Source organism: Geotrypetes seraphini, chromosome 10, assembly GCF_902459505.1.
Source record: "Geotrypetes seraphini chromosome 10, aGeoSer1.1, whole genome shotgun sequence".
NCBI lineage: Eukaryota > Metazoa > Chordata > Amphibia > Gymnophiona > Dermophiidae > Geotrypetes > Geotrypetes seraphini.
Window position 1 is genome coordinate 144,051,540 of NC_047093.1, and position 130,311 is coordinate 144,181,850.

The 130,311-nt window shown below is 46.5% G+C and overlaps 2 protein-coding genes across 4 annotated transcripts; both read left to right on the forward strand.

Annotated features, from left to right (window-relative positions):
* Window positions 1-5,909: 5,909 nt before the first annotated feature.
* Window positions 5,910-22,030, forward strand: LOC117367485. 2 transcript variants are annotated; one of them, XM_033960057.1, is made up of 5 exons: window positions 5,910-6,017; window positions 12,095-12,295; window positions 12,712-12,873; window positions 18,911-19,038; window positions 19,352-22,030. In XM_033960057.1, the coding sequence occupies exons 1-5, from the start codon at window positions 5,970-5,972 to the stop codon at window positions 19,758-19,760; spliced, it is 948 nt and encodes a 315-aa protein (XP_033815948.1). In that variant the 5' UTR covers window positions 5,910-5,969; the 3' UTR covers window positions 19,761-22,030. The 2 variants fall into 2 exon arrangements, with proteins under 2 accessions (XP_033815948.1, XP_033815947.1); XM_033960056.1 differs by lacking the exon at window positions 5,910-6,017 and adding an exon at window positions 11,542-11,728.
* A 3,445-nt stretch (window positions 22,031-25,475) lies between these two features.
* Window positions 25,476-90,009, forward strand: RUVBL2 (RuvB like AAA ATPase 2). Of its 2 annotated transcripts, none has more exons than XM_033962006.1 (15): window positions 25,476-25,581; window positions 27,458-27,506; window positions 29,379-29,434; window positions 32,302-32,443; window positions 32,562-32,691; window positions 56,651-56,717; window positions 56,830-56,936; window positions 75,207-75,300; window positions 75,567-75,690; window positions 75,771-75,865; window positions 76,092-76,210; window positions 76,497-76,616; window positions 88,706-88,835; window positions 89,554-89,668; window positions 89,875-90,009. In XM_033962006.1, the coding sequence occupies exons 1-15, from the start codon at window positions 25,570-25,572 to the stop codon at window positions 89,898-89,900; spliced, it is 1,386 nt and encodes a 461-aa protein (XP_033817897.1). In that variant the 5' UTR covers window positions 25,476-25,569; the 3' UTR covers window positions 89,901-90,009. The 2 variants fall into 2 exon arrangements, with proteins under 2 accessions (XP_033817897.1, XP_033817896.1); XM_033962005.1 differs by having other exon boundaries at window positions 25,539-25,587.
* Window positions 90,010-130,311: the final 40,302 nt, after the last annotated feature.

Here is a 130,311-nt window from a genome sequence, read left to right on the forward strand (position 1 = left end):
CAAACATATTCTATGTACAGATGATCTCTGAGGGAAAGGAAGGGATTGTAGAGATTATAGCTGGTGTGAATGGATAGGTCATATGGTTTTTATTTGTTATTGTTTTCTATTTTTGTTTATTTATTTGGATTTAGATAAGAATTTTTCATTAGTTCAAAGTGAGTTACAGTCAGGTGGAGCAGATATTTCTCTGTCCCTGGAGGGTTCACAATCTAAGAATGTACCAAGATCACAGGGAACAGCAGTGTTAATTTATTGCATTTTTTATCTACATGTTTTAATTCCACACATCACAACAATGATATTGAGAAAAATTATCACCCAGAGTGCTGCACTCTATTTTGTGGGCACCTCATCCATCGGTGGTTCCCCAAAATTTGCACTCAGTGACATTTCAGCTCCTGCATTTTCCTGTGCCTTGTCCATCCGATGTCACTGCTACAACGGTCTGTAGCTGCTGTATTCCCTTGATCCTAACTTATTTTCAGTTCAACGCCTCTTGTACATTTAAACATTGAAAGATGATCAGCTACTATTTGGGTTTTTGCCAGGTACTTTTGATCTGGATTGGCCACTGTGGAAACAGGATACTGGGCTAGATCGACCATTGGTCTGACCCAGTATGACTATTCTGTTCTTATAGCATTTTGCAGCCCATCTCTTCTGGAGCCCTGCTGCCTCCTTGTGGCTTTACACCTCTAAACCTCTGAAAAGAAGAAATTTCTACGACTCTTCTGGTTTCTTATACTCAGGTCTGTTTCTCAGCACTAGTGGACAAGAACAGGAAATAGGTGATCTTCTCAGAATTACTCCCACTTCTATAATTAGCATCTGGGGAAGGGGACTACTAGGGAAACATAAACTTGGCTTTCCAGGAAAGAGTGTTGCCTCATAGTTATTGACTCTCTGCAGCGTCTTTCTCTCCCTTACTCTGCAATCAATTATGAGAGGGTGCTGAAACGTTCTCAGCCCAACCAACTTCCTAAATTCTGAGCATTATTTTGCTGAAAGGAGTGGGTTTTTTTATTTTGCAAAGTGCCAATTTGCAGAATCATAATGCTATGTTTTGACATTGTTTCAGATCATTGATTGAACCATGTCAATGAAAAATGTGGAATTTTCAAGTGTGGAACTCTGAGTCATCATGAAGTTCCTATTCCTGCAGAAGAAAACTCCAAAAGATGTAAACATTGAGTGACAAATGACCATCATGCTCCACAGTAAATAAGTGGTGTGCAAACTTTCAGCGTGGAGATTTTGAGACCGAAGATGCTGCAAGGTCTGGGAGGCCCCAAACGGTGTAAACTCCTAAAATTGTTGACCATGTCTATGAACTGATTTTGGCAGATCAGCGAATATCGTCTAAATCAATTGCTGAGACAGTATAGCTATCCAGGGAATGTGTTGGGTGTATAATCCACAAGCAGCTGGGTATGCAGAAGCTGTCAACCAAATGGGTGCTCAAATATTTGAATGCTGATGAGAAATGACGTCAAGTGGACACTTCCAAGTTGATTTTACAGCATTTTCAGTGAGCTGGTGCCAATTTTTTGGAATGATTGATTACTGTTGATGAAACGTGGTTACATCACTATGATCCTGAGATGACAAAACAATCTATGCAATGGTGGCATTCAGGTTCTCCAAGGCCAAGGAAATTAAAGATCCAAAAGTCAGCAGGAAAGGTCAAGGCTTCGGTGTTTTGGGATCAGGAAGATGTTATAATGACTATCTTCTTAGGGGCCAAACAGTTAATGCAGAATACTACTGTAACTTGTGCCGATTAAAGGAGCCATTAAAAGAAAAAAGGAGAAGGAAGCTGTGAAAGCAAGGTTGCTTACCCGTAACAGGTGTTCTCCGTAGACAGCAGGGGAATGCAGTCCCACTTGATGGTGAAGTCTCTGACTGAGCCTAATGAGGTCGGTACTCTCCCCTAGCTATAGTAAGCTTTTGAGCTTACTGAGCATGTGCAGGATTACCCTACTCCATGAGCCCCCTCCCCTCCTCCTGTCAGTTTCGTTCCTTTGCTATAAAAGAGGAGATGAGGGGATGGTAGGCGGGCAAGTGTGACTGCATTCCTCTGCTGTCTTCGGAGAACATCTGTTACAGGTAAGCAACCTTGCTTTCTCCAGAGACAGCAGAGGAGATGGTGAGTCCCAAGCTGATGAAGCGTATGGGAGGTGGAAAACAGTCTATTATGCAAATAGGTTACATAAAACTGACTGTCCAAAGTGAATGTCTTCAGCTAAACTTTGGTCTAAGCAGTAGTATTTGGTAAAAGTATGTACAGACGGAGAAGTGATCCAAGATGGCGGATTAACTGTTTGGCTGAGCGTTCCGCTTCAGTGTGCTCATCTAAACTTGTTCCTCTTTTCTCAATTACCTGCAATATGCCAAAGCGGAGAGGGTGCAGTACCGCTGGAGCCTCGCAGCGTTCAGGCCCGGCCGGTCTCGGCAACATAGACGAGCTCCTGCACCGAATGCAGGACATCATGGGAGCGTCGGCATGCCCGCTGTAGACGCACCGGGGCAAGACGGAGGCGTTCTCCTTGGGCTTAGAAACCACCTTGAGCCCCGATGCTGGAGTGCCTCCCCCTCCTTACCAGCTCCCTGTGGGTGGAGGAGCCATCAGAAGTCGATGAGGGACTCTTCCCGGAGGCTAATGGGAGCTTAGAAAAGAGTTTAAAGTTTCAAATTTATTAAGATTTGTTATCTACGCAAGATCATATACTTCAATGCGTATAACAATTTTTTTTTTTTTAATAAAAATTAAAAAAATGGGGAGGACTAAACAAAACATTGTAAACTGCTTGGAGTTGGAATCTCTGTATCCACAGGGCATTCCTTCAGAATCTGGGGATTTGCCAGCACCATGGCTTGTCTGTGAGCAGGAGAACAGCAGCCAAGAGGGAACTCCAGTTGGTGAGAACATTGATTTTTCTTCTAAAAAACTCTCTTTTACATAAAAAAAAAAAAACCCCAAGAGGTAACTCTTGAAGCTATTTGGGACCTTGTAGCGGATTTACCAAAACAATTAATCCTCAGTTAGAGCATAAAATTAATACTCAAGAAAATGAAATTAAGAATATTAAAGTTGATCTTCAAGACTTGAAAAGTTCAACATTAAATTCTTCCCAAGAAATGAAAGTTTCCAAACAAATTACAGAAACATTGGTGAGAGATAATACCAACTTAAGGAGAAAATTGGAATCTTTAGAAAACTTCTCCCGCAACAATAACCTTAGACTAATTAATTTTCCCAGAGTTGCTTCAGCAACTTCGAGAAATATTCTGAAACGATATATGATGGAGGTGTTGGAAATTACTGAAGATCTGTTACCGCCATTCACCCAAATGTATTATTTATCTATTAAAAGGGAAGAAAAGCAAAAGGAAGATGATCAACAATTGCTTAATATTTCTACAATGCTGGAACTTTCAGACAGGGAAGTTGCAAAGCTGGCAACCCTTCTTCTTACAGTTGCCTTAACACCGGATAAGAACTGGCTATTAAGACTTTTCTTTAAAAATAGACAGAAATAATTTCTAGGGTATAAAATATAAATGTATCTGGATCTGTCACGAGATACACAAAAACGTCATCGTGAATTTTTGTTGTTAAAACCAGGTGTTATTGCTCTTGGGGCGACTTATTTTCTTCGTCACCCATGTAAATGTGTGATAGTGTATCAAATGCAAAAATATGTTTTCTTTGATCCTAGCCAACTGACAACCTTCTTGTCAGCTGCTCGACTGGAAATAGGAGGAGGAATATGAAGTACTCTTAGATTGTTTGATCTCCTGTCTCAGCCAACATAATTGTTCATTTTTTATTTCTATTTCTTTGTTAAATTCTCGCTGATTCTACATCTTGGACCCATATTGAGGACTTGAGTTAAAGTTAAGATATATTGGGTTAATAAATTATAATTTGTATTGTATTTTATTTCCTGTCTAACTTTACCTTTCTGTACAAATGGATACTTGATATGTTATTGAAAAATGATAAATAAATAAAAAGGTATGTACAGACGACCAGGTAGCTGCTTTGCAAATGTCCTGGATTGGGATGGACCTCAAGTTTGCAATTGAGGTTGCTGAAGCTCGCAGCCTGTGGGCCCCAATTGAAGCAGGGGGCTGTAGCTGAGCTCTCGTGTAGCAAAAATGTATGCAATGTGCAATCCAAGATGAAATGGCTTTTAGTTGCTGGTTGACCACAGGTAGGTGGATTGTAGGAAATGAATAATTGGGAAGATTTCCGAAGATGTGAAGTTGCTTTGAGGTAAAAAAAGCAGTGCTCTTCAGCAATCCAAGGAATGAAGTCTTTCCTCTGCCTCAGAGTCATGTGGTGGTGGAAAAAAGGAAGGCAAAGTGATGGTTTGGTTAAGATGGAAATCTGAAACCATCTTAGGCAGGAACTTAGGATGAGTCCGTAGCTGTACCTTGTTTGGAAAAAATTTTAAATAAGGATAATACGTGACCAAGGCTTGGAGTTTGCTTACTCTTCTAGCTGATGTGAGTGCCACAAGAAAAAGTTTTCCAGGAAAGGAAAGTAAGAAAGGCAGAACCCAGTGGTTCAAAGGGTTCTTTCATCAATTGATTGAGGACTACATTGAGGTCCCAAGCTGGTGTAGGGGTTTTTAAAGGAGGTCTAAGATTGTTGAGACCCTTCAGGGAATGTGCCATAAGAGGATGCTGCGAGATTGATTTACTGTTGACCAACGAGTGGTATGCTGAAATTGCTGAGAGATGATATCTAACAGAGTTCATCTTAAGCCCTGTGTCAGACAAATGCAGGAGAGATGTGACTATATGGTCCAGCGGACACTGGATGGGTTGCAAACCATGACCCTGAGCCCATACTGAAAAACATTTCCATTTTGCTTGATAGGACTTCTGTGTAGCAGGACGCCTTGCTGCTAGGAGAACATTTTTGACAGATTTCATGCCGTGAGACTCAGACTGCGTAGATTGGGATGCAGTAACTGGTCGTTGTGTTGAGACAGAAGGGACAGATGGTCACCCAAGGGTATCGGGGGTGCATCTAGAAGATTCAGAAGTAATGGAAACCAGATCCATCTGGGCCATCTGGGTGCAATGAGAATGAGATGTGCTTTGTCTATCAAAACTTTCTGAAGCACCCTGGAGATGAGAGGGAATGGTGGAAATGCATAGAGCAGGTGTTGTGGTGTTGCATTGTATGCAGAGTCTGGTTTCTTGGCGGTTCTGTTTAACTTTTGTCTACATATTTCTATTTTTAGTTTGTGATTATTCCATATTGGGCGAGGGTATATCTCTGTTCTGTGTTTATGAAAAGGACATAGTTTTCAGTTGCCATTGACTGTGCAGGATCGATTGACTGTGCGGGATCTGGCTTGTTTAGTTTTACAGTGTATGTGTTGGTGTTCTAGTGCTCACTGCAGTGTTTAAGATGCTGCCTTTTCCTAGGTACACTCTAGTGCGATATGTGGATTGTTAATAAAATCATATTTTTCATACAGATGAGGGGGGGTGTCAAAAAATGATGGGCCCCGGGTGTCACATATGCTAGGTACGCCACTGGACAGGGCTAATCTCTTTTCAGGCACCTGCTGAGTGTCCACAGCCAGTGGAGGAGCAGCTCTCTTAAGTTTTGAAACTGCCTTTACCTGTTGAGGGTGAAACACAGCAGGCAAATCAGTGAAAGTCAACGAGGCTGCTGTCTGGCCCTTGGGCATCCTCTTTGATTAAGCCGCTACTGAGACTTTGGTCCCTGAAGCTTTTTCAGCGGAATGTGGCAATGCAGTCGCCGACGGTGGAGAGAGGGTGTTCAGCCTCTGCACCATCGGGTTTTTCTTCTGCGGTGCCGCCTGTACTGAGTCTTTCTGAATTGTCAGCGTAGGGGTTGAACGCTAACCTCCCCCGCCAGAGCCGAAGCAGAGCCCTGAAGGGAGGTAGCTAAAATCAGCAGTTTCACTGGCTTTTTTGTAATGCCAGCACAGAGTGGCGTCGAAGGGCAACTGGCTGACATCATGCCGGTAGGAGTCTTCACAGTCTGTTTGTTGCTAAAAATTTGAAAAAATGAGCAGAGCACAGTCGAAGTTAAAAAAAAGACTCGCTCGCTGTCCAGTATGTGAGTTACTAGCAAAAATCTTGTCAGGAAAAAATGCTGAATAAAAAATACTGGTGTTTGTCAAGAAAAAATACTGTTAAATGAACTGTCAATTTTGTGCCATTTTGTGAGGCAAGTTCGGTTGGGGTTAGTTTTTTTTTTAAGGGCTGAAGTGTTGATGGTTTGTAGAATCAGTTACCCTGTCACTGAAGAGTTGCTATGACGGAAGAGGAATTTACAGGTTGTTTTGGGTTGGTTTTTTTTAAACTGCCCTAAGGGCTAGAAAGCCAAGGCTTTCCTGATTAATCTTTTGTTTTTATCTGAGAAGGGGAGAGCCGCGACTGACAGGAGGAGGGGAGGGGGGCTCGTGGAGTAGGGCAATCCTGCACATGCTCAGTAAGCTCAAAAGCTTACTATAGCTAGGGGAGAGTACCGACCTCATTAGGCTCAGTCAGAGACTTCACCATCAAGTGGTACTGCTTATCCCCTGCCTGTCTCCGGAAAAAAGGAGTTCTCTTTTTGCAAGATGATGCACCAGCTCATAAGGCTGGAAAAACGATGGGTGTTTTGACGCAATTGGGGTTTCAGTGCATAGACCCATCCATCCTACTCACCATATCTTGGTCCATCTGACTATTTTCTGTTTCCATACCATAAAAAGAGTTTGAAAGGTGACAATTTTTGAGTGATTCAGAGGTGACTGTAACAGCGGAGTAGTATTTCAGTGACCAGATATCAGAGTACCGTATTTTCACGCAAATAACGCGCACCCGTGTAAAACGCGCACACGGGTATAGCGCGCAGAAATCACGATGATATGTACAAAAACTTTTGTATACCGCGCTCACGGGTATACCGCGCATGATGCCCGACGCTCCTTTCGCCCGCCCTGACTCTCCGTTCACCCCCCCCTGACTTCCGTGCACTGCCCTGACTTTCCGTGCGCTGTCCCGACTCTCCGTTCACCCCCCTGACTTCCGTGCACTGCCCTGACTTTCCGTGCGCTGTCCCGACTCTCCGTTCACCCCCCCTGACTTCCGTGCACTGCCCTGACTTTCCGTGCGCTGTCCCGACTCTCCGTTCACCCCCCCTGACTTCCGTGCACTGCCCTGACTTTCCGTGCGCTGTCCCGACTCTCCGTTCACCCCCCCCTGACTTCCGTGCACTGCCCTGACTTTCCGTGCGCTGTCCCGACTCTCCGTTCACCCCCCCTGACTTTCCGTGCACTGTCCCCCCTTGAAGTCCTGTCCCCCCTTGAAGGTCTGTCCCCATCCTGAAAGCCTGATGCCCCCCCCCCGACGTCCGATACATCCCCCCCCCGGCAGGACCACTCGCACCCCCGCCCCGACGGACCGCCGACTCCCCAACAATATCGGACCAGGAGGGAGCCCAAACCCTCCTGGCCACGGCGACCCCCTAACCCCACCCCGCACTACATTATGGGCAGGAGGGATCCCAGGCCCTCCTGCCCTCGATGCAAACCCCCTCCCCCCAACGACCGCCCCCCCCCAAGAACCTCCGCCCGTCCCCCAGCCGACCCGCGACCCCCCCTGGCCGACCCCCACGACACCCCCACCCGCCTTCCCCGTACCTTTGTGTAGTTGGGCCAGAAGGGAGCCCAAACCCTCCTGGCCACGGCGACCCCCTAACCCCACCCCGCACTACATTACGGGCAGGAGGGATCCCAGGCCCTCCTGCCCTCGACGCAAACCCCCCTCCCCCCCAACGACCGACCCCCCCAAGAACCTCCGCCCCCCCCCCCAGCCGACCCGCGCCCCCCCTGGCCGACCCCCACGACCCCCCCACCCCCCTTCCCCATACCTTTGGTAGTTGGCCGGACAGACGGGAGCCAAACCCGCCTGTCCGGCAGGCAGCCAACGAAGGAATGAGGCCGGATTGGCCCATCCGTCCTAAAGCTCCGCCTACTTGTGGGGCCTAAGGCGCGTGGGCCAATCAGAATAGGCCCTGGAGCCTTAGGTCCCACCTGGGGGCGCGGCCTGAGGCACATGGTCGGGTTGGGCCCATGTGCCTCAGGCCGCGCCCCCAGGTGGGACCTAAGGCTCCAGGGCCTATTCTGATTGGCCCACGCGCCTTAGGCCCCACCAGTAGGCGGAGCTTTAGGACGGATGGGCCAATCCGGCCTCATTCCTTCGTTGGCTGCCTGCCGGACAGGCGGGTTTGGCTCCCGTCTGTCCGGCCAACTACCAAAGGTACGGGGGAGGGGGGTGGGGGGGTCGGGGGGGTCAGGCAGGGGGGTCGCGGGTCGGCTGGGGGGGCGGTCGGAGGTTCTTGGGGGGGGCGGTCGTTGGGGGGGGGGGGGGGTTTGCGTCGAGGGCAGGAGGGCCTGGGATCCCTCCTGCCCGTAATGTAGTGCGGGGTGGGGTTAGGGGGTCGCCGTGGCCAGGAGGGTTTGGGCTCCCTTCTGGCCCGATATTGTCGGGAAGTCGGCGGTCCTTCGGGGTGGGGGTGCGAGTGGTCCTGCCGGGGGGGGATGTATCGGGCGTCGGGGAGTCGGCCGGGCAAGAGGGCTTGGGCTCCCTCTTGCTCCGATCGTGGATGCGGGTGCGGGTGGGAGCGCGTGCGAGCGGTCGTTCGGGGTGGGGGTGCGAGTGGTCCTGCCGGGGGGGGATGTATCGGACGTCGGGGGAGTCGGCCGGGCAAGAGGGCTTGGGCTCCCTCTTGCTCCGATCGTGGATGCGGGTGCGGGTGGGAGCGCGTGCGAGCGGTCGTTCGGGGTGGGGGTGCGAGCGGTCCTGCTGGGGGGGTGAATCGGGCGTCGGGCGGGGTGGAAACTATGTTTAAAAACTTTTGTATACCGCGCTCACGCATATAACGCGCGAGGGGTATGCGCGGTAGGTAAAAACGCGTATAACGCGCGCGTTATATGCGTGAAAATACGGTATTTGTTGGAAAGGTTACAGAAACTTCAGACACGATGTGCCAAGTGTGTTGAACTTAGGGGTGAATATGTGGAATAACTTGTAAGTTTCATGGCTTCTTGTCATTCCCTGAGAACTTTTCAGCTCCCCCCTGCCACCTTGTTTCAACAGAAGACAATAATGCCCAAGATTTCATTGTATTCTCTCTTCAATGGTTTCTGATCAGGTTATTGCCAGTGCTTTTCCTGTCTCCTAAGCAGCTACTGTACATCTGTGACTGTGGCTTGTGCCCCCCCCCCACCCACCCACACACACACACACACATTTCCTTCATCATTCTCCACCTTCTCCACACTTTCAATATAAAAAGTTATTTGAGCCTACCTTTGAATGTCAGGTGTGGAATAGCCTACCTTTATACTCTTATTTGTGTCAGTTCCCCACACTAGAGTTTCAGAAAATATTTAAAAACATATCTCTTCTCTTTATAAGACAAATGCTGTCTACTAGAGAATGACATAAGAACATAAGAACATAAGCAGTGCCTCTGCCGGGTCAGACCAGAGGTCCATCCCGCCCAGCAGTCCACCCCCGCGGCGGCCCAACAGGTCATGACCTGCCTTAATCACCAGAAGGGGCCCCCTTGCCCCCTAGGTTTCTCATCGAAGTCCTATCTTCCCATCAATGTCCTAACCCTCCGGCCTTGCACCTGCACGACCTGGTGAGCTGTCTATACTTATGCAACACCCCAGCACCTCCCTCAGTACCCCACGATCCCCTTTTCCCTCAGGAATCTGTCCAATCCCTGTACTGTACTCTGCCGGATCACTTCCTCCGGGAGCGCAATCCATTTGTCCACGACCCTTTGGGTGAAGAAAAACTTCCTTGCATTTGATTTGAACCTATCTCCCTTCAGTTTCTCTGAGTGCCCCCTCGTACCTGTTGTCCCTTTTAGTCTGAAGAACCTGTCCCTGTCCACCCTCTCTATGCCCCTAAGTATTTTGAAGGTCTCTATCATATCCCCCCTGAGCCTCCTCTTTTCCAGAGAGAAGAGCCCCAGGACATGGGGACAAATTTTTTCCCCACCCCCACCGAAACTCAATTTCTCCATCCCCACGAGTTTTGTTGCTGTCTCTGCCCCATTCCTGTAAGCTCTGCCTTAACCGCACAAGCCTCAAACACTTATGAAGCATACAGGAATGGGGCAGGAACAGGAAAATAACTCACCGGGCCAGGATGGGAAAATAAGTTCCCACGGGGATGGGGAAAAATTTGTCCCCGTGTCATTCTCTACTGTCTACCTACGAATGATTCTAGAAATCCTATGGTAACTTTAATGGATTATTTTTTTGTACTCTTATTGTAAACCACAATGAATCCTTGAAATTTTGCAGGATATAAGAAATTAAATTGCATGGTATGGTATTCTCTGAGGTGATGGTTACAAACTAGCTCTAATTTTTCTCAGGTCAGATTGACTCACTCTTAATTTTACCTCATTCCCTACAAGGACTTGCAGTTTGGAATTTCCCTAAAATGCAGAATGAGCGAGTCCTGGACATCTTATTTGCAGGCCAATATTTTTATATCTTCATAATGACTGGGCTTCCTCCCCCTCCTCAGCATCCCTGACCAGTCCAGGAATTGAACTCAAATCCTCCGCCAGGCTGTAGATTACTGTAATTCTTTGTTATTCAATGTACCCCAAAAAGAAAAGAAAAGACTCCAAATAATCCAAAATACTGCCATAAAACTTATTCGTAAAGCAAAAAAATACGATCACGTAACACCACTATTGATCAAGTCACATCTAGAATGATTATTCCATATCATTCAACTCGATCTCTCCGATCCTCTCATCAAGATTTATTATCGGTTCCATCCTTAAAAATAGTGGGAACAAGGAGAAATGATATGTTCTCTGTCTTAGCTCCCCAAACCTGGAACGCTCTGCCACTTTTTATTAGAAAAGATAAAGATCTTATCTCCTTTAAAAAACTTTTAAAAACTTTTTTATTTAATGACGCTTTTACTGACTAACTATTCATGCCAATATCCCTTTATCTCTTTTTTTTTTTAATTTTTTATTTATTTATTTATTTTTTTTCTCTTCTTTTCCTTGTTTCTTTTTTCCATTTTTCTTTATTCTTCCTTCCCCCCTTCCTTTGTGTTTTTCCCTATTATGAGAAATTTGTAACTTTATTTCCCTCTTCCCTCCTCTTCCTGTTTGTTACTAAACTACATGTACCGAGAAATCTTTACATTTCTAGTTTGTTCTTTTTTCTTGCTTTATACATGCTGTTAATAATTTATGTGTTTTGTTTTTAATCTGTCCCAAGATTGTTTGTTTCCCCATATTTTGAACTTAAATTGTACATCGCTTAGAATGTTTTATATAGGCGATTTATCAAATAAACGTGAACTTGAAAGAATTCAACAATAGACCAAGCTTCTCTCAGGTCAACTAATACTTCCAACCCAACACCTAGATGTAGACCCCACCTCTTTAGGGGTGGAGCATTCTGTAGCCATGGCAACATGTAAACCAAACATTCCCTGCATGTGTTATGAGGATCCTGTTGCAAGCATCGGCTGAGTAGCACACACAGTACACCAAAATCTCTTTCCTTCTCCCAGTTGCTTGCCTCCTGGCCTTAAGATGGTGAGGACAGGGAGGAGGCAGGACTGGTATTTTACTAGTTCTGGCATTGGTCTCAACTACAGACCACCAGTTACCTTCCCTCCTCCGCATATCAAGGTGAGTGATAAATACCAGGATAGCAGGTGGGGGGGAAAGATGGGTGCCTGTTTCACTCCGAGTGTGGGATTTGGCAAGACCCTGCGCTGAGAATCTTGTTTGATCAAATTGTCCAAATCTGGTAAGCTGCATTGGCATTGTTAAATTGATGTCTACATCTTTCCTCTGTTTCCAATACCCAGTGAACTGCCTTTTTGGGCACTGTGACTGTGTCCTAATTTTTAGGAGAGATGTAGAGAAAACACCATCCTAATATAGCTGATAGGAGCCGCAGAGCACAAGCCTACACCTAGTGCTGACCTGGAGTTACACTCAAAATGCTGCTTACTCCTCTTCATCTCTCTCTACCCTTCCCACCAACCCTAGTCCACCATCGACGAACCACTGGCACCAGGGCTACAGAGATCAAAAGAGGTACTAGCTTTTGATGAGGTAATAAATCACTATGAGACCACCACGGGCACGGTCCACAACAGGAAATATTCAGGAGGGGTTCTCTCGCAGCCCAGCTACCCCATTGCACCAGCACACTGGAAGGTCCACTATAACAAGGACTTGTGGGAAAAGGTAAGCCTGACACATAGTCCATGTAGATATTCTGCTCTTCCTAGACTTAGAAGTGCCTGATTCAGAGCTACCTGTGCTTCTGGCATGTGACATGTCTTGCACATTGTTCTGCATGCTGACTGTGCCAGCTTTTGCTTAATATTCAATGGCACTATATCTTCTTTTGAATTATTATTCATGACTGGATACTATTAAAAAAAAAAAAAAGACAAGAAACAGAAATCCACCTGAGTCAGCACCATTCTTTGGTTATTCTAGGAAGCCGTTTTTTACTTTGGCAGTGCCTAGAACTGAAAATACCCCAGGTTTTCTGGGCATACTCTGCCTTTAATATCCTATAACTTTATGGATACAAATCAGTTTTGTGTTGCTGCAGATATGAATTTTTTCACCTATTAATGCTTATTCTTCCACAGTTAAGTGTTAGAGCCTGGAGGCCACCACTATGCCCTGGGAACCAGTGCAGTGAAATGAAGGCCCAGTTCATTGGCCAGCCTGCTCTTCCCGCCCTGCCCGCCTTCCATGCTGGACCGCAGCCTTTCATTTTAGAAAACCATCACAACAAAGGGCCATCGCAAGTGAGTCTCTCTCTAAACCCATTATAAGGGAAGGGCATGCTTTGTTCAGGTGGGGAGAAAAGCCACCTCAATCCACACATTATAAGGAAAGGGCATGCTTCAGGCAGGAACAGAAAGAGGCCCTTCAATCCATGCACACTAGTGAATGACATGCGGACAGGTACTTGTGATTAACTGGGCAGGGATGGAAACAAAGCCGATGGGGACAAACTTTGTCCCCATGTCATTCTTTAAAACTTGAGACTAGTATCAATATATTAAAACTTAACACATCTTAGACAATTGGCAACTGAATTCAATAATTTAAAAAAACAAACAAACCTGCAGAAGCTGCTTTTGGATTTAAATGAGCTACTGATAAATTACATTATTTGTGTCTTGTCTGTTTTTGATGTGGCAATAAGAGTCTTGTCTGGTGATCAGACTCCTACCATCTGCAACGTCCTTCCATCATGTGCCCAGTTGCTCAAACATCTTACTGTAACTGCAACAGATTCATCCATCGTTGCTGGCATTGAGGAACATTTCCAACATTCAAGAGCCACTTATTTTCCTGTTTAGGTTCTTTTCTACACCCATGTATGAAAGACAATCAAATTACATTCCCAGATGATATTAAAACGTAGGCTACTGAATCTTTGGGAAAGTTGTACCAAAACCGGTGACAGGTCAAAAGTGCGCGCCGAGACAACTGAGCGCAAAGCGGAAGTCCGCGCCGAAGAAAAACTGTTTTAAGGGGCTCCAACGGGGTGTGGGAGTGAAGGAAAGTACCCCTCTGGTATTTACACTTAAGACATGTGTCAGTAGAACACAACCCCATAGTGTGCCTGTGAGAGCGGGTAAGTTATGCTCTATGCAGAATTTTGTATTGTGTCTCTTGAGGGGTCACCGCTTTCACATGGATGTACAGTGTTTGAAAAAGGAGATGGATATCATGTATGGCTACCTCCAACCCCAACTCGTTAGACCACTCCCGCACTAAAGAGGACAAACATCCCTCCCCATACCATGTAGAAATCTTGTTAGCTAGGGTGGGAGTGGAAAGGAAAAGCAGATCCAATTTTCCATAGGCCCATTGCTCCCCATGCTCCTGTTTCAGTGAGCGGTAATAGTGGTGAATTTGTAGATAGGTGTAAGTGTGAGTAGAAGGTAAGTGCCACGCAGCCCGCATCTGTGCAAGAGAAGGGATTTGTCCCCCACTCAATTGCAGTGCAGCACCTATGGTCGTGCCGCGCGCCCCCTCAGACCTGCAAGCCCCCGCACACCTGGATCAAAATCCAGGTTGCGAAGGAGGGGCAGAAAAGGAGATACAAAGGGTAGCTTGCCCTGTTGCAGCTGCCATCAGCGCCAGGCTTTACAAAATGGTAAAAGGAATGAGAAAGCATGAGTACGGAGCCCCTTGCTCCCCCCCCCAGACTTATGGATGACATACAAAAAAGACCAGGGTAAACAGCAGTCGTCAAGCAGTGCCAAAGGGGAATAATGACAGGAAGATACCAGCTGTTCATGGATTCATCATAGAAGTGCCGCAATATTGTAAACACGTAGGGCGGTTAAGCCTAAACCACCCCTGTCCTTACTATGGGTCAATTTAAGAACACTAATACGGGCCACTTTATCCCCCCCCCCCCCCCAAATGAAAGAGCGAATAATAGATTGGTAAGCGCGCTCATCACTACACGATATCCAAACAGGTATGGTCTGGAGCGGATATAATAGTTTCAGGAACTGCACCATTTTTACCAGAGCTACCCGGCCCAACAAAGAGAGGGGGAGTGAGTGCCATTTATGACATAGGGTCTTTATTTTTCCAATAGTGGCAGTAATGTTGGCTGCATATAATTGTCTCAGATCCCGATAAAGCATAATGCCCAAATATTTCAACTTCTCAGGTGCACACCAAGACTCCGATGCAGTGGTGCCCAGCAAAAGAGCCTCCATCTTGTCGGTTAATTTTGAGGTCAGAGAACTTGCCATATAAATTGATAAGGGACATTAAGGTTGGAACGGTCCGATCAGCATGCTTGACATATAACAGCATGTCATTGGCGAACATGCTTATGCAAAACTCATGGCTACCCATGCGTAGTCCCTCCAGTGCAGGATCCTAATGGATCTGTATGGCTAGGGGCTCGAGAGAGCGAGAAGAAAGAGCAGCGCGGAAAGAGGACAACCCTGTCTCGTGCCTCTCCCCAAGGGGAAGGGGTCAGACATACCTCCATTCACCAAGAGCTGGGAGCAAGGATTGTGATACAGCACGAACAGCCAATCAATTAAATCACCCTGGATGCCGAAATGCTCCAAAGTCCAGAAAAGATGAGTCCAGGAGACCATATTGAAAGCTTTCTCGACATCCAGGTTAGTGATAAGTGCTCGGTCAGCTGGGGCATAAGGGGACTGCAACACAGCAAGGACCTTCAAAAGATTAATTGAGGCATGTCTGCCCGGCACAAAGCCCACCTGATCCTCATGTATGAGGGATGGGAGAAAGACGTTGAGACACACTGCTAGGAGTATTGGCCAGGATCTTAATGTCTTGGTTTAGAAGGGATTTAGGCCTATAAGACCCAAGGGCAGCGAGCGGCTGGCCCGTTTTTGGAATTATGATGATGTGAGCCCTATTATGGTATCTCCTGGGGGGGTGGCAGTGCGCAGTCCCATAAAATACGCTTGCAAGGGTAATAAAGCCAAAGGGTCCAGAAGTTTATAAAACTCAGGGCCTAGCCCATCGGGACCCGGTGTCTTAGCCAATTTAATTTTATTGATGACCATCTGTATCTCCTCTCCCATGATAGTACCATTAAGAAGGGGCTTTTGTTCTGCGGACAACTGAGGTAATGCAATGTGTTGAAAAAACTCCTCTCGAGCATCACCATCGTAGGGCTGGGCGGAATATAAGTTCGTATAAAAGTTCACAAACTGCAGCGTGATAGCCTGATGGTTTGAGTACGTCGCACCCTGGTTGTCCTTAATGGAAGTGATAATATGCTGAGCCTTGTGGGGGCGCACCAAGCTGGCTAGCAGGCGACCCGTTTTATCGCCCCACCAGTGAAGTCTATATTTGTAGCAGTATATGCTATGGTTCGCCCTCTGATCCAAAAGGTCATTAATTTTGGTCTTCAAAAGACCCATGGCCTATTTGGTATTATCATCTAGGCGGGAAATATGGATTCTCTGTAAAGCAGCGAGATCCCGAGATAGGGATAGTAGTTCCCCATCACGTCGTTTTTTCAAGGAGGCTGAGTAAGCAAGAATATGCCCCCCACATAACAGTCTTTGCAGCTTCCCAATATATGACCGAACCCACATCCTCAACAGAATTAGTCTGTACAAAGTCCTCCCATTTCTTTTGAAAATAAGTGTGGAAAGCGGCGTCTGCATATAGCTGGGGGGGGGGGGACGGGGACATTCGCCAAATCCGATCCCCTGTTTGGGAGCCGAACCGTAAGGTAAGGCCCAAGAAAGCATGGTCAGAAACTAGGGGTGCAGTAAGGTGAGCGCCAGCCATTTGAGGGAAAAGCGAGTCAGAGACCAGAATATAATCAATACGGGAGTATGTTGTATGAGGATGTGAATAGAATGAAAAGTCAAGCTCTTCCGGGTGCATGGTTCGCCATGAATCTAAAAGGCCCAGTTCCTTGAGAAGAAAATTTACCCCCCTAGTGAAATGGCCCCTTGGCACGGGTTTAGCTGGCTTGTCCCAGTGGGCTGGGCTATCATATTGAAATCCCTGCCTAAAATTTTTGGATGAGGGGAGAGTGGAGCCAAAAGGCCCACCAGGGAGGAAAAAAAATGAATGAGAGTAAATATTGGGGGCATAGATATTGCACAAGACTAGGGGTTTACCCCAAAACTATCCCAATCAAAACTACCCAATCAAAGCTATAAACCACCCATTAGGATCCACTATTTGTCTGTGAATGTGAAAGGGTATACACTTCTCCCTCCGAATCCGTGGTTTCAGCATCCGCGGATTTGGTTATTCACAAGTTTTATTAGGTTTTTATATACTGCCTATCAAGGTTATCTAAGCGGTTTTACAATCAGATACTCAAGCATTTTCCCTATCTGTCCCGGTGGGCTCACAATTTATCTAACGTTCTTGGGGCTATGGAGGACTGAGTGACTTGCCCAGGGTCACAAGGAGCAGCGCAGGGTTTGAACCCACAACCCCAGGATGCTGAGGCTGTAGCTCCAACCACTGTGCCACACACACCACAAAAAAAAAAAATAAAATTTGGGGGGCTATTTTAAGCCCTGTAAGCCCCCCCTTAAGCCTTACCTGGTGGTCTAGTGAGTTTTCGGGGCAGGAGCGATCTTCCCATGCTCCTGCCCCATGCAGATCGCTCATAGGAAATGGCTGCCTTGAGCTCCCATAATCTCAGGGATAACAACATTCCATTTTCTGATCTTAAACTTCTTCCTGACTGGTAAATCTCATAGAAACATGCTGGCAGATAAAGGCCAGATGGCCCATCCGCAGCATCTACTATCTCCTCCTCTCCCTAAGAGATCCGACTTGCCTATCCCATGCTTTCTTGAATTCAGACACAGTTTTGGTCTCCACCACCTCTATTCGGAGACTATTCCATGTATCTACCACCCTTTATGTAAAAAAGCATTTTCTTAGATTACACCTGAGCCTATCACCTCTTAACTTCATCCTATGCTCTCTCGTTCTGGAGCTTCCTATCAAATGAAAGAGACTCGCTGCATGTGCATTTATACCACTTAGGTATTTATACATCTCTGTCTCCAGTGATGAATGTTTAAAATATATTGGGCTAGGATGATATACAGCCTGATAAGATATTTTCTAACACTATAAATTGCACCCTCTGTAAACCCAGCAACCAATGTAAATATTTCAAAACAGGTGTTATATGAACTGACTTTGCAATTCCAGTAATCACCCTTGTTGTAGCATTCAATACTATCTGCAATGCTTTACACCTCGTAATAGAAATACCTAGGTATAATAAATTGCAATAATCTAACTGGGTTAATATCATCCTATGAACAACAGTTCAAAAATCAAAAAGTGGTAACATTGGTTTAAAGCCATGTAAAACCTACTGAAATAGTTCTTGATACTTATTTAATAATAATAACTTTATTTTTATATACTGCCATACCACAAACAGTTCTAAGCGGTTTACAAGGGAAAAGACTGTATACAGACAGAGACTTTATAGAGAACTTTCGAAATTACATTGGCATGCTAAGTTTAGTTAGGTTTATCTGGAAGTGTTTTGGAAGTACATCAGGTTGAAGTGGGGTCAGAGAAATTTGTCAAAGAGATAAGTTTTTATTGACTTTCTAAACGTTTGGTACGAAAGTGCATTTGAGATGAATTGGTTAAACATTTGCTCCATTTGCCTGCTTGGAATGATAGTGTTCTCTCGAGGTATCTCTTGTAGGTGCAGCCCTTTAGGGATGGAAAAGCGAACAAGTGTATTAGTTGTGCCTGGGAATTCGAATTGGTGAGACAGATAGGATGGGGATGAACCTGTCATGGTTTTGAAGCAAAGGCAAGCAAACTTAAAAATGACCCTTGCTTCCACAAGCAGCCAGTGTAGTTTTTTTATTTTAATATGGGCTTACATGGTCAGATTTCTTGAGGCCATAAATGAGACGGACTGCAGCATTTTGGATGACTCTCGGTCATTTGATTTATTTCATTTTTTAGCCCATCCTCCCAAAGGAGCTCAGAACGGGTTACAAATCAGGTACTGAAGCATTTTCCCTTTCTGTCCCGGCGGGCAGTGAAGGATTAAGTAACTTACCCAGGGTCACAAGGAGCAGCATGGGGTTTGAACCCTCAACTTCAGGGAGCTGAGGCTGTAGTTCTAACCACTACGTCACACTCATTTCATATATAAACTAGAATCTAAACTGACCCTTAACAGAGTCATTTCTTGTTTAACTTTCAAATAATTCAGCCACATCTCTTCCTGTGAAAATATCTGTGTCATAACTGAACGCTCCTTTTCCTTATGGAGGGATAACTTTTCTATTTCCTTATTTCTGACACCAGGACATGGTCCCAAGCACAGAGAACAAGGCTTTGAATGGATCTCTCTATTACATATGTGATCAGGGAGTGCTCAATCGGAATGACATCTATGCCTCGACTACTGCCCGGGACTTCCGCGCTTTTACAAAGTAAGTTGTGGTAATAGTAGTTAGCGTACATGTTTCTGGAGGAAAATGTCCATAATCTGCTATTAAGACAGACAGAGGAGAGACTCTACTTATTACTGGGAAGCAGGGAATCTTGCTACTTTTTGGGACTCTGGCAGGTACTTGTGATCTGGACTGGCTACTGTTGAAAGCAGGTTACTGGGAGAGATGGACCATCAGTCTGACCCAATATAGCTATTCTTATGTTCTAAGTTAGGGTACACAGCACTCCAGTGGACCTGTATTTAACATTCTTATCCTCTAACACAGTGTTTTTAATTTTGGAAATATTCAGGGAGGAGCTGGAGGGCTATCCCAAGAAGGACATCCTGACTTACTGGCAGGGCGAAGAATACCCCAAAGCCTGGGGCCACGGCCTAAAGGAGAACCCGCTCCCCAAAGAATCCCTGCCAACCCTTCGCCGTCCCCTGCCTATGCGTGACACTATGCAATTTCCCACTGCCACCAAATTGCTGCGTGCTCCCCCTCTGGCAGCCTTTCTTCCCAATCATGGGCTGAAGACTCTGGTGCAGGAGACTTTCAAGCAGCCCTTGGATGCCAAAAGATCACATGACATCAACTGCCCATTGGACTGCCCCTGGACCCTGCCGCTCAGTGGACCCCTCCCTGAAATCATGTCCGTACCAAAAATGTATGAGACGGAGTATCAGACGTATGGGAGTAATCAGCCGGTGACAGTTTGATACTGACAAATGGATGCGTACCAATAGAACAGTTTCTTTCCATTAGCTTGGACAAGGCAGAGTGCTATAAAAGTTACTTAATAAAAAAGGAACTATGCAAGTACTTTCGACATGTAGCTAATCACTGCATAAAAGGGCACAGAATCTGCTCTCCAAACAGGGTATTAAATAAGCATTTAAGAATGAACTATCCAAAGCGTACAGCTCAGTGGACAGATTAACCATTTTACTCAGATTATCTCTCCATTTGCTAGTGTTGCAGTCTCCCAATTAAAATCAGATTGTAACATTCTTGGTTTTTCTCAAGCATCAGGACAAGTTTCTGAATACAACGGGAGCTGGCTTTGCCCGCAAAGACTGAGCTGTGGTAGTTAAAAGTCCAGAGCCTCCAGCCCTGTTTCAGAGCATCCAGAGAAATTCCCTGTATCCCTATCAAATAATAATGACAGGGTTTCTTTATGCAACATACAGTATGTCTCCTCCACCCACCACTCTGGGCTCACATCAGAAAATAGTTCATATCTGAAAGTTTCATATGGAACATCAGTGGATAAGAAAGTAACTGCAATCACTTTACACTCAGATTATGGCGGGAACCTCTTTTTCCCCAGCAAACAAAGGGAATTTCTTGTTATTCATGTTCAAAGTGAAATACAGTTCAGTTTTGTCACTGTACTCCTTACCCCACATCTATTTACAAACTGAATAAAACCCATTAAAACCATGACTGGCTTGACCTGGTGCAGCTGTCTGTAACTAGCTCGTCAATAAATTTAATGAAATGTAAGGAAATAAGATCTGCACTCAGAAACAGCAAAATATTTTTTTGTTGGACATAATGAGTCAGCAATGATTCATAACAATTTGGGGGCATTTTTTTTTCTTCTCACAAATTAAAAAAACCCCACTTTTAATCAAGTGCATTTAAAGAAACATTGTAAAATTTAACTTCTCTTTCTATAATCATCATCTTCTATTATGGCAGAAGTATCCAACATGTGGCCTCTGTCTGACTACAGGATATGGCCTACTTGAGATTTTTTGGCAAAAAAGGTTTAGCATACATGATATATGATTTTGAAACACAACACATAGAAAATGACACGGGGACAAATTTTTTCCCCGTCCCCGCAGAAACTCATTTTCCCATCCTGGTGAGTTCTTTTCCTGTCCCTGCAAGCTCGGTCCTCATCTGCACAAGCCTCAAACACTTTAAAATCATAAGTGTTTGAGGCTTGTGTGGTTAAGGCAGAGCTTACAGGATGGAGCAGGGACAGGGGTAGAGAGCAATAAAACTTCTGGGGATGGGGAAAAATTTGTCCCAATGTCATTCAGAGCTGTTTGGTGGATATGAAGTAAACTTCCTAAGGGATTCATAGATGATGAGTATTAATCATGCTATAGCAAGCTGTATATGGGTATATATCCTGCATATATATATATGGATTTCTGATCATGTAACCCCATGTTGGAAAACCCTTGGATGCCTTTCCTTTCACCCGCATGTTCCACATTGTCTTTCCGAGTAAATGCGTAATCAAACCATAATACAAACAGAAGCCCCTTCTGCATTTGTTTATGGAGCAACACAGATCGAATGGATAGAGCCTCAGATTAAAATCTAGTAGTCCTGAAATTCCAATTCAAACCTCCCCTCTGTCCCTGGATCGTTCCAGGTCATCCTTTATCCCTGAACCTTCCAAATCATTTTGGGAAAAAACATGTTTTGGTATATGGATTTTCCCATCAGCAAATCAAAACATACCAATTTTCCAAGACACTGACCCACCTGTGCTTCCCAAGTTCAAGCAAAGTATACAAGCGACACCATAAGAAAATATTTTAAAAAGACAATGCCTACATTCAGAGCTAACATGCCTTTTCAGTGGTAGCCAAAGGTGAGTTACATTCATGCATGGTATTAACAATTGACTAGTCCAATGTTCAAAGGAGTTTCAGGGGGATTTGAACTCTGGCTTCCGTGGTTCTCAACCCATTGTGCTAAATAGTAGATCATATTTCTTGGGAATGAGTTGAGCTCAACAAAATAAATCAGAGTGTATGAACCAGTTTCAAAAGTATGTGCTCCATTCTATCTGTACAGAATTAACTTTTGAGGGTAGTGGAGAGAATATGCGGATTTAGTTCAAGTAGAAGAATTAGCAGTGAGACTTGAACCTCTATCAAGCCTCTAAATTAGAGAGTTGCGCGGGGACAGAAATCCCACCCGTCCCCACCCGTCCCCGCCAAAGTCCCACCCGTCCCCACCCGTCCCCGTGAGGAATCCCTCCGTCCCCACCCGTCCCCGTGAGGAATCCCTCCGTCCCCACCCGTCCCCGCGAAGAATCCCCTCCGTCCCCGCGAGGAATCCCCTCCGTCCCCGCCCGTCCATATAAACTTCAGAAATAGTTATTTCATTTAATTATGCTACTGAATTAAAGGCTCTGGTAGAAACCCATTTACAAATAAGCAAAAAGACTTTATTAATTTGAAAATATTAATTGGGAAGAATACATACTTTGCAAATGGGTTTCTACCAGAGCCTCTAATGTTTATAAATTTTTATCAACACAACTAATATACTACTTTATCCTGAAGCAAAATAAAAAAAAAGAAATATAATTCTTTTCCTACCTTTGTTGCCTGGTTTCTGCTTTCCTCATGTTCTCATTCAATTCCTTCCATCCACTGTCTCTCTTCCTTCTGCATCTTCCATTTGCTCTGTTACTGTGCCTCTCCCTTTCTTCCCCCTTCCAAATTGGTCTGGCACCCATCTTCTTCTCTCCGCTCCCCCATAGTCTGGCATCTGTCTTCTTCCCTGCCAGTGTCTTCTCCCTACTCTCTCTTCCCCATTTCCTTTCAGCGTCCTTCTCCCCCCCATCTTCCCCATGTCCTGTCAGCGTCCTTCTCCCCCCTCTGTCTTCCACATGTGCTTTCAGTGTCCTTCTCCCCCCTCTGCTTCCCCATGTCCTTTCAGCGTCCTTCTCCCTCTCTGTCTTCCCCATGGCCTTTCAGCGTCCTTCTCCACCCCCCCCCGTCTTCCCCATGTCCTTTCAGCGTCCTTCTCCACCCCTTTGTCTTCCCCATGTGCTTTCAGCATCCTTCTCCCCCCTCTGTCTTCCACAAGTGCTTTCAGAGTCCTTCCCCCCCCCCCGCCCTTCCCATGGCCTTTCAGCGTCCTTCTCCACCCCTTTGTATTCCCCATGTGCTTTCAGCGTCCTTCTCCCTCCTCTGTCTTCAAGTGCTTTCAGAGTCCTTCCCCCCCTCCTCCCGTCTTCCCCATGGCCTTTCAGCGTCCTTCTCCCCACTCCTTCTCTACCGCCCCGGGTGCAGTACAGCCGGCCAGGTCCCCTTACTTTTGTGGCACTTCCCCGACCGACTGACAACTGCCCCGGTCCGACAAACCTCCCTGCCCTTAACTGCGAATCTAAATTACCTTATTACAGCTGCTGTAAGAAGATAATTTAGATTCGCGGCTACAGGGCAGGGAGGATTGTCGGACCGGGGCTGTTGTTGGTCGGTCGGGGAAGTGCCACAAAAGTAAAGGGACCTGGCCGGCTGTGCTGCAACCGGGGCGGGGTGTGACGGGGCGGACCGCCCCCTCCCTTGGTAGCCACTGGAACCGCGAGGCTACTCTCCTCCTTACCTGCACTGCCTGCAGCACAGAGCCAAACGGAAGTCTTCCCGACGTCAGCGCTGACGTCGGGAAGACTTCCGTTCGGCTCTGTACTGCAAGCAGAGAAGGTAGGGAGAAGAGCCGCGCGACTGAGTACATCCAGCTTTGTTTAAGCCCTCCCTCCCCTCCGACGTCAGCGCTGACGTCGGGAAGACTTCCGTTCGGCTCTGTGCTGCAAGCAGAGAAGGTAGGGAGAAGAGCCGCGCGACTGAGTACATCCAGCCCCGCAGGAACCCCGCGACCCTCGGAGGCGTCCCCACGGGATCCCCGCGACCCTAGGGGGCGTCCCCACGGGATCCCCGCGACCCTAGGGGGCGTCCCCACGGGATCCCCGTGACCCAAAGGGGGAACCCGCGGGATGCCCGCGGGTCCCGCGGGATTCCCGTCGTCCCCGTTCCCGTGCAGCTCTCTACTCTAAATTCATATCAATGTTTTATTTTGCTATGATGTGTAGTGTTGTATATATTTTGTTACTGTTATAACTTATTTTGTTACTGTTATAACTGTATACTGCTGATGTCCAGGTTGAACTTGCTATACACCGCCTTGTGTGAATTTGTTCAAAAAGGTGGTAAATAAACCTTAATAAACTATTCAATAAACTTGGCATCCCTGGTTTTCAGCCTACAGCTCTATCCATTAAGCTACTCTTCCACTCCAACCTTCTCATCCTATATAGTGCACCAAAAGGCACCAATACAAAATGTAACTTCCATGCTACAATGGCAACTGACTACCCAACAAAACAGAGGTGAAATGGTCAGTACACACACGATTCTATAACTTAGCACCCAAGTTAGGGATACCAGATGTCCAGGAAAACCCGGACTTGTACTCTTTTTAGAGGAGTGCCCGGGTGCCCAGATGATTTTCCAAAACCCAGCAGTCTGTCCGGGTTTTGAAAATACTCGAGCTTTGGGCCATGTCTGGAGGGCCTTCAAGCATGCGGCGTGATGATGTCACATGCATGTGCAGATACGTGTGACATCATTGTGTTGCATCTGTGCATGATCAGAGGCCCTCCAGATGTCGCTCCAAGCTCATGGAAAAAGAGAAGAGGTTTCTGTGGGGACTGGGCTAGAGGTGGAACAGGGTGTGAGTGGGACCAGAATGAGGCAGGGCCACATGTCCTCTTTTTAAGGAGGAAATCTGGTAACCCTAACCTAAGTTCAAGAGGGCATTAGTGGGAGGGCATGGATGGGCAATGAGTTAATGGCCATCTACCTTTAAAAGCAATTTACTTCTCCAGATCACTGGCAATTTCAACAGATAGAACCAGGGGATAGAAATACTGCACTACAAGTTTAAAACCAGGCCAAAGCTTCTATCTCCTGGAATGGGTAATTTGGCAGCTCTGTAAACCTCACTTCACCATGCACAAATCACACCGCCTCCAAATAAACAGGAACCAGCATATCAGTGCTCCAAATGCTGACTCCTAGCACAAAAAAATCTGTCAAAGTCTGAGCCAATTTATCTAAATCCTCTCCAAACAAAAAAGACCCCTAAAAAGGAAACTTTGTGAGTTTAGTCTCAATCCGTCCTCCTTTTTCTGGAACTGTATGGTAACTCTACCCTCTATTGTATGTTAAATGTACAGTCCCATGTATGCCTTTCAACGCTATAGAAATGATACAGGTGGTAGTAGTAGTAGATCACACCATCATAGTGCATGCTGGGACTTGTAGTCTCTCTGAGCTGTTGCACTAAGCCTAACCCCCCAACTTCCTTCAAATGGATGCTGGGTCTTGACGTAAACACAAAGCATGCCGGGAATCGCAGTCCCTTTCCCCTCAGCAAAAGGCGATAAGCGCAAAGTATGCCGGGAATTGCAGTCCTTTTCCCTCAGCATCAGGGTGATAAGCGCCAAGCATGCTGGGAATTGCAGTTCCTTTCCTGCAGCAAAAAGTAATAAGCGCAAAGCATACCTGGCCTTCCCCCCCAAACTCGGTCGCTGTGAGGCATGTACAGGTTTGGTCAGGGGGTTTCTTTCCTATTCGGCAGTTACCTGGTGGGTGGGCTGTCTCCATAGCTACAGCGGTCCCAGTCTCTTCTCCCGCCTCCTTTTGGGAGGCGGGGCGGCTTCTACAGTTTCCGGCGCGACGGTTGGAGAGACGCAGACCGGGCAGCAACATGGCAACGGCGGTAAATGTGAGGGAGAGAGTGAAGGAGGCGGCGCGTGACGGAGGACGAGAGAAGTGCAAAGAACGGAGGCGGCGCGCGAGCATTAAAGACAGAGGAGGCGGCGCGCGACGGCATGAGGGAGAGAAACAGATAGAAAATGAGCGCGTGACGGGGAGAAAGATGGGGTGGGGGCATATAGAGAGGAGCGAGAGAAATGCATAGGTGGGAATTCCCTCCCACTGTAACCAATATTGTACCTGCATAGTCCTCAGTTTCAGAGGATGAGAGAAACGGAGAGATGGAGTGCGTGAGAGAAAGAGAGGAGGGAGCGCGGGTCATGGAGCGAGAGAAACGGGAGAGAGGAGGGAGGCATGTGAGGGGGAATGAGAAACGGGGGAGAGGAGGGAGCGAGAGAAACGGGGAGAGGAGGGAGCGCGTGATGGGGAGCGAGAGAAACGGGAGAGGAGTGGGCGTGTGATGGGAAGCGAGAGAAATGGGGAGAGGAGGGTGCGCGTGACGGGGAATGAGAGAAACGGGGAGAGGAGGGAGCGCGTGATGGGGAGCGAGAGAAACGGGGGAGAGGAGTGGGCGTGTGATGGGAAGCGAGAGAAATGGGGAGAGAAGGGTGCGCGTGATGGGGAGCGAGAGAAACGGGAGAGGAGTGGGCGTGTGATGGGAAGCGAGAGAAATGGGGAGAGGAGGGTGCGCGTGACGGGGAATGAGAGAAACGGGGAGAGGAGGGAGCGCGTGATGGGGAGCGAGAGAAACGGGGGAGAGGAGTGGGCGTGTGATGGGAAGCGAGAGAAATGGGGAGAGAAGGGTGCGCGTGACGGGGAATGAGAGAAACGGGGAGAGGAGGGAGCGCGTGATGGGGAGCGAGAGAAACGGGGGAGAGGAGTGGGCGTGTGATGGGAAGCGAGAGAAATGGGGAGAGGAGGGAGCGCGTGACGGGGAATGAGAGAAACGGGGAGAGAAGGGAGCGCGTGATGGGGAGCGAGAGAAACGGGGAGAGGAGGGGACGAGAGAAATGGAGAAAGGATGGAGTGTGAGGGGGAACGAGAAAAATGGGGAGAGGAGGGAGCGAGAGAAAAGGGAAGAGGAGAGAGTGTGTGACAGGTGCGAGAAAACCAGGGCGAGGAGGGAGTGCGTGATGGGGAGAGAAGGGAGCTTATAATGGGGAACGAGAAATAGAGAGAGGAGGGTGAACGAGAGAAATGGGGAGAAGGGAGCGTGTGACATGGAGTGAGAAAAATGGCAAGAGCGCGGGTCTTGGAGCTAGAGAAACGGAAAGAGGAGGGAGCGCGTGAGGGGGAATGAGAAAAACATGAAGAGGGGGGAGCGAGTGGAACGCATACGTGGGAATTTCTGCCCACTAATCAATATTGTATCTGCATAGTCCTCAGTTTCAGGAGAAGAAGGGGGGGGGGGATTGACAGGATAGACAGAAGAAGAGGGAGGTGTATTGGGGGCAGAGTACTAAACATAAGAATAGCCTTACTGGGTCAGACCAATGGTCCATCTAGTCCAGTATCCCTTTTCACGGAGGCCAACCCATGTCACAAATACCTGGCAAAAATCCAAAAAGTAGCAGCATTCCATGCTGAGGGACACCTGACAGGGAGAAGAGAGAAGTGCCTAACAAGATTGTGGAGGGAGGGGTGCATGGTAGCAAGAAGGAGATAAGGATAGAGAGGGACTGCTAGAAAAGAGTAGCATCTTTAAGTGAAAGGAAAGACTGCACTTATGACAAAAATGGTAAAAGCAAGAAAGGGTGGGTGTGTGTAACTGAGGAACAGTAATGGGTAGGGTGGGAGAGGAAAACAGGGGTGCTTAACAGAGGGAGACAGAGAAGAGACTAAGGAATATGGCTAGTAATGTGTGTATTCTTATCCTATAGACAACGAAGGTGCCGGAGGTGCGAGATGTAACAAGGATAGAGCGCATTGGTCAGTAAAGAACTTTTGAGCCCTTTGTTCCCTCTTCCCCTCAGTTACCCCTTCTGAGGCACTCTGTCTCTTGGTCTCCTCCTCCCAGTTGGGCACAAGTGTGTGGATGCCTGCTAGTTCCGGGACTTACCCCTCCAGCTTTTTGCATGAGTTTCTGGATGAGTAGATTGCACACCTGGGTGATAACTGACAATGCTGGTACAGCATCCTTTCAGAGCATGCACAAGACTTCCTCTGAACTTGCTACCCTTCCAGACCCCTCAGCATTTCTTTGTCCAATATAGTGCACAATTATGTTGTTCTTTTTTGCCCTATCTGCCTCCATACCTTCATTTTGTTTTTGTGTACATTACTGTATTTTACATTTATGCCCTTTCATGTCCTCTTAAAAACTGAGTTTGATGTAGCATATACCCTTTTGGGTATGCAGGGGGTGGGATAAAAATGCCCAGGTGATTGAAAAGTGGTCTTTACAAACATTCACTGAATTTGCTATGAATGTATGGATAGATTATGCTACCAAGTTGGTCACCGATCCCCGGCAAGATACTGAGGAATCCACCATGTGATGTTTCACGACGAATACAGGAGTGGTCTGCCATTGCCTTCTCCCATGCAGTGTGTGGCTCCACTATGTTGCTTCTGCCCAACATAGGGCCCCTCAGCCTACAGCACCTGGTATTCCCAGGTGGTCTCCCAACCAGGTACAAGTCAGGCCTGACTCGGCTTAGCTTCAAATAGTAAGAGTGGGCCTACCCAGGCATTTCTATGAATATCTGGAAGCAATTTATGACAATCTAATAAACTTCCATATTGGAGAAAATGTCCACAAAAATATAGAGGCTTAGCTTGTGATTTTAGATGGAGTTCTTACTTCTGAAATGATACTTTGAAGTCATCTACCTGTCCACTGTATTAGGAATACACAGAATTTCATGTTTGGATTCAAGAAGAATTTGTTTGGTTTTGTCCATTCCTGAATCGCTGTTAGGCAGTTAATTTACTCAAAGCTCTAGGTAGGTCTGGTTCAGTGTGTATGAGTTGTTGCAGATCATTGGCATAGATACTCCTAAATCACAAGTGACACTTCTTTAGCACTCTCCAGACCAGTAGAGGTTAATCTTTACGAGTGGGTATATATCCAATTATGACCAGCAAGTGGAGACTGAAAACAAAACTCTGGAATAGTACATAAGAGATACCTTTCCCTATTCCTATCAGTGGACAAATGCAAAGTGATGCACATTGGGGGAAAAATGATCCAAATTATAGTTACCTTATGCTAGGGTCCACCTTGGGAGTTGGCACCCAAGAAAAAGATCTGGGTGTCCTAGTCAGTACACAGAAATCTCCTCCATCCCCAACCTGTACTTGTGGGATTCAAAGCTCGCAGCCCTCCGTTTCCTCAACAACTTCCTGTGTTGTTTTTTTGGATGGTATTTACTATTCAACCAATGAGTGTTCCAGCTGTCTCTATGGGCATACTGAGTCTCGATTCTGGTGCTCCGATTGCTTTTCTCAGTGCGTTGAAACCTTATTCTGGAGTCACCAGAGATTTTGACTACACTCCCATGGGAGTCCCATAGTAACTTCTTCCATACTCGCAGGATTCCCGTGTAGCTCTCTACTGTGTGTATTAGAAGAGGCTCCAGCAGTGTAACAGTTCTCATATTTTCAAAGCCTGATAAATGTAGGTTTACCATGTTTGAGATTTAATTGTAACTGTTATGAGAGAGAAGTTTTTATTTTATTGGTAATTTCTTAAAAAAAAAAAAAAAAAAGCAAGCTTCTCACCAGGCTTCAGACTGTGCCACTATCTGTGATATACATATCATATGATCTAATTCAGGGCACCATATTCTTCTCCCCTAGGTGCTCATTCACACATTCGGGGGCTGGGATTGGATGATGCTTTGGAACCTCGACAGGTATGGTAGAACACCCTTTTTTTAATCTATTCATTTTTAAAACTCACAATAAGTGTAACATAAGATACAATCATTTTATACTTCAACATCACTTAATATATCATCAAATTCTAACTGGCATCAAATATCCCCCCTCCCTTTTATCCAGCAATTATTCATAAGCATAAGAAATCATAAAATATTCCCATCCCCCACCCCACCCTGGACGTGTATGAACAAAAGGGAAAAAATAATAATATTTATTCTATACAGTGTTTGATAATGGCTCCCAAACATCCCTAAATTTCTTAAAATGCCTCTGCTTTATGGCTATTACTCGCTCCATTTTAAAAATTTGGCATAATGAATTCCACCAAAAATTATAATTTAGACGATCCCAGTTTTTCATAATTTGTTGTATGGCAACCCCTGTCATAATGAGCCAAAGTTTATTATTATTAGAAGAGATTTGACTCTGCTCTCATGGAAGTACCAAATAACACAGTGTCATATGATAATGCCACCGGATTTTCCAGTAGATTATTAATTTGGCCCCAAATGGATTTCCAAAAACTAAGGGCTCCTTTTACAAAGCTGTGTTAGCGGGCATGACTTTTAATCACGCGCTACCCCTGCGCTAGCCGAAAAACTACCGCTAACGCAGCTTCGTAAAAGGAGCCCTAAGTATCAATGGACAATAAAATAGTAAATGATCTAATGTCCCAACTTCGAGATGACAGTGCCAACATCTATTAGAGCTATCTAATTTCTGTAAATGAACTGGGGTCCAAACTGCTCTATGTAACAAAAAAAAACCAAGTCTGTCTCATAGATGCCGACGCCGTACATCTCATCCTCCAAGCCCAAATACGTGGCCATTGAGACACAGTAACTTGATGCTTTATCTCAATGCTCCAAATGTCACGCAGACCAGTCTTTGGTTTCTTATTCAAAAATCCATATATTAATTTATACCACTGAAGTCCACCTGAAAACATAAGACCGACAGACTATATGCTGATTAGTTAGATTTTTCCTTTCAGGAAACCCCTCCTGAATGGCCTGCTTTAACTGCAACCATCTGCTTCTTACTGCTGGAATAATAAAAATCATTTAAACATAACTGCAACCATCTATAATTTTGTAATTTGTTAAGACCAAATTTGTGTTGCAATCGTGAAAATTTAAGCAGCTTACCATCTGATATAACATCATCCAAAGTCCGTATACCTGCCTTCATCCAGTGTTTCCAGATGACCTTAAACCCACCAATTTGAATCTTGGAGTTCAGTCAAATGGTCTGACACGTGGATTTATGGATTGGAATAAGTGTTAACTTATCGATAAATTTTAAAGTTTGCCATGTGTCTAATAAAATTATATCATCCTTATACAGCCTAGGCATCTTGATACGTGACCTAATCGCAGTGGAGACATGAGTTGCCATTTCAACCATAACCAATCTGGGAAATTTTCAATGAGCTCAGGGAAGACCCAGTACATACCCTGATGCATAATATAGGCTTGATGGTACCTATAAAAGTTGGGAAAATTTACCCTGCCCTCCGCAATTGGCTTTTGTAGAGATACCAAGGCAATTCTTGCTGCTTTCCCCAGCCAAATAAATTTGTCTTGGATGATGACTACTGTAGTTCAAAAGATTGTTCCTATCTGTCACTTTGCGACATATGGTTGTTTGGAAATGACCCTGATAAAGAGTTATCCACAGGGCTGTGGAATCGGTAGATAAATGTTCCGACTCCGACTCCTCAGTTTTTTGTTCTTCAGACTCCGACTCCAGGTACCCGAAATTTCCTCCGACTCCTCGACTCCGACTCCACAGCACTGGTTAATTTTCAGATCGTTAAAATGGAATGTCAAGTTGAGAGAAATGAGCATTTTCGACACCACCTTCTTTTTGCTTTTAATCAAGGTTCTAAAGCCGCAGAAGCTGCTCGCAACATTTGTGCTGTGTATATAGTGGGTGCTATAGCTGAAAGAATTGCTCGTGATTGGTATGCCAAGTTCAAAAATGGAGTTGGTAGATAAATGTTCCGACTCCAACTCCTCAGTTTTTTTATACTTCCGACTCCGACTCCAGGTACCTGAAATTTCCTCCGACTCCACAGCCCTGGTTATCCATATGTCTAAAAACGCTATTTCTGATGTTGCCACTGTAGCTGTGAATTTCAAGTTGACATCGCACGCATTTAGATAACTCTTACTTGCTTTGAGTTTTTCAAAAAAAGTTAAGTCAAAGTTTATACATATATATATAAGAAAGCTGTTGTGAATTATTATCTCTAGCAAGTTTAGAAACATTTTTGCACTTTTATTCAAAAAATTTTTCTCACTATATGAAACAACTTTATAAAAATCTCCAAAAGGGAGCAATGATAGACATTTGAAACAACGATCAGGGTTTTTATCCTGGTTGTGTTTTCCACACCATCTTATGGTTCTGAGCTCCTTCAGGAAATTTATAAAGTGATCGTGACGTTTATAATGCTCCTATCTATTGTTTTTGATGACCACTAGATTAGAGGCAGCCAGTGGCAGAATTCTGCTTGATTCGAATTAGGGGCATATACACAAAACAGAGTCAGAACATGTTTCCCCAAGGTCATCTTTACTTGAACCCACCTTCCTGAAGGATCTGCAGAAATAAAATTAAATACAGCTGAGCATTTCTTATGGACTAAAATAGCAGTAGGGACACCATGTCACGAATGCAGAGCTCTTTGCTGACACTTGTCATGTTATGAAGAGAAGCTTCCTTGTACGTTTATGTTTGTGAGTGCTGGCAGCCATGTGTTGCTTGACTAAGGTACATGAAGGCTTTAGTGTCAAAATCTGGGTATGTGATTTCTCTACATTTCTCCCTGCAGGTATCTCAGGGAATGGTGGGGCAGCTGGCTGCTCGCCGGGCTGCGGGTCTTATTCTGGAAATGATTAAGGAAGGGAAGATAGCTGGCAGAGCAGTGCTGATTGCAGGGCAGCCAGGCACAGGAAAGACGGCCATTGCTATGGGTATGCTGTTTTCAGATTTTTTTGTCTTCCTGCAAAAGAATCTGGTACAGAGAGGAAGAAGAGACGAAGCTCCTGCTGTATAATTAAGCATGGTTCTCTTTTTCTGTACCCATTGCAGGGATGGCACAGGCTTTGGGACTGGACACACCATTCACTGCCATTGCTGGCAGTGAGATCTTTTCCTTGGAAATGAGCAAGACCGAGGCCCTGACCCAGGCTTTCAGACGTTCCATTGGAGTCCGGATCAAGTGAGTCAGGTGCCTGACTTGAGAGAGAGCTCGAAGCCCAATGCTGACCTGGCTTCAGAGTGATGGGAGATGGGTGGGACTTTTCTTTTCTTCTGCCTCAAAGTGAAATGTAATGTGAAGGAACAATGATTTTGAGGTGTGTTGTTTTTTTGTTGTTTTTTTTATTTTATTTTTTTTATTTTCTGTCCCAAAAATATTTCCTTTTTCCTTAGCAACAGCAGCAGATGAATCCAGAGACCAGCAGGCGGAGATAGAGAAACTGATTAACAGGTGGTCCTGTTGGCTGGCACTCCTCCTGTATCTACAGTATGCTCTTATCTCCCAGCAGGTGATGGTCGCTATTCAACTAGCTCCTGGATTCTGGCTGTGACTGGAACCTTATTTCTCCTGTTGAGGTTTCCTCTTCAGTGAGACAGGGGTGTCCGGCTGAATGGTGCCGGCTTTAGGGGTTACACCTGGGCCCCTGCCTCACCCTCCCTCCAGTGATAGAGGGTCTGATTTTCCTACCTCGACGATTGGTTGATCAAAGCGTCCTCTCGCCAGCAGGTTCTGCGAGCGACGAATCAAACCATTTTCCTCCTTCAGAGTCTCGGATTTAAGGTGAACTTTTCCAAATCTCACCTCTGTCCATCCCAGTCTCTCGAGTTCATCGGAGTGGTCCTCGACACGGTACGCCTCCGTTCTTTTTGCTTCGGTATCGTCAGGAGACCATTGTCCGCTTGTGTCAGCGGGTGGCCCTCCTGGCCTCAGTCCCAGCTCGGCTCATGATGGTCCTGCTCGGCCACATGGCCTCCACTGTTCATGTGATTCCTTTTGCCAGACTTCACCTCCGCATTCCTCAGTGGACGCTAGCCTCTCAATGGAACCAGGATCGGGATCCTGTCTCTTGTCTCATTGTTGTGACTCCTTTGTTGAAGCAATCTTTCCAGAGGTTTTCTGTTTCATGCTCCTCCCCCACAGAAGGTCATCATGACGGACTCGTCGGTCTTTGCTTGGGGGCTCATCTGGACGATCTTCACACTCAGGGTCTTTGGTCCAGTGCCGACCGCCTTTGTCACACAATCTGCTGGAGCTTCGGGTGGTTTTTCTCGCTCTGAAAGCTTTTTGTCACCTGCTTCGCGAGAATGTGATGCTGGTTCGCACGGACAACCAGGTTGCCATGTATTATATCAACAAACAAGGGGGCACGGGGTCTTGGTCCTTTAGAGTCTCGGATTTAAGGTGAACTTTCCCAAATCTCACCTCTGTCTGTCCCAGTCTCTCGAGTTCATCGGAGTGGCTCTGGGATTGGGCCGTCCGCCGCAATATTTTCCTTCGGGCAATCTACATTCAGGGCCAGCAGAATTGCCTAGCAGTCAGGTTGAGTCGTCTGCTGCAACCTCACGAATGGTCTCTCCATTCCTCGACCCTGCGTCAGGTGTTTGCTCGTTGGGGGACTCCGGATGTCGATCAGTTCGCGTCCCCCCCCTCAATCACAAGTTGCCCTGCTTCTGCTCCAGGGTCTATGCCCCCCACAGGATCAAGGCCTTCCTTCTAGATTGGACAAACCTGTTTCTGTATGTGTTTCCTCTATTCCCTCTGATTCTGAAGACTTTCGTCATGCTCAAATCCACACACGCCACCATGATTCTGATAGCTCCTCGGTGGCCCTGACAGCCCTGGTTCTCCCTTCTCCTGCAGCTCAGTTCCAGAGAGCCTCTTCTACTGCCTGTTTTTCCTTCTTTGCTTACACAGAGTCGGGGATCTCAGCTTCATCCCAACCTGAAGTCTCTACACTTAACAGCTTGGTTCTTCGAGACTTGATGCCTTCGTTCCAGTTCTCCCAGTCTGTGCTGGATGTCCTGGAGGCCTCTCGAAAGAAGTCCACTCGCTAGTGTTACCATCAGAAGTGGACCCGTTTTTCTTCTTGGTGTGCTCAGCTGCGCTTAGACCCGCAGTCTGCCTCCTTGTCGTCTGTCCTGGATTATCTGTTGCACTTGTCTGGCGCTGGACTCAAGTCCTCTTCGATTCGAGTCCACCTTAGTGCTATTGCTGCTTTTCATCAGCCTGTTGATGGGAAACCTCTCTGTTCATCCTGTGGTTTCCCGCTTAATGAAGAGCCTTTTTAACGTTCATCTGCCCCTTAAACCTCCTCCTGTGGTTTGGGATCTCAACGTGGTTCTTACTTAACTGATGAAGCCTCCTTTTGAGCTGCTGGCGCGGGCTCACTTGAAGTTTCTCACTTGGAAAGTTGTGTTTCTTATTTCCCTCACTTCTGCGCGTCGAGTCAGTGAGCTTCAGGCCTTGGTGGCGGGCCCGCCTTTCACTGTCTTCCATCATGATAAGGTGGTTCTCCGTACCCATCCTAAATTCTTGCCTAAGGTTATTTCGGATTTTCACATCAACCAATCCATTGTTCTTCCTGTGTTTTTTCCAAAGCCACATTCTCATCCTGGAGAGGTGGCTCTGCGTTCCCTTGACAGTAAGCATGCGCTGGCTTTCTACTCGAAGCGCACTGCTCCTCATCGTACTGCTCCCCAGCTGTTCATCTCTTTCGATCCTAATCACTTGGGGCGTTCTGTTTCCAAGCGGACCATTTCTACCTGGTTGGCCACTTGTATCTCTTTCTGTTACGCTCTGGCTGGTCTCTCCCTGCCGGGTCGAGCCACAGGGTCAGAGCGATGGCGGCGTCTGTTGCTTTTGTCCGCTTGACTCCAATTGAGGAAATCTGCAAGGCTGCCACTTGGTCCTCGGTTCATACTTTCACCTCTCATTACTGTCTGGATGCTTTCTCCAGGCGTGACAGCCATATTGGTGTTATCCAGGGAGAGCAGGCAGATATTCTCGCAACCCACCCACCTCCCCGGGTTGGCTTCTTTGCTAGCTATCTGAACTGAGGCCACACTGAGGAGACGCATGCCCTAGGTCGGGCGGGAGGGGCACTCGCGCATGAGCGGTACACTCGCAAGCTTGAAGATCTTCAAGAAAGTCTGCTTGCGAGAACGTCCGCTAGGGGGCTCCGTAGATGACGTCACCCACATGTAGAGAATATCTGCCTGTTGTCCCTGGATAACACCTGTTACGGTAAGTAACTGCTTTTTGCTGTAAAGAAAGCATTCCCTCATGATTTCAGGGGACTCTGGCAGCCAAATTTGGCTGTGAGGGAATCTGTGGGACTGTTGGATGATCAAGGAGCGAACGGGTTGCTCAGGGAGGATAAGGCCATAGCGGAAAGACTGAATGAATTCTTTGCTTCGGTCTTTACGGAAGAAGATGTAAGAGATCTACCTGAACTGGAAATGTTTTTCAAGGGTAATGATGCGGAGGAAATTAAAGCAATCTCGGTGAATCTGGAAGATGTACTGAGCCAAATCGACAAGTTAAAAAGTGATAAATCGCCAGGACCAGATGGTATTAAAAGAACTCAAAAATGGAATTGCTGACCTGCTGTTAGTGATCTGTAATCTGTCGCTAAAATCGTTTGTAGTACCTGAAGATTGGAGGGTGTCAATGTTATGCCGATTTTTAAAAAGGGCTCACTTCAGTGCTGGGCAAAATGGTAGAAATGATTATAAAAAAATAAAATTGTGGAACACGTAGACAAACATAATTTAATGAGACGGAGTCAGCCGAGAAAGATCATACCTCACAAATTTGCTTGACTTCTTTGAAGGTGTGAATAAGCATGTGGATAAAGGTGAGCTGGTTGATATAGTGTATCTAGATTTCAGAAAGCTTTTGATAAAGTTCCTCATGAGAGGCTCCTGAGAAAATTAAAGTGTCATGGGATAGGTGGCAAAGTTCATTTGTGGATTAGGAATTGGTTATCGGATAGAAAACGAAGGGTAGGGTTAAATATTCATTTTTTTCAATGGAGGAGAGTAAACAGTGGAGTGCCGCAGGGCTCTGTACTGGGACCGGTGCTATTTAACTTATTTATAAATTATCTGAAAATTGGAACTACGATTGAGGTGATTAAATTTGCTGATGACATTAAACTGTTCAAAGTTGTTAAAACACATGCAGATTGTGAAAAATTACAGGCGGACCTTAGGAAATTGGAAGATTGGGCATCCAAATGGCAGATGAAATTTAATCTGGACAAATGCAAAATGATGCACATTGAGAAGAATAATCTGAATCACAGTTACCGGATACTAGGGTCCATCTTGGGGATTAGCGCCCAAGAATAGGATCTTGGTGTCATCGTAGACAATATGATGAAATCTTCAGCCCAGTATGTGGCGGCAGCCAAAAAAGCAAATAGAATGCTAGGAATTATTAAAAAAGGAATAGTTAACAAGACTAAGAATGTTATAATGCCTCTGCACTCCATGGTGTGACCTCATCTGGAGTATTGCGTTCAATTCTGATCTCCTTATCTCAAGAAAGATATAGTGGTGCTAGAAAAGGTTCAAAGAAGAGCGACCAAGATGGTAAAGGGGATGGAATTCCTCTCATTTGAGGAAAGACTAAAACGGTTAGGGCTCTTCAGCCTGGAAAACAGACAGCTGAGGGGAGATATGATTGTAGTCTACAAAATCCTGAGTAGAGTAGAACGGGTACAAGTGGATCGATTTTTCACTCCGTCAAAAATTACAAAGACTAGGGGACACTCAATGAAGTTACAGGGAAATACTTTTAAAACCAATAGGAGGAAATATTTTTTTCACTCAGAATAGTTAAACTCTGGAACGCATTGCCGGAAGTTGTGGTAAGAGTAAATAGCATTGCTGGTTTTAAGAAAGGTTTGGACAATTTCCTGGAGGAATAGTCCATAGTCTGTTATTGAGAAAGACATGGGGGTAGCCACTGCTTGCCCTGTATTGGTAGCATGGAATATTGCTACACCTTGGGTTTTGGCCAGGTACTAGTGACCTGGATTGGCCACCGTGAGAACAGGCTACTGGGCTTGATGAACCATTGGTCTGACCCAGTAAGGCTATTCTTATATTAACAATGAGCCAATGCTAACCGGGCTTTTGGTTTCCACTGACCTCATATCTTTTAATACATGGATTTTTTTCCTGCAAATTTCACTTGATTCATCCTTATTTCACCATTATGCTCACATTATTATCATTATTTTTTATGAAGGTTCACTATTGCATTCCAAATTTTGCACATGATTGGATTACACACAGCATTAATTTGACATTCTTTCGCTGTCACCATTTTCACTCATACACATATATCCGTTCATACATATTTAATTGTTCATATTAGAACCCCTGAGGAAGGAGTGTTTCTTCGAAACATGAACCATGTCAGGTCCGGGTTCATTAACCCTTTTGGATACAAACTGTTTTTATGACCATATTTATCTTTATGACTGTTTATTAAAGACTTGGTGTCCTGTAGACCAGTATTTTTCAACCTTTTTACACCCGTGGACCGGCAGAAATAAAAAAAATTATTTTGTGGACTAGGACTAAAATTTAAAAAACCCGTTTCTGCCCCATCTCTGCGAGCTCGGTCCCCACAAATCATCTGATCCCATCCACACAAGCCTCAGTTATGATTTTATATTGAATGTATTTTATTAAAGTATAAAAAGAAACAATATTCTGTACAATTGTCATTTTATAACTACAAATAATACAGAGCAAGGATTAACAAAACCCCTGTCTCCCCTCCCCTTCACATATATCCCCTCTACTATCAAGAAAACTGAACAAGCCAAATTATTACAGAATGCTACACAGAAATATCATGCTAACAGAATACTAGGAATAGTGTTAGGGGAGTGCAACTGCCCCCTGGTCAGAGAGAGCCCTAAGCCACTGCCTGGGCTTTGCAGTCCCCAGTTATGTCTAACACCAGCTCTAGCAGGATATATATTTCAAATCCGATATATTCTAATCACAAAATAGAAATAAAATTAATTTTTCTACCTTTTGTCGTCTCTGGTTTCTGCTTTCATCTTCTTTTCACTCTCTTCCTTCCAGCGTCTGCCCTCTCTGCCTCTTCAATCCAGCATCTTCCCCTTCCATCCACTGTCTGACCTCTCCCCCTTCCATATGGTATCTGTCTTTTCTCTATGCCCATCTCCCCTTTCCATCCAGCCTGCGTTCCCTCTCTCATTTTTACATGATTCATTCCAGCTTCACTGCTCTCTTCATTTTTATCTCTCCTACACCAGATCTATCATCATTGTCCCTCTCTGCTTATTTTTCTGCTGACCCCTTCCTATCATCAATCTCTCTACTTTCTCATGCCTGTGTCTCCCCTTCCCCTCCTCTAATCTCCCTGCCAGCTGTTTCCTTCCTTTTTTCATTCTCCCTTCCCTCCTCCTCCTGTCCAGCAGTAACTCTCTTCCCTTCCTCCCCTCTCAGCAGTATCTCTCCTTCTCCCTCTCCAGTAGCAGCTGCCCCTTTTTTTTCCCTTGCCCACAAGCTTCCCTCCAGGTCAAGTAGCAGTTGTCCCTTTTTTTTCCTTTGCCCAGCAGCTTCCCAGACTCCTTTCCCTCCTCCCCTCCCAGCAGCATCTCTCCTTCTCCCTCTCCAGTAGCAGCTGTCCCTTTTTTCCCCTTGCCCAGCAGCTTCCCAGACTCCTTTCCCTCCTCCCCTCCCAGCAGCATCTCTCCTTCTCCTTCCCTCCAGGTCCAGTAGCAGCTGTCCCTTTTTTCCCTTACCCAGCAGCTTCCCAGATTCCTTTCCCTCCTCCCCTCCTAGCAGCATCTTTCCTTCTCCCTCTTCAGTAGTAGCTGTCCCTGTTTCCCCTTGCCCAACAGCTTCCCAGACTCCAATAGTGGCTTTCTCCCCTCCCAGCAGCTCTCCTTACTTCTCAGTGCAGTGATTCAGGAAGGTAGCCTCGGGTCCTTTGTTGGGTCGCGCCGCCTCTGAGGAAAGAGGAAGTTGCATCATCAAAGGCAGCTGCGACTCAGCAAAAGCCCCGTGGCTGCCTTCGTGAATTGCTGCGCTGGGAAGTAAAGGAGAGCTGCAGAGAGGGGAGAAAGCCACTGTCGGAGACTCCCCAAGATCTCTCCGGCCCAGCGCAGACTTCAGATGTTGATCTTGCCGGCCCTGCGCAGACCGGCAGGAAGTTGAAGTGAGTCAATCTTGCCGGCCCTGTGCGGACCGGCAAAAATTTCCTGCAGACTGGCACCGGTCCGGCGGTTGAAGAACAGTGCTGTAGACCATCACTTCAGTTTTTGTTCATGGACCATTGGTCTGACCCGAGACCAATTTGAATGTTCCTTCAGTTTTGTACTTCAGTCTTTTCAGTGTGGAATTCCTTAATCCAGACTTATTCCGAGTGTTACATCAGAGGATAAAATCTGAAGCTTTTTTTTTTTTTTTTTTGAAAATATGTTTATTGAGGAGTCAACAAGAGAGTCCGAGAGTACAAAAAGAAAATAAAACAATGGTCAACAAGAATACAATAAGCTAAGCAGAAGTGCAAAGCACAAACTTTTTATGAGATTAAAATACCTTTTAAGTTTAACAGACTGCAAAGTGGAACCATTATAGACTCATCTTTTATTGATAGATCAAAAGTATAGAATGTTAAAATGGAGTCCCAAAAACAAGTTAAAGAGAAAAGAATGTGTCATAGGAGAAGAAAATACATTGTGTCAAGGGCTGCCTAAGAAAGCAAACTAAAAATAGTGCAGCAGAAAGCTCTATTAGCTTCAGTGGTTAGAGCAAGAATAAAATGGAAGGATGATGCAAGGCCAAGCTAATAAATTAATGTATAAATAGAGAAACTAACTATAGTGGTGAATCAATACAAAAATTCCTGCTCCTAATTCATAATTAAAAGGCTTTCTGCTAAGCAAAATGTGAGAATTCTCCTTGATATTAAAAGAGAATTTCTCTACCATAAGTACTTTCCAATCAGTCTCCAGCTAGGAAGGTTAACAAATAAAAAATGGAAAATAAGTTACTACAATAAAAAAATTAGCATCTTAATACAGCTTTTGACTAGCTGTTGGAGGCCTGAATTATCTTTCTTAGGTCAAAACAGCATGAACAAAAATGACAATTTCTCCGGAGACAAGCAGCGGAGATGCAGCCACACTTGAAGGTGAGGTTCTAGAGCAGTGTATTGCAAACTGTGTGCCATAGCACACCAGTATGCCTCCTGAGATTTCTGGGGTGCCGCAATACACTAGGGAAGAGGAGAGGTGCTGGCGCTGGATGACTGTCTACAGGACGTGCTTCTCGCGACGCCGGCACCTCTTCTCTCTGTTGGCCCTTCTCTCCAGCACGGGCCTTTCTCTTGGTGCAAGGCCCATATGAAGGGCTTTTGTGCATCATGCATGCATATGACGTCATCACGCTGACACCAGCGCACTTCAAGGTGTCCCGAGCTGGGGACACTAGGATTAGTGTATCCCTGCTCAAAAAAGTTTGCGGGACACTGTTCTAGAGACTGATCCTATGTGTCGGTGCTCTCCCCTAGTTAAAGTAAGCTTTTGCTTACTGTGCATGTGCAGGGTCTCCCGCCTCTCACCTGTGAAATCAGGTTTTTTCCTTAGCTGTTCCTAATAAGTCACAGCTCACCCCTCACCTGGTCTTCCTTTGCAAAGCATTATTGCCTAGACCAGTGGTTCCTAAACCTGTCCTGGGGGACCCCCAGCCAGTCAGGTTTTCAAGATATCCCTAATGAATATGCATGAGAGAGATTTGCATACCTGTCACTTCCATTATATGCAAATCTCTCTCATGCATATTCATTAGGGATATCTTGAAAACCTGACTGGCTGGGGGTCCCCCAGGACATGTTTGGGAACCACTGGCCTAGACCAAAGCACAGCTCAAGACACTCATTTTCGTCAATCTGTTCTCAGAAACCTTTTTGCTCCATAATTACCGTCCTCCACCCTTTTTTTTTTTTTAATTAAATAGCTAGGAACTATTAACTTTAGAATACTTTCCCTCCCTCCTTCCCCTCTTTCTCTAGTTGTTCTGCTAGAGACAAAACTGATTTCACAGGGGAAGAGCCATGAGAGGCGGGAAACCCTGCACATGCTCAGTAAGCAAAAACTTACTTTAACTATGGGAGAGCACCAGCATATAGAATCAGTCTAGTTCTTCATCATCAAGTGTGGCTGCAATCCCTTGCTGCTACGGAGAACCCATGTTACAAGTAAGCAACTTTGCTATCAGAATCTATAAGTGAACCATAAAAGCAGTCCAGTGACAGCCTCACAGAGAAAGGTAAGGAGGGGACAACATAGAGTGGGAGATGAATGATTGGCAAAGCAGTAGAATTTTATGGTTTCTGACTTGAAAGGAAAATCAGATCTTTATGTTCTATCACATTTCCTTTTAATTGTAGATCAAATGTAGTATGTAAGCATTTTACAACACTCAAGAAGGAAAAAAATGGACTGAATTAAGAGAATGCACAAGGGAAGGCCTATATTATTGCAAAATTCCAGTGCAAAATGAACAGGAGTCCTGAACAGTGGGTTATTCTCCTTTACCCACGAGATTTTTTTTTAGAAGTAATCATCCACAGCTTTTTAGCTCCATCTCCTTGTGTCAGTGCCCCATCTCCTCAGTTTTTTTTCTTTGAAGCGAGTTGGGATGTCTTTGTGGAGTCTCCAAGTGAAAGACCAGAGAAAGCAGACAAAGTCCGAGTGACAAAATGGATTCTGGATATTCAAGCCATAGAGTCTGGACTAGGTGTAGAATCGGGCTCGGGCTGATACTCCTTATACTTATTGTGCCCAAGAATGACTCAGCCAACTGAAGAACAATCCTGGATTTGAAGTTTGTCAGTGCAGTACTAAATGTGCCCAGGTTTCAGATGGAGATGTGCTGTGTTGGTCATTGCTTCTGTGGCACCAGGGGATTTCCTAGCCTCTCTGGACTTGGTGGAGGCTTACATATCCCCATATTCCCAGAACACAGAAAATTTTCCAGGTTCCATATGTTGGAAAAGCATTTTCAATCCTCTACATTATCATTTGGTTTGGCAACAGCACCCCACATCTTTACCAAGGTGATGGGGTGGCAGCAGTGCATCTGCACAAGGCAGGGATTCAAGTACGCCCATACAGGGACAATTGGTTAATCAGGGCTCTTTCCAAGATCAAAGGTCACAAGGCAGTGACATGTTGTCTAGCTCCTGCAAGACCTGGGATGGATTATCAATTTCCACAAGAGGCAATTGGAACCAACCCAAACCTTGGAGTACTTGGGGATTCTGTGCAATATGGCAGAAGGTCATGGTTTTTCTGGACTCTTGCAAGCTGCAACTAAAGATCCAGATCATTGAGGTCCTGGCAATGCCAATTCCTATGTCTTGACACTACCTGCAGGCACTGGGATCAGTGGCAGCGATCATGGAAATGGCGCCTTGGGTGAAGGCTCATTTATGCCTTCTTTAAAATGTACTGTTATCTCGTTAGTCTCCACAGACGGATTCGCTCTATATGCCGTTGAACAGGACGGCAGAAGCGTGTCAGCATATGTTGGATGCTTTGGGTGGAGACACTGTTCAGACTTGCCTCTCTGCATTTCAACTTAGGTGATGCTGATGACAGATGCCAATCTCTACAGATAGGGAGGTCATTGTGAGTGTCAGCCGGTTCAGGGCTGATGGTTACCCTCTCAGAGAAAATGGTTCATCAACAGATTGAGACTCAGAGCCAGTCCCTTAGCGTGGCAGCGATTTGAAAAGATCCTGGAAGGCAAAGCGGTCAGGGTCTTCTCAGTACTATAGTAATGGCATAAGTCAACAGACCAAGAGTGTTCCATTGAAGTTAGAGGCCCACGTGTTTTGCTGGGCAGAATCTCATCTACAAGCCATTTCATAAGAACATAAGAATTGCTGCTGTTGGGTCAGACCAGTGGTCCATCGTGCCCAGCAGTGCACTCACGTGGTGGCCCTTGGTCAAAGACCAGCGCCCTAACTGAGACTAGCCCTACCTGCGTACGTTCTGGTTCAGCAGGAACTTGTCTAACTTTCCTCCACGACAGACTCCGGAAGAGCGTTCCAGTCTTCTACCACTCTGCATGAAGAAGAACTTCCTTACATTCATACAGAATCTATCCCCTTTCAATTTTAGAGCGTGCCCTCTCGTTCCCCTACCTTGGAGAGGGTTAACAACCTGTCCTTATCTACTAAGTCTATTCCCTTCAGTACCTTGAATGTTTTGATCATGTCCCCTCTCAATCTCCTCTGTTCGAGGGAGAAAAGGCCCAGTTTCTCTAATCTTTCACTGTATGGCAACTCCCCCAGCCCCTTAACTATCTTAGTCACTCTTCTCTGGACCCTTTCAAGTAGTACCGTGTCCTTCTTCATGTACGGCGACCAGTGCTGGACACAGTACTCCAGGTGAGGGCGCACCATGGCCTGGTACAGTGGCATGATAACCTTCTCCTATCTGTTTGTGATCCCCTTCTTTATCATTCCTATCATTCTGTTCACCAACGAGAGGAAATGCCACTCTGGATCTAATCCTAAATGGGTTAAGGGGACCTGCAAAGGAAGTAGAGGTAGTGGGACCATTGGGAAACAGCGATCATAACATGATCAAGTTCAAGGTTGAGGTAGGAATACCGAAAGTAAAGAGAACCATAGCGACAACTTTCAACTTCAGGAAAGGAAACTACGAAGCAATGAGGGAAATGGTAAGGAAGAAACTTAGGAACACTTCCAAAAATTGGCAAACGGTAGAACATGCCTGGTCTTTTCTCAAGAACACGATGAGTGAGGCGCAAAATCTGTATATCCCCAGATTCAGAAAGGAGTGCAAAAAGAGTTGAACAAAAGACCCGGCATGGATAACAAAACTAGTGAAGGAAGCAATAGGCAATAAGAAAAATTCATTCAGGAAATGGAAAAAGGACAAAACTGAGGGGAACTGGAAAGAGCACAGGAAGTATCAAAAAGAATGTCACCGAATGGTTCGAAAAGCCAAAAGAGTATGAAGAGAGGCTAGCCAGGGAAGCACGAAATTTCAAACCGTTCTTTAGATATGTTAAAGGGAAGCAACCGGCTAGGGAGGAGGTGGGACCACTGGACGACGGAGACAGGAAGGGAGTGGTGAAGGAGGAGAAAGAAGTGGCAGAAAGACTTAACATGTTCTTTTCGTCTGTATTCACAAACGAAGACACATCCAACATACTGGAACCTGAGCAATTCTTCAATGGAAATCAAGCAGAAAAATTAACATCCATGGAAGTGAGCCTTGAAGATGTACGCAGGCAGATAGAAAAACTAAAAACTGACATATCCCCGGGTCCGGACAGAATCCATCCAAGGGTTCTGAAGGAATTAAAGGAGGAGATAGCGGAACTACTGCAGCAAATTTGCAATCTATCCCTGAAAACAGGCGTGATCCCGGAGGACTGAAAGATAGCCAACGTTACGCCCATCTTTAAAAATGGATCAAGAGGTGACCCGGGAAACTACAGACCGGTGAGTCTGACCTCGGTTCCGGAGAAAATGGTGGAAGCAAAGACAACATCGATGAACATTTTGAAAAAAAACGAACTTCTGATAACCAGCCAACATGGTTTCTGCAAGGGGAGATCGTGTCTAACGAACTTATTGCACTTCTTCGAAGGAATTAACAAAACGGATGGACAAAGGAGACCCCATAGACATCATATATCTAGATTTCCAAAAAGCCTTTGACAAGGTGCCCCATGAACGCCTACTTCGGAAACTGAAGAACCATGGGGTGGAAGGAGACATACATAGATGGATCAGAAACTGGTTGGCGGGTAGGAAACAGAGGGTAGGAATGAAGGGCCACTACTCGGACTGGAGGAGGGTCACGAGTGAGCTTCCGCAGGGCTCGGTGCTAGGGTCGCTGCTATTTAATATATTCATAAATGATCTAGAAACAGGGACGAAGTGCGAAATAATAAAATTTGCAGACGATACCAAACTATTTAGTGGAGCTCGGACTAAAGAGGACTGCGAAGAATTGCAAAGGGACTTGAACAAACTAGGGGAATGGGCAACAAGATGGCAGATGAAGTTCAACGTTGAGAAATGTAAAGTATTACATGTGGGAAACAGAAACCCGAGGTACAACTGTACTGTGGAAGGGATGTTATTAAATGAGAGTACCCAAGAAAGGGACTTGGGGGTAATGGTGGACATGACAATGAAGCCGATGGCACAGTGCACAGCGGCCACTAAGTAGGCAAACAGAATGCTAGGCATAATCAAGAAGGGTATTACAACCAGAACGAAATAAGTTATCCTGCCATTGTATCGGGCTTGGTGCGTCTGCATCTTGGGTACTGCGTCCAATATTGGTCGCCGTAACTTAAGAAGGACATGGCGTTACTCGAGAGGGTTCAGAGGAGAGCGACGCGTCTGATAAGGGGATGGAAAACCTTTCATACGCTGAGAGATTGGAGAAACTTGGTCTCTTTTCCCTGGAGAAGAGGAGACTTAGAGGGGATATGATGGAGACTTACAAGATCATGAAGGGCATAGAGAGAGTAGAGGGGGACAGATTCTTCAAACTTTCGAATAATAAAAGAACAAGAGGGCATTCAGAAAAGTTGAAAGGGGACAGATTTAAAACGAATGCTAGGAAGTTCTTCTTTACCCCACCTGGAATGCGCTTCCAGAGAGCGTAATAAGGCAGAGTACGGTACTGGGGTTCAAGAAAAGATTGGACAATTTCCTGCTGGAAAAGGGGATAGAGGGGTATAGATAGAGGAATACTGCACAGGTCGTGGACCTGTTGGGCTGCCGCGTGAGCGGACTGCTGGGCACGATGGACCTCAGGTCTGACCCAGCAGAGGCATTGCTTATGTTATCATTTACAGCTATTGTAAACATAATGTAACTAAGTCATAAGTCTGTAAATATTTTGTGTTCCTGGCTCTTTATTAGTCCATACAGACTGTTTATCCACTGTCTATGTCATTTTTGGAATTTCCCGTCATCCAGTACACACGATAGGAAAAGGTTAATCTTGCAAGAGGGGTATATATCTCATGACCAGCAGGTGGAGACTCAAACAAAACTGTGGAATAGGACATAAGAGATACCTTCCCCTATTCCTATCAGTCTTCTTTCAGTCTCCAGCAGGTGTGAGTGAGCTGTACACAACTCTCTTGGTAGGGCTGTTGGAATTTGTTTAGGGTTTCTAGTCCCCATTTTTGGCTGGATTGAGCTTGGGGGGGGCCCTGTATGGGGGTCCTTCCGACCTCAGGGGTGTCAAACCCGGCGGGTCTCGTGCTGGGTCCCTCCCCCCATTTCCTCCACCTCCCCACATTTTTTTAGAGGATCCTCAGCAGAAAGCCTTGCCCCCTAAGTCAAGCAAGGCACATTGCTTTGAGAGCCTGTGGAGTCTGTTCTGTAAAAAAAATTAAAAAATCCTGATGTAGTTCCAGTCTGAAGGGTTGCTTTCCCTTTAACTTTGCTGTAAATTACTGTATTTTTTGACTAACCGGCACTTTTCTTCTAGCTAGGTCGCATATGGAGCAATTGAGCACTTCTCAGGGGTAGAGGTGCTCAATTTGGTCCAGACGCGAGGCACTCGCTACCGGCCTGAAAACAGCTTTTCGGGCCGATGCGGTTGTAGAGCTCAGTCAGCAGCGGCTGCAGGCGTCCAGGGCTCTCCGGTCTTAGTGCCTCGTGAGTTGGCAGGGAGCAGTGGGGAAGCCCGGTCTTCCCTCACCGCCCCCGAAGGGATTCCCTCTCAGCTTCTGAGGAGATAGGAAAAGGAGATCAGGATTAAAATCTGGTCCAACTAGAGGTGAGCAAGATGGATGTCCTCAGGCAGATAGACAGGCTAAAGTGCGACAAATCGCCAGGTCCGGACGGCATTCACCCAAGGGTACTTAAGGAACTAAGGAACGAAATAGCTGAGCCACTTCGACAAATATGCAACCAATCCCTAAAAACTGGAGAGATCCCAGAGGACTGGAAAATAGCAAATGTCACGCCCATCTTCAAGAAAGGCTCAAGGGGAGACCCAGGAAACTACAGGCCGGTGAGCTTGACCTCGGTCCCAGGAAAGATGATGGAAGCGCTGATTAAAGACAGCATTTGGGAACACATTGAAAAAAATGGGCAGCTAAAGTCAAGCCAACATGGCTTCTGCAAGGGCAGGTCATGCCTCACAAACTTATTATACTTCTTTGAGGGGGTGAACAGCCAGGTGGATAGAGGGGAATCCATAGACATCATTTACCTTGACTTCCAAAAAGCCTTCGACAAAGTACCACACAAAAGACTGCTAAGGAAGCTATGGAACCACGGGGTGCAAGGGGAGGTCCACAGATGGATCAAAAACTGGCTGGCGGACAGGAAACAGAGGGTTGGAGTAAAGGGCCATTACTCAGATTGGCAAAGGGTCACGAGCGGAGTTCCACAGGGGTCGGTGCTGGGACTGCTCCTGTTCAATATATTTATTAACGACCTGGAGGCGGGAACAAAATGTGAGGTTATTAAATTTGCGGATGACACTAAACTATACAGCATGGTCATAACCATGGAGGACTTCGAAGACCTCCAAAAAGATCTGACAACGCTGGAAGAGTGGGCCAAAAAGTGGCAAATGAGCTTCAACATAGGGAAATGCAAGGTCATGCATATTAGGAAAAAGAACCCGATGTTCACTTACAAGATGGGGGGATCACTGCTAGGGGTGAGCAACCTTGAAAGAGACCTGGGAGTGATGGTGGACACAACATTAAAGGCGTCGGCGCAGTGCGCCACAGCCTCAAGGAAAGCGAACAAAATGTTGGGTATCATTAAGAAAGGTATCACAACCAGGACGAAGGAAGTCATCCTGCCACTGTATCGTGCAATGGTGCTCCCGCACCTGGAGTACTGTGTCCAGTACTGGTTGCCGTACCTCAAGAAAGACATGGCGGTACTTGAGAGAGTCCAGAGAAGAGCAACTAAGCTAATAAAGGGTATGGGGGACCTCTCATATACTGACAGACTGAAAAAGCTGGGGCTTTTTTCCCTGGAAAAGCGACGACTCAGGGGAGACATGATAGAAACCTTCAAGATCATGAAGGGCATAGAAAAAGTAGACAGGGACAGATTTTTCAAACTAAGGGGAACCACAAGTACAAGGGGGCACTCGGAGAAATTGAAAGGGGAAAGGTTTAGAACAAACGCCAGGAAGTTCTTTTTCACCCAGAGGATGGTGGATACATGGAACGCGCTGCCGGAGGATGTGATAGGCAGAAGTACGCTACAGGGCTTCAAAGAAGGTCTGGACAGGTACCTAGAGGACAAAGGGATTGAGGGGTACAGATAGGAGTAGAGGTAAGGTTATAGGGACAGGATTAGAGGTAATTTATAAAATTAGTCAGAGACCTGATGGGCCGCTGCGGGAGCGGACCGCTGGACAGGATGGACCTCTGGTCTGCCCCAGCGGAGGCAACTTCTTATGTTCTTAGCTGATTTTTGTTAACAGCTGATGCCGGCTTGCCTGCTTTAGCGGCTGGGTTAGTTCAGGCTTCCAGTCGCTACAGGGGTTATTTTTGGCGGGAACTTTGCCATTTTCACAAACAGGCCCTTCTGTTTTGTCTGCAACCTCAGGTGACCTTCCCCCTTTATTGAAAAAACGGGAGCAGGTTTCAGCTGAGTCCCCTTTTTTCAGAGGGATGAGCTACCAAACATGATTCATAAGAACATAAGCAGTGCCTCCGCCGGGTCAGACCATAGGTCCATCCCGCCCAGCAGTCCGCTCCCGCGGCGGCCCGAACAGGTCACGGCCTGTCTGAGTCACCAGAAGGGGCCCCCTTGCCACCTTGGTTTCCCATTGAGTCCTATCTTCCCATCGAAGTCCTAACCCTCCGGTCTTGCACATGCACGACCTGGTTGGATTTCTATACTTATTACCTGGTTAGCTTTCTATACCTGTGTTACATCCCAGCACCTCTCTCAGTATCCCACGATCCCCCTATCCCTCAGGAATCCGTCCAATCCCTGTTTGAATCCTTGTACCGTACTCTGCCTGATCACTTCCTCCGGTAGCGCATTCCAAGTGTCCACGACCCTTTATGTGAAAAAAAAACTTCCTTGCATTTGTTCTGAACCTATCTCCCTTCAGTTTCTCCAAATGCCCCCTCGTGCCTGTTGACCCCTTCAGCCTGAAGAATCTGTCCCTATCCACCCTCTCTATGCCCCTCATGATCTTGAAGATCTCTATCATATCTCCCCTGAGCCTCCTTTTTTCCAGAGAGAAGAGCCCCAGCCTATCCAACCTCTCGGCGTATGGGCAGTGTTCCAGCCCTCTTACCAGTTTCGTTGCTCTCCTTTGGACTCTCTCAAGTACCGCCATGTCCTTCTTGAGGTACGGCGACCAATATTGAACGCAGTATTCCAGATGTGGACGCACCATCGCTCGATACAATGGCATGATGACTTCCCGCGTCCTGGTTGTTATGCCCCTCTTTATGATGCCCAGCATCCTGTTGGCTTTTTTTCGAGGCTGCTGCGCACTGTGCAGATGGCTTCAGTGATGCATCCACCAGCACACCCAAGTCTCTCTCAAGACTGCTGTCTCCCAACAATGTCCCTCCCAATTTGTAGTTGAACAACGGGTTCTTTTTCCCTATATGCATGACCTTGCATTTTTCCACGTTAAAGCGCATTTGCCATTTGTTTGCCCAGTCTTCCAGCTTGTCCAGGTCCCTTTGCAGGTCCTCACACTCCTCCCTGAACCTAACTCTGCCACACAGTTTGGTATCGTCTGCAAATTTTATAACCTCGCACTTTGCCTCCTTTTCCAGGTCATTGATAAATATGTTGAAAAGTAACGGCCCCAGCACCGATCCCTGTGGCACACCGCTTGTGACTCCCCGCCAGTCAGAGTATTGTCCCTTTACTCCGACCCTCTGCAGTCTACCCGACAACCAGTGCTCGGGTAGACTGCAGAGGGTCGGAGTAAAGGGACAATACTCTGACTGGCGGGGAGTCACGAGCGGTGTGCCACAGGGATCGGTGCTGGGGCCGTTACTTTTCAACATATTTATCAATGACCTGGAAAAGGAGGCAAAGTGCGAGGTTATAAAATTTACAGACGATACCAAACTGTGCGGCAGAGTTAGGTCCAGGGAGGAGTGTGAGGACCAGCAGGTCTCATCGATGTTGCGTTTTGCAGGAGCACCACCGGAGACCTCGCGTGTGGGGGACCCTCTTAGGGGGATTCGTACTGTTTCCTGCTCTTTTCCTATGCATCAGGATATTTGGGATGTTGTACTGGTGCAATGGAATACGTCTGAGGCGCCATTTCGGTTAGCGAGCACCATGGCTTGTTTGTATCCCATCCCGGAGGGGGATAGGGCTACTTTAAAGACACCAGTGGTGGACACGGTAGTCTCGGCGATTCCTAAACAGTGTACCGTGCCTGGTGAGAGCGGTTCTGCTTTACGGGACTCTGAGGAGCGTAAGTTGGAGACCATTTTTAAGCAGAATTTTGATGTCTCTGCCTCGGGGGTCCAGGCAGCTATTTGTGGGGGGCTTGTGGCTCGTGTCGTGTTTCGGTGGGCCGAGCATGAGTCTAATGACTGGTCCTTAGTGGATCAGGAGGTGGCAAAGATTGAGATGGCTGCCTCGTTCCTCTCGGATGCTCTCTATGACTTGGTGCGGACGTTGGCTAAGTCTATGGCTTTTGTAGTTGCTGCACAACGTACCTTGTGGCTTCGCGCTTGGTCAACGGATGCCGCATCCAAAACTAAGCTTACCATATTTTCCTTTTGGGGATCTTTTTTGTTTGGAGAGGACTTAGATAAGTTGGTTCAGACTCTGACGGACTCTAAGGTGCCCCGCCTGCCTGAGGACCATGCCTGCCCGGCGTCTTGGAATGGCTCTGCCCGCGGGCATCTGCGGGAGTTCCACAAGTATTGCCCTGGATGTGGGGCTGCTACTTTCCAGGCTTCGGGGTTTTCCCGGGGTCAGTTTTATCAGTGCATGCAGTCCTTTCAGGGGGGCCCGTCGGGGGACTGGGAATCCCTCTGCTGGTTCTCCCACTGTCCATCTTGCACAATGACTCGTTGCCGGCACCCCCTTTGGTTCCGGTAGGTGCCCGGCTGCACGACTTTTTGCACAAGTGGGCCGAGATAATGGCCAATCAGTCCTGGAGGTGGTGCGGGACGGTTATGCTGTGGAGTTAGGTATATATCTCATCATGACCAGTAGGTGGAGACTGAAACAAAACTGTGGAATAGTACATAAGAGATACTTTCCCCTATTCCTATCAGTCTGCTGAATAGCCAAGCAAAACTAAGAACTTGAAACAGAAATAAACAATACTCCGAACAGGAGTAATAACTAACATACCCAAATGCTGTTGGAAAATGCAGAGGAGAGATACCAGAAAGAAAATGTCCCCAAAGCTCGCCAGCTGAGCCACAGCCACTGTTCTTCAATTCTCCCTGGCCCTAGAAAAATACTGAAGGGCAGTGAGGTGGCAAGAGGGAAGGGTGTTGATGGGGAGGGGACACTGAAGGGAAATAGGGATTGGGGAAGACAGAGTGGGGAGAAGACGCTGAAGGGATAAATGAGGCTGGCAGAGTGGGAGAAGACGCTGAAAGGAAATGGGGATTAGGGATGACAGAGTGGGGAGAAGATGCTGAAGGGAAATGGGGATGACAGAGTGGGGAGAAGACGCTGAAGGTAAATGGGGATGACAGAGTAGGGAGAAGACACTGAAGGGAAATGGGGATTAGGGATGACAGAGTGGGGAGAAGATGCTAAAGGGAAATGGGGATGACAGAGTGGGGAGAAGATGCTGAAGGGAAACGGGGATGACAGAGTGGGTAGAAGACGCTGAAGGGAAATGGGGATTGGGGAAGACAGAATGGGGAGAAGATGCTGAAGGGAAATGGGGATTGGAGAAGACAGAGTGGGGAGAAGACGCTGAAGGGAAATGAGGAACAGAGAGTGGGGAGAAGACGCTGGAAGGGAGGAAGACACAGATGCCAGACTATGGGGGGAGCGGAGGGAAGAAGATGGGTGCCAGACCAATTGGGGAGGGGAGGGGGGATGAAGGGAGAGGCACAGTAACAGAGCAAATGGAAGATGCTGAGAGAAGACAGAGAATGGATGGAAGGAGTTGAATGAGAAGATGAGGAAAGCAGAAACCAGGCAACAAAGGTAGAAAAAAAAAATTATATTTATTTATTTCCTTTTTTTTTTTTTTTTTTTTTGCTTTAGAATAAAGTAATATATTAGTTGTGTTCATTAAAATTTATAAACAAAGCCCTGCCAGCTGAACATCTTTTTCTTTAGTTCAGCAGCCAGAACTTTGATTTATAAGGAAGGAATAAGCTAAATATTGCAGTACTGAGGTTTGTATGGGTGCTGCGGGGATAGTAGTCACAGGGATGGGGTGGGGACTGGTCATAGGTACGGGTACAATGGTTGCGGGGATGGGGACAGGGCGGTGGGTCACAGGATCGGGGAGGTGGTCGTGGAGATGGAGTGGTGACAGGGACAAATTTTTCCCCCGATCATTCTCTACTCAGAAGATCCCTCCCAACTACCCAACACCGGGAGGACCACTGCCTGATTGACATGAAAAGGAGAAACTACCTTAGGCAGAAAGGAAGGAACAGGCTTCAAGATAACCCGCTCCCTAGAAAACTCCAAGAAGGGAGCCCTACAAGAGAAAGCCTGCAGGTGAGAAACCTGTCTAGCTGAAGTAATGGCTCCAAGAAGACCGCTTTAAGAGTAAGGTCCTTCAAAGAGCAGTCGCCCAACGGTTCAAAAGGAGGGTGCACTAGCACTGACAGAACCAGAATCAGATCCCAAAATGGAACAGAGGGTCATATGGGAGGCTTGAGCAATTTGGCCGCCTGCAAGAAGCAAATCACATCAGGAATGGCAGTCAAACGCTGACCTTTCAACAACTTCCGAAAGGCTGACAAGACCACAAGCTGAACCCGTAGAGAAGACCAAACCATTCCCCTATCCAGGCCATCCTGCAAAAACTAAGATATTAGCAGGGAAGCGCGAAAAGAGACCACTCCACGTGCAGCACACCACTCCCCAAATAGACGCCAAACCCTCACATAAGCCCGAGAGGTGGAAAGCCTCCAGCACCCCAAAGAAAGTCGATATCACTTTATCTGAATACCCCTTCGTACCTAGGCGACCCCTTTCAAGAGACAAACCGTAAGACAGAAGGGACCTGGATCGAACATTGGAATAGAACCCTGCATCTGAAGGTCATCCAAGAAAGGCAGAGGAAGAGGATCCGCCACCAGATGCCTCACCAGATCCGCATACCATGGACGTTGAGGCCAATCTGGAGCCATCAGAACCCCAAGACCCGGATGGCGGATTATGCAGAGAAGAACTCTGCCCGTTAATGGCCACGGAGGGAACTCATACAACAGCCCCTTCGTTAGCCATGGTTGAACCAGAGCATCCAGACTCTCTTCCAGACAGTCTCTGTGACGACTGAAGAAGCGGGGCATTTTGGTGTTGACACTCGTGGCTTTCAGGTCTATTAGGGGCTGACCCCAAGACTGCACTATCAACTGAAAGGCCACAGGGCTTAGACACCACTCTCCGGGATCTAGCATGTGACAATTGATTGTCTTGAGGCCTGTTCCTTCCTTTCTGCCAAAGGTAGTTTTTCCTTTTCATGTCAATCAGGTAGTGATCCTCTCGGTGTTGGGTAGTCGGGAGAGATCTGAGCAGAAGCAGTTGCGCAAGTTGGATGTTGATCGAGTTCTTCGCAGAGGACCCAGGAGATCCGGAAATCAGATCATCTCTTTGTCCTTCTAGCGGGTCCTTGTAAGGGAGATGGCGCTTCTAAGGCTACTATTGCGCACTGGATCAAGGAAACTATTGCTTCCGCTTATCTTCTGAGGAAGAAACATGTTCCAGAATTTCTCCAAGCTCATTCCACTAGGGGTCAGGCAGCTTCTTGGGCTGAGTCTTCGCTTGTGTCTCCAGTGGACATTTGTAAGGCTGCGGTTTGGTCTTCCTTGCATTCATTTGTCAGACACTACCAGGTAGACATGCAGGTGTGTCGAGACGCGGTGTTCAGTGAGCGTGTTCTGGTGTCAGCCCTTCGGGGGTCCCACCCATGATGGTGACTGCTTTGGTACATCCCACTTGTAAGATTAATCTCTTCCAGACTGAAGAGTGCTAATGAAGGAGAAATTAGGTTCTTACCTGCTAATTTACTTTCTTTTAGCTTCTCCAGACCGGTAGAGGTCCCCACCCTGTTTATTGTCATGTTGTTGTGGCTGTTGCGCGGGTAGTTTTTGTTTTTTGCTGCGGGTTCTAGTATTTTTCTAGGGCCAGGGAGAATTGAAGAACAGCGGCTGTGGCTTAGCTGGCGAGCTGTGGGGACATTTTCTTTCTGGGATCTCTCCTCTGCATTTTCCAACAGCATTTGGATATGTTAGTTATTACTCCTGTTCGGAGTATTATTTATTTATGTTTCTAGTTCTTAGTTCTGCTTGGCTATTCGGCAGACTATTCCACAGTTTTGTTTCAGCCTCCACCTGCTGGTCATGATGAGATATATACTCCACTTGTAAGATTAACCTCTACCGGTTTGGAGAAGCTAAAAGAAAGTAAATTAGAAAGTAAGAACCTAATTTCTCCTTATTTGGCTTTCAGTTACAATAAGTGATTCAATAGTTCACTATGGCAAAGTCTGTGAAAGAGTTAGTCTATAGCAGCTGTATAAATGTTAGTGCTCGTTGCACTCAGGTAGGTGGCTTCTTTGGTTTCACCTTATATTAAGTTTCATGGGGTTTAATTATTTGCCTTTGTTGCAGAACAGAAAAGGCTTGACGTGGTCAGGGAGTTTCCTGTGTCTTCCATGTTATTTCTCCTCTTTTAGAGGTAATCACTTGCTTTGGTACAAACTGAGGAGATGGAGCACTGTTCATTGACACAAGGAGGTGGAGCTGAAAAGCTGCTGCTACTACTACTACTATTATTTCTAAAGCACTACCAGATGTACCCAGCGCTGTACAGATTCACAAAGAGTAAGAAAACAGTCCCTGCTCAAAAGAGCTTATAGTCTAAACAGGCAAGACAGACATCATGGATAAGGTTAAGGGGAATGGTTAATCAGCTGTGGATGATTCCTTTAGCAAAACTCATGGGTAAAGGAGAATAACCCACTGGTCAGGACTCCTGTTCCTTTATACTGGAAAGAAGATTATCGAAGTAAGAACCTAATCTTCTCCTGTTCAGCTTTGTCATCTGTTCAGTTTTGTCCCTGTTTCTCCTTGCCTTCCTGTACTACTTCTTCCCTTAAGATGATCACTGAACTGGTTTTATGTTTCATTTAAATATTCTGATATTGTCATCCTTTGCTTACACTCTCCTGACCTGAGGAAGTTTAGGCGTTTGAAAGTTAGTCAAAAAAAGTATTACTTTTTCTATTGGACAGACTTATCTTTATTTTCCAGACTAACACAGCTATCACTCTATTAGAGCTAAAAGATATTGAAGTTTATATGCCTGACGGCATCAATGGACTGGTTCTCCACTTGCAAAACATGCTTGGGCCTAAAATTGTCAAAACTGACAGCAGGGCTTAAGGGCAGCTTCATATGAGGAATTCAAAATTACTTGGAAATAATCTCTTACTAAAAACATTTGTATTGGTGAACAGACTCGCCATAAAGAGACCTTCTCACAATTCCAGTCAGATTTAAACAATCCTACACAGATGTTTACTAATGTTTTATATCTACTTTTCTGTATGATTGCACTTCTTCCAAGTATATTGGGTTAGTCGTTTTCACAGAAAAAAAAAAATCCAACAGAACCTTCAACACAACCATTTCAAATACATATAAGGAGATTGGATTTAGCTATGAGGTATACTTCCTCTGTTCAGTTTAAGCACTAGTCCAGGACAAAGAATGGAGGTGGAGAGGGTTTTATAGACTGGTTCAGGAGAGCGGAAAACATGTTCTCTGACCATGATTGTTCCTATCTTTCCTTCAAGACAGCACCAGAAGCCGATTTTAAAATAGGAAACCCAGGACAAAGTCCCAGTCACCACCAGTTCAGGAATTCAGCTCTGTGCATTTTTCTTGTTTTCCAGAGAAGAGACTGAAATCATTGAAGGAGAAGTTGTTGAGGTTCAGATTGATAGACCTGCTACAGGAACTGTAAGTGACTACTTTCATTCTGAGAGGGGGAGAGGGGAATTGGGCTTTTAGTGGCTAAGTTATTGTGTTAATAAACTGTGCTCTTCCTCTCCTATTTTGTCACGTTTCACAGGGCTGTAAAGTGGGAAAGCTGACATTAAAAACTACAGAGATGGAAACTATTTATGATTTGGGAACCAAAATGATTGAGTCACTTACTAAGGAGAAAGTGCAGGCTGGGTAAGAGAGAAACATGGTGGAGGGTGATAAAGGTTGGGTAATGGAGAAACTCAATCTGAGCCGGTACAGTGTTTGTATATCTAGCTTCCCCCTTAACCTGATCATTTAACTTATCCTAGGACAAGCATGCAGCATATTCTCACATGTGGGTGACATCATCCACAGATCCCCGGAATGGACAGTATTAAAAGTGTACTGTCACTAAGTTTTAAGATACTTCGCGACTGCCTGCACCAAGCATGCACGAGTGCCTTCCCGCCCGATATAGGTTCGCTGTACCTCCGTTCTTTGTTTTCCACGGAGCAATGAAGTACTTTTTGACTGGACTCCGTTCAGTCTGCATTGCCTTCCCACTTTCACATTTTTTCTTACTTTTCTTTTTGCCTTCAGTATAGTTCTTATTTTCTTTCTACTACTTAAAAAAACACCCTATAAATATATATTTTTGTCTTTTTTCTTGAAACTCAGGCCTCAGGGTTCTTTCCTCGGCGGGTCTCTCTCTTTAGTTTAAACATTGATTTAATCTCGCTGTAGGTGCCAGTGGCCTTTTCTATCACCAACCCTCACCAGGCCCTTCACATTCATCAGGAGAAGCTCTTCGGCTCTGCCAAATCTTTGGAGTTTTCGACATCAAAAACTCCTGCATCGACGTCAATATCGCAAGAACATATAGCATCGGGGAAGCCAGCTAAGAAGCCATTCACTTCTCAGCAAGCGTTGAAGGTCTCACAACAGCATCAAGTTTCTTGATGCAGACCAAACACTGATGCCATTGTTCTCCAGCTTTGCAGGTTGTCTCTCCTTCATGGTGTGCATCCTCATCGAGGTCATCCACTCTGAGACAACTTGCCGCACCAATGGTACATGCTGATAAGCCATCAGTACCAGTGCATACTTTCAGGGAGAAACTCAATGAGTTCTTCCAGAGAGGGCTCAGTAATATGTTAAAATTACACTACATACCGGTGCTAACATCAACTCTCTCGGTACTGGCCCAGCCTAAGCATAGCACTACGAGGCCTCAAGGTACTGATGTCAGCTCTCCATCAAAGCATCGGGCTAATTCTCATGGATCTTCTGAGAGACATCGTCATGCCTCATCTAGGTGACAATTTCCTCCAGGCATCGATCTTCGCATTGAGGTTCTAGCTCATCTCATCGACGTCTTCCATCGAAACATCGATCCACTACCTCGAAGCATCAACGCTCCTTCTTCGCCACAACGTTCAATGCCAAGACATCATTGGTCCTCATTGCGTAAATCTCGTGCTTCGAAGCAAAAAAGGGATACTCATCGATTCTCATCATCGGCTTTCTAGGTTCGATACCAAAGACAATGTAAATTTTCCCGGAGACATCGTTCCCCTCAACACATATCTCCAGGATTTTTCTCTTGATTCACGATCTGATTCAAAGTGTGCACTAATTTTATCTGACTATGACTATACCTGACTATACCTTCAGAACCGTCGCCATGGAAAACGCCTCCCAGAAGATGATTTTCTCCAGCAGAATTTCCTTTAACAGATATATTAGACAGATGGGCAAAGACCTACCTATCTCGGTGGAAGCTGACACTACTGAGCCTCCCAAAGAGCTCCTCAAGTTAATGTTACATTACATTTTTAAAGAGACACTTCTTAAAAATTAGGAAACACCTTTATCTATCATGGTAGCTCCAAGACAACTAGATTCTATTTACAGAATCTGTTCTCCAGGATTTGATAGACCAACATCAATCATTAAGTTTCAAGTTTATTTAAAATTTGATGAATTGCTTAATTGTAATACAAAGCGATGAACAAGTCTAAAATTAATATATCAAAAGTACAAAACCAAGGCTTCAATACAACACTTAACATAAACAGGGCCATAGAACTTCACGGTATTGCGGTAAATAAACTGTTATTATTATTAAGAGGGGGGAAGAAATACAACACGATCAGATTCACATTAGAAAGGGGGACACACATAGTAAGGAGGACCGCAACAACTGCGCTCAACTTCAAGAAAGGGAACTATGTTGCTATGAGGGAAATGGTGGGGAGGAAGCTCAGAAACATCTTTAGGATGGAGACTGTGGGAAGCGCCTGGACCCTATTCAGGGACACCCTGCAGGAAGCACAAAGAATGTACGTCCCCGGTTTCAGGAAAGGCTGCAAGAACAAGCGATCAAAGGACCCGGTTTGGAAGTCAACTGAAGTAAAGAGGGCAATAAATGACAAAAAAGTATCCTTCCGGAGATGGAAAAAGTATCCAACGGAGGAAAATCACCAGGTGCACAGGAAATGCCAAAAGGAATGCCACCAAGAGGTTAGAAAAGCGAAAGGGGAATACGAAGAGGGGCTGGCCAGGGAGGCGAAAAACTTCAAGGCATTCTTCAGTTACGTAAAGGGGAAGCGACCAGCGAGAGAGGAGGTGGGGCCGTTGGACGATGGGGATAGGAAGGGAGTGATTAAGGAGGATAAAGAGGTAGCTGAGAGGTTGAACACATTCTTCTCGTCGGTTTTCACGAGCGAAGACACATCTAATATACCGGACTCAGAGGAGCTCATGAGTGGGGAACAGGCCGAAAAATTGGAGCACATAGAGGTAAGTAAGGAGGATGTCCTCAAACAGATAGACAGGTTAAAATGCGGTAAATCACCGGGCCCGGATGGGATCCACCCAAGGGTTCTGAAGGAACTAAGACAAGAAATAGCGGGCACAATCCAGCATGTTTGCAACCTATCCTTGAAAACTGGTGAGGTACCAGAGGACTGGAAATTGGCGAATGTCACACCTATCTTCAAGAAGGGATCGAGGGGTGACCCCGGGAATTACAGGCCGGTGAGCCTGACTTCAATTATAAGGAAGATGGTGGAAGCTATGATCAAGGACGGCATTTGCGAGCACATCGAGAGGAATGGCCTACTGAGAACAAGCCAGCACGGATTCTGTAAGGGAAGGTCGTGCCTAACGAACCTTCTGTACTTCTTTGAGGGAATAAGCAGTCGGGTGGACAATGGGGAACCCATAGACATCATTTACCTCGATTTTCAAAAGGCTTTCGACAAGGTGCCACATGAAAGGCTGCTTAGGAAGCTGTGGAACCACGGGGTGGGAGGGGATGTGCACAGATGGATCAAGCACTGGTTGTCGGGTAGACTGCAGAGGGTCGGAGTGAAGGGCCAATATTCTGACTGGCGGGGAGTCACGAGCGGTGTGCCACAGGGATCGGTGCTGGGGCCGTTACACTTCAACATATTTATCAATGACCTGGAAAAGGAGGCAAAGTGCGAGGTTATAAAATTTGCAGACGATACCAAACTGTGCGGTAGAGTTAGGTCCAGGGAGGAGTGTGAGGACCTGCAAAGGGACCTGGACAAGCTGGAAGACTGGGCAAACAAATGGCAAATGCGCTTTAACGTGGAAAAATGCAAGGTCATGCATATAGGGAAAAAGAACCCGTTGTTCAACTACAAATTGGGGGGGGGGGCATTGTTGGGAGACAGCAGACTTGAGAGAGACTTGGGTGTGCTGGTGGATGCATCACTGAAGCCATCTGCACAGTGCGCAGCAGCCTCGAAAAAAGCCAACAGGATGCTGGGCATCATAAAGAGGGGCATAACAACCAGGACGCGGGAAGTCATCATGCCATTGTATCGAGCGATGGTGCGTCCACATCTGGAATACTGCGTTCAGTATTGGTCGCCACACCTCAAGAAGGACATGGCGGTACTTGAGAGAGTCCAAAGGAGAGCAACGAAACTGGTAAAAGGGCTGGAACACTGCCCATACGCCGAGAGGTTGGATAGGCTGGGGCTCTTCTCTCTGGAAAAAAGGAGGCTCAGGGGAGATATGATAGAGACCTTCAAGATCATGAGGGGCATAGAGAGGGTGGATAGGGACAGATTCTTCAGACTGAAGGGGACAACAAGTACGAGGGGGCATTCAGAGAAACTGAAGGGAGATAGGTTCAAAACAAATGCAAGGAAGTTTTTTTTCACCCAAAGGGTCGTGGACACTTGGAATGCGCTACCGGAGGAAGTGATCAGGTAGAGTACGGTACAGGGATTCAAACAGGGATTGGACGGATTCCTGAGGGATAAAGGGATCGTGGGATACTGAGAGAGGTGCTGGGATGTAACACAGGTACAGAAAGCTAACCAGGTAATAAGTATAGAAACCCAACAAGTCGTGCATGTGCAAGACCGGAGGGTTAGGACTACGATGGGAAGATAGGACTTCAATGAGAAACCAAGGTGGCAAGGGGGCCCCTTCTGGTGATTCAGACAGGTCGTGACCTGTTTGGGCCGCCGTGGGAGCGGACTGCCAGGCAGGATGGACCTATGGTCTGACCCGGCGGAGGCACTGCTTATGTTCTTATGTATGATAGTAAGAGACGGGTAACAGATATAACAATAGGGAGGGATTAAAAATAAATAAATAAATAAATAAGAAAATATCAAAAGTTGGAATTAAAAGGCATGACTTAACTATATAAAAAGCTAGCAGTCAAAAGCATCTTTAAAAAGAAAGCATTTTAACTTGCTTTTAAACTTATCAATGAGATGTTCTTCCCTTATGTGTATTGGAAGGGAGCTCCACAATTGTGGAGCGACAACTGAAAAAATATATTGTCCGTATGTTAATGGATTTAAGAGAGGGGACTGCAAATGTTGATCATTAGATCTAAGTGATCAGGTGGGGGCATAGGGTATTAAGACTCCTTGTCAATAAAGGAAGGAGATTTGTAAAGTATTGATTTAAGGGTTAGTAGACATATCTTGTTATTCAATGTGCCACCGGTAGCCAATTAGATTTTTTGAGAAGCCCCCCTTCTCTGAAAAATCAGGGGTTCTACTTCGGGTATTTCTTATTCCGAAGATGACGGAATCTATGTCCAAATTTCTAGTTCAAGAAACTTTTAAATCTTATTTCTGGGAAGTTTATATCTCAAAACGATTACCTATGATCTCTACATATAACAGAGAATTATACCCATATATCACTTCTGCTCATGGAAAGTTTCTATGGTTTTGAAGAGCCCATCAACATTTTACTACAAAGTTCTGCCCTTCGGCCTAGCCTCCTCTCTGAGTGTTCAACAAGTAGTTCTGGCAGCAACTTTATGAGCTCAAGGGTTCCACAGTCACCATTACTGTTTTCTTCACCACTTTTCCCGGAGACATCGTTCTCCTCGAAACATATCTCCAGGATTTTCCAGGAATATGCTGCCTACTAGTCCTAGTATAAAACACAGTTAACTTACCATAACAGGTGTTATACGGGACAGCAGGCAGATATTCTCACAACCCACCCACCTTCCCTGGTTGGCTTCTTAGCTTGCTCACAGAACTGAGGTCCCATGAGCCTATGTCGGGCGGGAAGGCTCTCAAGCATGTGTGGTGCGGGCAGTCACAAAGTTTCTTAAAACTTAAAGTGACAGTACACTTTTAATACTGTCCATACCGGGGCTCCATGGATAACGTCACCCATATGTGAGAATATCTGCCTGCTGTCCCAGATAATACCTGTTATGGTAAGTAACTGTGCATTCTAGTGCTATAGGTGTGTCATTCTAACTGTAGGGTAATCTCCCCATGCACATGAGCTATGAAGTAGAGAATGACACGGAAAAATTTTTCCCTGTCTCCACAAGAAATCAATTTTCCTGTCCCTCTTAGTTTTGTTGCTGAACCTGTCTTTGCCCCATTTCTGCAAATTTGCCCCATTTCTGCAAACTCTGCCTGAACTGCACAAGCCTCGAACACTTAAGATTTTAGTGTTTGAGCCTTGTGCAGACAAGGACAGAGCTTGCAGGAATGGGGCAGAGACAGGAAAATAACTCACAGAGAAAGGATGGGAAAATGAGTTCCCGTGGGGATGGGGAAAAATTTGTCCCCATGTCATTCTCTACTGTGCAGAAGGAATCTACTCAAGCTTTTGAACTCCTCCTTCACTAGAGGGCTTTGCTGCTCCCTTCAGTATTTCCTTTTACATGTGAGCCATAAGGAGTCTGTCTGATCTGCTCTGTTTATTTCTTTTTTGGGGGAGGAGGTGGTTTGCAGTTTTTGGCAGCTTTTGGTGCTCAGAGCTCCCCAGATCAGAGGAAAGCTCTGCCTGTGTGGAGAAGAAGCAGATTGACTGAGGTCTGCAGCTGACAGGATGTGGTTCCTGTTAGCCAGTCTGCAGAAACTTTTGTGGAGCTTGGGGACTCGTTCCCCTAGAAGATTTTCTCGCCTATTGGGTTGCAGGGGCTTGAGCGCAGGCTGTTGGGCATTCGCATGGGGTACCGGCTGTGTTTCACCTCCCCCTTTAAAGTGCGCAGGTCTGCAGGGTATGAGGATCAGTTAGACTTCGTTCTGACTGGCAGCCCAAAGATTTCAACATTTGGAAAACATTTCCATTGAGGCAGTGATTTCTTCTCTCAACTTTTAGAGCTGAGATAGGCTGCAGCACATCCACAGCTTTGGGGAAAATTGGGAGGGGGGAGGAGGAGGAATCTGAAAAAGTTAGTTTTAAAGATTTTTGCTCCTTCATTTAGGGTTCCCCATCTCGAAAATAATTTTATTTCCTGAGCTTTTTGTTTTTAATAAAACAGTTTCTGAGCTGTTTTTTGGTGCCAGAATGCTGCTGCGGTGGCCATCTTGGATTTTCCAGGTTTCTTCAGCAACTCTCCAGACCGTCATAGGAATCTTACAAGCGGGCATATATCTCATCATGACCAGCAGGTGGAGACTGAAACAAAACTCTGGAATAGTATATAATAGGTGCCTTTCCCTATTCCTAACAGTCTTCTTTCAGTCTCCAGCAGGTGTGAGGAGCTGTACCCATCTCCCTTGGAAGGGCTGTTAGAATTTGTTTAGGGATCCTGGTCCCCATTTTTGTTCTGGACTGAACTTGGGTGAGCCCCATTTGGGGGTCTGTCCAACCTCAGGGGTGTCACACCCGGTGGGTCTCGTGCTGGGTCCCTCCCCCCCTTTTCTCCATTCCCCCAACATTTTTTTTAAAGGTGCCTCAGCAGTAAGCCTTGCTCCAAGCCAAGCGCCAGTCTGAAGGGTTGCGTTCCCTTTAAATTTGCTGTATTTTTCAACTAACCAGCACTTTCCTTTTAGCTAGGTCGCATATGGAGCAATGAGCACTTTACAAGGGAAAAAGTGCTCATTGTGCTCCAGACACGAGGCACACGCGGCCGGCCTGTGCAAGCGATGTACAGGCTGGTGCGGTGGAAGAGCCTTGCTGGCAGCATCTGCAGGCATCCAGGGCTCCCCGTTGCTAGTGCTTTGCGAGTCAGCAGGGAGCAGTGGGGAAGCCCAGTATTCCCCATCACCCATGGAGGGATTTCCTCAGCTGCCGACAGTAAGGGTAAAAAGGATTCCCTTACCGCCGGTTTGGCTGGGGTCTCCCTCTCAGATGTTTCTTTAACAGCATATGCCAGCTTGCCTGCTTTAGCGGCTGAGACAGTCCAGGCTTCCCAGCCGCTACAGGCCCTGGAGGGGTTATTTTTGGCAGGAACTTCGCTATTTTTACAAGCAGGTCCCTCCATTTTGTCTGCAACCTCAGGTGACCTTCCCCCTGTATTGGAAAAGCAGGGGCAGGTTTCTGTTGGGTCCTCTGCTGTGGCAGGGAGTCACAAGGGACCCCCAGGGGGGATTTTCCCCTGATTTAATTTTTGCTTTGTGCAGAGCCTATTTTCAGGCAGCTGGGGGTAGTGCTGCCCGATTCAGGAAAAAAAAATTTGATTTGATTCAGCCTGTTGACTTGGTTTTTCGATTCGATTTTCCTGCCCAATTGGGTGTCTTTTTTCAAACATCCTGGTGGGTTTATTTTAAAGCTTCTTCACCCCCTTTGGCTTCTCCTAACCACACTGGCGCTGTGGTGTAAACAAAATAAAGAAACAAAAAGGACTTTTCCTTTTCTAGCTCACGGTTTAACACCAGCTCTGGCAGGATATACTTTTCAAATCTGACATATTGTAATCACAAAACAGAAAATAAAATTAGTTTTTCTACCTTTTGTTGTCTGATCAATATTCAGATCTTGTTGATCCCAGGCTCTGGTTGTCTTCTGATAACTTGCTTGCCAGGGTCTCCTTCTTTCTCCGTGCTAACCATTCATCTGCCATCTCTGTCCTCCTCTTCTGTTTCCCTTCCCTCCCCCGGAGGTCTGGTATCTTTCCTTTTTTTTGTCTCCATCCACAGATTCACCTTTTCTCAACTACCCTTTCATCCAGCATCTCTCTCTCCTTCCCCACCACCCCAGAGTCCACCATCTCTCCCTTTCTCTTCCCAACAACCCTCCTATCCAGTATCTCTATGCCCCCTCCACACCATCCCTTGTGTCCAACTTCTCTCCTTTTCTGTTCCTTCCCTCCCTAAATTCCATTGTCCATCAAATCTCCCTCTCCTCTATTTTTATACCCATTATTTCTTCCCCCCCCCAAAGTCCGGCATATGCATGTCTCTTTGAACCCCCTTCCCTCCCTCCCTACGTATACTTCTACACCAGGGCCCCCCTCCCCTGAAGGTCTGTCCCCCCTGAAGGCATGTGCCACCATCCCTGAAGGCCTGTCTCTCCCCCCCCCCTTTGAAGGCCTGTCTCTCCCCTTTGAAGGCCTGTCTCCCTCCCTTGAAAGCCTTTCCCCCATTGAAGGCTTGTCCCTCCCCTTAAAGGCCTGCATCCCACCCCTGAAGGCCTGTCCCACCCCCCCACCCCGAAGGACTGCTCACATTTTCCCACCCACCCCCTGAAGGCTTGCGTGTTCCCCTCTGGCCTCCCACTGGTGTCCTGTTTCCCTCCTGACCTTCCTGCACCGTTTACCTTATAGGAACAGCCTGCAGACAAGATCAAGGTGCTAGGGATCTTTGCAAACCGCTTCGGAGCTGTTTCCTCTGCCGCAGTCCCGCCCCTCCTCTGACATCAGAGGCAGGACTGCATGAGTGCCATCATATTTTCGCTCAACCTAAGGTAGATTCGATAGTAGCACAGGTAACCAAACAAATGTCCCTGCCAAGTGAAAGAGTGTGATATTAAAGGGTATGTCCTTAAAAGACAGTTTGAGGTGTTGGCCTTGGAAATCAAAGCAGCTGCAGTGGTCTCTTTTGTGTCCAGCGCTTGTCATACCAGGTTGCATGAGCTTACGATGGTGGAAAATGAGCCTTTGCCCCAGCTCTTATTAACAGGGGTGGATTATACAAACCTAAGATTTAGATTAGATTAGATTAGATTATGTGGCGTAAGCTCTCTAGGCTGGGAAGAAACAATGGACAAATTACAGGAGTCGACTAACCCAGAAGAGGAGGTTAGAAGAATTGTAACAAAAGAGAAGAAACTAAAGACCGAAGCATTGGGAAAGGAAATGAAGACAAGAAAATACCAGGATCTAAATTGCATATATACTAATGCAAGGAGCCTAAGAAACATAATGGGGGAATTAGAAGCCATGGCCAATGCAGAGGACATAGACATCATTGGAGTCTCTGAAACGTGGTGGAATGAAGAAAACAAATGGGATACAGCACTATTGCCAGGACAGGTCAGGACAGAAAGGTTTAGAATAGCCCTATACATAAAAGAAAGCATACAATCGACAAAAATGGACACAGCAGACACGACCAACAAGCTGGAATCACTATGGGTTAAAATACCGGGATGGAAAGGGCCTGAAATAAAGATGGGCCTATACTATCGTCCACCCAGGCAAACCGGAGATATCGATGAAGAAATGGAAGCCGAGATGAAGCGAGAATGCAAAAGCGGTAACACGGTTATTATGGGAGACTTCAACTACCCCGGGATAGACTGGAGTCTTGGAAACTCATTCAGGAAATGGAAAAAGGACAAAACTGAGGGGAACTGGAAAGAGCACAGGAAGTATCAAAAAGAATGTCACCGAGTGGTTCAAAAAGCCAAAAGAGAGTATGAAGAGAGGCTAGCCAGGGAAGCACGAAATTTCAAACCGTTCTGTAGATATGTTAAAGGGAAGCAACCGGCTAGGGAGGAGGTGGGACCGCTGGACGACGGAGACAGGTGAAGGAGGAGAAAGAAGTGGCAGAAAGACTTAACATGTTCTTTTCATCTGTATTCACAAACGAAGACACATCCAACATACCAGAACCTGAGCAATTCTTCAATGGAAATCAAGCAGAAAAATTAACATCCATGGAAATGAGCCTTGAAGATGTACGCAGGCAGATAGAAAAACTAAAAACTGACAAATCCCCAGGTCCGTACGGAATCCATCCAAGGGTTCTGAAGGAATTAAAGGAGGAGATAGCGGAACTACTGCAGCAAATTTGCAATCTATCCCTGAAAACAGGCATGATCCCGGAGAACTGGAAGATAGCCAACATTACGCCTATCTTTAAAAAGGGATCAGGAGGTGACCCGGGAAACTACAGACCGGTGAGTCTGACCTCGGTTCTTGGGAAAATGGTGGAAGCACTGATAAAAGAAAACATCGATGAACATTTTGAAAGAAATGAACTTCTGATAACCAGCCAACATGGTTTCTGCAAGGAGAGATCGTGCCTAACGAACTTATTGCACTTCTTCGAAGGAATTAACAAACAAATGGACAAAGGAGACCCTCGTCGTTAGTGTATTGCCTGCTTGGGACCAGAACATTGTGCTGATTCTTGACCACGCTGTGCTACTCTTCAACCTCGAGCCCTTCGCAGATGCCATGCTAAAATTCTTCAACTATTTGGCACTATGGAGCAGTCTGCGGACAAGGCCTTGACCATGACCTCCATAGCCGCCTCAAATAAGACCTCGATACCCTCATCCTCAAAGGCCTCGTCTATGGTCTCCTGTTTCTCCTTCAGGTACCCTTCCTAAGAAGCCGCCAAAGTTGCAGGCATTCCAGGCAGTGAGTGCAATCCTGTCAGCCTCTACGAGACCTCCAGCTAAGCGTACCTCCAAACATAGGGAATACTCATCTTCGAGGTCGCCCTCCTTGGAGCGCACTGATGCACCTCCTAGGCTGGATCCCTTGGTCTCGGTGCCTATGTTCGAGGACATGTTAAAAGCCATCTTGACCACTCAGATTACCTCAGTCTTGGCTCAACTTGTCCCTGCCTCGACCTTGCTTCCTACGAGCCAGCCTGAGCCTCCTGTCGAAGCACCTCGAGGCAAGCCTCATAAGTCTCGTCGCTTATCCTCCAGTGACTGTTCACCTCCTCCTTCCAGGTCGGAGTCTCCTGCACCTCGATCGAGGCACCACTCGAAGCACACTTCGACCTCGAGGCACCTTGCTTCCAAGAGGAGTCTGGAGTCTTCTCTTAAACAAAAGAACTCACCTCCTCATAGTACTGAGTCTTCTATGCCTCGTTTATTGAAGGCCGTCGAGGCTCCTTCGAGGCCTAAACAAAAACCTCGGTCTCACAAGCCTTCTACTCCTGCTGCTTTACCTCGAGGCCCCTCAAGGTCGAGGGCCCCTCCATCAAGACCATCTGTGAGGGGGCCTTCTCCATCTGCTTCGAGACACTCCGTCCCTCGGACTCCGGGGACTTCTCCATCAAGGCTTCTGAAGCGCAAACACTCTCTGATTCCTCCTCTAACATGCAGTGGAACTTCATCAGTAACTGTGGCGCTAGAGTCTGAGATGCCTTCTCAATATTCCAGAGAAGCTTCACCATCTTATTCGGCGGCTCCCAAGTCGCGGTCTCCTTCTCCTGAGGAACCCTCCACATCAATGTCCACCACTTTTGCAAGGTTTGTTTTTGATATGGGTAAAGCTCTTCAGCTAAATCTACACTGAATCTAAATACACTCCTGAGTACTTGGCCGACATGGAGTTACCTCATCCACCCAAGGAAACCTTGAGACGTCCCATGAGTCCTGTTTTAAAACAAACGTTTCTCAGGAACATGGAAACCCCTTACTCTATCCCAGGGAAAGCAGGCAGCATATTCTCAACAGGTGGGTGATGTCACCGATAGAGCCCTGCAGCAGATAGCCTTGCAAGCAGACTTGCTTGAAGATCTTTATAAGAGCTTACGAGTGCTGTACTGCGCATGCGCGAGAGCCTTCCCACCCGAGTCAGGGCGCACGTCTCCTGTGAGGTACCTCAGTTCAATGTTTTCCACAGAGCTGAGAAGTCCTCTTCACTTCAGCTCTGCGACCCTTCGTTGTCTTCTTGCGGCTTTGTTATTTTTTTCTAGTCGCTGTGCTCGCGTATTATTTCTCTTTCCTTTAACTTAAAAAAAAACCAAACAAACATATTTTATTGTTTCTTTTCCGGGCCGGCGGCCTTTGGCCTAGGCCTAGCCACTGAACTTCGTTCGTTCGTCGGCCTTCTTTTTTTCTATGTCCCGGCCTCTTACCGGGTTCAAAAAGTGCGGCAAGGCTATTCCAGTCACCGATCCTCATTGTCGGTGTATTGTTTGCCTGGGTCCAGAACATTGCCCCGACGCTTGTTCGCACTGTGCTGCCCTTCAACCTCGAGCCTTTCGCAGGCGACGTGCCAAGCTTCTTCAACTATTTGGCACTATGGAGCAGTCTGCTGACCTCGGCTTCGGGAACGGCCTCGACTTCCAAGACCTCGACCCCGACACCCGTGGCTGCCTCGACCAAGGCCTCGACCTCGACACCTTCAGTCTCGAAGGCCTCGCCTGCAGTCCCTTCTAAGTCTTCATCTGTGGATAAGTCTCCTGTTTCTCCTTCAGGTACCCTTCCTAAGAAGCCTCCAGAGTCTCAGGCATCCCAGGCCGTGCCTATGGTCCTGCCAGCCTCTTCGAGACCTCCAGCTAAGCGTGCCTCCAAACATCGTGAATACTCATTGAGGTCGCCCTCTTTGGAGTGCACAACTGCACCTTCGAGACCTGATCCCTTCGTTTCGGTGCCTATGTTCGAGGACATATTGAAAGCCATCCTGACCACTCAGATTTCCTCGGTTATGGCTCAGCTCCTCCCGGCCTCGACCCTGCTTCCTACAAGCCAGCCTGAGCCTCCTGTTGAAGCACCTCGAGGCAAACCTCGAAAGTCTCGTCGCTTATCATCCATTGACTCTTCGCCTCCTCCTGGCACACAGAATCCTGAACCTCGATCGAGACATCGCTCGAGGCATTCGAAGCATCTTGCTTCCAAGCACAGTCAGGAGTCTTTTCTCAAGCGGAAGACCTCTCCTCCTCCGGATACTGAATCTTCTATGCCTCATTTATCAAAGGCTATTGAGACTTCTTCAAAATCTAAACACAGGTCTCGCTAAGCTTTTACACCGGCTGCTTTTCCTCGAAGTCCATCGAGGTCGAAGACTCCTCCATCGAGACCACCTCCGAAAGAGCCTTCTCCCCCTGTCTCAACCCACTCTTTTCCTCGGACCCCGGGGACTTCACCATTGAGGCTTCTTAAGCGCAAGCAGTCTCTGACGCCTCCTGTCTCAGGTAGTGGAGCTTCTTCAGTCACTGTGCGGCTGGATTCTGAGCCTCCTTCTCAATATTCCAGAGAGGCTTCTCCTTCATATTTGGTGGCGCCTAAGTCTCGCTCTCCTCCTGAGGGTCCTTCTACCTTGAAGTCTGTCTCTTTTGCGAGATTTGTCTTTGACATGGGGAAAGCTCTTCAGCTGGATCTCCACTCTGATTCCAAGTACACTCCTGAATACTTGGCCGACATGGAGTTGCCTCAACCACCTAAGGAGACCCTAAGGCTTCCTATGACTCCTGTCTTAAAGCAAATTTTCTTCAGGAATATGGAAACTCCTTATTCAATTACAGCCATTCCATCCAAGCTGGAATCCAGGTATCGCACCGTACCTTGTAAGGGATTTGAGAAATCTCAATTGTCTCACCAGTCCTTGGTTGTAGAGTCTTTACTAAGAAAGCTCAACCATCTAAGCTCAACGCTGTGGTCCCTCCAGGCAGGGAGGGCCGTACCATGGATAAGTTGGGCCGTAGACTATAGCAGAATTCCATGATGGCTAACAGAATTCTCAACTACAACTACACTTTCACTGCTTATTTTAATCACTTCCTCAAAATGATGCCTAAGTTTTATCCGGCTCTTGAGGAACAGTGTCTTCCAGAATTCAAACATTATTAGAATTCTGTCTCAACTTCGACTCTTCATGCTGCAAGCCACATACGATGCCTTTGAGCTCTCTTCTAGAGTTTTGGCATTTGCAGTAGCCATGCATAGTCTTGCCTGGCTCCGCATTGTTGATATGGATCCCAATCTGCAGGACCGTCTAACGAATTTGCCTTGCCAGGGGAATGAACTTTTTGATGATTCCATTGAAGCTGCTACAAAGCGCCTTTTTGAACATGAGCGCTCTTTTGCTTCCTTGATTCGGCCGAAGCCTAAGACTCCTCCTGCTCAGCCATGCAAGCCTCCACCATGTCGTTATCCTCAAAAAACGACGCCAGCTTTCTCTAGGCCTCCGCTTAGACGACCGCCACAGCAACAATGACAGCAGAAAGCTCAGACTCCTGCTGCGGCTTAACCAGCTCAGTCTTTTTGACATTCCCAGTCTGAGCATACCAACCTCCTTACATCAGACTTCTCTTCAGCCCATAGGAGGTTGTCTTCACCATTTTTATCACCAGTGGGAGATGATCACCTCAGATCTCTGGGTCCTCACCATCCTTTGGGAGGGATACTCACTTCACTTTGTTCAGGTGCCTCCAGATCGCCCTCCAAGAGAGTGTCCTTCCAATTTGTTGCAACTTCCCCTTCTTCAGGAAGCTCAGACTTTTCTTCGCCTTTGAGCTGTCGAGGAGGTTCCCTTGAACCAACAGGACATGGGTTTTTATTCCCGTTATTTTCTAGTCCCAAAGAAGACGGGGGATTTGCGACCCATTCTGGACTTCAGAGCCCTCAACAAATTTCTAGTTTCGGATGCTTTCTTTACCAACTCTGTATTCCCTGATGAATCAGGGAGATTGGATATGCTCTCTGGATCTCAAAGAGGCTTACACTCGTATCCCAATTCATCCAGCCTCTCGCAAGTATTTAAGATTTTGGGTGGGGAATCTTCATCTACAATACAGAGTTCTTCCTTTCGGACTCGCCTCATCCCCCAGAGTCTTCACAAAGTGTCTGGTGGTGGTGGCTGCAGCTCTCCATACCCAGGGTCTTCAAGTTTTTACGTACTTGGACAACTGGCTCATCAAAGCCCCCTCTCAACAAGGGGTTATTGCAGCGACCTGACAGACTATTATGTTCCTCAAATGTCTGGGGTTCGAGATCAACTTTCCAAAATCCCAGTTGACCCCATCTCAGTCCCTTCAGTTCATCGTGGCCACTCTGGACACTATCCAGCTCAGAGCGTTTCTACATCCACCACATCGGGATATCCTCATTCGCCTTTGCCATCAAGTGTCTCATCTCACATCAATTTCAGCAAGACAAATGATGATTCTGCGCGGTCATATGGCTTCTACAGTTCACGTGACACCTTTTGCCAGACTTCACCTTCGCATACCTCAGTGGACCCTAGCATCTCAGTGGCAACAAGCTACCGACCCGATTTCTCAACAAATTACAGTAACTCCTTTGTTGAGGCAGTCTCTCCACTGGTGGATGCTCTCTTCCAATCTTTCCAGAGATTTGCTGTTCCATACTCTCCCTCATCAGAAGGTTCTCACAACACACTCGTCACCCTACGGATGGGGAGCCCATCTAGACGGTCTCCGTACCCAAGGCCATTGGTCTTCTGCGGACCGTCTTTGTCACATCAATCTGTTGGAACTCAGAGCGATTTTTAATGCTCTCAAAGCTTTTCAACACCTTCAAGACAACGTAGTCCTTGTCTGGATGGACAACCAAGTCGCCATGTCAACAAACAGGGAGGTATGGGATCTCACTCCCTTTGTCAAGAAGCTCTGAAGCTCTGGGAGTGGGCAATCCATCGAAACATCTTTTTAAGAGCTGTATACATTGAGGGTCAGCACAACTGTCTGGCGGACAAATTGAGTCGTCTTCTGCAACCACACGAATGGACACTCAATTCTTCACCTCTTCATCAAGTGTTTGTTCGATGGGGGACTCATCAAATAGACCTCTTTGCCTCTCTCCTCAATAACAAGATGCCTCAATTCTGCTCCCGAATATACTCTCTCCAGCGTCTCGAGGCAGATGCTTTCCTACTGGATTGGACGGGTCAGTTTCTCTATGCCTTCCCTCCATTCCCTCTGATTCTCAAGACTCTGGTCAAACTCAAGACAGAACATGCCACCATGATTCTGATAGCTCCTCGGTGGCCCAGTCAACTGTGGTACTCCCTTCTACTTCAACTCAGCACCAGGGAGCCTCTACTTCTACTGATTTTTCCTTCTCTGCTTACTCAGAGTCAAGGTTCCTTGCTACATTCCAACCTGCAGTCTCTACACTTAACAGCTTGGTACCTTTCCACCTAACAGACTCTCTACAATTTTCTTAGTCTGTACAGGATATTTGGTAGCTTCTAGAAAGCCATCCACTAGGCAGTGTTACGACCAAAAATGGACTAGATTTTCTGCTTGGTGTACTACTCATCATATGGAGCCAATGTCTACCTCCTTGCCTTTAGTTTTAGATTATTTACTATACTTATCTCACTCTAGCCTCCAGTCTACATCTATCTGAGTCCATCTCAGTGCAATCGCTGCTTTCCATCAGCCTCTTGATGGGAAACCCCTGTCTGCACATCTGGTGGTTTCCCGCTTCATGAAAGGACTTTTCCATGTCATTCCACCACTCAAACCACCTCCAGTGGTCTGGGATCTCAATGTCGTCCTCGCTCAATTGATGAAGCCTCCCTTTGAACCAATTGATAAGGCTCATCTGAAGTATCTCACTTGGAAAGTGGTGTTTCTCATTGCCCTCACATCTGCTCAAAGAGTCAGTGAGTTACAACCTTTAGTTGCGGATCTACTCATCACAGTTTTCCACCATGACAAGGTGGTTCTCCGTACTCATCCAAAATTCTTACCTAAAGTTGTTTCAAAATTTCATATTAATCAATCTATTGTTCTTCCAGTATTTTTTCCAAAGCCTCATTCTCACCCTGGAGAAATAGCGCTTCATTCTCTGGACTGTAAACGTGCCTTGGCTTTCTACTTGCACCGCACTCAATCTCACAGAAGAGCCCCACAACTTTTCATCTCCTTCGATCCAAATAAGTTGGGGCATCCTGTCTCGAAGTGAATCATATCCAACTGGATGGCTTCTTGCATCTCTTTCTGCTACGTTCAGGCTGGTCTCCCTCTGCAGGGTCGAGTCACGGGCCACAGAGTTCGAGCAATGGCGGCGTCTGTAGCTTTCCTCAGATCATCTCCTATTGAGGAAATCTGCAAGGCTGCCACTTGATCCTCGGTTCATACATTCACCTCTCATTATCGTCTGGATACTTTGTCCAGAAGGGACAGCCATTTTGGCCAATCAGTTTTACAAAATTTGTTTTCCTAAATTGCCAACACTCCCTCCATCCCATTATGCTTAGCTTGGAGGTCACCCACTTGTTGAGACTTTCCTGCCTGCTTGTCCTGGGATAAAGCACAGTTACCGTAACAGTTGTTATCCAGGGACAACAGGCAAATATTCACACAACCCACCCTCCTTCCCTGGTTGGCTTCTTAGCTAGCTATCTGAACTGAAGACGTGCGCCCTAACTTGGGCAGGAAGGCACTCGTAAGCTCTTAAAAGATCTTCAAGCAAGTCTGCTTGTGAGGCTGTCTGCTCTGGGACTCCGTAGGTGACATCACCCACCTGTTGAGAATATCTGCCTGCTGTCCCTGGATAACAACTGTTATGGTAAGTAACTGTGCTTTTTGGATGTCAGTCCTACCTGAAGGATATGAAGATTAATTTAAGATATTGGGGAAATTTTCAAGCTCCATAAAGGTTTCTGATTAGGATGTTTGATTGTTGTTATACTTTTCATAGTAGAACAGAACTGTATTTTGGGGAGTCTCCCCATGCCATTCCTTCTGTGTTTCTAATAGGGCTATCGAATGCTTTGGTACAAATTGAAGAGGGCAGTAGAGCCATCTGGTGAAGGAGGAGGAGTTGAAAAGCTGTAGTGGATTCTTCTGCATGGCTCACAAGCATGGGGCAATTACACTACAGGTCAGAGTGAGACACCTATTTACTAGAAAAGATATTAGTAAGAACCTAATCTCTTTTTAATATCAGCATTTATATCCCACTTAACCACTAAGTTCAAAGTGGGTTACAACAGCATGTTGCAAGCAGGACATAGCCCGGCAAAGTTATGTAGTTGATTTCTGCCATGCTTTGAACCCCTCCAGTTGTAAGATCCCCAGTCCAAAAAGCAAGATATCTCATCTCTGGGTCTTGGTTTTGCAGTGATGTAATCACAATTGATAAAGCAACAGGAAAGATTACCAAGCTTGGGCGTTCCTTCACTCGGGCAAGAGACTATGATGCCATGGGTGCTCAGGTATGAGCTGGGGATGTATCAGTGGAGGGGAGGGGGTTAAAAGCTATGGGTTCTCTGGTCTGTGATGAGGGGTTAAGGGTGTGTGGCTTCTCAGGAGTGAGAGTTGTTTCAATAGAGACTTATGATGCTGTCATACTTCAGGAATGAGTAAGAGATGCTGTGATATGAGGCCATTGGCATTGTGTGGGTGAAGTGGGGAGATATAAAAGGGCTTCTCAAGTGTGCCTAGACTTTAACTGTATCTCTCCTCCTCTGCCTGTTTTCAGACTAAGTTTGTGCAGTGTCCCGATGGGGAGCTGCAGAAGCGGAAGGAGGTTGTGCATACTGTGTCACTGCATGAGATTGATGTCATTAACAGCCGGACACAGGGCTTCTTGGCGCTCTTCTCAGGTACCTGGGAGAAGGAAGAGGGGAGAAGGAAGACCTGACACTGTGGGCAGCCCACTGACTCTCTTACTGCTTCACTGTAGGTGATACTGGTGAAATCAAATCGGAGGTTCGGGAGCAGATTAATGCAAAGGTGGCAGAGTGGAGAGAAGAAGGGAAGGCAGAAATCATCCCTGGGGTAAGGGGGAAGAGAGAAAGGGGATTGCAAAGATACTCTTTAGGATAGCAAGCTTGCCTCCATAAAGATCTCTTGTAGGTTGAGAATGGAGAGAGTTTCTCCTTACTGTAGTAACATCACACTGGATTGCTGTTTGTGTAGGTTTCAGTCTGAGCAGTCATATGGGATGAAAGATAATAACGAGCAGATTCTCTCAGCCGAGGTCCCACTCTTTCTGTCATTACAGGTACTGTTTATTGATGAAGTGCACATGTTGGACATTGAGTGCTTCTCCTTCTTAAACCGTGCCCTGGAAAGTGACATGGCCCCTGTACTCATCATGGCAACCAACCGAGGAATCACCAGGTGAGCAAAAAGAGGCATCATACAAAAGCTGCACCTAGCTTATTTCAGGCCTTTGTCTTTGGATTATTCTTAGAGGCAGTGGAAGTGTGTGTTTGGTTAGGCTAGGCTTCCTCTTGGAACACCATGTGTTGCTGTGTGAGCACTAGATTTGTGTGTCTGGTGACAAGTTTAGCTTCCTCTTCCAGTAGAGGTCATGTCCTTGTGAACGGGTTAGGCATATGTGTAGGGAGAGGAGGGTCTAATAGCGTTTAGCTTTTCACAGTATCATACGTCTGTATAATTCTAGAATCCGTGGTACTAATTATCAGAGCCCCCATGGGATTCCTATTGACCTTCTGGACAGATTACTGATCATCTCCACCACCCCTTACAATGAAAAAGAGACCAAGCAGATACTGAAGATCAGGTGAGATTTATACTCCTGTTATTTATACTCCTGCCTTATACTCCTGTTCCTCAGCATCTTAATACAATCCTGCATTTTTATAAACTGACACACTTATTTCAGTCTGAGGGTTCCCTCCATTTATTAAGTGTTATTTGGATAAGACATTTACTTGGTGACAAGGCCAATTGAGTGTTGGCAGTCCTAGTTTGATGTTTGTAAATCAAGGCAGCCTATGACGTGATGAAGTAAAGATAATCTGATGATGAATTAGGAATTGATTTTTTTTTTAAGTATGATTTAATGTATTGTAAGAGTCCTGTTGTGTGCATCGCCTACTGTGTATGGTGAGAGCTGTGGATGGTGAAGGTTTTAAAATGAAATAGAGAAGTCCACAAAGAGGCCACACACATCTGCAATAGAGCAGACAAAAGAAGAGCAGATCCAAATCCAATGTGTAAAATAAGTCCTTTATTTAAAAATGGTCAACTTGATCCATGTGTGGCCCACTCTTGGGCTGCATCAGAGGCTACATTACCACCAGGAAGGAGTGCCTAGGATACAAATTTCCCAATCTAAATGATGTAGCAGAGACTAGGGTGTGCATGTCTACAGTTGTGAAGGAAACAGCCTTTGCTTGGTTGTCCTCTAAGCTGTTGTTGTATCACTTATATAGTGCTGAAAGGCGTACACAGCGCTGTACATTTTGACATTTATAGATGGTCCCTGTTCAGAAAAGCTTACAATCTAACTTGGACAGACACATATGACATATAGGGTTGTGGATGCAGAACACAATGTGAGAGGAATTAAGAGTCGAAAGCAATCGAAGAGGTGGTCTTTTAACTGGGTCTCCAACACTGTCAGAGACGGAGCCTGCCCTAGGGATTCGGGCAGTTTGTTCCAAGCATATGGCGCAGCAAGGCAAAAGGGACGGAGTCTGGAGTTTGCAGTTGAAGAGAAGGGCACAGATGGGAGATAAGTGAAGAGAGATAGTGAGGGGCAGCTGAGTGAGTGCATTTGTAAGTCAGTAAGTGGAGTTTGAATTGTATTTGGAAACGGATGGGAAGCAAATGAAGTGACTTTAGGAGAGGAGTAATGTGAGTAAAGCGGCTCTCCTGGAATATGAGTTGTGCAGCTGAATTCTGGACAGATTGGAGGGGATCGAGATGGCTAAGTGGAAGGCCTGAGAGTAGCAAGTCTAAGCATGAGGTGAGGGCATGGAGAAGGGTTTTGGTAGTGTGTTTAGTGAAAGCGCTGTGAAACCTCCATTGATCAGTGACCTCACATGACAACCCAATTAGCTGTATATTGTATATATTTATTAGTAATCAATAATAGTCAGCTTACAAAGGATAAGTCTCAGCTAATTGGGTTAACAGAGAGCATATACAGAATGCCAGCCTTCTGTATACCTGGTGTCTTCTAACTAATACACTAGTAAACTGATCTTTTATACATTCTTAACAACCTGAGTCCACGTTAGTACATTCTACGTTCTTGATTTCTATTGGATATTCATAATTGTCATTATCCCAAGACAAGCAGGCAGCCTATTCTCACATATGGATGACATCATCAGCGGAGCCCGGATGCGGAAGCTTGCAAGCAGACTTGCTTGAAGAAACTAGAAGTTTCGAGATGACCGCACTGCGCATGCGCGAGTGCCTTACCACCCAGCGTAGGGCACGTCTCCTCAGTTCTCAGTTTTCTGCGGAGCCAAGAAGTCTGTCTTTGACTTTCTGCGTTTAACTTAGTTTTTTCGTGCCTTCTCTACACCGCGGTTTGTGTGTTTATCTTCAAGAATCGCTGTTTTTCTTTTCTTTAAAAAAAAAAAAAATTATTTCTTCCGTTTGGTTGCCAGGGCAGGCCGCTAGGCCGCAGCCCAGGGGCTTTGATTTTGCGGCAGCTATTTTTCCTTCTATGTCCCGGTCAGCAACGGGCTTCAAGAAGTGTAGCCAGTGCCAGCGTGCGATTTCCCTCACGGACCCACACCGTTGGTGCCTCAAGTGCCTTGGGCCGGACCATCAACCGAAGTCGTGCGAGCGCTGTGCTACTCTTCAACCTCGAGCCCTTAAACGTCGTGGTATTTTGGTGCAGAAGCTCTTCGGGATGGATTCTTCCTCCGATCCCTCGAATTCGAAGGCGGCCTCGACATCACTTTCGACTGAGATTCATCCTGCTTCTACTGCTTCGACCTCGAGCCTCATCAGACCTTCTTCGTTTGCAACCGCTCTCTCCTCGACGACTCCTGCTGTATCTTCCCCTGTATCCTCAGGTCAGATAGCTCAGCAGAAGGTTCCAGTGGTGGTGCTTAAGGTGCCTAAGACTTCCAAGTCGAAGCACGTTTCCACTGCCTCTGTGGAACCTCCAGCCAAAGCAGGTGGTCCGGTTCCAAATACGGATCCATTCTTGCCGGCTTCTTTCCAGACCATGTTGGAGAACATAAAAACATAAGCAATGCCTCCGCTGGGTCAGACCTGAGGTCCATTGTGCCCAGCAGTCCGCTCATGCGGCGGCCCAACAGGTCCAGGACCTGTGCAGTAATACTCTATACCCCTCTATCCCTTTTTCCAGCAGGAAATTGTTCAATCCTTTCTTGAACCCCAGTACCATACTCTGCCCTATTACGCCCTCTGGAAGCACATTCCAGGTGTCCACCACACGTTGGGTAAAGAAAAACTTCCTGGCATTCGTTTTGAATCTGTCCCCTTTCAACTTTTCTGAATGCTCTCTTGTTCTCTTATTTTTCGAAAGTTTGAAGAATCTGTCCCTCTCTACTCTCTCTATGCCCTTCATGATCTTGTAAGTCTCTATCATATCCCTTCTAAGTCTCCTCTTCTCCAGGGAAAAGTCCCAGTTTCTCCAATCTCTCAGCATATGAAAGGTTATCCATACCTTTTATCAGACGTGTCGCTCTCCTCTGAACCCTCTCGAGTAATGTCATATCCTTCCTAGAGAGACAGAATTCCTGGAAGCTACACAGGATTGCTTCATGGAGCAGCTTGTTAGAGAACCAACGAGAGGAAATGCCACTCTGGATCTAATCCTAAATGGGTTAAGGGGACCTGCAAAGGAAGTAGAAATAGTGGGACCGTTGGGAAGCAGTGATCATAATATGATCAAGTTCAAGGTTGAAGAAGGAATACCGAAAGGGAAGAGAACCATAGCGACAACTTTAAACTTCAGGAAAGGAAACTACGAGGCAATGAGGGAAATGGTAAGAAAGAAACTTAGGAACACGTCCAAAAAATGGCAAACGGTACAACATGCCTGGTCTTTTTTCAAGGGCATGGTGAGCGAGGCGCAAAATACATATATCCCCAGGTTCAGAAAGGGGTGCACAAAGAGTCGAACAAAAGACCCGGCATGGATAACCAAAATAGTGAAGGAAGCAATAGGCAATAAGAAAAATTCATTCAGGAAGTGGAAAAAGGACAAAACTGAGGAGAATTGGAAAGAGCACAGGAAAAATCAAAAAGAATGTCACCGTGTGGTTCGAAAAGCCAAAAGAGAGTACGAAGAGAGGCTAGCTAAGGAAGCACGAAACTTCAAACCATTCTTTAAATATGTTAAAGGGAAGGAGCCGGCTAGGGAGGAGGTAGGACCGCTGGATGACGAAGACAGGAAGGGAGCTGTGAAAGAGGAGAAAGAAGTGGCGGAAAAGCTAAACGTGTTTTTTTCGTCTGTATTTACAAATGAGGACACTTCAAACATACCGGAACCTGAGCAATTCTTTCATGGAAGTCAAACAGAAAAATTAACATCCATAGAAGTGAGCCTTGAAGACGTACGCAGGCAGATAGGAAAACTAAAACCTGACAAATCCCCGGGTCCGGACGGAATACATCTAAGGGTTCTGAAAGAATTAAAGGAGGAGATAGCGGAACTACTACAGCAAATTTGCAACCTGTCCCTAAAAACAGGCGTGATCCCGGAGGATTGGAAAATAGCCAACGTTACGCCCATCTTTAAAAAGGGATCAAGAGGAGACCCTGGAAATTACAGACCAGTGAGTCTGACCTCGGTTCCGGGAAAAATGGCAGAAGCTCTGATAAAAGAAAACATCGATGAACATTTAGAAAGGAACGAACTACTGATAACCAGTCAACATGGTTTCTGCAAGGGTAGATCGTGCCTAACGAACTTACTGCACTTCTTCGAGGGAGTTAACAAACAAATGGACAGAGGAGACCCCATAGACATCATATATCTAGATTTCCAAAAAGCCTTTGACAAGGTGCCCCATGAACGTCTACTCCAGAAGCTGAAGAACCATGGGGTGGAAGGAGATGTACATAGATGGATCAGAAACTGGTTGGAAGGTAGAAAGCAAAGGGTAGGAGTGAAAGGCCACTACTCTGACTGGAGGAGGGTCACGAGTGGTGTACCGCAGGGCTCGGTGCTCGGGCCATTGCTATTTAATATATTCATAAATGATCTAGAAACAGGGACAAAGTGTGAGATAATAAAATTTGCAGACGACACCAAACTTTTTAGTGGTGCTCGGACTATAGAAGACTGCGAAGAATTGCAAAGGGACTTGAACAAGCTAGGGGAATGGGCGACGAGGTGGCAGATGAAGTTCAACGTTGAGAAATGTAAAGTATTACATATGGGAAGCAGAAACTTGAGGTACAACTATACGATGGGAGGGATATTATTGAAGGAGAGTATACAGGAAAGGGACTTGGGGGTAATGGTGGACACAACAATGAAACCGATGGCACAGTGTGCAGCGGCCGCTAAGAAAGCGAATAGAATGCTTGGTATAATCAAGAAGGGTATTGCGACCAGAACGAAAGAAGTTATTCTGCCGTTGTAACGGGCGATGGTGCGCCCGCATCTGGAGTACTGCGTCCAATTTTGGTCACCATACCTTAAGAAGGATATGGCGTTACTCGAGAGGGTCCAGAGGAGAGCGACACGTCTGATAAAAGGTATGGAAAACCTTTCATACGCTGAGAGATTGGAGAAATTGGGTCTCTTTTCTCTGGAGAAGAGGAGACTTAGAGGGGATTTGATAGAAACTTACAAGATCATAAAGGGCATAGAGAAAGTAGAGAGAGACAGATTCTTCAAACTTTCAAAAAATAAAAGAACAAGAGGGCACTCGGAAAAGATAGAAGGGGACAGATTCAAAACGAATGCTAGGAAGTTCTTCTTTACCCAACGTGTGGTGGACACCTGGAATGCGCTTCCAGAGGACGTGATAGGGCAGAGTACAGTAATGGGGTTTAAGAAAGGATTAGACAATTACCTACTGGAAAAGGGGATAGAGGGGTATAGATAGAGGATTACTGCACAGGTACTGGACCTGTTGGGCCGCCGCGAGAGCGGACTGCTGGGCACGATGGACCTCTGGTCTGTCCCAGCAGAGGCACTGCTTATGTTCTTATGTTCTTCCTAAGGTACGGCGACCAATATTGGACGCAGTACTCCAGATGCGGACACACCATCGCCCAATACAACGGTAGGATAACTTCTTTCGTTCTGGTAGTAATACCCTTCTTGATTATACCTAGCATTCTATTCTTTCTCTTAGCAGCCGCTGCGCACTGTGCCGTCAGCTTCATTGTCATGTCCACCATTATCCCCAAGTCCCTTTCTTGGGTACTCTCATTTAATAACATCCCTCCCATCGTATAGTTGTACCTTGGGTTTCTGTTTCCCACATGTAATACTTTACATTTCTCAACGTTGAACTTCATCTGCCATCTCGTCGCCCATTCCCCTAGTTTGTTCAAGTCCCTTTGCAATTCTTTGCAGTCCTCTTTAGTCCGAGCTCCACTAAAGTTTGGTGTCGTCCGCAAATTTTATTATCTCACACTTCGTCCCTATTTCTAGATTATTTATAAATATATTAAATAGCAGCGGCCCAAGCACCGAGCCCTGCGGGACACCACTCGTGACCCTCCTCCAGTCCGAGTAGTGGCCTTTCACTCCTACCCTCTTTTTCCTACCTGCCAACCATTTCCTTACTAATATGGGACCGAAGCTCTTCCTTTTATCCAGCCTGGGCATTTTGCAGACTCCCGCGAGGTCGAGCCTCTTCCTTTGCCTCAGTCTGAGCTTCCACACTCTTTGCAGGGAGCAGAGTCTCTGCAAGTGTCTGGTCTGGCATCTAAGCATGTGAAGCAAGGAGCAGAATCTTTGCAAGTGCCTCTGTAGGAATCCTCACACTCTATCCAAGGAGCAGAGTCTTTGGGAGTATATCGAGATTTCTCCCCCAAGCCTCCGGAGCTTTGATCCACAGCCTCCAGTCCTATCCATTCTTTGGTAGCATCGGCTGCTTCAGTCTCCGAGGCAAAGTCTCCTCGATCTTCGAAATCTGCTTCCAAGCACCATTCTCACCGACGATCGAAGCCTTCATCGAGGCATACTTCCAGGCATAGTTATTCTTCTAAAGAACGTCCTTCTTCAACTAAGCCTCGATCTACTCCTACTTCTAGTAGACCGCTGACTCCTCGATCGAGGTTTCCCCTTCCACACCTCGAGGATGCAGGGGTTTCGATTGCTTCATCCAAGTCTCCATATTCTTTTGATGCCTTTTTTCTGGCCTAAGTTTCATCTTCGACCCAGGTTGCCTCGATGACCTCGAGTCTTTCTCGAGGCAAAGCATTGGCGGATCAGCTATCTTTTTCATCTTTTCTTCATCAGATGGCTGTTGACTTGGATCTTCAATTAGATGCGGGTTCCAAATACTCTAAGGAGTATCTCGAAGTTATGCATCTTCCTCAACCTCCGGCAGAGTCACTTAAGCTTCCTCTTCACAAGCTCTTGTCTCAGACTTTTGGCAGATGCCTGGAGACTCCTTATACCATTCCAGCTGTTCCAGGCAAATTGGACTCTAGATATAAAACTCTCCATCGCAAAGGATTTGACAACTCACAGTTATCTCCCCAATCCCTGCTTGCGGAGTCATCTTTAAAAAGGTCCCATCCTTCCAAGGTTTATGCCACCGTTCCTCCTGGAAGGGAAGGGAAAACTATGGACAAATTCGGACGTTGCATCTATCAAAATGCCATGATGTCCTCTAAAGTCCTTAATTATAATTTTAATTTTATTACTTATTTTGAGTTTCTCATTACTCTTTTGCCTAAATTTTTGAGTTATTTGGATACTGAAAAACATTTTGAATTTCAAGAAGTCATCGTTTTTCTATCACAACTCAGATTACATCTCCTCCAATCATCTTATGATGCCTTTGAGTTGTTTGCCAGGGCAGCTGCTTGTTCTGTAGCAATGCGCCGTCTTGCTTGGCTTCGTACTATTGACATGGATCCTAATCTCCAGTACCGCTTGGCTAATATTCCTTGTTCAGGCAATGACCTCTTTGATGAATCTATCGAGGCAGCCACCAAGAAATTGTCTGAACATGAAAAATCCTTTGCTTCTATTGTCAGACCTAAGCCAAAGCCAGCTCCTGCCAAACCTACATGCCCTCCTCCTATATATCAGAAGTGTTTTGCTCCGAGGACGGCTCCTTACAATCGCCCTCCTCCTAAGAAACAGCAGCCTCGGAAGCAACAAAAATCACAACTTTCTGCTGCACCTAAGGCTATTTAGCCTTTTTGACTGTTTAAAACAGAGCATAACCTCCACTGTTCTGACTCTGACTTCTTTTCCCCCTATAGGAGATCGTCTCAATCATTTTTACCTCCGATGGACGACAGTTACATCCAACCTCTGGGTGCTAACCATCATCAAGGAAGGATACTCTCTTCATTCCACTCAGGTTCCACCAGAGCTTCCTCCAAGAGAGTATCCTTCCAGTCCATCCCAGACCGCCCTTCTTCTTCAGGAAACTCAAACTCTGCTTCGTCTCCATGCCATCAAACCAGTTCCTTTGGAACAGCAGAACAGGGGGTTTTACTCCTGTTACTTGTTCCGAAGAAGATGGGCTATCTGCGGCCAATTCTGGATCTCAGGGCTCTCAACCAATTTTTGGTCAAAGAAAAATTTTGAATGTTATCCCTGGCATCCCTTTATCCCCTTCTAGAGCAGAAAGACTGGTTATGCTCTCTAGATCTCAAGAGGCCTACACATATTCCGGCCTCCCGTCAATGTCTCAGATTTCGGTTAGGGAATCTGCATTATCAATACAGAGTGCTACCCTTTGGCCTGGCTTCATCTCCCAGAATGTTCACCAAGTGCCTGGTAGTGGTAGCAGCAGTTCTAAGGAACCATGGTCTTCAGGTATTTCCTTACCTCGACAACTGGCTCCACAACGTCTGGAAGCTCTTCTTCAACTCTGTCAAACAGTGTCTTCCCGCTCTTCCATCTCAGCAAGGCACATGATGGTACTCCTAGGTCACATGGCCTCCACAGTACACGTGACTCCTTTTGCCAGACTTCACCTCAGAATTCCTCAGTGGACCCTGGCATCTCAATGGACGCAGGTTTGCGACCCACTTTCTCGACACATAACAGACACTCCTTCATTGAAGCAGTCTCTCTGTTGGTGGATGCTCTCTTCCAATCTCTCCACAGGCTTGCTGTTTCAAACGCACCCCCCCCCCCCCATCAGAAGGTCCTCATGACAGATTCTTCGACCTACGCTTGGGGCGCTCATCTCGATGGTTTCCGTACACAAGGCCACTGGACCAGTAGGGATCGTCGGTGTCATATCAATCTGCTGGAACTCAGAGCGATCCTCAAGGCTCTCAATGCTTTTCAACATCTTCTTCACGACCAGGTAGTCCTCATTCGGACGGACAACCAAGTCGCCATGTATTATGTCAACAAATAAGGAGGGACAGGATCTGCCTCCCTTTGTCAAGAAGCTCTGTACTGGGCAATCCGCCACAACACCTTCCTCAAAGCTGTCTACATACAAGGGGCGAAGAATTGCTTGGCGGACAACTTGAATCGTCTTCTGCAACCTCACGAATGGACACTCCATTCCATGCCTCTTCATCACATTTTTTCACAATGGCGAACACCTCAGATAGATCTCTTTGCAGCTCCCCACAACTACGAACTGCCTCAGTTCTGCTCCAGGATATACTCTCCTCATCGCCTCGAGGCAGATCCTTTTTTTCTGGAATGGACGAATCTTTTCCTCTATGCATTCCCTCTCATTCTCAAGACTCTGGTCAAGTTGAAGAACGATCATGCCACCATGATTCTGATTGCTCCTCAGTGGCCGAGACAACCTTGGTACTCCCTTCTACTTCAACTCAGCAGCAGGGAGCCATACCTTCTACCAGTTTTTCCATCTCTGCTTACACAGAGTCAAGGATCTCTTCTTCATCACAACCTGCAGTCTCTACACCTGACAGCTTGGTACCTCTCAACATGACTCCTCTTCATCACCAAAAATGGACTAGATTTTCTACGTGTTTTTTTTCTCACGTAAGGAGCCTCAACATTCCTCCTTATCTTCTGTTTTGGATTATCTTTTGCACTTATCTACTTCTGGCCTCAAGTCTACATCCATCCGAGTCCATCTCAGTGCAATTGCAGCTTTCCATCAGCCTCTCTGCTTATTCGGTGGTTTCCAGATTCATGAAAGGACTTTTCAATGTCAAACCTCCTCTCAAATCGCCTCCTGTGGTTTGGGACCTCAATGTTGTTCTTGCTCAATTGATGAAACCTCCTTTTGAACCAATTGACAAGGCTCATCTGAAGTATCTCACTTGGAAAGTGGTGTTTCTCATTGCCCTCACTTCTGCTTGAAGAGTCAGTGAGCTGCAAGCTTTAGTTGCTGATCCACCTTTCACTGTCTTTTATCATGACAAGGTGGTTCTCCGTACTTATCCTAAATTCCTACCTAAAGTGGTTTCAGAATTTCAACTCAACCAATCCATTGTTAAACATAGAAAATGACGGCAGAAAAGGGCCATAGCCCATCGAGTCTGTCCACTCCATTAACCCTCCACTGTTCTTCTAGTGTTTTTTCCTAAGCCTCATTCACATCCTGGAGAATCAGCTCTTCATACTCTGGACTGTAAACGAGCTTTGGCCTTCTATTTGGAACGCACCAAACCAAAAAGAACTGTTCCTCAACTTTTTGTCTCCTTTGATATAAACAAGTTGGGACATCCCATCTTTAAGCGTACCATATCCAACTGGATGGTTGTTTGCATCCCTTTCTTCTATGCTCAGGCTGGATTACCCCTACATAGTAGAGTCACAGCCTATAAAGTCAGAGCGAAGGCAGCTTCAGTAGCGTTCCTCAGATCTACGCCTATTGAGGAAATTTGCAAGGCTGCTACTTGGTCCTCGGTTCATACTTTCACTTCTCACTATTGTCTGGATGTTTTCTCCAGACGGGATGGCCAGTTTGGCCAGACAGTGTTACAAAATTTATTCTCCTAAATTGCCAACACTCCCACCATCCCATTCTGGTTAGCTTGGAGGTCACCCATATGTGAGAATAAGCTGCCTCCTTGTCCTGGGATAAAGCACAGTTATCGTAACAGGTGTTATCCAGGGACAGCAGGCAGCTATTCTCACAACCCACCCACCTTCCCTGGTTGGCTTCTCTGCTAGCTATTTGAACTGAGGAGACGCGCCCTACGCTGGGCGGGAAGGCACTCGCGCTTGCGCGGTGCGGTCGTCTCAAAACTTAAGGAAGTCTGCTTGTGAGATTCCGCATCCGGGTTCCGCTGATGACATCACCCATATGTGAGAATAGCTGCCTGCTGTCCCTGGATAACACCTGTTACGGTAAGTAACTGTGCTTTTCGTTACCATTTCATTAATTGGTCAACACATATACTTTTCTGAGTCATATTGAAGCGTGATGTCTTAAGGCCAAATGGCTTTCCTAACTTCCCCTGACATATGTGCTTTTAATATCAAGAATCACTAATTTCCGAGCAAGGCCCATCCCATTCCTCTTACTTATTTGCACAGTTATCAATTTCATATCCTTAAGGTTGGTATTGTATTCTGGTAAGTCCACTTGACCTAAGTTTATAGAGATGTGGTAATTCCCTTTTGATACTGCTAATTTCCATTCTCACAAACAAACTTCTTGTTTATCACAGTCAGCAGATGTTTGCTAGTTTCTGTGTGAAAGATGAGTTTCGCATGAAGCCTGCTTATGTTAGCAGAGAGAGAAATGATATGAGAGATGTGACTCTTCTAATAGTTTGTTCAAGGTGCTTTCAGGCCTATAATAGTATTGCCATATTTCTGTTAATCTGAGGTTCACAGGGGTCTGTCTTCGCCTCCAGTTTCATGGAGTTCTTAGGACCTTCAATTGTACATGTGTTCCCCTTCCTCATTAGAGAGGAAGGATAGGATTTTGGTGATGATATAGAGGAAGAACCAGCAGGTTTTATCAATATGTTGTATCTGGGCAGTGAAAGAGTGAGAGGAGTCAAAAATGACCCTAGATTATGAGCAGACAAAATAGGAAGGATGAGAGTGTTGTCCACAGAGACGGAGAACGAGGGAAGCGGAGAGGTGGGTTTAGGCAGGAAGATGAGCAGCTCCGTTTTAGCCATATTTAATTTTAGATGGCATTGAGACATCCAGGTGTCAATGTTGGACAGGCAGGCCAAGACTGAGGTCTGGGTTTCAGTTAGAGATATTTAACACAGAGAGGTTGATCTGAGAGTCATCAGCATAGATGTGATACTGGAAACCGTGGGAAGAGATCAGCGCTCCAAGTGAGCAAGTGTAAACTGAAAAAAGGAGTGGTCCCAGGACATTTATACTGTGAATGGTGTACTGTAACCCCTTGTGTAGCCCATGAGTGAGCAAAACATGTACTATGTAGGGTATTTTTATAAATAAAGGACTTTTCTCGGCTACTCGTATGAGTTGCTGCTGTTGCAGGGAAAGGGAGGGACTGGGTTTGTAGATATAATGATGGGTTTTTGTGTAATTTCTTGGATTGTAAAACACCTCTGTTTGATATTTAATGTCACAATATACCAATAAAAAGATTTAAACAACAAAAATAAATATATAATTGGATTTGAATTTTAAAAAACAAATTACACACACTTTCTTAGTGTCCTCATTAGACACAGGGCTGGTCTGGTGGGACTAAAGGAAAGAAAATTAGGAGGTAATATCTAATTTCTCTATACAGTACGACAGTCAAGTAAGCTCCTTCTCTCAACATAAATTCTTTCTTGTTATTGCTGAAGGTGTGAGGAGGAGGATGTGGAAATGAATGAGGATGCTTACACTGTGTTGACCAGAATCGGTTTGGAGACTTCACTGCGATACTCAATTCAGCTCATCACGGCTGCTAACTTGGTGTGCCGGAAGAGAAAGGTAAAGGGAAGGAGGTGCCCCTCCATGTTTATTGGGCCAATGCAAAAAGATTTGTATTTTGTCCCTGCATAGAAACAAGTCACCTTTGGCCATGGTCAGAAATAGGCCTCATGGAGCAGCAAAGATACTAGTTATGACAGATCTCATGCCATGCTAGAGTCAGGAGGGGAAAAGATTGTGGCAAAGGGCTTTATCAAGACTGTTGACTGTGTCCAAGTCAGGGAGAACGTGCAGCAAAAACAGTGATAAAATCCAGAGGATTGTAGGTAGTGAGTGTCTCCACTGCAGTGTTTTCTCAAGTTGTTCTTATCTTCCTAACCCTTCCATACTCTAGCACAGAGTATCGCAAACTGTGTGCCTCCGGAGATTTCAGGTGTGCAGCGGCATACTGGGGAGGAGGAGAGGCGCCGGCACCAGCACTCTCCTCCTCTCCAGCCCTATTCCCTGCTGGCACCTCTTCTGGCATCTTGGCCTTCATGCATGCGCGGACGTCGCCATTATGACGTCACGCAAGTGTGTAACATCATCACAGCGACATCTGCACAATTCCAGATGCATCGAGCCGCGGCCAGTACATTTATTGTGCCGCGGCTTGAGAAAGTTTGTGGGACACTGCTCTAGCAGGCTAAGGATAGCTGTTGCATACTGCCCTGTCTTACACTGATCCCTTTTTTCGAAGAAGGCATGTGTAACTTGTTGCTATACCTGGTCTTTGCAGGGCACAGAAGTACAAGTAGATGACATCAAACGGGTGTATTCTCTTTTCCTGGATGAGTCTCGCTCCACACAGTATATGAAAGAGTACCAGGATGCCTTCATGTTCAATGAGCTGAGTGAGTGATGGGGTTTGCTTATACTGGGGTTCTTCTATGAGGTTCCTTTTTTCTTCACAGCAATATGCCAGACTCAGTTCTCTGCAGAGCTTGATTGCATCCACTGTGCACCACAGTCTTGAGTCAGCTTTGCTAATACCCTACATGTGCATCCCCTTTTCCCAGCTCTTCTGTAACATTACCCCTCTCCTTTTTTTGTTTTGCAGAGGCAGAAACCATGGATACGTCTTGATGATGTCATCAGTCCTACTTGGGCCTTTTTCATCTGCCTCAAATCTTTAGACCTTAAAAGTATCCTGTTTATGTTTTTTTGTAAAATAAATATTGTGGAAAGAAAAGCAGCCATGTGAGGAGTTTTATGTTAACGCTTGGTCCTCTGGGGCAGCCTGTGCATTCTTGGAAAGATTAGTTGTATATGGTGTCGGAGAGGCGGTGTTTCTCCAGAATTTTCAGTATGTGACAAGCTGCTGTAAAGAGATCTTGGGAACTGTGGGTATGGTGTGGAAGGATGCAAGATTGCACAGGAAGGTTGGACTGCCTCTGTCTGAAAGAGGGACATGGAAACTGAGTGGACAGACTGAAACATATGTTGACAAGAATCTAAATTAGAGGAGGAGGTGACCGCCTGATTAAATCAGCCTGTCTGTTTCAAGTTTAATTTAAAATTTGATTCTAACGTTTATCAGCATTTCTAAGCAATGTACATCAATAAAAGTGGGGGACACAATTATATATATATACAATAGACTCATGTAGACATAATTAGACTAACTCAAAAACATAAGGCAAGGGGGAGGAACTAGAATATTTATAGCAGGCATGTCCAACAGGCAGATTGCGATCTACCGGTAGATTGCGGAGGGGTCAGTGATAGATCACCAGCCCTGCTTTGCTCCATCTCTCCAGCAGCTTTCTCGTTGCTAGGAGAGAGTTTGTGCCAGCAGGTCGTCTGCCGAGGGCTTGCTGCCGCCGCTGATCCTTTGCCTGTCTTTTTTCCCTACTTGCAGGAATCTTGCTTGCGGGTGTATTGGGGGTGCTTGTTGTTTTTGTGCCAATAGTTTGTGGGTACCCCAGGGAGCTGCCACCTGTGCCCCACAATGATATGCCACAGGCCCGGTGTTATACCTGGTCTCCTGCCTCTCAGAATCACCCATTCCTGCCCCCGCACCCTTTAGAAGTTAGAAGTGTGTTATATACTGGGCGATATTCATTCGCCCGGGCTTTACCTGAATATTTATTTTATATTATTTATTCATTCATTTAATTAGCCTGTCCTCCCAAAGGAACCCAGAACGGATTACAAGAGTACATTCACAGTATAAATAGGGACAAACTTTGATGGGAAAAACAAACTTGGTGTACATAGAGGTATAAATTTCAGTTTTTACAGTATAGTCATAACATACAGATTTGGAAAAATACTTAGTGGACATAGGGTGTTTTAAAATTGCAGCATTTTCCGAAAAGACATAGCCTATGGTGGTTTTAAAATTGCAGCATTTTCCGTATGGACATAGCCTAACATAAGGTAAAATAGCTTTGTAGGTTTGTGCATCATTGAAGTATGGTGGATTTGTGGTCCAGTATTCCGACGTAAGGGTCAGTCAGGGATGCAGACATAAGGAGCTGGGTTTGTAAAGAGGAAGATTTTCAAGGCCTTCCTGAAGTTCCTTAGACTGTTTTAAGATCTGACAGATGGGGGGGATGATGTGCCATAATCTGGGTATGAAATGGGAATAAGAGCATTTCTGGGCTGTTTCAAATGTGAGTGAGCATCTGGGTGGAATGGCTAGCCATTTTTCTGTGTGGGATCTCAGTGATCAGTTGGGGACATAAATTTGTAGTTTTCATGCTACACTTACTGTATTAGTTGTGTCATGTTCTGGTTGTTGGTTGCTTTATAGTTTTGCTTCTGTATCGCTTGATAGACCGGTATAGTTCCTTACAGATGGGTAATATGCCTCACTGCTACCAGCAGGTGGAGACTGAGATCAAAACTTGTATATCAGTAGAGCATCCCCTCTTGCTACTCCAGTTTTCCTTAGTCTCCGGTAGCAAGTAGTAAGGCTTTTCAGCTCCCCTCTTAGCACTGTTGGAACTTTGTTTGTGGACTCCTGGTTCTCCTTTTTGTGCCGGATAGAGTTTGGGCGGGTTCTGTTTGGGGATCCGTCTGACCTCGGGGGTGTTAAACCTGGCGGGTCTCATGCTGGGTCCTTCCCCCACCTTCCTCCACCTCCCCATATTTTTGTAGTGGGCCTCAGCAGGCGGCCTGGCACCCTTATTGGTCAGCCCTCCAAGCTTTGAGAGCTGTGGAATCTGTTCTGACTAAGTAAAAAGAAATAACAAAAAAATCCTGAGGTGTGCCGGTCTAAATGGCTCATTTCCCTTTAAAACTGCCTTTTTTCTGTGTTTTTCTGTACTAACCGACACTTTCTTTACAGCTAGGGTGGTTTTCAGCACAATGAGCTCTTTTAAAGGGCACCCCGCCGCATGTGCCTCGCGGTTTGGCTATGGATTATGGGGAAGCCTGGGCTTCCCCCAACGCCCACATGGGGGGTTCCTCTCGCCAACGGTCAAGGAGAAAAGGATTCCCTTCCTGCTGGTTTGGCTGGGGATTCCCTTTTTGCATCGGTTGGTTCCTCGGCCCCTGCTTCAGGAAAGTCCCAGGCTTTTCAGACACGACAGGCCGCAGGAGCTCCGATTTTGGCGGTCTCAAGGCCACTTTCGGCGGGAACCTCCTCCTTCATTCATTTACCTCAGGTGACCTTTCCCCTGTTCTGGAAATACAGGGGCAAGGTATGTCAGGGTCCCCTGCTGGGGCAAGGAGTCCCGTAGGGCCGCCGGGGGTCTTTCCCCCTGAATTTATGTTAGTACTTTGTAAAGCTTATGTGCTGGCAGCAGGAGGTTCCGTCCCACTCAGGGGGTCTCGAGAGGTGTTTACCCTCGACGTCTTCCCTGGTGCTACCCCACATAGCAGTGGTTTTGCCCCCCTCTACCCCTTTCTCAGCTAAACGCCCATGGGTCTCTTGGGATGAGGATTTTTTTTCTCAGAGGAGCACGAGGTGATTGATGAGAATCTAGACCCTTGGTGAGAATTCTAGGATCCTCTTGGGGGGCCGGATTCCACCGGCGAGAGGTTCGAGCACCCTCCAGCCGGCGAAGATGCGTCTGTGGTGCGTATTTTTCAGCAGGACGAGCTCCATGAGTTAATCCTTCAGGTCTCCTCGGTTTTTGTGGACCCCGTGTCGGAGCCCTCGCTTAAGGGGGACCACTTGCTTAAGGGGATTCACTCTGCTTCCCGCTCTTTTCCTATGCATCAGGATATTCAGGACATCATGCTCGCACAGTGGCAGGTGCCGGAAGTCGCTTTGCGCGCTCCATGGCCCGCCTGTATCCCATTCCGGAAGGGGATAGGGATACTCTGCAGTCGCCTGTAGTGGATGCGGTGGTCTCAGCCATCTCTAAGCAGCATACCATGCCTGTTAAGGGTAGTGTGGCCTTGTAGGACCCTGAGGAGCGTAAGCTGGAGTCCCTCCTTAAACAGAGTTTTGATGTGACAGCTCTGTCAGTCCAGGCGGCTATGTGTGGTGGGCTGGTGGCTCGGGCATGTTTTCGTTGGGCCCAGCATGTACTTGATGATAAATCTGAGAATTGGGACTTACTAAGGCAAGAAGTTGCCAAAATTGAATTGGGTGCTTCTCATCTCTCGGATGCCATGTATGACCTCTTGCGAGCTTCTGCCAAGTTTCTGGCCTTAGGAGTGGCAGCAAGTCATACCTTGTGGCTTCATGCTTGGTCGGCGGATTCGGCATCCAACGCTAAGTTGACGATGTTTCCTTTTAAAGGATCTTTCTTGTTTGGTGAGGACCTGGACATGTTGGTTCAGACTCTCTCTGATTCTAAATTGCTTCGTTTGCCTGAGGATAGGCCTAGGCTGCTGGCTCGAGGCAGTGCTGCTCAAGGGTGTAGGCGTGATTTCCGCTGTTTCCCCTCTGGTCGAGGGGCTGCTTCTTTTCAGTCTCCTGAGCTCTCAAGAGGCAGGTTCTTCCAGCGCATACAGGCCTTTCTTAGGGCCTGCCGGGGTGCAGGTAGCACTCCCGCCGGGTCCCTTGACGCCGGTCCTACACAATGACTCCTTGCCAGCGCCCGTCTTGGTTCCTGTGGGTGCCCGGTTGAGAGACTTTTATCCACAGTGGGCAGACATCAAGTCAGATCAGTGGGTTCTGGAAGTGATCTGGGATGGCTATGCTCTGGAGTTTGCCTGGTCGTTGCCAGACCGCTTTCTCGCTTCTCCCTCGCAGGTGGTGTGGAAGCAGCAGGCCTTTCGCCAGACCCTTCAATGATTGTTGGATCTTCACGCAGTGGTTCCAGTTCCCCCGCTGGAGTGGGGCACATGTTGGTACTCGATTTACTTTGTAGTGCCAAAGAAAGAAGGGACCTTTCGACCCATCCTGGATTTGCAGGGGGTCATCAGGGCTCTTCATGTGCCTTCCTTCCGCATGGAAACTCTGTGGTCTGTGATTCTGGTTGTGGGCCCACATGCATCCTCTTCAGTATGCTCCTCTTTGGAGGTGGTTGCCTCAGAGGCACAGTCTGGATCATCCTGTTCCGCTTCCGGGCTTAGCTCGGAGCAGTCTTCGCTGGTGGCTTCAGACCCCCCCCCCCCCCAATCTTGTATAAGGGGCGAGTCTGGATCAGCCGCAGTGGACGGTGCTGCTCACGGATGTTAGTCTTCTCGGTTGGGGGGCTCAGTGTCTAGGTCACTCAGCTCAGGTCACATGGTCCACGGAGAAGGCTTCTTGATCGATCAGTGTTTTGGAAACCAGTGCCATCTGTCTGGCGTTCCAGTTTTCTGATGGGCAAGTCAGTCAAGGTTCTGTCAGACAATGCCACGGCAATGGCCTATGTCAATTATCAGAGGGGTACCAGGAGCACTTTGGTGGCACAGGAGGCGACTCTGCTCATGGTCTGGGCAGAGTCACATCTTCAAGAAATATCAGCATCTCACATAGCTGGAGTGGAGAATGTTCAAACAGACTTCCTCAGTCGTCGCGTGCTAGATCCCGGAGAGTGGTGTCTAAGCCCGGTGGCTTTTCAGTTGATAGTGCAGTCTTGGGGTCAGCCCCTCATGGCCACAAGTGTCAACGCCAAAACACCCCATTATCCCAGGACAAGCAGGCAGGTATTCTCACTAGTGGGTGATGTCATCCGACAGAGCCCCGATGCGGACGTCTCACAAGCATACTTGCTTGAAGAAACTTCAGAAGTTTCGAAATGCCCGCACCGCGCATGCGCGAGTGCCTTCCCGCCTGATGCTCCGGGCGTGTCTCCTCAGTTCTTTTCTTTCCGCGGAGCTGAGAAGTTTTGCTTCAATTCTCTGTGCTGAGTGAACCCGTGTTCTTGCCTTCTAATCACCGCGGTTTTGAGTTATTTTGCTCTTTATCGTGTGTTTTCTTCATTCGTTTTCTTATTTTTTTTAAAAAAAATTTTCCGGAGATTCGACCGGGTCGGCCGTGTGGCTCAGGCCCCGTTCCTTCGATCTCACGGCGGAGCTTTTTCGGCCTATGTCCCGGCCGATTACTGGTTTTAAAAAGTGCAGCAAGTGCCAGCACGCGATTTCGTTGACAGACCCGCATTGACGCTGCCTGCAGTGTCTTGGTCCAGAACATATTCCGAAATCGTGCCGGCCTTGTTCCACTCTCACAGCACGTGCTTTTAAACGTCGCTGTTTTCTGTGGGAGTCGATGTTCAAGATGGAAGCTGCTAAGGAACCTTCGGCTTCAGCTTCGACCAGCGCTTCGCCTGTGCCTGCGAAGTCTTCCACTGCTCCTGCTGCATCGGATCTTCTGAAGCCGGCCTCGACCCCGCCTCCTGCGCCGGTGCCTTCTTCGGTCTCCTCAGATCAGGTACCTTCTCAGCCCATTCCCCCGGTGGTTATCAAAGTGCCGAAAGCTTCTAAGCCAAAGCACTCGACCACTCGGGACCGCGAAGACCGTTCAGGAGGTCCAAATTCGAGTGCGGCTCCCTCCTTGTCGGCTTCGTTGCGATCGATCATGGAGACTCAATTCATTGAAATTATGACCACCATGGGGCCCAAGTGGCTGGCCACGATCCAGGGTGATCAAGCAGTTCCCCCTCGGGGGGGCGAGCCGCCCCCTCCGCCTCCCCCTCGCCGCTCGCTCTCGTGGCTCGGGGAGGAGGAGCGGCGCTCGGCGGCCGGTCCCTCGAGGTGTCCTTCGTTTAGTGACATGCCACCTCTGGAACCCATTACTCCTCCGGGCGAGGATGTCTGGAATCTTCCTTCGGGTAGTCGAAGCCCTGGGCATCGCCAGGAAGAGTTCTTCCGCACTCCTTATCAAGCATGGAATGCGTCTCGAGAGGCATCGAACCATCCGCCTCTTCGCTCTACTGCCTCCAGCCCTATCTACTCCTTGGAGGCTTCTGGGGACCAGTCTAAGCATCACCGGTCCAGATCTCCTTCAAGACACCGGGAGGGGCATCGATCCAGGCATTCTTCGAGGCATTCCTCTAGGCATTCTACAGTCTCGCCTCAGAAGAAACCCTCGGGTGGGATATTCATCTTCAGATGTCTTCCCTCCTCCGGGCCCGGAGTACGAGGACACCTTTGGCTCTTTCTTGCCCTGTCGTTCACAGGTCTCCCTGGATCCGGAGGCTTCGACTTCGTCCAGCCCGTCCCGTCAGCCTGTGTTGGCAGACCAGTTGTCTTTTTCGTCTTTTCTCAGGCAGATGGCGGATGATCTCGACATCACCTTGGACTCCAGTTCCCGATACTCCAAGGAATACCTGGATACCATGCATTTGCCTCATCCTCCTGCCGAGTCTCTTTGTCTGCCTCTACACAAGCTCCTCGACCAAACTTTCATGAGGTGTTTTGAGACACCGTACTCTATTCCTGCCGTTCCTGGCAAACTGGATGCCAGGTACCGCACAGTGCATCAGAAAGGGTTTGAGGGCTCCCAACTCTCTCATCAATCCCTTTTGGTCAAGTCCTCCCTCAAAAGGTCTCATTCGTCCCAGGTATATGCCTCGGTGCCTCCGGGCAGAGAAGGCTGGACCATGGATAAGTTCGGGAGGCGCATCTACCAGAACTCGATGATGGCCTCCAGAGTTCTCAATTACACTTTTCATTTTGCAACCTATTTGGAGTTCTTCCTGCCTGTGCTTTGTAAGTTTACACCTTACATCGAGTCTCAGGCTCATTTTGAATTTGAGGAGGTGGTCGCCTCGCTGTCCCAGCTGCGCCTTCAACTGATGCGATCCTCCTATAATGCCTTCGAACTCTCGGCACGAGCTGCTGCCTGCTCCGTGGCCATGCGTCATTTGGCCTGGCTTTGAACCATTGACATGGACCTGAACCTCCAGGACAGGCTTGCCAACATTCCCTGTGCGGGTGCGGATTTGTTTCATGAATCTATTGAGACCGTGACGAAGAAGCTGTAGGACCATGAAAAATCCTTTCAATCCATTCTTCGTCCCAAGCCTAAGCCTGCTCAGTCTCGTCCTTCTCGACCGCCTTTGATCTATCAGCAGCACTATACTCCCAGGCAGGCTCCTGCTGCGAGACAACCAGCGAAGAGACAGCCTCCTCAGAAGGCTCAGCAAAAACCTCAGCCTTCTGCTGTCCCTAAGGCTCCTCAGCCTTTTTGACTCTCTGTTAGGGAGCATAACCAACACCGTTCTGCCATCCCCTGTTTTTCCCATTGGGGGGTCGCCTCCATCATTTTTATCATCGATGGACGGCTATTACCACCAACCTTTGGGTCCTTACTATCATCAGGGAAGGATATTCCCTTCAGTTCCATCAGGTCCCCCCGGACCACCCCCCAAGAGAGTATCCTTCCAACTTGACCCAGACCGCCCTTCTTCTTCAGGAAGCTCAGGCTTTGCTCTGGCTTCGAGCCGTCGAGCCAGTCCCTGTGGACCAACACAACCAGGGGTTTTACTCCCAGTACTTCCTTGTTCCGAAGAAGACGGGCGACCTGCGTCCCATTCTGGACCTCAGGGTTACATAGAAACATAGAAATAGACGGCAGATAAGGGCCACGGCCCATCAAGTCTGCCCACTCCAATGACCCTCCCTATCTATCTTTGCGGATAGATCCCACATGTCTGTCCCATCTGGCCTTAAAATCTGGCACGCTGCTGGCCTCAATAACCTGAAGTGGAAGACTATTCCAGCAATCAACCACCCTTTCGGTGAAGAAGAACTTCCTAATGTCACCGTACAGTTTCCCGCCCCTGATTTTCCACTGATGCCCCCTTGTTGCCGCGGGACCCTTGAAAAAGAAGATATCCTCTTCCACCTCGATGCGACCTGTGAGGTACTTGAATGTCTCGATCATATCTCCCCTCTCTCTACGTTCCTCGAATGAGTAGAGCTGCAACTTCCCTAACCGCTCCTCGTATGGGAGCTCCTTGAGTCCCGAGACCATCCTGGTAGCCATTCTCTGGACCGATTCCAGTCTCAGCACATCCTTGAGGTAATGTGGCTTCCAAAATTGCACACAGTACTCCAGGTGCGGTCTCACCATGGATCTATAGTGGCATAATGACTTCAGGTTTACGGCTGACGAAACTCCTGCGTATGCAACCTATGATTTGCCTTGCTTTGGATGAAGCTTGCTCAACTTGATTTGCAGACTTCATGCCTTCCCTGACAATCACCCCTAAGTCTCTTTCTGCTTCAGTTTTTGTCAAGATCTCGCCATTTAGGGTGTAAATCCTGCATGGATTTCGGCTTCCCAGGTGCATGACTTTGCATTTTTTGGCATTGAAACTGAGTTGCCAGGACCTAGATCAGTGCTCCAGTAGAAGTAGGTCATGCATCATATCGTCTGCCATTGAATTATTGTCTGTTGTGCTCTTGTTCACTACATTGCTTAGCTTGGCATCATCGGCGAATAATGTTATTCTTCCTCGGAGCCCTTCTGTCAAGTCTCTTATGTAGTTGTTGAACAAGATCGGGCCCAGGACGGAGCCCTGTGGCACTCCACTTATCACCTCTGACATTTCGGAGGGGGTGCCATTCACCACAACTCTCTGAAGCCTACCTCCAAGCCAGTTCCCAACCCAATTTGTCAATGTGTCGCCCAAACCTAAAGAACTCATCTTGCTTAGCAACCTGCGGTGTGGTACGCTATCAAATGCTTTGCTGAAATCCAGGTAGACGATGTCCAGGGACTCACCAGCATCCAGCTTCCTTGTCACCCAGTCAACGAAGCTGATCAGGTTGGATTGGCAGGATCTCCCCTTAGTAAATCCATGTTGGCGGGGATCCCGTAGTTTCTCCTCGTCCATGATTCTATCCAATTCTATCCATTAGTTTGCTCACTATTGATGTGAGACTCACTGGTCTGTAATTTGCCATCTCCATCTTGGAGCCTTTCTTGTGGAGTGGAATGACGTTAGCTGTCTTCCAGTCCATCGGGACGTTACCTGTACTAAGGGAGAGATTGAAGAGTGCGGATAGCGGTTCCGCTAGGACATCACCCAACTCCCTGAGCACCCTAGGGTGTAGGTTGTCAGGCCCCATTGCCTTGTTGACCTTGATTTTTGACAGCTCGCAATAGACGCTGCTGGGTGTAAACTTGAAATTACTAAACGGGTCAACTGATTTAACCCTTGTCTGAGGCTGAGGGCTGATTCCCGGGTGAAGACTGAGCAGAAGTATTTATTTAACAGTTGGGCTTTTTCCGAGTCCGTTTCTACATAGTCTCCATCTGGTTTTCTGAGACGTACTATCCCGCCCGAGTTCTTATTTCTGTCACTGATATACCTGAAGAAAGATTTATCTCCTTTCTGGATGTTCTTTGCTAGAGACCCTCCCTAACTGCTGCTTTGACGGCCCTTGACTTGGCCAGATATTCTACTCTAGAGTCCTGTGTCCCTGATTGTTTGTAAGAGATGAATGCTTTTTTCTTCTCTTTGATGATGTCCGAGATCTCCGTAGAGAACCACTGTGGCTTGTTGTTCCTACTCCGTTTGCTTACTGATTTAACATAGTGGTTTGTTGCTTCCTGTATGGTGGCTTTCAGAGTTGATCACATTTCTTCCACGCTGTCGGTGTCTGCTTGGCTTTGTAGTGCCTGGTGAACGAAGTCTCCCATGTCTTGGAAGTTTGTGTCTTTGAATTTGAGAACCTTGGTCATTGTGGTAGATTTCGTGAAACCTTTCCTGAGATTGAACCATATCATATTGTGGTCACTAGAGGCCAAAGTTTCACCCACCGAGACCTCTGTGATACTTTCCCCATTGGTAAGTACTAGGTCCAGTATTGCCTGATCCCTTGTTGGTTCAAATACCAGTTGCCTGAGTCTTGCTCCATTCAAAGAGTTTAATAGCTTCCTGCTGCTGCCGGAAGCAGAGGAAAGTGTGACCCAATCCACATCAGGCATGTTGAAGTCACCTACCAATACTGTGTCACCTCGCAAGGTGATATTCTCTATATCTCCGATTAATTCCATATCTAGGTCATCTTGATGTCTTGGGGGTCTGTATACTACGCCAAGATACAGGCATTTGTCCTTCCCTCTGGCCAAATTTACCCAAAGGGATTCCCCAGTGTACTGTACATCTGTGATTCTGGTGACCTTAATGTCATCTTTAGTATATAATGCTACACCACCTCCCATTTTACCCTCCCTGTCCCGGCGAAGCAAGTTGTAACCTGGTATGACCATGTCCCACCCGTGGGAGTCTGTGAGCCAGGTCTCAGATATCGCCACTACATCCAGGCCGGCATTCCTCATTTCTGTTTCCAAGTCTAGGATCTTATTTCCCAGACTGTGGGCGTTGACGTACATAGCCCTCCATGTTGTGTGTTTGTTGTATCTCAGTGGGGACGATCCCTCTTTATCAACTAGGACCCCATTAGCATTATTCGCATGTCTCTTACACTCCCTAGCATTATTCGCATGTCTCTTACACTCCATAGACCCAGAGCTAAAGCTTGTACCTGTCTCGGACTCCCCATGACTATAGTGTGCTCCTATCTCAGACTCGGTAATGTGTGTACCCTGTGGGGGTATTCTCGTTTGGGCTACTCAAGCTCCTTTAGTGCAATTTGCAACGTGTGCACTCTCTCTGGTCCCAGAATTATAGTGTGTACTCCCTCTAGACCCAGAATTGCTATGTGTCCTCCCCCTAGACCCAAAATTGTAATGTGTCCCAGAAATATAGTGTTTACTTAGCTCAGTCTCAAAAGAGTATTGGTAGCTTAGCTCGTCAGGTGGGTTGTTTGTGCCCATTCTCAACAAGTTCCTGGTCAAAGAGAGATTTTGCATGCTGACCCTTGCTTCTCTCTACCCTCTCCTCGAGCAGAACGACTGGTTATGCTCTCTGGATCTAAAAGAGGCCTACACTCACATTCCCATTCATCCGGCCTCTTGCAAGTTCCTCAGATTTCGGGTGGGACATCTACATCTGCAGTATCGAGTGCTTCCATTCGGCCTGTCCTCGTCTCCCAGAGTCTTCACGAAGTGTCTGGTGGTAGGACTTCAGAAGAACGGGATTTGGGAGTAATCATCAGTGCAGACATGAAGGCGGCCAAACAAGTGGAGAAGGCCTCATCCAAGGCAAGGCAAATGATGGGATGTATCAAGAGAAGCTTCGTCAGCCGCAAGCCTGAAGTCATAATGCCACTTTACAGAGCCATGGTGAGACCTCATCTGGAGTACTGTGTGCAATTCTGGAGGCCACATTACCGTAAAGATGTGCTTCGAGCCGAGTCGGTCCAGCGGATGGCCACTAGAATGGTCTCCGGACTCAAGGGTCTCTCATACGAAGAAAGACTGGGCAAATTGCAGCTCTATATTCTAGAGGAGCGCAGGGAAAGGGGGGACATGATTGAGACATTTAAATATGTCACAGGACGTGTCGAGGTGGAAAACGACATCTTCCTTCTCAAAGGACCATCGGTCACAAGAGGGCACGAACTCAAACTCAGAGGAGGGAACTTTAATGGTGACACCAGGAAGTACTTCTTCACAGAAAGGGTGGTGGATCACTGGAACAAACTTCCGATGCAGGTGATCAAGGCCACCAGCGTGCTCGACTTTAAGAATAAATGGGACATCCACATAGGATCACTACGAGGGTCGAGCTAAAGAACTAAGTCATTAGCACCCAGACTTAATGGGGTGGGTCAGTAGAGTGGGCAGACTTGATGGGCTGTAGCCCTTTTCTGCCGTCATCTTTCTATGTTTCTAGTGGCCGCTGCACTCCGAAACCAGGGTCTTCAGGTATTTCCCTACCTCGACGACTGGCTCATCAAGGCCACCTCGGCTCCTGGGGTCATCTCGGCGACCCTAACAACGATTTGGTTCCTGCAGACTTTGGGCTTCGAGATCAACTTTCCCAAATCTCATGTACAGCCTACCCAGCCTCTTCCCTTCATCGGGGTAGTTCTGGATACTATTCAGCTCAGAGCATTCCTTCCTCAACAGCGCCTGGATGCTATTCTTCATCTCTGCCAGTCGGTGTCTTCTCACCCGTCCATCTCAGCGAGACACATGATGGTTCTCCTAGGCCACATGGCCTCTACAGTTCATGTGACTCCTTTTGCCAGACTTCACCTCAGAATTCCTCAGTGGACCCTGGCTTCTCAATGGACACAGGTGTCAGATCCTTTGACTCGTCACATCTTAGTCACTCCTGCTCTTCAGCAGTCTCTACACTGGTGGATGACCTCTTCAAATCTATCCAGAGGTTTGCTGTTTCACACTCCTCCCCACCAACAGGTTCTCACAACCGATTCCTCGACCTATGCATGGGGAGCTCACCTGAACGGCCTTTGCACTCAGGGCTTCTGGACCAGTGCGAACCAGCTGTGCCATATCAATCTTCTGGAACTCAGGGCGATCTTCAATGCTCTCATTGCTTTTCAGCATCTGCTTCACGACATGGTGGTCCTCATTCGCACGGACAATCAGGTCGCCATGTATTATGTCAACAAGCAGGGAGGCAAGGGATCGGCCTCCCTCTGTCAGGAAGCTCTGAAAGTTTGAGATTACATAGAAACATAGAAATAGACGGCAGATAAGGGCCCACGGCCCATCTAGTCTGCCCACCTTAATGTCCCTCCCCTACCTTTACCCTGTGAATAGATCCCATGTGCCGATCCCATTTGGCCTTAAAATCAGGCACGCTGCTGGCCTCAATCACCTGTAGTGGAAGACTATTCCAACGATCAACCACTCTTTCAGTGAAAAAGAATTTCCTGGTGTCACCTCGTAGTTTCCCGCCCCTGATTTTCAACGGATGCCCTCTTGTTGTTGTGGGACCCTTGAAAAAGAAGATATCTTCCTCCGCCTCAATGCGGCCCGTAAGATACTTGAACGTCTCAATCATGTCTCCCCTCTCTCTGCGCTCCTCGAGCGAGTATAGCTGTAATTTGTCAAGCCGTTTTTCGTATGGTAGATCCTTGAGTCCCGAGACCATCCGGGTGGCCATTCTTTGCACCGACTCCAGTCTCAGCACATCCTTGCGATAATGCGGCCTCCAGAATTGCACACAGTATTCCAGGTGGGGCCTCACCATGGATCTATACAATGGCATAATGACTTCCGCCTTACGACTGACGAAACCCCTTCGTATGCAGCCCATGATTTGTCTTGCCTTGGACGAAGCCTGCTCCACTTGATTGACAGACTTCATGTCCTCACTGACGATTACCCCCAAGTCTCGTTCTGCTACCGTTTTTGCTAGGATCTCGCCATTAAGGGTATAAGACTTGCATGGATTCTGGCTGCCCAGGTGCATAACTTTGCATTTTTTGGCATTGAAGTTGAGTTGCCATGTCCTAGACCATCGCTCCAGTAGGAGTAGGTCGTGCATCATGTTGTCGGGCATTGAATCTTCGTCTGTTGTGCATTTGCCCACTACATTACTCAGTTTGGCGTCATCGGCGAATAATGTTATTTTACCTCGAAGCCCTTCTGCCAAGTCTCTTATAAAGATGTTGAATAGGATTGGGCCCTAGACTGAGCCCTGTGGTACTCCACTAATCACCTCCGTCATTTCGGAGGGGGTGCCGTTCACCACCACCCTTTGGAGCCTACCTCCAAGCCAGCTCCCAACCCATTTCGTCAATGTGTTACCTAATCCTATAGAACTCATCTTGCTCAGTAACCTGCGGTGTGGTACACTATCGAATGCTTTGCTAAAGTCCAGGTACACGATGTCCAGGGACTCCCCAATATCCAGCTTCCCTGTCACCCAATCAAAGAAGCTGATCAGGTTGGATTGGCAGGATCTCCCCTTAGTAAATCCATGTTGTCGGGGATCCCGTAGATCCCGTAGATTCTCCTCATCCAGATTGGGCGATTTGCCACAACACCTTCCTCAAAGCTGTCTACATTCAGGGAGCGGACAATGCCTTGGCGGACAACTTGAGTTGTCTTCTCCAGCCTCACGAATGGCCTCTCACTAATGAGCAAGAGCAAAATATTAAAGATTGTGCAAGATCAGCTTAGATCAATACTCAACCTAAATTTAACACAAATTACTCAATAAAAGTTAAAGAAAGTTATTACTCAATAAAACTTTAAGAAAAAATGTACTTTCCATTTCGCCTAGCAGTTCTTACTGGATCTTTGTCTCTGTTTTGTTTCTGCTTAATTTGCTTAACAGCTGATCACATCCAAGTAAATGACAGAAGGTTCATTAAAAATGGGGAGGGGGAGGGAATCCTCCAACTTTATTCGGTTAAAGTTTAATTTGAAACTAATTTGAAACTTTAATTTTCATAGTGGTAGATCACCAGCACTTTTGGCTGGTAAAAGTAGATCACGACCTGTTCAAAGTTGGTCATGCCTGATTTATAGTAAAGAGACATTTAAGGATTGAACAAAAGGGTGGGGGTATATAAAAATAATGAATAGTACGAAAAAGTTTCACTGATCGAGGAAAGCAGCATAAGAATATTGGCTATACTCTAATTATAATTCTTGTACAATGCCTCTGGAACCTACACCTTAGGCAGGGTGATGTAACTCTTCCAGCCTTAAACTGTAGGGAACCAAGACCAAGTTTGCTTCGGGGGAGGTACCTGTTAGTAAAACTGCAGTAAGCCCCCTGGACAGCCTGCAGGATAGTTTGGGCTCCAAGATCGGGAGCCATCTCACCCTGGGTTTGTCTGCTAAGGGTTTAGCGTGCATGCTGTGCAGTCCCATGGAGGCGCGACCGGGATTGGGACCAGACTACGTGTCTTCCCTAATTACCCTGACAGGTCCTGGTTGTTGTCAGCCTTGCCTTAACTTGCTGGCCTTACCAATGTCTGCAAAGGCCTATGGGAGATCTTATACATATCTGATCTTGGAGCATGTCATTGCAAACAGCCTTAGCCAGCCTAAATTAAATCAGTGCTTAAAGGTAACAAAGGACCTTGGTACAGCAAAGAGGTGCTAAAGACAGCTAAGATGTGTTAATGTCTGGTGCTTAAGATGGACAGCTTAAGATATACAGTAAGTCCAGGTGCATGGACTAACACAGTAGTTAGGTTAATCAGAAACCATTCAGAGTGAAACTGGAAATTACACTTGACTCCTCCCAGTCTCTCACACCCCACTCACCTTATTCACTATTGTTTACAAAAGATAGGTGTACTTAACTTCAATAGATTCTAAGCCTCAAACATATAAATATGGAAGATTAGAACTCCCCCTCCCCTCTCTCTCTGCAACATCACTACTTTCTTCTCTGTCTTTCCTCTGGACTCTGTAAGGCAGGGAAACTGTCTTTTCTCTCTCATTAATTGTGATGCTTAATTGTAATCTTTATGAATCTTGCTTTTCTGTAATATTAAGTTTATTTCTGCACAATATATATATTCTTTATGCAAGCACTCTTAGTGGTCTTTGGCAGTAATTTTACTTCCTACTGAATCTTCTGCAAGGGTATTGAACCCGGGACCTGGCAGATTGTAAGGTCGCCTCAACATTACCCCTCCAAACCTTACATTTGGGGGGGGAGCTAAACCTCACAGTAGTCACTGGCTGAGGTGGCAGGGAAGGTAAGGCAGTCAGAAGACCTGAAATCCAGTTTTATCAGCTCCTGAGGTACTGATCTCCTTGCATGCTCTGTCTGTAGCTTGCTTGCCGTTTGATTCTGTATAGCACATTGCCACTGTGAGTATCTCATTGCTTGCTGATTTGGCGATTTTTGGGGTCATGGAAAGGGGGTTTCCCTGCATGCCCTAGCCCCCCCTCCCCATCCTGTAAAATTTAAAAATTGCCGTTTTCCTGGGATCCCTGTGATTTTCCCGGGCCGTTTTAGGGCAAAATTGGCACCCGCAGTGGCCATTTTGGATTTTCTTTAAACTTTTCAAAAGTATATTTTTTATACTTAGGAGCTTTGTTTTCACTCCAAACTTGATATATAGCCTCCTCAGGACAGGTTGGCATGGATTCATGCCTTAAATGTGGCAAATGGCTAGCGGTTTCACAGCTGTGTTTCACATGCGCAACAGACCGCAAGGCGTGCGTGGATTCTGCATTTCCTTCCTCTGAAGTGGCCAACCTCGCCTCCACTTCTACCGGAGACATGACTGGCACGTCCGGTGTCCCTAAAATGGGTGTGGAAGGCGCTTTGGTGAAACACAAGTGCGGTTCCGGGGAAAAGTCGTATAAATCCTCTTAGCACTCTGCAATAGAGGCGCATAGAGTGGCCCTTGCCGCAGGTGCCTTCCTTTCCCCAGAATTTGTGATTTTAATATGTCAAGCTTTTCTGGTTTTCACAGTCCATGCCTGTTTTATTCTATTCAACATCCAGCTTGGCAGATGGGATCTGCCCTGATCCTGGATTTCAGCATGTCTCTCTGTTCTCTATAAGGGATCCCTAGGAGAGCAGACGGGTGGTTCCCGCCATCGCTGCTGCTTCAATCTCTGTATTTCTACTGTTATCCCAGGACAAGCAGGCAGCATATTCTTGACTGATGGGTGACGGCACCGACGGAGCCCCGGTACGGACAATTTTAGAGTGATTGCACTCTAAGAACTTTAGAAAGTTCTAGCTAGGCCGCACCGCGCGTGCGCGAGTGCCTTCCCGCCCGACAGAGGCGCGCGGTCCCCAGTTTTCTTAATTCCGCGGAGCTAAGAAGACGCGTGTTTCCAACGGCTGTTGGAAGTTTTTCTACTATTTCACTTGCCTTCCCGCTCGCGCGTATTTTTCTCTTCATATTTTCTTTCTTTCTTTTTTTTTTTTACCCTATTGTGTAAAAAAAAAAAAAAAAAATTATTTTAATTTAATTTTTTTATCGAACTGACCCGGCGGGGCCTGTTGGCACCATCGAAGCCTCGGGCTTCGATTTTGCTACAGCAGTATTTCCCTTCATGCCCCCGTCACCGGGTTTCAAAAAGTGTCAGCGGTGTGCGCGCCCTATCTCCCTTTCCGACCCACACAAGTGGTGCCTCCAGTGTCTGGGTCCGGACCATAGGGCTGAAACCTGCACCCGCTGTAGTTCTTTACAAAAAAGAACTTTAAAAAATCGACAAATTCAGCAGCGGATCCTTTTCGGTACCGCTATGGAAAGTGCACCGGTATCGACGTCGACGACTTCTTCCAAGTCGACTCCGACTACCTCGGCACCGCCAGATCCATCGTCGGTGTCGACTCCTGTAGGTAAGCCGGCTAAGAAGCCTTCCCCTACTGTTCTAGGCCCGCCAGTCGAGCATGCAGTGAGCCAAGTCCTGCAGACTGAGCGCCGGCCCCGTAAACGCTCCGCTCCCATTGAAGTCTCTGCATCGTCATCGGCATCGACTTCACCCGAGCGTCGAGCGGCACCGAAGGTACCGAGCAAGAAAAAACCGGTACCGGTGCCATCGGGACCAACGTTGGATGAGCGCATTGCCTCTATCCTCCAGGTCCAGCTTAAGCAACAACTACAACAGTTGCTCCCGGCTCTCTTGTCTCCGACCCTTCCAGTGTCGGTACCGACTGAGCCTTCGGTGCCGTCTGTCGAACAGCCTCTGTTATCGGCATCGACTGTTTCGGCACCGCAAAAATCTTTGTCCATGCCTGTTCTATCAGCAGAACCAAAACGGCGTGCTACTCATACGGTGTCGGAACCGGTACTTGTCTCTGAACCCCGTACCGTACTACATTCCCCAGGTACCGTCTCCACTCGGTCTGGTAAATCGGTACACAAGACTAAACATACTGATACATCGACTCCACTTTCCCAGGGCCGTTTACAATCGGTACGGGACCCTGACTTGTGGGATGATTCAGATGATCCCCTCGGTACCGAGGAGGATTATACATCTGATGAGGAGGAACCATCGGTGCAGGATACTACTGCTAAGCCAGAGCACTCCTCCTTCACAAAATTTTTGAAGGAGATGTCAGACACCTTGTCTATTCCTTTAGAGTCTGACTCTAAAAAATCCAAGGCATTTTTGGATGCCTTGGATTTTGACCAACCTCCTAAAGAGTTTTTAAAGTTACCCCTCCATGACATCTTGAGGGAAACTTTTTATAAGAATCTGGAAACTCCTTTGACAATTCCAGGAGCCCCAAGAAAACTAGAATCTCTATATAAAGTGATTCCAATACCTGGATTTGACAAACCCCAACTTTCTCATGAATCCCTGTTGGTAGAGTCAACTCTAAAGAAGACTACAGGAGCCAGTATGTATGCCTCTGTCCCTCCTGGTAGAGAAGGAAAGGCCATGGACAAATTTGGAAAGCGTCTTTACCAAAATGCAATGCTGGCCAACCGTTCAAGTAATTACGCTTTCCATTTCTCGTTTTACCTGAAGCACCTCATTCAACAGGTAACCTCTTTTCAAAAGTATATTCCGGACCGTAAACTTCCTGCTTTTCAGCAATGTACCTCTAGTCTTCTGCAACTCAGGAAGTTTATGGTCCGTTCTATTTATGATACTTTTGAACTGACGTCTCGTGCTACTGCTATCTCTGTAGCAATGAGAAGATTGGCATGGCTACGGACCTCAGAACTGGACGTAAACCATCAGGACAGACTTGCCAATGCTCCTTGCCTAGGGGATGAGCTGTTTGGGGAGTCCATGGATACCACCACCCAAAAGCTCTCCGCCCATGAAACTAGGTGGGACACCTTGTTGAAAAACAAAAAGAAACCTCCTCCTCCTCGTCCATTCAGGCAACAACCTTCATATCAAAGGAGGTTTTCTGCTCGACCGGCGCAGTCCCATCCTCCTCAACCTCGTAGACAGCGTCAGCAGCAACAACAGACTCGTCAACAGCAGCCTGCTGTCAAACCGGCTATTCAACCTAAGTCGACACAGCCCTTTTGACTCCTTTCTCCAGGACATTGCCAGTCTTCCTCCCTCGTGTCCTCTACCTCAGCCCATAGGAGGTCGACTACAAGTTTTTCTAACTCGCTGGGAAGCAATCACCTCCGACCAGTGGGTTCTTGCTATCATCGCCCACGGCTACTCCCTAAATTTTCAGACTCCTCCACCTCTAAGTCTGCCAAAAGAGTCTGCTTCCAACAAGGCTCAATCCCTCCTCCTCGCTCAGGAGGTTCACTCCCTCCTTCTTCTCAATGCCATCGAACCAGTTCCTCTGGACCAGCAAGGCCTGGGATTTTACTCCCGGTATTTTCTTGTACCCAAAAAGACCGGAGATCTCAGACCAATATTAGATCTCAGAGATCTCAACAAATGTCTGGTCAAGGAGAAGTTCAAGATGTTATCTCTTGCCACCCTCTATCCTCTTCTATCTCAGGAAGACTGGCTATGTTCCCTCGATCTCAAGGAGGCGTATACTCACATTCCAATTCATCTGATGTCCAGACAATATCTGCGCTTTCTTGTCAATCAACATCATTACCAATACAAGGTGCTACCCTTCGGCCTAGCCTCCTCGCCCAGAGTATTCACCAAATGTCTGATTGTGGTCGCAGCTTATCTCCGCTCCCACAACTTTCAAGTCTTCCCTTACCTGGACGACTGGCTCATCAAGGCTCCTTCTCCTCAGTCCGTTCACAAAGCAACGGATCAGACCATTTACTTCCTCCGACTGTTGGGGTTCGAAATCAATCTACCCAAGTCGCACCTCATTCCGACTCAGCGGCTTCAATTCATTGGAGCCATTCTGGATACTGTTCAGATGAGGGCTTTTCTTCCTCTAAACCGCCTTCACACCATCCTTCATCTCTGTCAGCAGGTGTTCCAGCAACCTTCTATCTCTGCGAATCACATGATGGTGCTCTTGGGACACATGGCCTCCACAGTACATGTCACTCCCTTCGCACGTCTCCACCTGCGTACTCCTCAATGGACCCTAGCGACTCAGTGGTCACAAGCGACGGATCCTTGTTCACGACACATATCTGTGACCTCGTCTCTTCGACAGTCGCTTCTTTGGTGGTTGAAATCATCAAATCTATCCAGAGGTCTACTGTTTCATCTACCTCCTCATCAACTGGTCATCACCACGGATTCCTCCCCCTATGCATGGGGAGCTCACTTGAACGAGTTTCAAACTCAGGGGTTTTGGACCACCCAGGAAAAGAAACACCACATCAATTTCCTGGAACTCAGAGCGATATTTTACGCTCTCAAAGCTTTCCAACATCTTCTTTTTCCTCAGGTTCTCCTCATTTGCACCGACAACCAAGTTGCAATGTATTACATCAACAAACAGGGAGGGACAGGATCCCGTCCCTTATGTCAGGAAGCTCAAAGGATTTGGACCTGGGCGACTGCTCGTCACCTATTCCTGAAAGCAGTCTACATCCAAGGGGAACAGAATTGCTTAGCAGACAATCTCAGCAGAATTCTTCAACCTCACGAATGGACTCTCGACCCTTCGACTCTCCAGTCCATTTTCTCTCAATGGGGCACACCTCAAGTGGATCTTTTTGCAGCTCCCCACAACCATCAACTGCCCCTGTTTTGCTCCAGACTTTACTCTCCTCACCGTCTGGAACCCGATGCATTTCTCCTAGATTGGACCAATCTCTTCCTTTATGCATTCCCTCCTCTTCCGCTCATGCTGCGCACCTTATTCAAGCTCAAGAGGGAACAAGCCACCATGATTCTCATCGCTCCACGGTGGCCCAGACAGCATTGGTTTTCCCTTCTACTTCAGCTCAGTTCCAGGGAACCCATACCTCTTCCTCTGTTTCCTTCACTGCTTACACAGCATCAGCAAACACTGCTTCATCCCAACTTACAGTCTCTGCACCTGACAGCTTGGTATCTCTCGGGCTGACTCCAGCTCATGCTCTCCTGTCTCAGCCTGTTCGTTCTATTATTGATGCTTCCAGGAAACCGTCCACTCTTCAATGTTACCAACATAAGTGGTCTCGCTTCTCTTCCTGGTGCCAGTTACATCACCACAATCCCATATCTACAGCAGTGGGACTGGTGTTGGACTATTTATTGTCCTTATCTGACTCTGGTCTGAAATCCTCTTCGATAAGGGTCCACCTTAGTGCCATTGCAGCTTTTCATGAGCCGATTCATGGGAAACCCCTCTCAGCTCATCCCTTAGTTTCAAGGTTCATGAAGGGCCTCTTCAATGTGAAACCACCTCTTAAAGCCCCTCCTGTTGTTTGGGATCTCAATGTGGTTCTTTCTGCGTTGATGAAGCCTCCTTTCGAGCCGTTGGCCTCAACGCATTTTAAATTTCTCACTTGGAAAGTGGTCTTTCTAATAGCTCTCACTTCTGCCAGGAGGGTCAGTGAGCTTCATGCGCTAGTGGCGGATCCACCTTTCACGGTTTTTCACCATGATAAGGTCGTCCTCCGCACACATCCCAAATTCCTTCCTAAGGTTGTGTCTGAATTTCATCTTAACCAATCCATAGTTCTACCTGTTTTTTTCCCAAAGCCTCATTCTAATCCAGGTGAACAGGCTTTGCATACCTTGGATTGTAAACGTGCTCTGGCTTACTATCTTGATCGCACCAAACCTCACAGATCTTCTCCTCAACTATTTTTGTCATTTGATCCTAACAAGTTGGGTCATCCTGTCTCTAAACGCACTCTATCCAATTGGCTGGCTGCTTGCGTTTCTTTTTGTTATGCTCAGTCCGGCCTGACACTGGAAGGTTCGGTCACAGGCCACAAAATTAGAGCTATGGCAGCGTCTGTAGCTTTCCTCCGTTCCACTCCTATTGAGGAAATCTGCAAGGCTGCCACTTGGTCCTCAGTCCATACTTTTACATCTCATTATTGTCTGGATGCATTCTCCAGACGGGATGGACACTTCGGCCAATCGGTTTTGCAAAATTTGTTTTCCTAATGGCCAACCTTCCCTCCATCCCTCTTTTTGTTAGCTTGGAGGTCACCCATCAGTCAAGAATATGCTGCCTGCTTGTCCTGGGATAAAGCACAGTTACTTACCGTAACAGGTGTTATCCAGGGACAGCAGGCAGATATTCTTGCGTCCCTCCCTCCTCCCCGGGTTGGCTTCTTAGCTGGCTTATCCTAACTGGGGACCGCGCGCCTCTGTCGGGCGGGAAGGCACTCGCGCACGCGCGGTGCGGCCTAGCTAGAACTTTCTAAAGTTCTTAGAGTGCAATCACTCTAAAATTGTCCGTACCGGGGCTCCGTCGGTGCCGTCACCCATCAGTCAAGAATATCTGCCTGCTGTCCCTGGATAACACCTGTTACGGTAAGTAACTGTGCTTTTCTTCTCACGGGTCTTCGTGATCCTTGTGCGAGTTGGTCCCCGAGCTTGGGGATGTCCCGGCAGTTCGCAGGATGTTTATGCCTAGATGCCGGGCTGCCTTTATTTCTGAGTTTCTCAGACAGTTGTACCTGATTTCAGGCCACCCAGAACTGCAGGTATGTTCTATGAGTGATCAGCATCCGCTTCCCTTGTGGACCATCCAGTTTTGGCGAGCCTCCTCTCAGTGGAGTTCTTTTCAGAATTGTTTTAAATTCTCTATTGTAAACCGCTTGGATCATTTTTGGCTATTATGCGGTATATATAAAAAGTTTTTAATAAACATAATCAGGGTCCCCCTCAATGCGCTAGGGCCATGACACGCTTGTGTCCCCTCGTCCTGGAATTCCCAAACACCTGGCTGTGGCGTTCGGAGAATTCTTGGCTTCCTTGGATCTTTCGGAAGCGTACCTTCTCATTCCAATTTTTGCAGAACGCAGGAGTATTCCATGGTTCCATGTGCTGGGACGGCATTTCCAGTTTTCAGTTCTGCCATTCGGGCTGCTTCGGCACACCGAACTTTCCCCAAGATCTTGGGGGTAGTGACTGCACACCTGCGTTCGCAGGGTGTCCTAGTCCATTGTCCTTGGACGACTGGCTGGTCAGGGCTCCCTCACTGATCGAGGGTCGTAAGATAGTTCAGCTGGTGGTGCCACTGCTGGAGCATCTTGGCTGGGTGCTCGACTGGAGGAAAAACCACCTCAAGCCGACACAGGAATTGGAGTACCTGGGAGTCCAGGTTCACTCAAACAGAAACCAGGTGTTCCTACCGGATCCCAAGAAGATCCAGTTACAGAGTGCCATTCAGGCCATGTTGGCAGTTCCAGCCCCATAAGCCTGGCAGTTTCTGTAGATCCTGGGTCTCATGGTGGGGACCATAGCTGTGATTCGGTGGGCCAGAGTGTGACTCTGACCTCTTCAGTTATCTCTCCTGACTTGGTGGAATCCTGAGCGGGATTCGTTGAGTGTGCCGCTCCCTTGGATGGCAGCAGCATGCTGTGGTGGTTGACCTGGTAACTCTGGTCAGAGGGCTGCCTCTGAAAGGCTTGGTCTGGGTGACTCTGACATCAGACGCAAGTCTTTCCGGCTGGGGGGCCAGTTTGCTGGTCTGCCCCGGTGCAGGGTCGGTGGTCTGCTGGGGAGAGCAGATGGTCGATCTATTGCGACACGGCTGGCCTTGTTGCAGTTTCAGAAGTGTCTTCATCGGCGAGCTGTTCAAGTGTTCTCAGACACTGCATCAGCAGTGGCCTGTGTCAACGTCAGGGAGGCACAGAGAGTCCTATTCTGAGCCTGGCGGCACAGATGCTATTTTCGTGGGCAGGAAATGCATCTGGTGGCCTTGTCCGCATCCCATGTAGAAGGTGTTGACAAAGGTTCAGACTGACTTTCACAGTTGGCAGATCCTGGACCTAGGAGATTGGTGTCCAGGCTAGCGTTAAGAATCCTTAGTCCGGCAGTGGGGTCGTCCATCCTTCGATTTGATGGTGTTCGCCAGGACCCGAAAGGCAGACAGTTTTTTCAGCCACCTCAGGGTGGTCAGCAGTGGAAGGGTTGGATGCCCTGGTCCGACCTTGGCCACCGGTGGGGCTTCTCTATATCTTCCCCGTGGCTCCCAATAGGGTGCGTTCTGCGCCGGGTGGCCTCTCACATGGGCCAGGTATGCCTGGGGGTCCCGGACTGGCCCCGAAGACCGTGATAAGTAGACCTGGTGCGGTTAAGAATGGAGAAGGATCTGCGGCTTCCCTGCCCTCCATGGCTGCTTGTGCAGGGCCCCATAGCGCTCCAAGCTCTGGACCGCTTTGGTCTTATAGCTTGGCTTTTGAGCGCGCAGCATTGATGGGCTGTTCATCTGCGGTCATTGCTCCGCTGCTTCAGAGTGAGCGTAAATCCACTGTGTCGGCCTATGCGTAAGCCTGGAGATGCTTTCAGGCCTGGTGTGAGAGGGTTCAGGTGGAACCCTCAGCCCTTCAGTGGCACAGGTCCTGAACTTCCTGCATGCTGGTTTCAGGAAGGGATTAGCGGTTTCTTCTTTCCGTGTTCAGATTGCAGGACTCCTGTGTTTAGGTCCTGCTGCTCTCAGAGGTTCGCTAGCGTCTCATCCAGACATCCGCTTTTTGCAGAGGGTGGGGAGGCCGAGGCCTCCGTTGCGGCTGCCTTGACCAACGTGGACTTTGAACTTGGTTCTCCACTCACTGGCTCATCCTCCCTATGAACCTCTGGTTCTGATCTTGCAGAATGTCTTCACTTCAAGACCAGTTTTCCTTGTGGCGGTCTCTTCTACATGTAGAGTTTCAGAGCTCCCAGCTCTTTCGTGCAGGGATCTTTTTCTCCGCACCACAGCTTCGGCAGTTCTCTTGAGGACAGTACCTTCTTTCCTTTCCGCAGTAGTCTCAGTGTTCCTTGTCAATCATGAAGTTTGGCTGTCCACTTTTGTCCCATTGGGACCAAGTCTGAGGTCCGTGTTTTGCGGTTGCTGGACATACGGTGTCTCCTTCTGAGATACCTGGAGGCCACGATTGACTTCCATCTTTTGGGTCATCTGTTTGTCATGATGAATCCTACCCAGCAGGGTGGGCCTACTACTATGGCTACCATCTCTTGATGGATCCGTACGGCATTTCCACTGGCTATGTGTCTGTGGGAAAGAAGCCTCCCTTTGGGGTGAGGGCTCACTCTCCCAGAAGTGGTTTCTTCTTGTTCACAGGGTGACCACTTGGGCCTCTCTACATTCTTTCCCGAAGTCCTACCGACTTGATGTGGCAGTAATGCTAGATGCAAATTTTGGGGATTCAGTCCTAGCGGTGAGCTCATCGACACCCCCCCCCCCCCCCCCCGATGTGTTGAGACTGCTTTGATATGTCTCTAAGGTGTAGATTCTAGAGGCATTGTACAAGAACGAAAGATTAGGTTACTTACCTCTGCTAATCTTATTTCTTGTAAATAACCTCTGCCCGTTTGTTTCTGTCTGATTCGCAGGTCAGCTGCCCAGAACCTGGTAAGATGACAAAACTCTTTGTGCATGTATTACTTGTGCTTTATGCTAGGTTTGCGAGGTTCCCGGGTGGTTTGTTCCCTTCTGAACCCTCAGGCGGAGATATTTCCTGGAAGCCGGATGAATTGGGATATGTGTGTAGGATTCCTTGAGATCTAGGTAGCCAGTCGTTCTGATTGAGGAGAGGTTATAGTAGGGCGCTGGTATTTTTCCTTTACTAGAAATTTGTTGAGAGCTATGAGATCCAGAATGGATCTCAGTCCTCCAATCTTCTTGGGTATCAAGAAGTAACGGGAATAGAATCCCTGCCCCTGTTGAGAGAGGGGAACTTCCTCTATGGCAGTGGTCTCAAACTCAAACCCTTTGCGGGGCCACATTTTGGATTTGTAGGTACTTGGAGGGCCGCAGAAAAAATAGTTAATGTCTTATTAAAGAAATGACAATTTTGCATGAGGTAAAACTCTATAGTTTATAAAAGTTTCCTTTCACAGTTAAAAGGTTACAAATTGTTGCATGTTATGCTATTTCTATATCTCTCCGTCTGGCAGCAGATGCTTTTCTCCTCGATTTTCTTTTTTTTTTTAAATTCTTTATTTAATTATTTTAATACAATAAACACAATACAGAGCACAATTAGTGTTAATATACTTCATAAGGTTAATAAACAAATAAAAATAATACAACTTATCAATACTACAATTAGAGTATTCCCATTCATTATCACACCCCTCCCCCTCTCCCAAGAGACCTGGTTCCAAAAATCAAAGTAACATAGTAGATGGTGGCAGATTAAGACTCGAATGGTCCATCCAGTCTGCCCAACCTGATTCAATTTACATTTTTTTTTTTCTTCTTAGCTATTTCTGGGCAAGAATCCAAAGCTTTACCCTGTACTGTGCTTTGGTTCCAACTGCCAAAATCTCTGTTAAGACTTACTCCAGCCCATCTACACCCTCCCAGCCATTGAAGCCCTCTCCTGCCCATCCTCCACCAAACGGCCATACACAGACACAGACCGTGCAAGTCTGCCCAGTAACTGGCCTAGTTCAATATTTAATATTATTTTCTGATTCTAAATCTTCTGTGTTCATCCCACGCTTCTTTGAACTCAGTCACAGTTTTACTCTCCACCACCTCTCTTGGGAGCGCATTCCAGGCATCCACTACCCTCTCCGTAAAGTAGAATTTCCTAACATTGCCCCTGAATCTACCACCCCTCAACCTCAAATTATGTCCTCTGGTTTTACCATTTTCCTTTCTCTGGAAAAGATTTTGTTCTACGTTAATACCCTTCAAGTATTTGAACGTCTGAATCGTATCTCCCCTGTCTCTCCTTTCCTCTAGGGTATACATATTCAGGGCTTCCAGTCTCTTCTCATACGTCTTCTGGCACAAGCCTCCTATCATTTTCGTCGCCCTCCTCTGGACCGCCTCAAGTCTTCTTACGTCTTTCGCCAGATACGGTCTCCAAAACTGAACACAATACTCCAAGTGGGGCCTCACCAATGACCTGTACAGGGGTATCAACACCTTCTTCCTTCTACTGACTACGCCTCTCTTTATACAGCCCAGCATCCTTCTGGCAGCAGCCACTGCTTTGTCACACTGTTTTTTCGTCTTTAGATCTTCGGACACTATAACCCCAAGGTCCCTCTCCTCGTCCGTGCATATCAGCTTCTCTCCTCCCAGCATATACGGTTCCTTCCTATTATTAATCCCCAAATGCATTACTCTGCATTTCTTTGCATTGAATTTTAGTTGTCAGACATTAGACCATTCCTCTAACTTTTGCAGATCCTTTTTCATATTTTCCACTCCCTCTTCGGTGTTTACTCTGTTACAAATCTTGGTATCATCTGCAAAAAGGCACACTTTTCCTTCTAACCCTTCAGCAATGTCACTCACAAACATATTGAACAGGATTGGCCCCAGCACCGAACCCTGAGGGACTCCATTAGTCACCTTTCCTTCCTTCGAGCGACTTCCATTAACCACCACCCTCTGGCGTCTGTCAGACAGCCAGTTTCTAACCCAGTTCACCACTTTGGGTCCTAACTTCAGCCCTTCAAGTTTGTTCAACAGCCTCCTATGAGGAACTATATCAAAGGCTTTGCTGAAATCCAAGTAAATTACATCTAGCATATGTCCTCGATCCAGCTCTCTGGTGACCCAATCAAAAAATTCAATCAGGTGATTAGATAGTTCTCCTTAAAGCTCTTTTTCCAATTCAATATAACTCCCCCATATGTCATTAAATTTTTCCCATTGATTAGTTAAAAGGGCCGAAAGTCTATATTTCTTACACACTTTCCTAAACGTTCCCTTACATCTCTCAAAGTAGGTACATTTGACGTACGCCATTGCTGGACTGATGTCAGTCTAGCAGCTATGAATGCCAAGTCCAAAAGTTTAGATCTAGAAAATATTAAACCTTCTATTCCTACTCCCAGTAGGGCCCTTTCAGGATTAAGATTAAGTGGGGTCTGAATTAGTTTGCTTACATACTCGAAAACTTGCTCCCAGAACTTCTGGACCCTTTGACATTCCCACCACATATGATAGAATGTGCCTCTTTCACCACATCCTTTCCAGCAACTAGTATCACTCTGCTTAGTATATTTGCTAATCAAAACAGGGGTAGTATACCATTGTACTAGAAGTTTGATAGCATTTTCCACCAAGGTGGCAGCCCTAGCTGTCTGAAAAAGATGTAATGCAATTACCCCCTATTCATCTATGGACCATTCCTTCCCTAGATCTTTTTCCCGTGCTTTCATATATGGAGTTTTGGTTATTTTATCTTCATTTATAATTTTATATAACCAAGAGACACACCCTTTTGCTACTGGTTCTCCTAACCTTTTTTCAAATTCAGATTTCTCTAAAACTCCATTATTTTTCGCCTTATATGTTAATATATAATTTTTTATCTGAAGGTAAGGGAAAAGATCTCTCATTTCTAGTTGAAAATGATCCTGAATATCTATAAAAGCCTTGGCGGGCCTGTTTCTATATGCATTCCCTCCACTTCCTCTCATGTTGAGAACCTTATTCAAGGTCAAGAGAGAAACAGCTACCATGATTCTCATTGCTCCATGGTGGCCCAGACAACATTGGTTCTCCCTTCTACTTCAACTCAGCTTCAGGGAGCCCATACTTCTTCCAATATTTCCTACTCTGCTCACTCAGAATCAGGAATTGCTTCTGCATCCCAACCTGCAATCACTACACCTGACAGCTTGGTTTCTCTCGGACTGAATCCATCTGCCTTCCGGCTTTCTCAACCTGTTTGACAAATTCTAGATGCATCCAGGAAACCAGCAACTGAGCAATGTTACCAACAAAAGTGGACTCTGTTTTCTTCCTGGTGTCTTCATCATCACAATCCAACATCCTTGGCAGTGGAATTGGTGTTGGATTATCTTCTTCATCTGTCTGACTGGACTTAAATCTACATCTGTCAGAGTCCATCTCAGTGCTATTACAGCATGAAAGGACTTTTCAATGTTAAACCACCTGTCATCTGGGACCTTAATGTGGTACTTTCCCCTTTTTATTGTACATCGCCTAGAAATCGTGATAAGCGATTAATCAAAAATTTTAATAAACTTGAAACTATATACTGGAACGCATGAATGTTAGTTGAGAGCCCTGCTGGGACACACTGTTCCACATACTTAGCTAGCATCAATGTTGGCAGTAATTTCTCCTATCCTGGTCAGGCAGTAGCCCAAACAAGCCTTGGTAACTACAGTCTCGCAGTAGAGGCAGTGGTCCATCTCAACATACATGTTGATATAGATTGGCTTACATGCATTTTGACTTTGCACAGCAGAGTGCAGCTAGGAAGAGCAGCAGAGTCCAGACTCCAGCCATGGCAGTGTTTGAAGTTCTGCAGGTGGAAATAAAGGACACAGTGAGTTCTGTGCTGGTCAGAGTCCTATGCATATTAACGCACTTGCTTCTTTCATATTGGTGGGTTCCTGTTGACAGAAGCAAGGCTTACCTGGGAGATGTGTATAGCTGGTGTTCATAGAAGTCCTGGAGTTAAGTACCTTGCTTGTTTTCTCCCTTTTTATCCAGTCCTGTTCCCCCTCCTAATGTGTTTGATGAACAAATCATACATGGCTAGATTCAGGGTTGAGAATAAGAACATAAGAATTGCCGCTGCTGGGTCAGACCAGTGGTCCATTATGACCAGCAGTCCGCTCACGCGGCGGCCCTCTGGTCAAAGACCAGCACTCTAACATAGTAACATATAGTAGATGACGGCAGATAAAGACCCGAATGGTCCATCCAGTCTGCCCAACCTGATTCAATTTAAATTTTTTTTTTTTTTTTTTCTTAGCTATTTTTGGGCGAGAATCCAAAGCTTTACCCGGTACTGTGCTTGGGTTCCAACTGCCGAAATCTCTGTTAAGACTTACTCCAGCCCATCTACACCCTCCCAGCCATTGAAGCCCTCCCCTGCCCATCCTCCTCCAAACGGCCATACATAGACGCAGACCGTACAAGTCTGCCCAGTAACTGGCCTAGTTCAATCTTTAATATTATTTTCTGATTCTAAATCTTCTGTGTTCATCCCACGCTTCTTTGAACTCAGTCACAGTTTTACTCTCCACCACCCTCTCCGTAAAGTAGAATTTCCTAACATTGCCCCTGAATCTACCACCCCTCAACCTCAAATTATGTCCTCTGGTTTTACCATTTTCCTTTCTCTGGAAAAGATTTTGTTCTATGTTAATACCCTTTAAGTATTTGAACGTCTGAATCATATCTCCCCTGTCTCCTTTCCTCTAGGGTATACATATTCAGGGCTTCCAGTCTCTCCTCATACGTCTTCTGGCGCAAGCCTTCTATCATTTTCGTCGCCCTCCTCTGGACCGCCTCAAGTCTTCTTACGTCTTTCGCCAGATACGGTCTCCAAAACTGAACACAATACTCCAAGTGGGGCCTCACCAATGACCTGTACAGGGGCATCAACACCTTCTTCCTTCTACTGACTACGCCTCTCTTTATACAGCCCAGAACCCTTCTGGCAGCAGCCACTGCCTTGTCACACTGTTTTTTCGCCTTTAGATCTTCGGACACTATCACCCCAAGGTCCCTCTCCCCGTCCGTGCATATCAGCTTCTCTCCTCCCAGCATATACGGTTCCTTCCTATTATTAATCCCCAAATGCATTACTCTGCATTTCTTTGCATTGAATTTTAGTTGCCAGGCATTAGACCATTCCTCTAACTTTTGCAGATCCTTTTTCATATTTTCCACTCCCTCTTCGGTGTCTACTCTGTTACAAATCTTGGTATCATCTGCAAAAAGGCACACTTTTCCTTCTAACCCTTCAGCAATGTCACTTACATACATATTGAACAGGATTGGCCCCAGCACCGAACCCTGAGGGACTCCACTAATCACCTTTCCTTCCTTCGAGCGACTTCCATTAACCACCACCCTCTGGCGTCTGTCCGACAGCCAGTTTCTGACCCAGTTCACCACTTTGGGTCCTAACTTCAGCCCTTCAAGTTTGTTCAACAGCCTCCTATGAGGAACTGTATCAAAGGCTTTGCTGAAATCCAAGTAAATTACATCTAGCATATGTCCTCGATCCAGCTCTCTGGTCACCCAATCAAAAAATTCAATCAGGTTCGTTTGGCACGATTTATCTTTTGTAAAGCCATGTTGCCTCGGATCCTGTAACCCATTAGATTCAAGGAAATACACTATCCTTTCTTTCAGCAACACTTCCATTATTTTTCCAACAACTGAAGTGAGGCTCACCGGCCTGTAGTTTCCTGCTTCATCCCTGTGACCACTTTTATGAATAGGAACCACATCCGCTCTCCTCCAATCCCCAGGAATCACTCCCGTCTCCAGAGATTTGTTGAACAAGTCTTTAATAGGACTCGCCAGAACCTCTCTGAGCTCCCTTAGTATCCTGGGATGGATCCCGTCTGGTCCCATCGCTTTGTCCACCTTCAGTTTTTCAAGTTGCTCATAAACACCCTCCTCCGTGAACGGCGCAGAATCTACTCCATTTTCTCGTGTAACTTTGCCAGACAATCTCGGTCCTTTTCCAGGATTTTCTTCTGTAAACACAGAACAGAAGTATTTGTTTAGCACATTTGCTTTCTCCTCATCACTCTCCACATATTTGTTCCCAGCATCTTTTAGCCTAGCAATTCCATTTTTTATCTTCCTCCTTTCACTAATATATCTGAAAAAATTTTTATCTCCCATTTTTACATTTTTAGCCATTTGTTCTTCCGCCTGTGCCTTCGCCAAACGTATCTCTCTCTTGGCTTCTTTCAGTTTCACCCTGTAGTCCTTTCTGCTCTCCTCTTCTTGGGTTTTTTTATATTTCATGAACGCCAACTCGTTCGCCTTTATTTTCTCAGCCACTAGGTTGGAGAACCATATCGGCTTCCTTTTTCTCTTGTTTTTATTGAACAACCGAGACTAGCCCTACCAGCGCCCGTTCTTGTTCACCAGGAACTTGTTTAACTTTGTCTTGAATCCCTGGAGGGTGTTTTCTCCTATAACAGCTTCCGGAAGCGCATTCCAGCTTTCTACCACTCTCTGGGTGAAGAACTTCCTTACGGAATCTATCCCCTTTCAACTTAAGTGCCCTCTCGTTCTCCCTACCTTGGAGAGGATGAACAACCTGTCCTTATCTACTAAGTCTATCCCCTTCAGTACCTTGAATGGAATACTGTGCTCCAGTACAATGTGAGAAATGAGCTTTTCCACCCCCTGCTGGGATTAGAAGCAATGGAGCAGAGATGAGACCTCCGCTAGCAGGAGCCAAGTAGAGCTGCTTACCTGTCCTTGTCTCCATTTGAATGCCCTTATTGATAATTTTCCTTCTTTTCTCCACAGGTTTTATTTATCATTTCACATTTACTTTGAATAAGAGATCACCATCTTTCCTGCAGGTCCCTTAAGTTTTTGTGATTTCAAATGCATTCATAAGCTAGGTTTTTAAAGTTGAAAGTGACTAAAATTGAGAACAGCATGGCTCGTACATTCAAAACAAAAACCAGCTTTAATTAAACTAAACCTTAGGTTTGTATACCGCGCCATCTCCGCAAGCGTAGAGCTCGGCACGGTTTACAGGGTTAGGATAAAAAGGAATACCAATGAAGGGTTATAGGAAAGGAACTGAGAGGGGCCAGGGTACCAGAAAGTGGGAGGTGTTAGATTTTTGAAAAGAGCCAAGTTTTGAGGTGTTTGCGGAAGAATTGAATTTCTGAGCGGGGATGTGAGGTTGTTCCAGAGTTCTGTGGTTCTAAAGGGGAGGGATGTTCCTAGTTTTCCTGCGCGGGATAAACTTTAATTGATAAACTTTTAATTCTATATGCATCTTGCAGTACTCTCCGATCTAGTAATCAAAACCTGCTCACCATTCCTCCAATAAGAGAACTCTTTTACGACATCACACACAAATCCATTTTCTCTATCACAGCTCCCACACTGTGGAATGCTCTCTCCACTGATCTTTGTTTAGAAAATTCTTAGATAAATTCAAATCCAAACTTAAAACGTTCCTCTTTAAAGACGCCTTTACCTTGTAAATACTATTTCCTTTGAAATTCAATTGCAATATAATCCCGTTATACCGAACTCGCTCATCAATGACGCTGAAACCGTGGATTGAAGACAGTTTTATTTTTATTTTTTCTTTCCAGCTTATGAATTATCTTTAATCTTATCTATTTGTTTTGCCTTTTGTCTTTGTTTTGTTCTATTTCTACCATTTAAATTTCTCCAGAATTCTATTGTTCAACGGTTCCCCCTTCTGCATCTATTCCTTTCTCTCCTCTCTTCTACCTTCCAAAGTATTTAGATCAATGCTGTCTTGATAAAATATTTATTTTTATTTTTTTTCCTCTATCTCTACTTTCCACTTCTCTATTACCCTCCAGGTACTTTAGTTAGATTGTGAGCCTTCGGGACAGTAAGGGAATTTTTTAAGTACCTTTCTTATTTATAATCTTAATGTATATTTTCTGTAAACCGCTTAGAACCTAACGGATGTAGTGGTATATAAGAAATAAATTACATTACAAATTACATTACATAATGGAACCTCACTTATAGTGGACAAGGTCCACTGGTCCCGGCCGAGCGCCATTATAAACATACAGAAAATCATCGGATATAACGAACTTTTGGATATACCAGACAACTATTTTGGTCCCAAGAGCCACTTTTAGCTATAGTTTTATTCGGCTATAATGGACATGCAGGCTCTGCCTACAAGGCACGTGGCATGCCGGTGATATAGTATCAAAATGCAGCCCAGAAAAAAAATGACAAGAGTATTTTTCTTTCTAGTACAGTGTTCTGGTTTGCATTCATTTCGTGCCATACCAATATATTGCTGAGTTTTGTTATTGATGTTGCTGATATGTTTGTGCAGTGACTGTTGTTCATTGATTTACGTTGTTTCAAGTTGCCCTAAATAAAGTTTTTTAAAAATGCAATTCTGGATATAACAGACTGTTTTTCCAGGTCCCTTGAAGTCCGCTTTAACGGGATTATACTGTATCCTTTACAGAATTCTTAAGGCAACCAAAACTTTTTTTTTTTTTTAGAAGCGACCTCACCAGGCTAATTGTATCTCCCTCTCCCATTTCCCTTTTATTTTTATCTCAATGTATTTATTACCTTTTCCTTCCCATTCTTTCCTAATGTATCATGTACATTCATGCATAAATGTTTCCCCTTTTTTTATTCTTTTTTAAAAACTTGTACTACATATTATTGTAAACCGTTTAGATACCTGTATGATAAACGGTATATCAAAAATAAAGAAAACTTGAATTCCAGTGCACTTTGCTCTAGCTTTGTTCACTGTTAACGACAGATGATCTTCTGTGAGTCGCCGGAGCCTGGGCACTGGGGAGTGACCTCTGCTCAAGAAAGCACTGGGACTTGGATGAATTTTTGGTTGAGAATGTGGTATAAAGATAGATGTACTGGCAGTCTGGACGATCAAATGCCTAGATGTCCAGATAGACAATTTTTCCAGATTTGGCTAGGGATACACAAAAGCGTAGAAGAGAATTTCTATTATTAAAACCTGGCGTTTTGGCTTTAGGGGCTACCTTTTTTACTTCGGCATCCGTGTAATGTGTAATTCATTATAAAACTCAGAAATTTGTTTTCTTTGAACCTCTTCAGCTGACAACATTCGTCTCTATCTTGACTTGAGAAGGATAGTGTTTAAATGTGCTTAATGGAATTTAAATGCCCTAACTCTTTGCTAGCCAATTGATTTCTTAGGAATATATTTCTCTTTTTCTCGCTGTTAAATTACATTCTGGATCTGTTTGAGGATTTGAGAAGATTTAACATAGAAACATAGAAATAGACGGCAGATAAGGGCCACGGCCCATCCAGTCTGCCCACCCTAATGACCCTCCCCTACCTTTGCCTTGTGAATAGATCCCATGTGTCGATCTCATATGGCCTTAAAATCAGGCACGCTGCTGGCCTCAATCACCTCCAGTGGAAGACTATTCCAGCGATCAACCACCCTTTCAGTGAAAAAGAATTTCCTGGTGTCACCTCGTAGTTTCCCGCCCCTGATTTTCCACGGATGCCCTCTTGTTGCTTATTTGGTTTTGTTGGATTTAATATTGTTTTTCTTATCTGAGTCTTTCTGTACAAGTTTAATCTTGAATGTATAATTAAAATAAATAAAGACAATTTTTGAAAAAAACAATTTAGATGTACTTTTCGAGAATGGACATGTTTCTGCTGCTGACTTTGGGCGACTAGCACCCTACGTCCAAATTGGACTTAAGACATATGTTTTGAATATGCTCCTCCACGTATGTTTAACCTGTAACCTGTTCTGAGCTCTTTGGGGACAACGTGCTAGAAAAATAAATAAATAACAACCCAATGTATGAGGGGGGTGCTGAAAAGTTCTCAGCCCAAATAACTTCAGTTGGGATAGTCTCCATGGAGGGCTATACACTTACTAGCAAGTTTCCGCTTTTTAATTTTTGTTTAGTAAAAATAAGAACACAAGCAGTGCCTCTGCTGAGTCAAACCAAAGGTCCATCATGCCCAGCAGTCCGCTCATGCGGCGGCCCATCAGGTCCAGGACCTGTATAGTAATCCTCTCATCTATATCCTTCTATCCCCTTTTCCTTCAGGAAATTGTCTAATCTCTTCTTGAACCTCAATACCGTACTCTAGGTGTCCACCATCCTCTGGATAAAGAAGAACTTCCTAGCATTGGTTCTGAATCTGTCCCCTCTTAACTTTTCCGAATGCCCTCTCGTTCTTGTAGTTTTCAAAAGTTTGAAGAATCTGTCCCTCTCCACTTTCTTTATGCCCTTCATGATCTTGTAAGTCTTTATCATGTCCCCTCTAAGTCTCCGCTTTTCCAGGGAAAAGAGTCCCAGTTTCTCCAATCTCTCAGCGTATGAAAGGTTTTCCATACCCTCTCTGAACAAGAAAGTGGAAACCTGCTGGACTAAGTGTATAGTCCTCCATGGAGACTGCCCAATTGTTAATTGAGCTGAGAACTTTTCAGCACCCCCTCATACATTAGGCTGTTTGTTTGTTTGTTTGTTTTTTCAAACTATGTGGCAATATTACTTGAGGTATTGCATCAAGAATGGCTACATTTTGAGCAGCAGCAGCATATTTGTTTTTAATTGAGTTAAGTGAAGGAAGGTGAGGAATGGACCTGGTGGAAAATCCTTATGTATGCCTAACGTGACCATTTATTTTTTTCATCAAAAGAGGACATCTATTAATTGTCAGTCCCGCACCCAATCCCGCCCTAGCCCCGCACCCAATCTCTTCCATTCATTTTTCATGTACACATAATATCTTCATATTAATTCATAATGGTAACCTTAAAATTAAAAAAAACTACAAAGCACACTATACGCAGAGAAAATGTTAATTATCATTTATAATTGGGTTTTCAAAAATGTCAAGGCAAATGACTTTAAAATATGGAATGTCACCTCAGTAACTACAGAAAAATAGACAAATATAGTGCAAAATATAGACAGCAGATATAAATTCTCAAAACTGACACGTTTTGATCACTAAATTGAAAATAAAATCATTTTTCCTACCTTTGCTGTCTGGTGATTTCATGAGTCTCTGGTTGCGTTTCCTTCTGACTGTGTATCCTTTCTGCAATCTGGCCCAACAATTGTCCTTTTCTATTCCCTCCATCCTTCCTTCCTATGTCCATAATGCCCCTAGTGCCTGTCCTGTGTCCATAGTTCCCCCAGTGTCTCCTTCCCATGTCCCTAGTGCCCCCAGTGCCTCTTTCCCATGTCCATAGTGCCCCCAGTGCTTCTGTCCTGTGCCCCCAGTGCTTCCTTCCCTTGTCCATAATGCCCCCAGTGCCTCCTTCCCATGTCCATAGTGCCTGTGTCCTTAGTGCCCCCAGTGCCTCCTTCCCATGTCCGAAAATCAAAACCATTCTGTTTGACAAATTCATCACCTAAACAGACCGACCTTTGCTCACCACGCTTTTCCCCCTACAAACCCGAAGCAATCTCTCAGCCCCCCCTCACTTCCCTCCCCTTACAACCCCTCTTACTTTTCCTCCGCTTGCTACCCTTTTCTTCTGTAACATTCCCCCTCATGCATTTGTAATTCGCTGAATGTCCAGCCTTCTTTTGATGTGACCCACCTAGAAGTCATCCGACTATGGCAGTATAGAAAAATAGTTATTATTATATTATAATGTCCCCAGTGCCTCTGTCCTGTGTTCCTAGTGCCTCCTTCCTACTTCCCTTGCCTTTGTTCCTCCCCCGAAGTCAGCCTGCCTGCCTACCTCCTTCCCTCCCAGTGCCTGATTCAAACCCACTCCGCCCCCCCCCGAGGATTCAAATCCCCCTGCCAGTCTGCCTCCCTGCCACACTGATTCAAACCCTGGGCCACCGCCACTGCTTCTTCCCGTCAACTTCCTCTCCGATGTCTAAATTGATGCCAGGAAGAAGCGGCGGCGGCCCAGGGTTTGAATCGGCACAGCAGGGAAGGAAAGTGAGCGCCCGTCCTGGTGTCCCTGTGCACAGCTTCAAGATGCTGTCCCTGAAAACGGGACATTTTGGTGTCCTGAAGCGGTGGGTACAGTCAGTCCGAAAACAGGACTGTCCCGTTGAAAACGGGACATATGATCACCTTATGTATGCCTGGTGTTCCATTGGTTTCTCTATGCACTCTGCCACCTGAACTTTGTGTGAGTGCTAGGGTGTAAATCAGTGGTCTCAAATAGAGAGCTGCACGGGAATGGGGATGACAGGAATCCTGCAGGTTCCCCCTTCGGATCACGGGGATCTTGTGGGGTTCGAAGCAACTCGAGCCGCGAGGCTCGTCTTCTTTTCCCTACCTGCTCTGCCTCAGCACACAGCCGACTGGAAGTCTTCCCAATGTCAGCGCTGACATCGGATGGAGGGAGGGCTTTGCTGCGGCAGGGCAGGTAGGGAAAAGAAGACGAGGCTCGAGCTCCATTTTGCTGGCAATTTGCTTGCAGATGAGGGCTGGGAGGCGGAACACAAAAGGGGAGGAGCATTGTCTCATTTTCAGCCTCATAAAGGGTGAATCAACCCCCATAGACACTGGCTCTTCACTTTATTATCTTTTTTGGTGGTGGCTGGAATCTCGGCAGCTCTTTGCCAGTCGGAAGATGGCGGCCTCTCTGTCCTCCCCTTCCTTTCCCCTGACCGTTTCCTGCCGCTTCAAACGCAAAGCCGCCGCCGAGAGGGAAGCTTTGATGCCGGCAGAGAGGGAGAGAGGATGGCTGAGGCCGAGCCGGCGTGGGTAGGACAGCTTTCCTGGAGGGGGGGGATGAGCCAAAGACCCTTCTGGGCCGGGCCACTGGCTTCCTGCATTTGGGCTGCTCTTGTGGAGCTTCCCAGATGGATTTGGCCTGATCTCTTTTTAAATGTTTCTTACAGGCTTAGATAATTCTGAAGGAGGTAGATGTGAGAATTATTTGATCCATGTTTCACAAAAGGAAGAACCACCCCTCCTCCCGGGTGACTGGGAATAACACAATCAATTAGTAAACGAAGGCAGATGACGATCAATTTCTCACCAATAAAACCAATATCCTCCCCTCTCCCTACCCTTACCCCCTCCTATCCTGCTCTTCTCCTCCCCCCCCCCTCTTTAAGTCGCCTTGAGCCTACCTAGGTATGAGCGACGCAGAAATAGAAGATTAGATTAGATATGTGATTATCAATATTATTATAATTAAGTGAGGGGATACTCTCAGTTTTATGTACCAGATGGTGAGATGAACAAAAATGCCCTTTTTGGCCATTCATTCAGACTGGGTGTACCATCAGCAGTACTCCCTAGTACACCAAGCTTGAATGAATGGATCCAAAATACTGCTACAAAAATCACCGGCCACAGGAAATTTGACCATGTCACCTTCAGGAAATCAATTAAAACCTCTCTTTGATAAATTTATCTGACTCCCTCCCTGCCTTGTATCTCTGATATGCCTCCAGATATACCTGACTACTCTCGATTTGCTAAGCTAATCTGAATGTCTTGTATGTAACATCACTGTCTGTGTAAAGTCTCTTCCTCTGTAAACCGCTCTGAACTGTTGTGGTACTGCAGTATACAGAAATAAAGTTATTATTATTATTAGTGAAATCTGCACACTGGCTTCCTGTCTCACTTATAAAATCCTGCTACTCATTTGCAAAACCCATGCCACCAATATGCCCCTTTACCTCAGCAGACATTTAACCTCGATCTCTCGGATCCACCAATCAAAATGGCCCAGTTGTTCCTATTGTTTGGCAAATTATCTCAGATACTAATCGCAGCTTGATCTTTTCTGTACAAGGCCCTGAATTGTGGCATCTTCTCCCAACTTGGGAGAGAGGAAGGGAGGGAAAGAGATGCTGAGGTGGGGGAGGGAATGCGTTTTTGGACACAGAAGGCATAGACTTGGGAGAGAGGAAGGGCGGGAAAGAGATGGTTGTGTATGGAATGGAAGAAAGAATTTTTGGTTATAGGGAGGGAGCGAGGTACAGATGAGAGGGAGAAATATTGCGGTGGAAAGGGAACAGTGGGACAGATTGAAATGGATGCAAGAGGGAGGAATGTTGGACATAGTGGTGAAGGGAATGGAGGGAGAGATGTGGCATGGTGCTGGAGAGGGGTGATAGAAGGAGAAATGTTGGGCATGGAGCTGGTGGGCAGGCACAAAAGATGAGAAAGGGATAAATGCTGGACCATGGTAGGAGGAACCAATGGACAGCAACAGAAGAATTTACAGAAGTTGGGAAAGCAGAAAAAAGAAACTGGGACCAACTTTATGGAAAAATGTCTCCAGACAACAAAGGTAAAAACTCCCCTCCACCAAGCACAGCAGTTGCTGGCAACATCCATGAGCCACTGAGGTGCCAGCATCTGTGACTCAGGGACGCTACTGCTGCCTGCCAAGCTTGGCAAAAGTGACCCCCGGCCAACTGCGGAGGAAGTCCTCGGCTGACAGCTTGGGGGTTCTCATCAGCTGAGTATTTATATTTTATATTTACATTAGAGGCTCTGGTAGAAACCCGTTAACAAAGTATGTATTTTTCCCAATTAATATTTCCAAATTAATAAAGTCTCTTTGCTTATTTGTAAATGGGTCTTTTCCAGAGCCTTTAATTCAGTAGCATAATTAAATGAAATAACTATTTCTGAAGTTTATGGGGACGGAGGGGATTCCTCATGGGGATGGGTGGGATTCCTTGCGGGGATGGGTGGGATTTTGCCGGGGGACGGGTGGGATTTCTGTCCCCACGCAACTCTCTAGTCTCAAACTCAAACTGTTTGCAGGGCCATAGTTTGGATTTGTAAGTACTTGGAGGGCCTCAGAAAAAATAGTCTTATTAAAGAAATGATAATTTTACATGAAGTAAAACTCTTTATAGTTTATAAATCTTTCCATTTGGTTAAGTCTTAATAATAATATTGTA

What these genes read in the sequence shown, in the direction of transcription:
- RUVBL2 (XM_033962005.1), top strand. An exon ending in ACCAACCGAGGAATCACCAG is followed by an intron (nt 76,211 to 76,496) that starts GTGAGCAAAAAG and finishes GTATAATTCTAG; the next exon opens with AATCCGTGGTACTAATTATC. An exon ending in CTTCATGTTCAATGAGCTGA is followed by an intron (nt 89,669 to 89,874) that starts GTGAGTGATGGG and finishes TTTGTTTTGCAG; the next exon opens with AGGCAGAAACCATGGATACG.
- LOC117367485 (XM_033960056.1), top strand. Translation starts at nt 11,630, where the DNA reads ATGGTGAGGACAGGGAGGAGGCAGGACTGGTATTTTACTAGTTCTGGC. An exon ending in TCCCTCCTCCGCATATCAAG is followed by an intron (nt 11,729 to 12,094) that starts GTGAGTGATAAA and finishes CACCAACCCTAG; the next exon opens with TCCACCATCGACGAACCACT. An exon ending in GACTTCCGCGCTTTTACAAA is followed by an intron (nt 19,039 to 19,351) that starts GTAAGTTGTGGT and finishes GGAAATATTCAG; the next exon opens with GGAGGAGCTGGAGGGCTATC.